The 143,889-nt window shown below is 47.2% G+C and overlaps 3 protein-coding genes across 14 annotated transcripts; 1 reads left to right on the top strand and 2 right to left on the bottom strand.

Annotated features, from left to right (window-relative positions):
- The first annotated feature begins 22,079 nt into the window (after window positions 1-22,079).
- On the top strand, window positions 22,080-42,841 carry SUN5 (Sad1 and UNC84 domain containing 5). The gene is made up of 13 exons (XM_059038261.2): window positions 22,080-22,165; window positions 24,203-24,261; window positions 24,457-24,525; window positions 25,523-25,589; window positions 26,478-26,539; window positions 30,431-30,480; window positions 31,757-31,791; window positions 32,382-32,490; window positions 39,221-39,299; window positions 40,236-40,351; window positions 40,857-41,024; window positions 41,565-41,651; window positions 42,710-42,841. The coding sequence occupies exons 1-13, from the start codon at window positions 22,080-22,082 to the stop codon at window positions 42,839-42,841; spliced, it is 1,119 nt and encodes a 372-aa protein (XP_058894244.1).
- A 19,419-nt stretch (window positions 42,842-62,260) lies between these two features.
- MAPRE1 (microtubule associated protein RP/EB family member 1) lies at window positions 62,261-99,836 on the bottom strand. Of its 4 annotated transcripts, none has more exons than XM_067013258.1 (8): window positions 99,700-99,802; window positions 94,862-94,985; window positions 83,268-83,413; window positions 81,346-81,553; window positions 77,438-77,559; window positions 72,683-72,835; window positions 70,928-71,031; window positions 62,261-64,635 (listed from the first exon to the last, which is right to left on the bottom strand). In XM_067013258.1, exons 2-7 carry the CDS (start codon window positions 94,980-94,982, stop codon window positions 70,975-70,977), a joined length of 807 nt encoding a protein of 268 aa, XP_066869359.1. In that variant the 5' UTR covers window positions 94,983-94,985; window positions 99,700-99,802; the 3' UTR covers window positions 62,261-64,635; window positions 70,928-70,974. The 4 variants fall into 4 exon arrangements, with proteins under 4 accessions (XP_066869359.1, XP_066869360.1, XP_058894248.1 ...); XM_067013259.1 differs by having other exon boundaries at window positions 64,007-64,635; window positions 99,734-99,816; XM_059038265.2 differs by lacking the exon at window positions 62,261-64,635 and having other exon boundaries at window positions 69,287-71,031; window positions 99,734-99,836.
- Window positions 99,837-104,874: 5,038 nt separating this feature from the next.
- Window positions 104,875-141,595, bottom strand: DNMT3B (DNA methyltransferase 3 beta). 9 transcript variants are annotated; one of them, XM_067013843.1, is made up of 21 exons: window positions 128,686-128,860; window positions 127,711-127,772; window positions 126,128-126,235; window positions 125,087-125,212; window positions 124,229-124,438; window positions 122,713-122,871; window positions 120,502-120,609; window positions 119,453-119,594; window positions 117,464-117,589; window positions 117,280-117,324; window positions 116,007-116,086; window positions 115,592-115,704; window positions 114,753-114,936; window positions 114,128-114,212; window positions 113,063-113,208; window positions 112,643-112,733; window positions 112,174-112,322; window positions 111,270-111,355; window positions 108,651-108,720; window positions 107,785-107,903; window positions 106,288-106,429 (listed from the first exon to the last, which is right to left on the bottom strand). In XM_067013843.1, the coding sequence occupies exons 1-21, from the start codon at window positions 128,858-128,860 to the stop codon at window positions 106,288-106,290; spliced, it is 2,526 nt and encodes an 841-aa protein (XP_066869944.1). The 9 variants fall into 9 exon arrangements, with proteins under 9 accessions (XP_066869943.1, XP_066869944.1, XP_066869945.1 ...); XM_067013844.1 differs by having other exon boundaries at window positions 128,704-128,860; XM_067013840.1 differs by lacking the exon at window positions 125,087-125,212 and having other exon boundaries at window positions 128,704-128,860.
- Window positions 141,596-143,889: the final 2,294 nt, after the last annotated feature.

Below are 143,889 nucleotides of genomic sequence, written 5' to 3'. Positions count from 1 at the left end.
ACTGCAGGTCCACTTTCACCATTGGTGCCCACGACAACCCCATGAGGAGGTTTGGAAAGCGCCATTTTCCAGTTGAGGAAACAGGTTCAGGGAAGGGATGTGGCTCGCCCAGGACTCACAAGGACAGGAATTTGGGTCCCCAGGGAAGGACCTTTCTACCATGTCACTTGAGGCCAGCTGGTGAAGCAGGAGAGTCCTGGGGCTAGAATATCCTGTTTATTCCTCAGCCTCTACTGTTTGAGTTGGTTGTAACGCCTGGTGCACTGGGCCCGTGTCAACCTGGAATGTGGTCCAGGAAGCACAGATGGGTGCCCACTTGGCATCAGGCTGCGAGCACCAGCAGAGAGCTCCAGGTCACCAGTGTCCATCTCCTCCGGTCGCCCACCTGCAGCTCAGTAGGGACCTGTAAGCCTGTCCTCCACATGAATGCATCCAGAGAAAAGTAGGGGTAGGGCTGGAGGCTTCGGGAGCTAGTTTTCCTCATGCTGACTCTGGTCCCACCATCAGAGCACAGAGCAGGGAGAAGGTGGCAGCCCAGGTGGCCAAGCCTGGGCCTGGGATGTGGAAGATGCCGTCCAGCAGAGCCTTGGGCCGGTCAGCAGACGTCCCTCCCTGGCTGTCTGTGCCCAGTTCTGCAAACACATGAGGTCCCTCTTGCCCTGGTTGTGGGCACAGAGCTGAGGGCTGTGCTGAAATCTTGTGAAGAGAGTTTTTCCCACCTCAGGAACGCAACCCAGGGGGCCAACTGTGATGTAGTGACCTCAGACCCGGTGTTCACCCCAGGCTTTAGCTGTCTCATCGTAAAATGGGTAAACACCCCCGTGCCTGGATCCAGGTTGCAAAATGGAAATTAAAAGGGTACCGAGGGGGCGGTAGTCAGACCCCGGCTCTGGAGTTGGGTGGGCTGGGATGGAATCCTCTCTTGTTGCCTGTTGCTGGCTGTGCTTCCTGGACAAGGGGCTTCATCACCCTGAGCCTCAGGTTCCCCTACCTGTGAAATGGGACTAATGATGGGACTTTCCTCCCAGGCATATTGTGAGGATACGGTGGGATAATGTGTGGTAGGTCCCTGATACATGGTAACAACAGTGATGATGATGATTATAATTATTGCTGGTTTCTGGTCACTTCACTGCCCTCCAACTCAGGTCTCCCATCTGTATGTGGCCCCGCCCCACAGGGTTATGGAGAAGATTAAGCATCCAGTATGCTTAATGCTTAATCAATGGCAACAGCATTTCTTATTTTTGTGTGCAGTAAAGACCAGATGAGCTAAAATCGTCTCAGGCCTCCAGTACACCAGTGTCTGGAAATTCTGACTCCCTTAGGTGCTGGTGTATATAGCCCTTGGCAGGTGTGATTCCTCACTGAGCCTCAGTTTCCCTTCCGGAGGCAAGTAACGGAACTCTAAGAACCATGTTCTCAATTACAAGTCTGATTGATTGTAGGGACTGGATGGAGCGTTCTGCTGAGAAGCCCTCCCAGGCAGCCCCTGGGCTTAGAGGGCATCATTGATTAGTAATGTCTGCCACAAGCTCAGGAGGGGAGAGTGGAGCAACCGCACATTTGGCGGTGCGGGACCAGGTCATCTCTAAAGGTCCCTCCAGCTGGTGATGGGCATATTGACACCACATGTTCATGGAAGGTGGGATTCTGGGACCTGCCTGGTGCTGGGGTATGGAGGAGGAGACCCCGATCTGGGTTCCAGTCTTGGCTCTGTTAATAACCTGCTTTGTGACCTGGAGCAAGACACTCATTTTCTCCTAGGGTCTCTGTTTCCTCTAACTACAAAATGAGCAGAGGTTCCCTGCTAGACAGCTGAGCTCTCAGGACTCTGAGAGGTGGTCAGGACCATCTGGGGGCTACTTGCTACATTCCTACCAGTTGGAGCACCCCACACTCTTGCTCTGAGCAGGAATCCCACCAGCTCCTAGGGCACAGTGATAATCGTCCCTGCTCTGAGGCCATGAGGCCCAGGACCACAGGGCATCATCCCCAGGGCCTGACACACAGTAGATGCTCAATAAATATTTATTACAGTCTGCAGAAGCATTTTTCTTTATTGCTGATTACTTAAAGTATACACATTTAAAAATTCATGCAGGGCTTCCCTGGTGGCACAGTGGTTGAGAGTCCGCCTGCTGATGCAGGGGATACGGGTTCGTGCCCCAGTCCGGGAAGATCCCACATGCCGTGGAGTGGCTGGGCCCGTGAGCCACGGCCGCTGAGCCTGCGCGTCCGGAGCCTGTGCTCCACAACAGGAGGGGCCACAATAGTGAGAGACCCATGTACCGCAAAAAAAAAAAAAAAAAAAAATTCATGCATTTTATTTATAACAGCACAATAAGCTTGCTCTTAGTGTCAGCCTTGGCTGTGCAACCCAGACTTTTCCCTTGTTGGCTGTGTGACAGCAGGCAAGTACCCTAACCTCTCTGAGGTCTGGGGTTTTTAACCATAAAATGAGAACTAGAAAACTAGAATGTCCTCTACCTTAGAAGAGCTGCTGGGGGAACTAAATGAGGAAATGTCAGTAGAGAGCCCAGCCCAGCCCTGGCTGCAGAAGGTCCTCCATGAATAATTGCGATCATCATCATAACTATTACTACAATAAATGGTAGTGAGTGGTGACCTATCATAGCATTTAGGAGCCCAGGAAAATAGGAGGGTGACAAGGGGCAGTGTGTGCAGTTCTCAAAAGCATGCTAGGCCTGGGTTCAAATCCTGATTCTGCCACTTACCAGCTTTGTGACCTTTCCCTCTCAGAGACTCAGCTTACTCACCTGTAAAGTGGGCACAGTGGGTCTACCTACCTCACTGAACCAGTCTGAAGGGTACATAAGTTAACATGTATAAACCTGGACACAATCTCTAAAGATGTGCTCCTCTTGCTCTTCCACTGGAATGGGGGCCCCATGAGGCAGGGGTTTTGTCTGTTTTGTTCCCTGATGTGTCCCCAGTGCCATAACAATGTCCTGTAATAGTAGCTGTTGAATACATGTTCCCTGACTTGTCATTGGTGTTGTTGTTATAATACACAGATCAGGGACCTTGCCCACGGGGGACTTCTTGAGGGAGAGCCATGTTGCTCTGTTTTCAAGCACTTTGCTTGCATATCTGCCTCTCCCCAGACACTTGGAGCATTTGCTGCATTACGACCCATTGCTCCTTTCTCTCAGGCCCCTCCATGTTATGGTGACCCCAGGTCTGTGTAGTGGCTGAGAGCGTGGGCTTGGTTGGCCGGGGGCTTCTCCCCTCAGCTGTGGGCCCCTCTGAGCCTGTTGTTTCTCTGCTCTGGGTGCTAATGCCAGACTGAGTGCTTCTCTAGGCATCTGTGACGTGCAACAAGAGGATGACAGTCGGGTGGGCACAACTCGGGGTGCATCAGTGCTCCTTTCCGCCCAAACACTCTCCAAACCATGCAGGGCCTGGGTATGGGGGGGTCACGCAAAGGGCACTGGCGGTGGGTAGGGAGGTTGGTACCCTCTGAGGACATCTGAGGTCCAGACAGGCTGGTCCAGGTCATTCCGGAAAGAGAAGTGATGACAGCTCCTTGCACCAAAGGTATTTGTCTTTCAGGGACAAAAGTCACAGCCACGAGGGTTGTGAGATGAATTTCTTATTGTAAATCTTCAGCGAGGCATTAAGGGTTAGCCGTCCCAGGACTAGGACATCCTACTCACCGCATGACTGCTAATCCTCAGCCATGGCAGCTTCCTGGTCCCACTGACTCAGCCCTTAAGCTCCGAGCTGGTATCTCTTTCCAAACACGGCTCAGCCCCGAGTCGAGAAAGGTCCTAGGAGGTCATCCAGGCGACTGAGATCAGAGAGGACGTGGATGTGGCTGAGGTTGCACAGAGGCAGGGGCAGGGCTGGCTGCGTCTCCGCCCTCCCACTCAGCTCCCAGGTTCCGCCCACCGGCTCCCCTCCCCCACCACTTCCCTCACAATGGCAGACATATCGAAGGGCAACCACGCCCCATCCACCAAATGTAATTTCTTCATGTTGCTATAAGAAAAGCTGAAAGAATTGTCATTTTGCTTTAGAAATCAGTCAGGCAGGAATAATTCATCCAACTTACAATAGGCTCGCATTTCTCAGACTTGAATTGCTTCCTCGGGAATTCTTGCCAAATAGGAAAGATCAAAGCAACAACTGTTTTCAAACATATTGTCACTTTCATGACTGCTAAATATAACAATTAACAAAGTTGTTATAATGTGACAGTCTGAAGACCTTTAATTTAAACTTCAAGATTTTTCTGATTTTGAAGGTGACACATTTTGTTTTTTTCAGCTTGCAAACATTTTCCCAAGCGCTGGGCTCTGTGTCTGGAACACCTATTGGGTTAAACAACTCCCCCAGGTGCCGGCCCCTAGAAAATGAAGAACTACTTCTTATGGACTGACCGATGGACAGGCGGGCTCGTCCCACACCCCTCCCAGGTTCAGGGCTTCTTCCTCCTGCCCCATGAAATGTCCCCTGAACACTTTGCCCAAATCTCCCAGAGAAGATTCAGCACACAGTTGAAAGGAATGTTCAGCGGGTCTGGCTCCTTCCCCGAGTCCCTTGAAGTCCGGACACCTTATCTTTTTTCACCTTGGGTCCCTCAGAGCAAGATCTGATTAGAGTAGGAATCAAATGATGTTTGTGGGAGGGAAGAAGGGAGAGAGGATGGAAAGAGAGGGGAAGGGAGGAAAGGAAGGAGGAAAGAAGGAAGAGAGGGGTTGGGAAAGGGAGGTCAGCTATGTCCTATCAGATCAGATCTCTGAGGTGAGGGATCACATCATCTCTGAGGTGCCAGCGACCAGCACAGGACCTGGCTTGGCTAACTGGCATTGGCTGACTGTCTGAATGAATGAATGGGCAAAAGAGTGAGGTCAGCAGCCTATTGACATGAGTGAGTTCTGAATCCCTCCCTGGTCTTAGCTGACCTCCCAGAATTTGACCTCTTGTCTGTCTTCACCCTGTGTCATCTTCCAGATCCTTCCTGCTAAAGTGAACTGGGCCCCTCACCCATCTATCTATCTATCCCTTCATTCATTCATTCATTTAACAAATGTTAATAGTTTTGTGCTGGGACCACTCATTCATTTCATAACTGTTTATTGGGCACCTCCTGAGAGCCAAGTCCTATGTCAAAGATGAATGAATCTTGGTCCTTGTCCCAGAGATGGGCCACCTTCCGGGGCAGTAGATGAGCCACTGAGATCAGCTCATGACTACTGTAGGAAAATGTAATCTCATTGTTTACTCCTCCAAACAACCAGAGGCAGGTAATATATTATCCCCATTTTATAGACAAGGAAACTGAGGCACAGAGAGGGAAAGTGAACTGTTCAGGGTCACTCACCTAGTAAGTGGCTGAGCTGGGATTAAAACCTAGGTAACCTGATCCCAGAACCCATGCTCTGAGCCACTTACATCACACTGTCATTTACATCTTAATAACTGACATCGCTCTTGGACTGTCTGAGCCCTTCAAGGGTAGGAAGCACTCTGATTCATCTCTGTTTCCCTAGCATCACTCTGTGTCAGAGGGGGCACTCCATAAAAGTTTGTTGGTTGAAGGCATGTGTGTTAGCCCTTTCCCCTCTGCTAGACTGGGGCTCCTTCAGGTCAGGGACCACGGTTCTGCCATCTTTGTGTCCCCAGGAGCCAGCTAGGGCCTGGCTTGTGGTAGGTCCCAATAAGCACTACATTGAATTAAAGTGAAAAGAGCAACTTAATCAAGTTTGACTGAACAGATGAATGTAGGGGATGAGACCCAGAATCTAGCAGGAAGAATCCAGAATTCCATCCATCCATCCATCCGTCCTCCCATCCTTCCATCCATTCATTCATCACATTTTTTTTTGGAACTTCTATTCTGGCCCTGCCCCATGCCAGGCTCTGGGGTCCCAAAGAGGACTCGTGTGTGCCCACCTTCAACGCCCACCAGCAGTGGGTGGAGGTAAACATACAAACTGACAACTATTTTCCCCAAAGCAGGTAGTGTTCTTGAAAATGTTCTGTACATTGAAAACTTCATGCAAATGGTCAGAAATTTCCCTCTTCCTGACTTGGCTTCTGTCCCTGGCACAGAGCCTGGTCCTGAGGAAGGCCTTTCATAAACACTGAATTGGGTTGAATTGAGCACTTCGGGACATGAAAGAAGAAACAACATGACATTATGGTGTAGCTGGAGATAATGCAGATAATACAAAAGACCGATGTTGGCAGAATCCCCAAACTTGGGGTAGCTTTGAGTGTGTTTGTCTCACAGGGCTTTCAATAATTAGCCAGACTTCCACTGGAACCCTAACCCTGCTGCTGACCAGCTGTGTGACCTTGGGCAAGTTACATAGACTCTCTGAGCCTCCATTCCTCATTTGCAAAGTAGAGCTCACGATAGTGCATTTGATAAAGTTGGTGTGAGGATTAGGTGAGATTTAAGCCTGAAAGCAGTTAGCCTGGTGTCTGGCACATGGTGAGTACTCAGAAAAGCTAACTCTGCCCAGGGGAAGGATTAAGGGTGAGAAAAAGGACAGAGTCTCTTTCCTGATCCTACTTCTTACAGGTGGTGATTTTAGGCAAAGTCAGCTCTCTGAACCTCCTCTCTAAAATCAGATGCTGATCCTGGGTGGGAGGCACTGGGGATGCACTGAATTAAAAGGAGAAGAAAACGTCCTGGAGCCTTACGTGGCAGCCACTGAATTAAAGGGGAGGAAATGCAGAGAAAATAGCAGAACTCTTTGCCTTTCCTCATGGGACACATGTTTTGTGGGGTCTCTCTCACTATCATTCTCAGGCTTCTTGTCTCTCTGGACCATCCCCAGGACCTCCTCTCTGGCTTCCTGGACCTGCTTTGCACCAACTCCTCCCAGTGCCCAGAGCCAGGTCTAACGATGTCACACCCTGCAAATCTCTTCCATCTGGCAGAACAGGAATAAAGGCGCAGACGTAGAGAATGGACTTGAGGACATGGGGACGGGGAAGGGTATGCTGGGATGAAGTGAGAGAGCGGCATGGACATATATATACTACCAAATGTAAAACAGATAGCTAGTGGGAAGCAGCCGCATAGCACAGGGAGATCAGCTCCGTGCTTTGTGACCACCTAGAGGGGTGGGATAGGGAGGGTGGGAGGGAGAAGCGAAAAGGAGGGGATATGGGGATATATGTATACATATAGCTGATTCACTTTGTTATACAGCAGAAACTAACAAAACATTGTAAAGCAATTATACTCCAATAAAGATGTTAAAAAAAAAATCTCCCCCACCCTTCAGGGAACATCCCCTATGAGACCCTCAGTGATCCACACCTTTGGCCCTTCTTACTTTTCTGCCTTGTGGTTTTTGAATAGGTCTCTTCCTTTTCCACACACACACACACACACACACACACATATGATTGTCAACTCTGAGAGGCCAAGGTCTGTCTGAGATTCATCTCTTGTTTCCCAGGATGGCTTACACAGAATGAGCTGAAATGTGTTTGTCAATTGCATCTGTCAGGATTATTTGTGTTATTTGTAATGGAAAACATTACCCAAACTGACTTAAGTGTAAAAGGGAGTCATTGGCTCCCGTTAACTCAAAGGTCAATGGATTTCAGGCATGGCTGAATCCAAGTGCTCAAAGGAAAGTTTCAGGACAGTTTCTGTCTGTGACTTGGCTCTGCCTTCTTCTTCATTGGCTTCATTCTCAAATCGACTCTCCCCAAGGGGTAGCCGAGACGACATCAGGCTCACATTCTCTCTTAACAACCGTAGCAGAAAGAGCATTATGTCTATCCTAATACTTCTTCCAAAGTCTAGAGCTGATCTGCATTGGTCCGGCTGGGGTGACATGCCGAGCTCTGAGCCAATCACAGTGTCTGGGGTGAAGGAATACACTGATTGGCCAATATGAAAACCTTATGCCTGGAAAGGCGGCAGAGATGGAATGGTGGGCAGGGCAGGAGGACAGGCAGGGGAGGATGGCCAAGGAAGAACTGGTTTCAAGGAGGAGGAAGTGATGTCTGTGCTGCCATCAAGTAAGATGAGGCTGAAAAGGGCCCGCTGGTTTCTTCCACATGGAGATTGTAGACGTCCTGGTGAGCACTGAGCTGGTAGGGTGACCAGTGAAACTGGGTGGGCAGAGGGGTAAACGTGTCCCAAGCAAGTGTACTGCTCAGGGGGTGACCTGTGGATCGGTAGTACCAGCGTCTCCAGGGAGCTTTGAGGAAATACAGAATCTCAGGCCTTGGCCCAGACCAACCTACCAGAACCTGCATTTTAACAAGAGCCCCAGGCGTTTTGCACCTGTTCCAGGCTGAGAAGCCCAGCTCTGGGGAAACCTGGCTGTGAAGGGGGAGAGGGAGGGGAGGAGGAAGCTGGAGGGAATGTGGCATTAAGAGAGGAACCTTGATTCTTCCTTTGGAGGGAGAGCTTGAGACATGTTCAGCTGTGCATTCTTAACAATGAGAAAAATTAACTTTCTGTTCCCAATATGAAACTTCATTTGTATTTTGCAAGACCCCGTTTCAGATTTGCATAAATCAGATTCACATAGATGTGACCTGAAAGTATTTGCTGCCTGAAGGAAGGAACGTCGTGGTGGTGGTGGTCCTGAGAGTCTCCCACGGCAGGTCCTTTGGTGCCTGGAGGCCTCCCCGGGATCATTGATTCTGGACCAGGGACACCTGGCCCCGCCAAGCCTTGGGGAAGAACCAAAGGCCACTCCAATTCCCTCTTCTCTCCCTTCTTTGTCCCCCCCCCCACCGTCTGGTTCCACGTGACTCTGCTCCAGGCCCATGGCGACCCTCGGGGTGTTCACAGAGATGGTGCTGGCAAAAGGAGGTTGACAAAACAAATGCTGTCACGTGTGTCAGTGGGCTAGAAGGGCACATGAGCCACCACAGTCAGGGTGTCTTCAGGCCGGGGCCCGAGGGGCACAAGGGAGACCGCTTTGTGTGGGGTGTGGGGAGAGCCCTGGGGGTTTGGGACCCTCCCGTCACTGCGGGTCCCCAATGGCCCGACCTGGCACCTCCAGGATGTGGTCTCTTGGCTGCCACCTCATAAGTCTCCCCACCCCCACGATAGAGTCGTAGAACCAGGCAGTGGTGAAGAGACCCAGCTTCATGAATCCCAATTGCCTGTGTTACCAGTGGGGAAACTGAGGCCAGAGCAACACGGGGGACTCAGCAAGGATGTGGCAGGGTAGTTCTGGGCCAGAATGAGAACCTAGGGCATCGCTCCTCCCTGAGGCCCTGGACACCCTCCCTCTTCCAGCCCCTCCTGCTCTCTGCCCGAAGACCTGGGTTCTGATTCACTCTACCTCCTTCCAGCTGTGTGGGAGTCGGCTAGGCAGCGAACCTCTCTGAGCCTCAATGTCCTCATCTGCAAAACAGGGTTAGGGTTACTTCCTGGGAGGGTTGTGAGGACCACATGGAAAGACCCATGTAAGGAGCACCGTACAGGGCTGGGCAGAGACTAAGAATAAACAAACAGCTAAGGTCTATTACCTATCGTAATGGTATTGCTATTATTATCCCTATTTTTCAGATGGGGAGACTGAGGTTAAGCGTCTCAGTAGACTGAAGAATTGGGATCTGAGCCCAGGAGTTCTGACTCCCAACCTACACGTTTAGTAGCCTCACTTCTCTGAGCCTCAGTTTCCCATCTTTAAGATGAAGCTAATTACACTGACCTTGAGAGATGGCTTTGAAAATTAAACGAGATCATGAAAGCCAAGTGCTTAGCACAGTACCCGGCATTAAAAAAAAAAAAAAAATGCTGCTTTATACAAATTATCTTCACAGTGTAAGAAACATGAATTTGCAGGGTCATGGCGCCACCTTGTGGTATAATATAGGAACTGCATATCTATCACCCAACCTGGGCCAACCCCATGGATTCTTACTCCTTCCTCATGGGGCCAGGAGGGTAGCGGGGTAAGGGGGGAGTGGAGAGGAGGGCGACTGAAGCTCATGGAGTCTCCAGCCCCTGTGATTGTGGGCGCTCATCTATGGAGAGCAGGAGTGAAGCCGGGAGGGGGGTTGACAGCGTGTTCTCACAGCCCTTTGCATTTTCCCTCCACATCTTTGCACCAGTTCTTCCCTCTGCCTCGCAGTTTTTGGACCACCCACCGGTGGAGGCAGTTTGTGACACTGTCCCAGGCTCTGCATCTAGGCTTTCCTCATGCATTGTCTCAGGATTATCCTATAAAATAGCCACTATTCTCACTCCCATTTTGCAGAAGAAGAAACTGAGGTTCAGAGTCAGTGGGAAGGGAAGCATTTGAATGTAGGTCTACCTGACTCCAAAGCTGTGCCCTTCACTGCACACCAAAGTGCCACAACAGGGGTCACCCACTCGCTGAAACACACAACTGCACCATGAAAGTCTCATGCGAAGAAAGGGTTCAGGGCTTCAATTGTGTGGGACCAGCAGGCCCGACATTCCCACCCACTGGGAAAGCCCTGGGATTCCCAGGGCCTTTGAGGCCAGGATTCTGACCTTCTGGAATTCTAAATGTGTATTATCTTACACTTCAATTTTATCCTTTCTAGGCAGATGCTGAAGTGTACCTTATACACTGAAAAGGCAGCTTTGGAGCAATTTTCTTATACAGGGAAGGAAGGCAGAGTACAGAGGAGCAGGATTGGGGAATACAGGATTAGAGGGTTACAGGCAGCTTTGCTAGTAGCACCTATTGATTCCGAGTCCTAAACAGCTTGGAGCCAGTCCTTCAGCCTGGCGTATGCATCTTACTGGAATGCCGTTGCCGTACTGGGTGGAACGTCTCCTCGGCCTCAGTGGTCCTCAGAAATACGGAGACCCTAGGCTGCAAATCAGACCAACTGCCTGAAGGGGCAAGATGTTCACTCCTGTCCTTCCCCCATTGGAGCATCACTCTTTTGGTTGGGTTCTTAGAGGCTTTTCTGCCTCAATCAGTACCCACCCTGGAGAGGTGTTTCATCTGATCAGTTTTGAGCAAATCCAAACCCAAGCTCTAACGAAGGGACTATTTGCAGTTTGCCTGTGAGAGATCAATGGTGGGTAAACCAAGATGGCATTTTCTCGAGATGGGGTCAGAGAGCTCCACAGTGACTCTCCTGGGCTTAACATCCTTGCCGTGGTCCTGGCAGGGTTCCCATGCTGATCCTAGTGATAAGAGGACTGCTGGGTGTCTGCAACTGACCGCAAAGAGAGACATTAGAAGATGCCACCAGGAGAAAGACCTGTAGCGGCCACAGTTTTGTCAAGGGCCTCTCCGGCCTCTGGTCTTGTCCCGCTCCTGTTTCCCCAGCACTCATCATTGACGGAAAGATCTTTAGAGACTGTGCATGTCTTACAGATGGGAGAAGAGAGGTCCAGAGAGAGGATGGGACTGGTATAGGATCACCAGAGAGCTGGTAGCTGAACTGGGATTTGAACCCAGATTTCCAGATGCCCAGGCCAGGGCATCTTTCTGGTCATCTTCTCTGGCTTTCGCAATAATCATGGAGAATTCCAGGGAAGCAGCAAGAGGGCTCACGAATAAGTCAGGCCCTCCCTGGCTCCACTGGGAGACTATAGGCTACCCCTCCTGCTTGGCAGGGATGCCATCTCCTTCCTGCCTCCTGCCTGGGATCCAGTCTTGGTGAGAAGCCCAGAGGAGGTAGAGGCAGCTTAAAAGAGGCTATTGATGACAATCTAGAAGCTTGGCCAGGACAGCTCTCCTTCTTTGTCCAGCCCAGGCCCCCACAGAGGGCATAGGGGGCTTGGGGATGGAATGGAAGCACAATGATTAAACAAATTCCTTTAAGACTAAGAAATCAGTTGGCTCTACTGGAAAGCTCCTCACAACAGATGAGTGGAATATCTCAAGAATCTCACCACAACGCTCTTTACCATAAAGTGGGATAGGCTGGAAACTTAACCATAATATGAAGAACAGCCTCACCCAGGAAAGGGACTGGCCTAGAAACCTAATGGAATGAGATATTCCAATTAATTGACCACCAGAGTGAAATATTTTAGGAATCCGTCATGTAGCCTTTCCCTCCAGGGTGAGATAGCCCAGGAAACCCATAACACAGATCATTATGGAGTAAAAAATTTCAGCAATTTCACTAAAAGGTTAATCATTATAGAGTAGGTGATTCCAGGAATGTCATGACAGAACTCTTCACCATGGAGTAGGTTAGTTCAGGAGCTCCACCTTGACCCAGCTGACCCTGGAGTGGGCTGTCCCGGGAACCCACTCTAACACTCATCACTATGGAATGGGCTGCTCCAGACATCTCTCTCTAGCAAGAGTCACTGTGGAATAAGACAGCCTGGACTCCCACCGTCACGGTGATCACTATGGAATGGGCCATCTCAGGAAGCCCTACTGAGACACTGGTCCCTGGGGCGCCGGTGTCCACGAAGCCAGCTGCAGTGCTTGATATTGATCAAAGCATGGAATCTGTGTCCGGTGGGCTCTCTGTGGTCCCAAGATTTTACACCTGCTTTCAGGACTCTTGAGGAAGAACAGTTCAACATGAAGATGGAGTGGGGACTGGGAGACAGTGGGGGTAGGTATGAGAAGAAAAAACTTACGTTCAGTCAGCCAGTTAATGAAAGAGGCCGGGAAGTGTTTGTCCTGGGAAAAACCAGAAAGCCCACGTTAACTGAGCACCTACTACACCGAGTTCTGCGCCTCTTTTAATCCTCACAACAACCTCGCAATATAGGGACCATACACAAGGAAGAGAAGACTCCGAGATGTGAATGGCTTTGCCCAGGTCATACAGGATGCTGGTGGCGGAGCTGTTCCTAAAATCTGGACTTTTGATTTTTATCCTGAACAGCTGATTTCTGGGAGCACAGGGGCTGTTAGTCCCAAGGTCCCTGAAGTTCTTACTTTGTGGAGCAAAGCACATTCCCCATAAATCAGGACTTCCCATTAGTTAGAGGGGGCTGGCAGTATCATGTTAATGCTTAAAAGAAGCTCAGAGGGGAAGGATGCATTTAAGACCACCATGAACCAGTCCTCCATTCTGGGGTTCCCATGTACTGTGATGCCAAGTAACTAGCTTGATTGTTTGTTTTAAATATTTAAATCAAGGGCAAAGGGGAATAAACCACTCATTTTTTCTTTCCTCCTCTGCGTTGGACAAATAATCAGACATCTTCTCAACTAGTCATTGTACTATATTACATGCATGCCAAGATATCATTTATGAAAGGTACACATTATTTAATATGTCAGTAAGAAAAAATTTTAATTCCCAATTGCACTGTGGCATACCACTGAATATAGGATGCAAGACAATTTTAGAAATGTTATAATGTGGGGAAAATGTTTGTCTTGGAAGTGATGCTCTATGATAACTTTATATGGGTATAATAATCATCCTCATCTGATAGATGAGAAAACTGAGATGTGTAGAGGTAACGGGACTTGCCCAAGGTTGCACAGTCAAAGCAGCAGCTAAGCCTGCCTGCCTCCAAAACCATGGCGCATACACCTCTCTTGATGGGACAGCAGGGGACACATTTGCTTGGCCAAGGAGACTCCAGTGAGTGATGGGGCGGGGCCACCATTAGCTGCTCATACCTGAAAATCCAGGCAGTAATATGGCTCAGATGATGGGGGCACTCTGGAGAGAGCAGAGTGGAGGTTCCTAAATAACTCAAGTGAGTGGACATCTGATGACGAGAGAGGGAGAGAGGTGGCAATGAGAAGGGAGGACAAGAGATTAAGTTGACTGAAACACAGACTCAAAACTCATTCATTTGTCGCTGTCATACACAGACTTATCCAGAAGAGGGAGATTATTCCCAAACTGTTGGAAAATATACTGTAGCCCCAATGCCCTATCATCTTCTAGCACAAGAGAGTGGAGCATTCTCACCTTGGCAGGTGGTAACCCATCCATCCATCCATCCATTCGTATGTCCTACTTGCCTCCCTTACCTCATCTTTCTCCTCATCTTCCCATTCACCCACCTATCCATCCACCTAATATTCCCTCCCTGCCTTCCTTTTATCCATCCACCCTCCATCCATCTCTATAATTTCCTTTTTTCTTCCTTCACCCATTCAATTAATACATATATTGTCTATATACAGCTCTCCACCATCCATCTTCCCACACAACAGTAATAGACCCTTCTTTCCTTCCATTCATCCACTCACCCACCTGTCTATATATGTACCCTTTCACCCATTCCTCCTTTTATCCAACCTTCCTCTCTTCCTTCTTTCATTATTTTATCCATTCTTCTTTCCATCCATTCATCCATCTATCCCTCCATCATCTTTCATCTTTCCAGTTTCCCTTATATCCATCAATCATTTTATCTCTTTCCTTTGTCTTTCTATCCATAAATCCACTTATATTCTTTTTCTTCCATTTTTCCCTCCTTCCATCATATTCTGTTCACACTTCCTTGTATTTATGCATCCACACATCCATCCATCTATCCACCTACTCTTCCATACATATTTCCACTTATTTATATTTATACTTTTGTCCTTTGTTCTGTTCATCAATGTTCTTCTCGTTCATCTCCAGTTCATATTCCAACAAAGTATATTTGGAGCGCCTCCTCTGTGCCTAACTAGGAACTATGAGGCAAACACAAGAAAGAATATAGTACAGAGTCCCTGCTCTCAAGGAGCTTCTGTTCCAGTGGAAGAGACAGCCAAGAAGCAGACAAGTACTACACAGTCTGGTACAAGTGATGGATAGGTGTGCGTGGGAGTCCTGAGGAGGGAGTCATTCTACCTGGAGAGGTCTGCAAAGGCTTTGGGGGGGAACTAACCATTGGAGTCACACCTTGAAGGGGTGCAGGAATTTTCCAGGTGCAGAAGGAGGGTGTGGGAAGTCATTTGGAGCAAAGCTATAATGTCTCAAAAGGGCCTGGAGTATATGGGATGATTGAGATCAGCTGGCTGAAGCAGCATGAGGGGGACAGAGCAGAATAAGGCTGGGGCAGTTGCAGGAAAGACCTTGACTGCCAACCTTGGGGGTTTGAACTTGATCCTCCTACAGAAGATGCTGAGCGGAGGTGTGATTCAGAAATACCTCTCTGGAAGCCATGAAAGGGAGAAAACAGGAGCGGGTGTGTGGCTACTGCAATAGTCTAAGCCAGAGAGCAAGTCTCAGGTCCATAACACAACTTGCTTTTCAGGATGCTCAACTGTTGATTGATGATGTAGAACCAGAATCAGACCACTGAGCACAGCTGAAATACAGATGAGCAGAGGCCTCCCACCTTCCAGCCCAGCCCAACCTCTGACTGGTTGTATAAAACTGAGTGGTTCTATCAGAGGCTTTTATAAACACAATATAAGTCATCCTCTCCCACAGGTGTAAACTGCTTAGCACACATTAGTCCCTCAGTAAATGTCCCTTCCCCAGGAGCAGGGACCTGGACAAAGGACAGGACAGCAAAGCTCTGGGAGGCTGGAGAGTCCAAAGACAAAATCGCCTGCCCTGGCTGCCTCTCTCTACCTTGGTTGCTTCTCTGTTCCTCCAGCTGTAAAGCCTTTCCAGCTAATCTCCAGGGTCTGCCTGGGGCCCACTTTGTCAAACTCACCATGTTGGGTAGAGAGCTCTGCAGGATCAGTTTCAGCATGGCTTCTATCACTGCAGAGAGCAGGCTGGGGAAGGGAACAGGGACATTTGAAATAATGACAATTATGGCTAATGGTTACAAAATGTTTCCTCCACTCCAGGGACTAGCCTAAGTACTTGGCATATACTGACTCAAATTACTATAATATTAAAAACACAGATTGCTTGAATCCCAGCACCACTACTTCCTGGCTGTGTGACCTTGCCCAATTTACATAACGTCTCTGTGCCTCTCATGTGTGATATGTAAAATAGAGTTGCTGTGAGGATGCAGTGAGTGAAAGAAAGAGATGGGTTAGAGGACATTCAACCCCCTCACCAGCAGGGCTTCTGCCACCTCACAAACAGGTGGTGTTTTTCACATTCTTTGTGACTTGATTTAAGGCACATAGAGGACATTTCCTCTTAGAAATCAGCTTCCAAGATAGAGGTTGTAGAATAGTGGGTTGCAGCCCAAATGAGGTCCATAGGTGTGTTTTCTTTTTCAAGGACAGTCTTTTAAAACTTTACAGTTTTAAAAATTCAAATTTCCATTTTCTCTTTAAAATACAGAAAATTGACAAGACTGGGCCCACCTTCCCACATGGCCACAGTCAACTGGAGCTGAAGAGGAGCTGCCCTCTTCAGATGAGGCATATGCTGTCTAGTTTGCCACAGACCCCACCACTCTCTATTGCCTCCCTAAAAATGAAATTGAACTTGTATGCTGTACTTCTCTTAAACGGAGTTCCCTTACTAATTTATGCTAAATTCTTACCGCAATAGGCATTTAAGTTTGTGATCTCTGTGCTAAGTTGTTGAATTCAGAATCTGAGAACTACAAAGGATCTCAGATACCAGGCAGTTGGGTTCTCAGGCTAGCCTGCCTATCTTTTAAAACTCATAATGAAATTTAACTGTAGCACTCCTGAGTTATAGCACCTATCTGTGACTTACAGCATCCTTCTCAACGATGAAATAATGACATTAGAGATCATCTTTAAGGTGGTGATTGCGCACAGCCCAGGCTCTGGACATCTTTTTAGAGAATGGCCTGTTTGAAATATAGTGCTACGGAAGCTGATATGGCTAGCACTTCTACAGTGCTCTTCTGTGCCAGTCACTGTTCTGCGGGCTTTAGTTTTCCTCAAAATTCTATGACGTCAGTACAACATCAGGCCCAGTTTTCTGAGCGCTGAGCATCCTGGCCAGGAGAAGTCAGATCTGGGCCAAGGCACCCGGCCCTCAAGGCCCTGGACTTCCTCCCATACCTGGGCTGCTGGGCTGACAGAGGCGCTAACTAAACAATTAAACATGAGCAGCATTAAAATGAGAGGTTGAGGTGCAGGAAGGGAGCATCAAAGGAAGAACCCAGAGGCCCGAACTTCCCTCAGACTCGCTGTGGGACCTGGGGAATCCCAGGTACCCCTCTGGGCCTCAGTTTCCGCAGACCCTAGAGCATAAAAGTGGCGGTCTCTACGCTCCAGAGGCCCCTCTCCTGCCCGACCGTCTTCAGCTAGCTGAGATTCACACCCAGACCTCTGGACTCCATCCACAGTGCTCCCCTGACACGGGCTTGAACCCTGGGGCTTGCGGGATGGGACAGGAGTAAAAAGCCACCAGCCCGGCCATGGAAGAGGTGTGTGCAGTGTGTTCTCGGCAGTTTGTTTCCGCTGAGAACAAACAGGCAGCTGCACCCGGGAGGGCTGTCTGGGGACAAAGGACGCTCACACAGCACAGCAGAGGGAGGCAGCCAGGGGAGGGCAGCAGGCCTCCTGTCCCTGCATGCAGTCATCCATGCGCCACTCTAACACGGATCACTGACCCCTTTCACTGTCTGCCCGTCTGCCCGGATGCAACGTTCCGGAAGGCCGTGTGTGCCCCACGGGGACCCTGCAGCTTCCTTGAGCCACTGCCTCGCTGCTTCATGGCCTGGGACCCCTGAAAGTCCCCTCCACTGTCTGACCTGAGTCTCTCACGTTGTTATCTGAGTTTGGTCTGGCCTTGGGGAAAAGAGCTTCTGATCTCTCACTGCTGACCCAGCCTTGGTGGGATCCCAGAAACCTCCCCGGGGACAGCTGGTGGACAGCTTTTGCCCTTTCCTGGGCCTAGATGTCCTCATTTTGCCCTCTGCCCTAGGACTGGACAGGACTTGGAAGGAGGGAACAGAGACATGGGACACAGGCCTCACCCAAAAAGGGCCCAGAGAGGGGCTGGTTCTCACTGTGAGCCCAGCAGCGCTAGATGTACCTCTCACCAGCACGCGTGCACATGCAGGCCCCCAGGCATACGTACACCCAGGGTGCATAGCCACAGCGGTGCACACGTTCAGGCCTGCACCGTGGCCCTCGCACACAGGCCAGTGGTTAGGCACCCTCCCCAACACACGTGGGCACAACGCCATGGATTTTCAAACTCATACCAGATGCACACGAGCCAAAGGAGCCCCTCAAACCTACCCATCCTCACATCACTTGGGCAAGGGAGCACATGTGCACACCGGGCACGGCATGTAACTCCCACTCACGCATTCATTTATTTATTCATTAATAAATACTTGTTGAGCAGCACTGTCTGGGGGCCAGGGACACAGCGGCAGAAGAGAGAAAATCCAGGTCCCTGTGGGGCTTTGAGTTCATCGATGCACGCATACACTTAGGATCATACACACACGTACAGACATGGATTCACAAGCACATGCTCATGCAGAGACACACACAGGACAGCCTGGCGGCACGTCTCTTACCGTAGCTCAGCACTTCCTTGTTGAGTCTGACCACGGTGTCCAGCCTGGAGGCACCGACCATGGGCAACAGCAATGCCAACAGCAGGCCCAGCCCGCATGCCAGAGCCATGGCGGCGCTGGCCCCTGCCCCACAGGATCTGTGCGCTGGGGTGGGGACAAGCATCAGGGAACTTGTCCAGAGCGGTCCCACCCTGGGCGGCTTAAACCTACCCCAGCCAGGACGTCACGAGCCGTGAGTGGCGATCTCAGCCCTGCTCACGACCTGCCACACGTCAGTGTTTGCATCTCTGCACGGGGAAGAATCCCCTTCCCAGCCTGCTTCATCAGGAACCACGGGGGCGTCTGGTCTGGAAACAGTCCCCATGGCCCAGAGAAGACGTGGCCTTGCCTAGGGCCACACAGCAAACTAGGACCCGGTGCAGGACCCAAGTTGTGCCAAAGGAGGATGGAGAGACTCCCAGATGTGGAGACTGAGGGCGAGGGAGCCCAGGCCCAGCACCCCAAGGCCCAGGGCTGTGTCATCTGATGCCAAGAATACAGCCCAGCCTGGTGCCCATTTGTCCGAACCCAGTCAGAGGAGGACCCAGGGTGGTTCCCATCCTCATCTCATCCTGTACCAGGTGAGGAATGTCCTAAGTGTAGGCCTCTCCCATGGCCCCCGGCCCCTCCCGACCCAGCCCAGCTGGGTGGACTTGAGGAGAGGGAGTCAGACGGGACCCGGGGGCCACTGCTCAGATGGGTAACTAAGGCCCAGTGAGGCGGCACTTGCCCAGTGTCCCACGGCAAGACCAGGGATGGACCCTTCTGCAGGAGGCTTTTGGAAGTAGCATCCCCACTAAACAGATGGAAAAGTCAAGGCTCCTCCCTGGAGGAGTGCCAGCCCCATCTCCATTCCTACCTCAGGCAGTTCCCGGGGTACGTGGATACACAGGGCCCGCTGTGGGGGATCCAGGGAGGGGCAGGTTTGCTTGTGGTTGCAAGTGTTTTCCCTGCAAACATGGCCTTTGCCAAAGCGTGTGATCCCACGTGTGCAGGGGGGCTGCCACGTCCACGTAGCAAGCCCGCTGCCAACCATTGCAAGACCCTGGGGCCGGGCAGCTTTGGGGCCTCAAAGATCAGCAGATCTCTAGACGGAGGGCTGCCCCCGGGAGGTCCCCTCATCGCCCCTGGGCCAGGCCCAGGAGGAAAGGGATGCCCAAAGCCAGGGGGATGACTGACCTCTCCAACTGTGCCTCCACGCGGAAACCCAGCTCTTCGAGGAGGCGCAGGAGGCTACCTGAGCCCCAACCAACTAAGCCCCGTTCCTGGTCACGTACTTTGCCCTCATCAGACATGGAACCCGAATTCAAAGGGCGGCAGACGAGAGGGTGTGGAGGACCCAGTGCTGCTACTTAACACTCAGCCTCTCTCCAAACGCACATCCCACTCACAGAGGACTGAGCCCATCTGCTCTTTCCGCGTTACACACTCCAGCCTCCGCCTTGGCTATACGGGGCCCAAGGATCTGTGTGTGCCCCTGAATGGGTTTGTTTGTACATGCGCGTCTGAGGGGTATATGCGTCCTTATATTTGTGTGTGGTTGTGTGTGCGTAGTCATTCATACACACGTGTACTAGGTCATAATTACTGGCATCAGAGGAAAGTGTGTGTTTGTGTGTGGGTGTGCACATGAAATGGACGTTTTGCATCTTAATTTACGGCGTCACGTGCCTGTTTCCATGAGTGCAGGTGTGGGGAGTTTTGTGTACAATATGTTTAAGTGGGCTTAGTATACTGAGTGTGTCTGTGGGTCTGTACGTGTATGTATATGTGTGCATAGTGGACTGGTTCCTGACATTCGGGGTATGCATATGTGTTTGTGTGTGTACATACACGTGTGCACAGTAGGTGATGGTAGAACTGCAGGGAAGGCCCCTCCATTCCTCTGCATGGTTCACCTGGGGTACAGACACAAGGGGGCCCAGGGCCTTCCCCCCCTCCAGAGCCCTCCATGGCTCCCACTGATTCCACACCAGCCCATATACGAGGCCCAGAGTCCAGGTCCAGCCGTGCTGGGTCCCCACTAGTGCCCACAGAGCTGACAGGAAGTGCAGAAACCATCTGGCCCTCCCCTTAGAGACCAGAGTTCCCAAGGACCAGCCCTGCCTCCTAGCCCATGCTCCCCTGCCCCATTCTTTAGGCAAAAAGGAATGAGCAGAGCCAGCTGCATGCTCCCTAATATCCTTCTTCTGGCCTCAGTTTATCCACTGATGCATAAGACCAGCCCTCCTGGTCTTCGCTGTAGCCGAGGCAAACAGCAGACTCAGCGGGAAGCAGCACAAATATTGACCAAAGCCACTCTCAGTGTTTGCTCTCGGCATGAACACTTCCTCTTCCTCCACATTGCAAGCACCAGGGGACATTGGGTGAGAACCAGTAGAAACAAAGGAAGGAGATTCTCACCAGTCCCACCTCCCAACCAGCAATGACAAACACTGTTCCATGAGCACCCGCTATGTGCAGGCTATTCTGCAGCCACTTTACCCTCCACCCTGAGAATAGGAGCTGCTTCTGCTCACCCCTGTGCTTAACAAATAGCAGGTGCCTAATAAATACTTGTTCGATGAATAAATGAATGCACCAATGAAAGGCCCTTGTAACAATGACAGTGGCAGCATTTCAGGGCTTCCCCTTCACCAAATATTCTTCAGGGCAATGTCTTAGTTTCCTATTGCTCTTGTAACAAATTACCACAAACTTAGTGACTTAAAACACAAATTTATTACCTTAACAGTTTTGGATGTCAGAAGTCCAAAATGGGTCTCCCTGGGCTAAAATCAAGGTATTGGCAGGGCTTTGTTCCTTTCTAGAAACTCTAGAAGAGACTCCACTTCCTGGCCTTCATTCCTTGGCTCATGGTTCCTTCCTCCATCTTCAGAACCAGCAAGTTAGGCTCCTTATGCTGTCATCTCTCTCCTCTTCCGCCTCCCTCTTACACTTATAAGGACGGACCCCTATCATTACCCTGGGCCCACCTGGATAATCTAGGATATTCTCCCATGTCAAGGTTAGCTGATTAGCAACCTTAATCTCATCAGGTTTTAGTATGTGAGCCTCTTTGGAGGACAGTTACTCTATTTACCACAGGTACTTAGCCTGCAATTTGAGCAACTGCCACCAGGGGAAGAAGTGAATTCATTTTTAGCTCCACAATCCAAATAGACTCTTCACAGGCAGGACTGACCGAAAAACCACATCCAGACATTCCCCTTCTGTATGCTTTTCTTTTTCACCAGTTAAAAGTAGAACTTTATTAAGACAACAACACATAAACATCGTTTTGTATTATGTAAAATACAAAACACCAGGGAGAAGCTCGGCATTACAGAATAAATTCATGTACAGCCTAAGAATGTGGGAAGTCTGGGGCAAAGAGGGGCCTGGGAGTAAGAAAAAGCAAGGCCTGGATATTGGCATGCCAGGTGTCTCCCCTGTCCAGCCCCTGAGTCCCTGGCATGGCCCTTCCTTTCCTGAGACCTCAATTTCTCCATCTTTAAAGTGGAAATTTGGTCAGAATGGGTTCCTTCAAGGGGAAGTTCCAGGGCCAAGCTAGAGACTGGGCTGACCATCCCCACCTGCTCTGTGAGGTCACAATGCCAACAGCTCCTCTTGACCCAGGGAAGAATCCACATGGCACCTTCCAGGGAACGCTAGGAGGTGGCAGCAGAAGTATCCACTTCCTCCTCACCGACTCCCAGAGAGCCCTGCCTCCAATTCCCCATCCTAGAGAAGGACATCGATGCCCCGGTCCTCGAGGAGCCCTGGCTACTCGTGTGACCCACGCGAAAATGGGGCCCACGTCCCCAGGGAAGTCAGACCCAGGAGGTGAGGACAGCATCCCCTCCCTCTGCCCAGCCCTTGACAGTTTACAAAATGCTGCCCCCTCAGCCTTTTCTTGGAAACCAGCGGGCATTACCAGCTGCGCCTACAGATGCAGCACCTGAGGTCAGAGAGATTGGACAGTGGCTTTCCTAAAGTCTCCCGACCAGGAAGTGGTGGGGCGGTTATCTTTTCAGCACGTGTTTACTGAGCGCCTGCTGCGTGCCAGGCACTGGGCAGAGTGCTGGGAGCACGGCGTTGCACCAGATGGGTGTGGTTCCTGCCCCTGTGGAGCTCACGTGAGGGAGACAGATAGTACATGAGAAAACACGCATCTCTGCCATCTTTATCTGTAGGAGAACTCTGGCTTCAGGTGATGGAAATTCCAGCTCAAAATGATGCCTACCTCTGGGCCCCCAGAACAGGTGTATATCCCAAGAGGTATACAAAACAGTTCACTGGGGTAAGGGGAAAAATTACTAGAACTTCAGTATGTATTTTCCTTTAGTTCATCCTCTTTTAATTTATATTCCTCAGGAAGGTAAAAATAAAGCTTGTACATTTGAAAGGGCAAATAATATATCAGCACACTTGTAGGCATATATATATATATATATATATATATATATATATATATATGTATGTATAGCTATACATATATATATATAAATAACATTGAGAGTATAATAAAAAATGATGTTTGGAGACCATTACCTTAAGAAATAAAGAAAATATGTATACTTATAGCTGATTCACTTTGCTGTACAGTAGAAACTAACACAAGATTGTAAAGCAACTACACTCCAATAAAAATTTTAAAAAAAGAAAAGAAAGAAAAACATACAACACGGAATATAGCTAATATTTTATAATAACTATAAATGGACTATAACCTTTAAAAATTGTGAATCACTGTATTGTACACCTGTAACGTATAAAATATTGTACAACTATATTTCAATTTAAAAAATTATTAAAGGAATAAAGAAAGTTTATCTCACATATTCAAAGGTCCCAAGATATGGGTAGCTCCTGAGAACATTAATGCTGAGGTTCTGCAGTGCCAGCCAAGACGCAGGTTCCTGCCATCTTTTTTTTTTTAAGTTTATTTATTTATTTATGGCTGTGTTGGCTCTTCGTTGCTTCGCGCGGGCTTTCTCTAGTTGCAGCGAGTGGGAGCTACTCTTCGTTGCGGTGCGCGGGCTTTTCTCTAGTTGTGGCGAGCGGGGGCTACTCTTCGTTGCGGTGCGCGGGCTTCTCATTGCGGTGGCTTCTCTTGTTGCGGAGCCCAGGCTCTAGGAGCGCAGGCTTCAGTAGTTGCGGCCCGTGGGCTCAGTAGTTGTGGCTCGTGGGCTCTAGAGTGCAGGCTCAGTAGTTGTGGCACACAGGCTTACCTGCTCCGTGGCATGTGGGATCTTCCTGGACCAGGGCTCGAATCTGTGTCCCCTGTGTTAGCAGACGGATTCTTAACCACTATGCCACCAGGGAAGTCTCTCCTGCCATCTTTTTGCTCTCCCTTTTGGCCTCCTCTCGTGGTCACAAGATGGCTACCACTGTCCCAGGGGTCACACAGAAGCATGGACATATAGGGTGGAAGGAGAGTGGGTATTGCATCCTGTAGGTCTCAGCTTAGCAATGAGAAAACCTTTCCCCCAAGTCCCAGACCCCTGTATCCACCCCCACACCTCACCCCTGCAGACTTCCGCATCCTTGTGCCAACAGCAAGGGGACTGAGAATACAAGAGGCTGTACAAGACCAATCAAGACCATCTAAATCATTTGGGGGAGAAGGGGACAAGGGACCAGAATCAGCCTTCTGCCAGTAAGAGGAGGGAGTGGCTTTTGGAAGACTGCCACAGCAAACTGAGTCCTTTCCTCTAAAGAGACCTGCATCGGGGGCCAGCCAGACCTGGGTCTCTCCCTGATTCGCAGTCCTGTGGTCTTGAGCAAACTTTCCTGCAATTCAGTTTCTCCATGTGGAAAATGGGGACACCACATTCCTTGTAAGTTGTAAAATGCAATTGTGAATCTTGTTGTTGCCAGGATCATCCAACGAGGCCGGAACATCTGCAGGCCGACAGAGGAGCCTTTGCCAAACACAAGTGAGAAGGGTGGGGAGAGGGGATCCCAGGGTCATTGTGGGCGGTGAGGGGCTGAGGCTAAAAGATGTCAAATGGACAACCCAGGGTCACCCAGCGAGGGGAGGGGCAGGGCAGGGGGCAGGGATGCTCCCCCAGTGTCTGCAGGCACCATGTCCCAGAGGCTGGCATGACATGACAGCCCTGTGCTCTCTGCAGGTGGCGCCTCCCTGTTGCCTCTCCGCATCAATGCCTCAGGTCTGACTCAGCGCATGCTGGGATGTATGTGTACGTATACACAGAAGAGCTGCCTTGGCCATCAACATGGGCCTGGGAAGAGGGCCCAGCCCCAAGTCGGGCTGCAGGTTGAGCTCTGGAGGTCTTCCCTTCAGAGGTGTCAGGGGTGTCATTCTAGCGAGGATCTCTTTGGCGGTTGGAGAGAGGGACTAGGAGAGAGACTTGCTGTTTGGAGGAGAAGCTAACTGCCAGCCCTTTTCTACTCTGCCATCAGGCTGGTCCCTGAAGTCATGGGAATGGTTCGATGCAACTCACCTTCACTTCAAGGACATTGTTCTGACCACACCCTAAAGATCAGTCTTCTGTGTTCATCCAGCCACACTTCCACTATTCATCCCCTCAGTCATGTATCCAACCATCTGTTCACATATCCACCTTTTGGAATATCCATGAATCCCATTAGTTCATCCATCCCTCCAATCCATTCACTGAGTCATCCATCAATTCACCCATACCTTTATTTGTTAATATTCACATCCACCCAGTCATCAACCCATCCATCCTTCTAACCCCCCTCTCATTCTCCCATCCTCTTATTCATCTTCCTATACATCTATCTTCCAAGCCATTCTCTTACCCCATCTTCCATTTATCCACGCATCCTTCCACCTATTCAGCCATCCTGAACCCCTACTTTTTGCCTAGCTCCCCAATGCGGGGCAATGCTAGGCACCCGGGGATGAACCAGCAAGGACTCTTCTACTGAGAAGCTCTCAGTGTCTGGGAATGGACATTAGCAAGGACATCTCAGACTTTTCATGTGCCTGAGTCACTTTTAAGTGTTTATTAACCGCCGGTTGCTAGCGGGTTTACTATAGTTCCAGTACTCACTCCAAGCTGATGCTTACCCATAAGTAGAGCAAAGGACTGTCCTGGGCTCGAATAGCAAATTGAGAGGGTCTCCCAACAACAAGGTCTCACCCCTGTGAGTTGTGGCAGGATAGGAATGAGGGTGCAGCTACTCACTGCTTTCCTGTCTTCTCCACAGCCTGGATCACCTGCCTGGCTTGCTTCCTGAGGACTCAGGCCCACCAGGCTCTGTTCAACACCTGCAGGTGAGCAGGGGCAGGTGAGCGGAGGGTTATGGGGACTGGAACCGTACACTGGTGACCATGGCAGCCCCATCACTGGTTTGGACCTCCCCTCAGATAAGCTATCTCAAACCTGGTTTTTATCGGATCGCCTCACCCCAGACCCCAGTGTGGCTCCCCATCGCTCCAGCACCTCAGCCTGTAGCCCTCTGAAATCTTGTCCCACCCTTTCTTTCCAAGCTCCTCTTATTCTGCTTTCTGCTGTGGATCCATTGGGCCAGCAAGGCTAGGATTCTCACTCCCTGGACCCACTATTCCTCTTCCCACCTCCATACCTTTGTACAGGCTGTTCTTCCTGCCTGCAATGCCTGTCCCATTCTTTCCCTTTCTGTTCCCTGCCCATGCAAATGCCTCTAAATTCCTGCAAGAGTTTTCTACCTCATTCATTCATTTACAGTTCATATTCTAAACGCTTCCTTAATGCCTACTCTGGGCCCAACCTGGCCTCCATCACTCATGAGCTCCCAGTTGGGTGGGGCAGGCAGACACCAAAAACAGTGCCAAGCTGGGAGTGTTGACTCTGGAGGGGACATTTGAATGAAACCCTGAAGGGTGCATTTCCCGGGAGAGAAGAAGGGAGGGGACAAACAGTATATAGATGGAGAGAGGGAGTGAAAAGGACATGGGTGACCACTGTGAGTTGATCTCTGATGGCTCCAGATACTGAGGTAAGAGCTTTCTTTCCTCTGAGATGCTGTGGAGCCACAGAATATGGCCAGCATTAGGGAGAGAGTGTCATTGCTCAGAAACGAACCTGTCTCTTGGGGTGGGAACAGGGAAAGGGCCAGGTTAAGACTTACTAGACTGTGCAAAGCCCTACGTCGCCTTGACCACTGCTTCTCTGTCTTCCAGATGCAAGCTGTTCCTCCACAAGCTCATGGAAAAGACAGGTGTTCTGATCCTCTGTGCTTTGGGTGCGTGTCCAGAGCCCTGCCCCATCCCAGGTGGAGGTATCCCTGGGCTCTTGCCCATCCTGGGAAGGGAAAGAGTGAGGGCTCTGGCACTGACTATGTGACACTGGGTCAGACACTGCCCCCCCTCTAGGAGCCTCAGTTTCCTCATCTGTCTAATCAGTGTTGCTCAGAAGATTAAATGAAACAGTGACCAAGAAAAATTTTTGAAAGCTAAGAAAAACTTTGAAAACTGTAAAGCTCTCCCCAGACCATGTTATGATAATCATTTCTCTCTCTCTATCTCTCTCTCTCTTTGGGTCTCTATGGCTTCCTACAAGACACCACCACCACCTCCGCATCACAGCTTTGCGTTTTTAAGCAAAGGAATCTCCTCCTTCCACTTAAGGGCATCACGGGGTTTGGAGCTGGGGGAGAAGTTCCTAGGAAATTAGAAAGTCCTAGGCAACATAACCCAACAGATAAGATTCTTTTAAATAGCTTTATTAAGGCGTACTTGACATACCATAAATCACCCCATTTTAAAGTGTATAATACAGCAGTTTTCAGTATATTCACAAAGTAGTGCACCCATCACTACTAACAAATTCCAGTATTTTCACTGCCCCCGAAAGAAACTTCCCAGTCCCTGGCAGTCAATCCCCATGTCCCCTCTGCTTCGATCTAGGCAACCACTAATTTATTTTCTGACTCTATGGATTTGCCTATTCTGGACATTTCATATAAATAGAATCATACAATATGTTGTTGTCTTTTGGTTCCTTTCACTTACAGTGTTTTCAAAGTTCATCCATTTGGTAGCATACGTAAGCATTTCATTCCTTTTTGTGGCTGAAAATCCATTGTATGGGTAAGCCACATTTTGTTTATCCATCCATCAACTGATATTAGGGTTGTTTCTACTTTTTGGCTGTTATTAATAAAGTTGCTATGAACATTCCTTTAATATTTTTGCATGGACACATGTTTTCAATTTTATTGGGTATATACCTACGTGTAGAATTGCTGGATTACTCTAACTATCTGAGGAATTGCCAAACTTCTCTTCCAAATGGCTGCACCATTTACATTCCCACCAGCAATGTGTGAGGGTTCCAATCATTTTTTTTTTTAACATCTTTATTGGAGTATAATTGCTTTACAATGGTGTGTTAGTTTCCGCTTTACAACAAGGTGAATCAGTTATACATATACATTATGTTCCCATATCTCTTTCCTCTTGCATCTCCCTCCCTCCCACCCTTCCTATCCCACCCCTCCAAGTGGTCACAAAGCACCTAGCTGATCCATTTTTTTAAACATCTTTATTGGAGTATAATTGCTTTACAATGGTGTGTTAGTTTCTGCTGTATAACAAAGTGAATCAGCAATACATATACATACATCCCCATATCTCCTCCCTCTTGTGTCTCCCTCTCACCCTCCCTATCCCACTCCTCTAAGTGGACACAAAGCACTGAGCCAATCTCCCTTCCAATCATTATTGTCTGTCTTTTATCAGCCATCCTAGGTCATGTGAAGTGATATCTCATTATGGTTCTTATTTCATGTCCCTAATGACTAATGATGTTAAGCATCTTTCCTTGTGCTTATTGGCCATTTGTATATCATCTTTGGAGAAAGGTCTATTCAGATCTTTGCCTATTTTTAAATTGGATTGTTTGACTTTTTATTATTGAGTTCTAAAAATTCCTTGTATAGTCAGGATACAAGTCCCTTATCAGATATATGATTTACAAATATTTTCTCTTATTCTGTGGGTTGTCTTTCTTGATAAAGTCCTTTGATTAAGGCCAATTGTAAATTTTGATTAAGTCAAATTTATCTGTGTTTTCTTTTGTGATATGTGCTTTTGGTGTCATATCTAAGAAACCATTGTCTAGCCCAAAGTGATGAGGATTTACTCCCATATTTTCTTCTAAAATTTTTATAGTTTTAGCCCTTACATTTAGGTCCATGGTTCATTTTTTAGTTAATTTTTGTATATGGTGTGAGGTAAGGGTCCAACCTTATTCTTTTGAATGTAGATATACAATTGTTCCAGTACCATTTATTGAAAAGACCATTCTTTTCCCCATTAAATTGTCTGGTACCCTTACTGAAAATCAACTGACCATAAATATGAGGGTTTATTTCTGTACTCTCAAGTCTATGCTATTGACCTATATGTCTATCTGTTTGCTAGTACTACCCTGGATTGGTTGCTTTACAGTAAGTTTTGAAATCTAGAAGGGCAAGTCCTCCAACTTTGTTCTTTTTAAGATTGCTTTGTCTATTATGGGTCCCTTACATTACAATATGAATTTTAGGATCAACTTTTCCATTTCTACAAAAGAGGCCATTGGGATTGCATTGATCCACACATGAATCTGAGGAGTGTTGTCACCTGAACAATGTTAAGTCTTCCAATCCATGAACATTGGGCTGTCTTTCCATTATTGATGAATAACTCTATGCCGCCTTTAATTCTTTCAGTGATGTTTTGTAGTTTTCAGAGTGCAAATTTTGTACTTTTGTTGAATTTATTCCTAAGTATTTTATTCTTTGACATTCTGTTATAAATGGAATTGTTTTCTTAATGTCATTTTCAGATTGTTCATTGCTAGTGTTTAGAAATACAGTATCCTCAGGGGGACTGGTTCCAGGAACCCCTGTATATACCGAAGTCTGCAGATGCTCAAATCTCTTATATAAAATCATGTGGCACAGTGAATACAGTCAGCCCTCCTTACTTGCAGGTTTTACATCCCCAGATTTGACCAACTGCAGATGGAAATTTAGATCAGCAGTTGGTTGAATCTGCAGATGTAAAACCCCCAACATGGAGAGCCGACGGTATATTTATTGAAAAAAATCTGTGTGTAAGTGAACTCCACAGTTCAACCCCTTGTTGTCAAGGATCAACTGTACAATTGATTTTTGTGTACTGATCTTGTATCCTGCAACCTTGCCAAATTCATGTGTTACTGCTGACACTGGGCAAGACACCCGGTCTTGTATACTTTAGGATCTCTATATGCAACATCATGTCATCTGCCTTTTATTTCTTTTTCTTGACTAATTGACCTGGCTGTAAGCTCCAGGATAATGTTAAATAGAAATGGCAAGAGCAGGGAATTCCCTGGTGGTCCAGTGGTTAGGACTCATTGGTTTCACTGCCAGGACCCGGGTTCAATCCCTGGTCTGGGAACTAAGATCCCACAAGTTGCATGGTGCTGTCAAAAGAAAGGGAGGGAAGAAGGAAGGAAGGAAGGAAGGAAGGGAGGGAGGGAGGTAGAGAGGGAGGGAGGGAGGGAGGGAGGAAGAAAGAGAGAGAAGGGAGGAAGAAAGAGACAGAAGGAAGGAAAGAAAGAAAGAAAGAAGAAAGAAAGGGAAAGAAAGAAAAATGGCAAGAGCAGACCTCCAATCTTTCACCATTAAGTATGATGTTAACTGTGGGTTTTCATAAATGGCCTTTTTCAAACTGAGGAAGTTCCATTCTATTCCTGGTTTGTTGAGTGTTTTATCATGAACAACCAATGGGTTTTACAAGCTTTTAATAATGGTTTGCATAATGAGATTTCAGGCAGCACAGATATCATAAAATGCAGGGGAGACCACACCCCCTTTTCTTCTCCTTGCCAATTATCCCCAGTAAGATTGAGACAGGAGAGGGAGAGGAGACAGATTATTTGGTTTATGTGAGACACTTTGCATATATGACATCATTCAATCATGAAGTGGATATTACTGCTATTCCCATTTTACAGAGGAGGAAACTGAAGTGTAGAGAGATTAGTAACTTCTCCCAAATGCTAGTAAGTGGTAAGGCTGGGATTTGAATCCAGATGGCTTCACTCCAGAGCTCTTAACCTTTCATCTTAAATGGCTCGTTCTCATTCCCCATCCCCACAGGATTCTGGGTGCTTTCTATGCACTTGCCGTCCAAAATGGAAGTCTGGCAGGTAAGTGTGTGCTCTCTTCAGGCCCCACCACTGACTGGCCTCACCCCAGCCAGTCAATGTCACCTTCATAAGCTCCTTTCACTCTTACCACATCTGGACGCTACTCAGTTCCTGACTCATTCCAGCTCCAAATCTCTGCCTTTGCCATGCCACCCATCTGGAACCCATTTCTCCTGCCAAAATGTGACTTTTGAGGACCAGATGCATAGTTCCTCCTCCGGGATGCCTCTCCTTTCACTCATTCCCAGAAGTGACCCATCTCTTCTTTATCAAGGCCCCCACCTAGAGTGGGATGGTGAGGCCAAGGAACACATTTCTCTCTCTAGTCAAGGCAGTTTGTTCTTCTGCTTAATTGAGATGAGACCATTTGCTTTGTGGTTCCTGGAGAAGAAGGAGGAGGTAATCAACGGTCAGAGTTCCCTGTCTAAGGACAGCAAAGAGCCCTAGAGAGAAAGGGGATCTGATGGGCTTGTCCTTCCCTCTCCTCTTCTCCCCTCATGAACTTCATCATATATATGCTTCAAGATCCAGCTAAAATGTCACCTCCTCCAGGAACACCTAAGCAGAGGTAGTCACATTCCCCTCTCCCACAATTTTCTGTAAACATAAATGCAATTTTTTTATAATCATAACTATTTCCCCAACTGTATTGGGAGTCCTTGAAGGCAGAGCCAGGTCTGATTCATTCCAGCAATGTCCACCTCAATGCCAGGCACAGGGTGGACACGATCAATGCTGGATGTCTAGATGGCCTGATGGGAATGTGAATGGTTAGGGGATGGAAGTAATGGATGTAGGAATGGAGGAAAAATGGATGGATGAATGGAAGAGTGTACAGATGACAGAGTGGATGGATGGGAGGGCAGATGGGATAGGGTGGGTAAATGGATGGATGGATGGATGGATAGTTGAGTGGGATGGAAGGTAGATGGGAGGGTAGAGAGAAGCATGCATGCATGGATTGATGAGAGGGTCAATGGATAAGGTAAGGAAGATGGAAAGGAGGGTAGATGGATAAGGAAGATTGGATAAATGGAGGAGCAGACAGATGGGAAAGGGTAGATGGAAGTGTATGTGGATGGATGAATAAAAAGAAAGGTAAATTGGATTTTGAATGGATGGCAGGTGGATGGGTGGGTCGGAGGGTGGAAGAATAAATAGGAAAGTGGATGAGTGGATGGATTTATGGTTGCGGGAGGATGGATGGATGAAACTCTATTGGGCCCAGATTACGCCATCTGAAGAAGATCCCTTGCTTTCCTCAACACCTCACCAGGATGAAAGCATAAATAGTCCACTGAAGAGCTTGAGGTAAGAAGAATCTGCTAAATAGTCCTATTGTCACCTAAAAAGAAGAGCTATAGCCAGGACCTGATATGTATTGGCTAAGAATGTGGGCTCTGCCAGAAAACCTGGGTTTAAATCCCAGTTTCCATACTTCCTACTGGCTAAACTTATGCAAGTCTCTTCACATCTCTGGGCCTTTGATTCTCCATTTATGAGTAACGTATAACATCCACCTTGTTCTAGGTAATTATGGGTATTAAAGAAGATGTAAACTCTCTTGAATAGTTCCTGGTCCATAGTTAGTGCTCAGCAAAGAAGAAATTTTAACCAACAAGATACCACCTGGTGGCAGCATCCTTAAATGCAGACAAAATATTCAAATATTTAGAAGGAATGAGCTGGGTTTAAGGATAGTTGGATAGTCCAAGCAGAAGGAAGAGCATGAGTAATATTTTAGAGTTAAGAACTTTCTGGGTAGGTTCAGGGATGGGCCCATGAGAGTGGAAAAATATGAAGCTAGTTCTTTGTGGGCTGACTGGCAAAGGTAGAAGCTGAGGGTAATAGCAGCAGCATCACAAATTGGTCAGTCCATATTCTCACTCCTTCCTCATAAGGATGTACCAAGAAAAGGTGCGACATCATGCTGGGGAAATCCAGGACCTACGAGGTAACTTGAATCAGCTCATTGCCAAGCTCCAGAAGATGGAAGCCATGTCAGATGAGGTGAGATGCTGGCCATTCTGCCCCCAAACACCTGACCTCTCTTTGTTTGATGCCCCTCTCCTCATATCCCAAGGTTTGGTGGAGCATATCCCACAATAATTTCCTGGGAAAGAGCAAAGTAAGAGGTATATTAATTTTTTAAGAACTTGCATGTTTGAAAACATCTTTACTCTACTCTTGCACTTGATTGATAGTTTGGCTGGGAATAGAATCCTAGATAGGAAATTTTTCCCTGAGGATTTTGAAAGACGTCCACTATTGTGTTCTATTTTATACTGTTGCTTTAGAGAAATTTAATGTCACTCTTATTATTTGTCCTTTGAGTGTGATCTGTTTTCATTCCTGCTAGTTTGTAGGATATTCTTTCTACCTCCAGTGTTCTATATTTAATCTGCTTGGGGGATTTCTGAAATTATTGACTCTCTGGGTTGATTTTGTTTCAATAGTTTAGGAAAATTCTTCGCTATTATTTCTTAAAATATTGTTTCTACCCCATTATCTATCTCCTCTCCTGGGACTCCAATTACATCTATGCTAAACTTTAAAATGCCTTCCACATAATTCCTATATTATTACCTGGTTTGCTTGTTTTTTCATTCTTTTTCTCTATGTGCTTAAGTTTTGATACTTCCTCTTCATCTTTCTTCAGGTTAACTAATAATCCTGTAGTCTGTTCTGTCCAATCTACTCTTAAACCTTTCCATTAAGTTCTTAATTTCATATATTGCATTGTTTAGTTCTAGAATATATATTTGATTCTTTTTCATAGATTTTAATTCTATGGTGAAATTCTCCATCATTTTTCATCTATGCTGTCGATCTTTTCCTTTATTTTATTTAACATACTGTTCACAATTAATTTAAAATCCTTGTCTGCTAAATCTAATATCTGGATCATCTATGGTCTCCTCCTATTTTCCATTTTTTCTTTGGAGTATCAATCTTATGGTTTTGGTTTTTCATGTCTGGTAATTTTTTAGCGTTTTCTGGACATTGTTTACAAAAGAACTAGATGCTCCAGATAATTATAATTTCAAACAGGGAGAGTTCCCCCTTTTCTTTGTAAGGAAGATGAAGTATACTGATCACTTCTATGTAAACGTGCATTGAACTGGTTCAGACCTGGATTGCAATTTTTATAGGATTTAGTCAGAGGTTTTCAGTTTAACCCTCTAGCCTCCTGCCCGTGCAGTTTCAAAAATTGGTAAATGTCTTTTTTTTTTTTGGCTGTGTTGGGTCTTCGTTGCTGTGTGTGGGCTTCTCATTGTGATGACTTCTCTTGTTGCGAAGCTCAGGCTCTAGGTTTGTGGGCTTCAGTAGTTGTGACGGCAGGCTCAGTAGTTGTGACTCGTGGGCTCTAGAGTGCAGGCCCAGTAGTTGTGGTGCACGGGCTTAGTTGCTCCATGGCACATGGGATCTTCTGGACCAGGGATCGAACCCATGTCCCCTGCATTGGCAAACAGATTCTTAACCACTGCACCACCAGGGAAGTCGTGGTAAATGTCTTCATGGGAAAGACTTCCATGTGTTTGAGGCCTCTTGAGTTTCCAATTTTTTAAAATTTATTTTATTGAAATATAGTTGATTTGCAATGTTGTGTTAATTTCTGCTATACAGCAAAGTGATTTAGTTATACATATATATACATTCTTTTTCATACTTTTCCATTATGGTTTATCTCAGGATATCGACTGTAGTTCCCTGTGCTATACAGTAGGACCTTTATCCATTCTATATATAATAGTTTGCATCTGCTAGTCCCAAACTCCCAGTCCATCCCTCCCCCACTTCCCCTCCCCCATGGCAACCACAAGTCTGTTCTCTATGTCTGTGAGTCTGTTTCTGTTTTGTAAATAAGTTCATTCGTGTCATATTTTAGATTACACATATAAATGATATCATATAGTATTTGTCCTTCTCTTTCTGACATACTTCACTTAGTGTGATCATCTCTAGGTCCATCCATGTTGCCACAAATGGCATTATTTCATTCTTTTTTATGGCTGAGTAGTATTCCATTTTATATATGTATATATACCACATCTTCTTTATCTATTCATCTGTTGATGGCCATTTAGGTTGTTTCCATGTCTTGGCTATTGTAAATAGTGCTTAAATGAACATTGGGTGCATGTATCTTTTCGAATTATAGTTTTGTTTGGATATATGTCCAGGATTGGGATTGTAGGATCACATGGCAACTCTATTTTTAGCTTTTTGAGGAACCTCCATACTGTTTTCCATAGTGGCTGCACCAATTTACATTCCCACCAACAGTGTAAGAGGGTTCCCTTTTCTCTACACCCTCTCCAGCATTTGTTATTTGTAGAATTTTTAATGATGGTCATTCTGACTGGTGTGAGGTAGTCCCTCATTATTTTGATTTGCATTTCTCTAATAATTAGCAATGTTGAGTATCTTTTCATGTGCCTGTTGGCCATCTGTATGTCTTCTTTGGAGAAATGTCTATTTAGGTCTTCTGCCCTTTTTTTTTTTTTCTTGGTACGCAGGCCTCTCACTGTTGTGACCTCTCCCGTTGCGGAGCACAGGCTCCGGACGCGCAGGCTCAGCGGCCGTGGCTCACGGGCCCAGCCGCTCCGCAGCATGTGAGATCCTCCCAGACCGGGGCACGAACCCGTGTCCCCTGCATCGGCAGGCGGACTCTCAACCTCTGCGCCACCAGGGAAGCCCTGCCCATTTTTGATTGGGCTGTTTGGTTTTTTATTATTGAGTTGTATGAGCTGTTTGTACATTTTAGAAATTGAGTCCCTGTTGGTCGCATCATTTGCAGATATTTTCTCCCAGTCTGTAGGTTGTCTTTTCATTTTGTGTATGGTTTCCTTTGCTATACAGAAGCTCATATGTTTGATTAGATTCCATTTGTTTATTTTTGCTTTTATTTTTATTGCCTTGGGAGACTGATCTAAGAAAAACGATTGGTACAATTTATGTCAGAGAATGTTTTGCCTATGTTCCCTTCTAAGAGTTTTATGGTGTCATATCTTATATTTAAGTCTTTTAGCCATTTTGAGTTTATTTTTGTGTATGGTGAGAGGGTGTGTTCTGACTTCATTGATTTCATGTCGCTATCCAGCTTTCCCAACACCACTTGCTGAAGAGACTGTCTTTTCTCCATTGTATCAATATATTCTCACCTTCTTTGTCAAAGATTAATTGACCATAGGTGTGTGGATTTATTTCTGGGCTTTGAGTTTCCAATATTGTATACAAAATCTCTGACCCCACTGGAAGCCTTCTCTGCCAGGGTCAAGCTTGGATTCTCAGCCTCTAATTGTACCCATATTGGTTTAGGGCCCTCAGGTAAGCACAGCTGTAGCTACTCAGTATTGTTTTAGCATTTCTTCTAGGGCAGGAGTTCTTACAGTGAGGTCCCTATTCCAGCAGCATCTGCATTAACTGGAAAAATGTTAGAAATTTCAAATTAATGGGCCCCACCCAGACCTACCAAATCATATACTCTGATGATGGGAACCAACTATCTATGTTTCAATAAGTCTTTCAGTGATTCTAGCACACAATAAGGAGAATCACTGTTCTAAGGCTTTAACCTCTTGCTTGTTTTGTTTTGGGGTGCCCTTCCTCAGAGGCACTTGGTTTACTAAGGCTTGTGAGACCAGGAAGTTTTATTCTGCCTTTCAGAAGCTTGCAAAGTAGCCCTTTAGCTTCTTACATAGTCTTGGGGTTCAGTTAGCATCTAATGGAGGAAACTGGTCATGGTCAAGGCTCCTCAAATCTCCAATTTTGTCTCACCCACTCTATGTAACTGTTACAAACTTTGCTACTTTCTCTTTTACCAGTAGCAGCCCCTTGTCTGACCTAAACTCAGATCCTCAACCCATGCCCAGAATCATCAAATGCCCCAGGGATGCTTTTAAGAATGTCAGCACATTTTAGAGTGATTGTTCCCTCTCTAGAATTTTAGTCCCTCTGTTCCTGTTTCTTTCATAGCTCAGTGATGGTTTTAAAATATGATTTAGTAAACTATCTGGCTTTTTCTAGTTGTTGTTGTTTTGTTTTGTTTTGCAGTATGCGGGCCTCTCACTGTTATGGCCTCTCCCGCTGCGGAGCACAGGCTCCGGACGCACAGGCCCAGCGGCCACGGCTCACGGGCCCAGCCGCTCCGCGGCACGTGGGATCTTCCCGGACCAGGGCACGAACCCGTATCCCCTGCATCGGCAGGCAGACTCTCAACCACTGCGCCACCAGGGAAGCCCTCTAGTTGTTTTTAGTGGGACCATTGGTTCTCTGTAACTTACTACATCTTACCTAGAAGCCCTACATCTTACCTTATATCTGAAATGTCATAATAATGTGCCTATGGGCTGGCCACACTTGGAACCCTTTTAATTTGGAAACGTGTTCTTTAGTCCTAAGAAATGTTCTTTAAGAAAGACAAATATAATATGATATCACTTATATGTGGAATTTAAAATATGATAAAAATGGACTTATTTGCAAAACAGAAACAGACTCACAGACATAGAAAACAAACTTATGGTTTCCAAAGGGGAAAGGAGGGAGAGATAAATTAGAGGTGGAGTTTGGGATTAACATATACACACTACTATATATGAAATAGATAAACAACAAGATCCTACTGTATAGCACAGGGAACTATATTCAACATCTTTTCCTATAATAGAAAAGAATTTGAAAAATATATAGATGTGTATACCTGAATCATTTTGCTGTACACCAGAATCTAACATAACAATGTAAATCAACTATACTTCAATTTAAAAAAAAGAAATGTTCTTTAATCATGTGATTAAATTAATGATTTCCCCCTGGCCCTGGTTGCTCTATTCTCATTTTTGAAACTCCTTATTATGTGGATGTCAAACTCCTAAACTAATCCTCTGGGAATTTTTTCCTTTCACCCCATTTTCCTCTCTTTATCTTTTTGCTCTAGAGTTGAGAAAACATTGTCAGCTTTATCTATGAAAACTTCTACTGAGTTTTTCATTTCTGCTAATGTATTCTGAATGTGTAATGATTTTCTCTTTGTTCTCTCGGTGCTCCTTTTCCTATTTTTATTTTCCTATTCTTATTTTCCTATTCTTATTTTATAGATGCAATATCTTTTCTTTTTTTATCTTTTTATGAGCAATATCTTTTCTTACCTTTTGGAGCTCAGCTCTTACCTCTCCGTGCCTCAGTTTCCACATCAACGAAATAGAGTAATAATCACTGCCCTATAACACTCTGGTTATTATCCTAGTTATCACTGCTGCATGACAAACCATCTTAAAACGTAGTGGTGCAAAACTACCATTTTATTATGTTCAGAGATTCTGTGGGTCAGGAATTCAGAGAGGACACAGCGGGGATGGTTTGTCACTGCTTCACGATGTCTGGGGCCTCAGCTGGGAAGACTTGAAGGCTAGGGGTGACTCAATAGCTGGGTCTGGAATCATCTGGAGGAATCTTTATTCACTTGTCTGGAGGTTGATGCTGGCTGTCGGCTGGGAACTCAGGGCTGTTGACTAAAGCACCCATAGGTGGTCCCTTCGTATGGCACGGGCTTCCTCACAACTCAGCAACTGGCTTTCAAGAGTGAGCGTCCCCAAAGAAGCAGGCGGTTCACCTTTTAGGACTGAGCCCACAAGTCATACAGCATCACTCCTGCCATAGTCACAGGTTCATCCAGACCGATGGGGAGGGAACTGAAGTCCCGCGTCTCCATGAGAAGGGTGTCAAAGCCACACTGAAGGAAGAGCGGGCAACGGGAGACATTTTTGCAGCCATTTTTAGAAAATACAATCTGCCACAGCTGTGAAGCGTCTAACAAAATAATAGCCAGTGATTATTGAGCACCAACTGTGCTAAATGCTTTGCAGTCTTTCTCTGGCAACAGTGCATAGTGGTTAAGAGCCTGAACTCTGGAACTAAAGTTTCCAGGTCTGCCTCTTAACAGCTGTGTGACCCTGGACAAGTTACCCTTTTGTGCCTCAGCGTTCTCCTCCTTAAAATGGGGATGATAGGGCTTCCCTGGTGGCGCAGTGGTTGAGAGTCTGCCTGCCGATGCAGGGGACACGGGTTCGTGCCCTGGTCCGGGAAGATCCCACATGCCACTGAGCGGCTGGGCCCGTGAGCCATGGCCGCTGAGCCTGCGCGTCCGGAGCCTGTGCTCCGCAACGGGAGAGGCCACAACAGCGAGGCCCACGTACCAAAAAAAAAAAAAAAAAAAAAATGGGGATGATAATAGTACATACCTCCTAGGGTTGCTGTGAAGGCATAAGAGTGACCATATGTGAAGCCAAAGACAGTCCTGGCATATAGTAGAGGCTTTATGAGTCTCAGCTCTAATCCTTGCAAAAATAGGAGGAGGAAGCGATTATCAGCCCATCTTACAGACAAGAAAATCGAGGCTCAGGGGGCGGTAAATAGCCCAAGGGCCCTTAGCAGGAAAGGTCTGTCTGATTCCAGGTCCCCTGCCCTTAACTTCACTGAGACTCCTGGTCCTGCATGTGTGACATCCCATCACAGTGGGTATGAAAATACTAAGTAACTCCATGGGTGGGATAGGGCTGGTCCTGCGCTTCCTCACAGCATAGCACCAGGAAGCCCTGTGTGTGGACCACACAGGGGCAAGCAGGTAGGGACAAGAGGGAGTCCTGAAGGCACACATCACCTGGTGTGAACACGCCTGTGGACCATGATCCGTAAGAATGCACCAGTGCACAGCTTGGGTTTTCTGCCTTCTCAGCAAAAAATGGCCCAGAAAATAATGAAGATGATCCAAGGAGATTACATTGAAAAGCCGGACTTTGCCCTGAAGTCGATAGGTGAGTACCTCCCCCCGCCCCCACCCCCACCTTGCCCCACCAATCGGCCCACCTCCAGTTTCCTCAGAAACCCTTCAGAGGGTAGATTTCAGTTCTGGTCTGGGGCACACTCTGCTGCTGGGAAGTTTGTCCTCAGAGCTAACCTCTGCCTCCCAGTGGTCTCCTTGCTACAGTTTTCCGTTTTCTCCCACGGCAGCTGAGGTGGGGAGGGAGGGCCCTTCCCCACCTCTCCCCCACCCATCATCCTCCCAACCCAGGGGTCAGCAGAGCTGTCCCTGCCCGGCTGGGGAGACTGACCACGGGCCCAATTACAGTTGGGAATCGTGCCTTGGAAAAATAAAGCCAGTGGCTGCGGTAGAGGGGTGGGAAGGAGGGCGCTGGGTTGAGACCTGGTGAGGAGGGAAAAGTGTTCCAGACTGAGGGAACCGACGTGAAAGGTGCCCCAGTGAGGGGCTGCGTGGAAGGCGGGGAGGTGGGCCGGCAGGGCGGGCTGCCCTGTGCTGACAGTACCAGCTCACACAGGCACCCCCAGGCCCAAGGAGATGTAGGGTCAGAAGGCATCAGTCTAACTTCTCAGGCCCGGAGTTTCCTCCTCTGTGAAATGGGTATAATCATGGCCATAGTAATAATAACTAGGCTGACGTAAGTGAGCAAGCACCTTACTTCACACCAGGCGCTGATGGGAAAACAGTTTGGTGTATTAACTCCTTGTAACCTCACAACAACCCTATGTAATGGATGCCATCATTACTACTATTATTGTTACTATTATTACTCCCATTTCCCAGAGGAGAACACTAAAGTCCAGAGAGCACCAGCGACCCTTCCAAAGTGCTCCCCCGGCCTATAGTGAGTCTCCCCTCCACCAGGCAGAAGCCAGGGCTGCTCAGCTGAGACACCCCTCCCCCCCACCCTGCACCATCACCTCCCATACAGGGGCCTCCATCGACTATGAGCAAACGTCAGCCACATACAACCACGACAAGGCTCGCTCTTACTGGAACTGGATCCGGCTGTGGAACTATGCACAGCCCCCGGACGTGATCCTTGAGGCAGGAGGAATGGCCGACTTGGGGAGAGTGGCAGGGGTGTGGTCAGGGGCCTGGGGGCAGGAACTGAAGGCAGAGGTTGCAGTGAGAGTGCAGGGGGTGGGGGCCTGGGGCAGGGGTAGGGGTAGGAACAAGAGAGCGGGGTGCAGAGGCAGAGAAAGGGGGCAACTGATGGGGCGAGGGGGTGCTCTAGGGAGAAGTCAGCAAGCAAGGGCAAGAGGCGAGTGCAGACAGCAGGAACCCCCGGGGGGCTAGTGGGGGGGCAGGCACAGGGGCAAGGACAGCCTGCTTTGGCACAGGAAAGGGCTCCTCCCCCAGCTCATCTTTGCTATCTACAGTCAGGGCAACTTCCTGCTGTTGGTGGTACTCGAGCCAAGCTTTGTAGGCAGGAAGGATCTGGCTCATCCAGGAGGGCCGAGGAGGTGTAGGCGAGCCAGGGTGGGATGAGGAATCTGCTCTCACCCACCCACCCACCCAGCAAAGCCCTCATTGCATCTGCCACTTCTAGCCCAACGTGACACCTGGCAACTGCTGGGCCTTCTCGGGTCACAGAGGCCAGGTGACCATCCAACTGGCCCAGAAGGTCTACCTGTCCAATCTGACACTGCAGCACATCCCCAAGACCATCTCACTGTCAGGCAGCCTGGACACTGCCCCCAAGGACTTCGTCATCTACGTGAGCAAGCCCTGGCCGGGAGCGATGCTTAACTGAGGGAAGGGACAGCTCATAATGGCAGTATTCCAGGCACTGTGATAAACTGTCTGCACAATTCCTGAAGCCTGCAGGGCCTAAGGAAGCCTGGCTTCCTTAAGCCAGCCTTAAGGCTGGGAATGGCCAGGGTCGGGGTCGGATCACAGCCTTCAAGGAAAGGGGGTAAACAGTACTTTATTTCAACCCAAGCTTCTCAGAACCAATTTAGTCTTCAGAGACCATTAAGCCCCCATTTTACAGATAAGAAAACTGGAGATTCAGAGAAAGGGCAGGGAAACATCAAACCCTACAAGTCAATGGCAGAGTTAGAAGTGGACCCCTAACCTTCTGACTCCCAGTCCAATGCTCTTTCCTATTCATTACTCTGTGCTACAGTGGAACAGTGCCCAAAGAGGTAGGGAGCTCCCCATCCTGGGAGGTGTGCAAGTCTCGGCTGGGAGAAGGCAGCCCCCTCTAGAGGTCCTACCTGTGCCTGACACTTTCTTCTTGGTTCTGATTCTCCAGGGCATGGAAGTTTCCCCAAAGGAGGAGGTGTTCCTGGGGGCGTTCCAGTTTCAGCCAGAAAACATCATTCAGATGTTCCAGCTCCAGGTACCTGAGAAAAGCCGCCCCTGTTGAGCATCTAATGAACACACAGCCCTGTGCAGGGCTTTACCCAGTGGACCCCACTTCATCTCCCAGCAGCCCGAGGACGTGCACAGTTGTCACTAACCCATTGACAGATGAGGAAACTGAGGCCCAGAGTGATAGAGCTACTGCCCAGGGCCTAGAGTAGGACCCTGAGGCGACCTATTTGCTTCTATTTCCTGGACCTGCCCAGGATCCCTCCCAGGGACAGCAGGTGTTGAGCAGGTGGGGCCCGTCAGGCCAGGGTTGCTGGCCTCAAACTTAGTGTCTCCATACTGGGGGGCCACATGATCAGCACCTGGTCCAACCAGAGGTGGGGAAGCTGAGGCCTGGAGGGGAGGGAGTTGGAGACAGAAGCAGGACCAGAGGGTGGCTGCTGGAATGGCCCTGAGACTCAGTGGAATGTCTAGGCTTGGGAATCAGGCTGACCCTGACCCAAATCCTGACCCAACCAAAAGTTCTGTGTGATCTCAGGCCATTCCCTTTCTCTCTGGGCCTCAGTTTCCCCTGGTGTAATTCCCTGGGAGGTGGAGACCATCCTGTGAGATCTCACAGGCCAAGGCCCCCTTTTGCACTGGGCTCCATCCCCTCTGGGGAGGGTGCAAAAAGGGGAGGGGGAAGCACTTACAGAGCACCTACTGTGTGCCAGGTGCCAGTAAGCCATCTGGTCCCAAGATCTCATTTCATGCTTATGGCAACCCTGAGAAGCAGATATTACCCCTCCCTCTTACAGACGGGGAACTGAAGCCCAGAGAGGGCGTGGTTTGCCCAGGGTCCCGGAGCACGTATGTGCTGTGCTGGGATGCATTCCTCATCACAGTCTATCTGTCCTCTGGCCTCATCCCCTTCCATCCCAGCCCCTGAGTAGCAACTTACTGTGTGGCTTTGGGACATTCTGCTCTCTGAGCTTCAGTTTCCCCACCTGAGGAAATGGAGGGTTCCCTTCCTCTCCCAAACACTCCTCTGGACAGGCCGGGTGGCGGTCTATGGTGAGCTGCTCCCTGTCTGTGACTCTTTTCTAGAACCACCCTCCCAGGACTTTTGGAGCAGTCAAGGTGAAGATATCGAGCAACTGGGGGAACCCACGCTTCACCTGCCTATACCGAGTGCGTGTGCACGGCTCTGTGACTCCACCCAGAGAACAGCCTAACTAGAGGCCCCACCCTGAGAGAGATTAAAGTTTATTCTTCATGCCCCTGCCCAAGTCTGAGTGTCCTTTGGCCCTGAAAAGTGAGGGTGGGCTAGGGTTTGATGTCTGAAGCTCAGTTAGCAATTATCAATCACGTGCTGGGTACCCAGGAACCCTCATAGCAGCCCCATGAGGCCCCATTTCACAGATGGGGACAATGAAGTCCCCAAGCAAAAAAAAAAAAAATGACTTGCCAGAAGTCACAGCCAGCAAATGGCAGCACTAGGATTCACGGCCAGGCAGGCTGATGCCCGTACATGACTCAGCCTCCTGGCTTCAAGTCAAGCTCTGCCCCTGACCCGAGTGTGATCTTGGGCAAGACCCAGCCCTCTCAGTCTCTCCATCTGTACAATGGGGACAGAACTATGGCTGTTGTATCAGATGATGTGGGAGATGAGAAATCCCACCATTGACCATCACAAGAGTGTTTCAGCATCACTGATCATTACGGAAATGCAAATCAAAACTACAATGAGATACCACTTCACACCCATTAGGATGGCTATCATCAAAAAAACCACCAAAAAACCAGAAACAGTAAGTGTGGATGAGGATGTAGAGAAACTGGAACCCTTGTGCACTATTGGTGGGAAGGTAGGTACAGCCACTGTGGAAAACAGTAAGGCAGTTCACAAAAAAATTAAAAATAGAAATACCATATGACCCAGCAATCCTGCTTCTGGATATTTACCTGAAAGAACCGAAAGCAGGGTCTCAAAGAGATACTTGTACACCCATGTTCATAGTAGCGTTATTCACAACAGTTGGAAGCAACCCAAGTGTTCATCAAGAGATGAACGGATAAACAAAATGTGGCCTATACATATAATGGAATATTATTCAGTCTTAAAAAGGAAGGAAATTCCACAATATGCCATGACTTGGATGAACCTTGAGGACATTATGCTAAATAAAATAAGCCAGTCACAAAAAGACAAATACAGTATGATTCCACTTATCTAAGATACTTAGAGTAGTCAGATTTATAGAGACAGAAAGTAGACAGGTTGCCAGTGGCTGGGGGAGGGGAGAATGGGGAGTTAGTGTTTAATGGGTACAGAATTTCAGTTTTACAAAATGGAAAGAACTATGAAGATGGATGGTGGTGATGGTTGCACAATACTATGAATGTATTTAATACCATTGAACTGTACACTTTAAAAAGGTTAAGATGATAAGCTTTATGTTACATGTATTTTACCACAATTTTAAAACTTGAAAAAAAATTATAAAATATCTGAAATCCTGTAAAGGAGAAACTCTGGGAAACTTTAGAAACATTGTAAGAAAATTCTATAAATTCTGATAGCGTGTTCCATGTCATCACTGTATACGATTAGAAATGCAGATGTAAATATTTTTTTGTTCCTGTTCCATCAATCAGTCACTCATTCTTTATGTGAGTAATCTTTGTCACAGCTGAGTCTCACCCGTTCTAGTATTTACTTAAGAGCTTACGGAAGCGCTAAAGCCAGTATCTACTGTGAGTATCTACCATGGTTCCACCCATGGATCTCTCAGCACAGAGCAAGCATGCCACACAGTAGGTGCTGTGTAAGTGACGGGTAAATGATCACCAAGGTAAATGATCACTGTCAACCTCTGGCCCCAGGCGGGTGATAGGAGGTCCAGTACTCAAGGACGGGGTGACGCTGTGTTAGAAGGGGGCAGGCTGCTCAAGCTGCAAAGGGCACAGGGATGGAACCTGCAAGGGAGGGACTCCATACAGGCGGGGGGAGGCAGGTGGAGAGGCTGGCAAGGGTAGCTGGACATTAGAAGGGCGGATAAATCAGAAATACACTATCTCCTGGGAGAGCACCCCGGACAGGCCCTTGTTCTGCTGCAGAACCCACCCCTCTGGCCATCAGGCAGCCTCCTCACCAGCCCCTGGGAACCCTCCAGCACCCGGCTCCAGGGCCTGCCTCTAATGGTCTCCATGGTCAGGGTGGCTTCGAGGGGTCACCTCATCCTCCTACCACTCCCTGCCCCCTCCCAGCAACCAGTGGACCTGGGAGCCATGCATATCCAACTTGGCATTATTTCCATAGCTTTTATGAGAACCGTCCTTGTTATTAACAAGAATGTTATTAACAAACACACCATACTGAAGTTTGGTGAAAAGTGAACCCAGATATACCCTACTTCCTCCCCCAAATGCCTCTCCCAATCTCACTCCTCCAGCTGTCCTACATGTTTCCTTCTAGTCATTTGTCTTTTAACTTTGTTTAAAGTGGTTTTTGTTAATTTTTGGGGAAAATTTTATGTCCAAAGTTAAATCAGTCTTTTCTTTTATAGCTTCTAAGTTGTATGTATTGTCAGGAAGGTCCTGCCCAGTTCCAAGATTACAAAAATATATTAATATATTTTCTTCTACTAATTTTATAATTTACATATAATGTATGTACATACCTATGCACTATAGATATATAGATATATGCTCTTTAGTGCACACACACAAGATTTATATGTGTGAAAGCTCTTTAATACATCTGGAATTTATTTTTGTGCTTGGTGTGAGGTAGGGATCTAGTTTAATTTTAGCTAAATTGTTACCAGAGGCCACAATATAGTACCTTTATTAAATAGTCCATCTTTCATCTGTAGCTTGGAAACAGTGCACAGATATGTGGCTGGGGCACAGAGAGGTGGAGTGACTTCTTAAGTCACATAATGCGTCATGGTGGGGCTATGACCTCAACCCAGACCCTTCCAGGCCCAAAATGCTTGCTCGCCCATCCAACCCTCTCACCGTCATTTCAGATTCCAGTCAGTTCAGGTGGACCAACTGTGGAAGTGTGAGGGACAGCAGGATTGCTGGGTCTGTCCCTGCTGCGCCCTGGGGAGCAGCCTGACCGCCCCGCCCACCCCAGGACACCGAGCCGTCACACAGACTGCAAGGAAGGGCGCAGCGGGGGTGCTCCATCCACAGGGGGGTCCTGTTCTTCACCAGGAGCCCCCACTGCATGCGGCTCAGCCCTCTGCCTTATTCACCACGGGTTCCCCCCTCACCTGCCCCAGACGCATCCCCTACATGCCTCACAGCCCCTGCCCTTGAAGGTCAATAGGCCCTGGGCTGGGCATTGCAGTCCACAGTGTCCCTGAACAGCCCTGCTGTACAGACAAGGAGACAGGCCCCCAGAGGGACCCAGTGTCACCCAAGGCCCACAGCAGGGGCCTGCTGCAGCCAGAAGGGGCTCATCTCTGAGGCAGCATCCTGCAGGAGAACAAAGTTTGCCCCTGGGCCTCTCTCCCCGCTACCCCATGCCAGTCCCAAAACACACAAGGCTGGCTGCCCGCCCGCCACCCGGCCCACCCACTGGACCGGAGCAGAGGAGTGGGCAGCCGGCCAGGGTGGGAGTTGGCTCTGCAGTGACAGAACCGGAGGTACAGAGCACCAACCTCCCTGCCACCCCGTGGTACCCGGAGTGTCACCTCCTGTAAGCCTAGCTCAAGCCCCAGGATTTTCACTAATCCCGCTAATCCCTGGATGCCAGGCCAGGTAGGGCTGGGGCCCACGGGCAGGGCCTGGCTTCTCCGTGACTCAGAGCCCCCTGGACCAGTGATGAGACAAAGCCCTGGGCTCCACCCCTACCCTGTGCTCCCTCACCATGTGACCTGGAGGGAGTCACCTTCCTAGCCTCAATTTGCCCACGTGAGCCCAAGAGACACTAGTCCTCACCTCATCTCAGAGGCCAGAGGCAAACTGAGGCCCCTAAGATCCTGGTGTGGAAGGCCCTTGTCAACTGTGATGATGGGTATGAAGCCCTCACACACAAAGTGAGGGAAGTATCACAGTCTTTATTTCTCCAAACCAGATCCAGCTCTGAGGCCTCATGCATCTAGGCCAGTGGGAAGACTGACAGTGGTCACAGTGGTTTTTTAGGCCACTTTCACCCTCCCAGGGCTCTTGGGGATGACTCAGCCCTGGAGAGGAGGGGTCGAGGCTGCTGGTCACCACGTGTAATGGTCAAGGTCAGGGAGCCTGGGCTTAAGCACCCCATCTACGCTTCTTCTCCACTATGGGGCCCAAGGGCTTATGGGAATCTCTAGGTGGCCTGGAAGGCTGGCCCAGACTCTGGGGCCCCTAGAACACCCTCTACCCTGGGTGTGTGGACACCACCTGCTCCTGCCCCTTGCACTGGCAGAGAGCCTCCTGCTCTGTTCGGTTCTCAGACACTGGTCCCGGGCATTTCCCTGGGGCTGGGCTCTAGGAGGATTCTGTCCCCAGCACTCAGCCCTGAGTCCTTTGAGCCCCTCAGCTTTGGCAGTGGGTCTGGAGTAGGAAAGAGGAGGAAGGGGAGGCCTTGTTCACCCCCTCCAGAGCTCAGAATAGCAGAGCTCCCAGCGACCCCTCCGTTCTTAACCTGCCAGCTTGTCTGCTATCAATGCCACCAACCAGCCGTGTGGCCAAGTGAGGGCATCTCCTCCAGAAGGTCCCCCTGCAACAGGAGGGAAGTTCCCGGATGGCCCTTCCAAGTAGCACAGATATGTCAGGCATCATCCTAGGACGCTTGAGATCCTGGGCTTTGCAAGGGGGCTGAGAGATAAAAATGACAATAATAAGCACCCTTCATGGAGGGCTCATGGAGACGGGAACTTGCTGTACCTCTCCATGTCCTCTTCTCCCGGCAGCCCCGTGAGGGAGGTGCAATTAGAGGAAACGAGCAGGACGAGGCCTCGTGTGGTCATGCAGCTCGAGAGCCGCAGAGCGGGAATTTGAGCCTGGCTGTCTAGCTCTGGAGTTGCTGCTGGTGTGGCGTACGGGAAGGGAAGGGCTGGTCATGACGGGGCCTGTGGCTGTGCGCTAGGTCCCTCCTGTGGCCCCTGTGAGAAGCTGGGGGAACACAGTCTGACACCCCTACTGCTTCCCCTCATCACCCTCTTGGACAGAGCTGGGCCGGAGCAGGAGGTAAACATGGATGCCACCCAAGGAAGGATGTTCTACCAGTCCAACGCTACAGGGACTGAGCCCCCTGTCCCAGGAGGTACGCAAGCCGGGGCAGGGGGTGGAGTTACACGAGAGCCCAGGATTCTTTGGATTCCCTAACCTGGTTTTAGAGGTGGCCCCTTCCTCCTCCTCCCTGAGGGGTCCTCAGCCCTAGACTGTCTATTGAGTGCCACCCATGGGGAACGTTGTCTCTTATTTGAATCTTTTGAATCACCAGGAGGAGCTGCCTAGCTTTCCAGACGCGGCTGGAAGAGATTTAGTCACTGGCACATGGTCACCCTGCCAGCGCGGGGCAGGACCAGGGAGGCACCCAAGAGAGGGGAGTGGATGCAAGGGTCAACCTGGCCTGGGTGCAAATCCCCCCCTGGCTTCCGTGCTGGATGACCTTGGGCGAGTTACTTCCCCTACTTGAGAGCCTCTACTCTCTTCCGTAAAATGGGGGGAAGACAGCCACCTCCCTGGAAATTCAGTGGGATGTGCAGTACACAGGGCCTCAGGACAAAAACCAGAGAGCTGAGCACCTCCCTCCCCAGCACATCTACTCCTGCACATCGGCACCTGTACCACCTTCACCTCCTGAACATCCCCCTCACCCTCTGCACACGGCTCCACCATCGTTGCTCAGAGCAGCCTCCTCCCCAGCCCTGGTCCCGCTCCAACCTTGCAATGCCTCCCGTCTCACTCAGAGTAACTCCAGACTCCTTTTCATGACCTGCAAGGCCCCGTCTGCCTGGCGGACCTCCTCTCCTCCGCTGCTCCCTCAGCTCCCTTGCACCAGCCACCTTACTGCTCCCTAAATGCTGGCCTCACCCCGCCCCCCACAAGGCCATTGTCTCAGCTGTGCTCCTGCCTGGAACCCTCTTTCCCAAATGGCCACCCAGCTGGCTCCTCGGTCCTGCAGGTCTCTGCTCAGACGTCACCTTCTCTGAGAGTCCTTCCCTGATCATGTGTCCTAATTAACTCCCCATCACCTCCCACCCAACGTTGTCTTTCCCACCCCCTGCTTTTAGCACTTAGTGCTCTATCGATGTGATTTGATTATTTTTATTATTCTGCCTCATTTGCTGCATGTGAGGTCCCTGACGGCAGGCACCATGGCGGTCTTATCCCCGCTGTGTCCCCAGCACCCAGCACAGCACCTGTCACACGGTAGGTGCTCCGTAAACACAAGCTGATGAGTGAAAGCACACGGGAGGAGTGCTGACGCCCTGAACGACCCGGCGGCAGGGACAGCACAGGCTCAGACTCTGGGAACAAACAAGGGTGCTTATCTGCAATGGGGTGCTGATGCTGTGTGAGGTCCATTAAAGATGAGCAGGGGCTGGTGCTGCCTGGCCTCCCCCAAGTCACCGAATCTGGGGTCAGGGTTGCACCAGCAGCATTCTGGAGAGCAGGGTGGCTCACCCACCAATAGGCAGGACAGAGACAAGTGTTGGAAAGTGGGAAGCATGGGGTCCAGCCAAGTCCCTCTCTGGGCCTCAGTTTTCACATCTGCACAATAGGCACACTGCCTCCTGCCCTTCGGCCTCATCTGATTGATCAAAAGTAGGAAAGGCCTTTGGAGAAACAGAATGCTGCCGTTTCAAACCCAGGAGAACTGAGGCACCACAGGCCGTGTCTCTGAGAGAGAGGGCCCTGAGCTCCTGCATGCAGGGAGCGCCCAGGCCCTGGGGGCTTGCTTGGACAATCTTTGTGGTGACATCACCAGCTTGATACCCAGGACTTTGGGGCTGGCGGGGGCCAGCTGCCCTGCCCAGCTCCTGACAGCCTGGAACCTGCCAAGTCACCTGCTGATTTAACGACCATCTCCACTGCTCCATCAACCTCTTGGAACCACCATCACCCCGTGTCTGAACCAACACCTGCAGTTTGGACGTCACCGACCTTGTCAACATTTCCTGTCCCTGAACCTGTCGAGAAAGACTGTATTACCCAAGTCTGTGCCTTCTCTAGCTGCGAGGTGGGGAGCAGAACAGGGGGAGGGGCCATGAGGACCCCCAGGCTCCAGAGTGAAACCAGCTCTGCCTGTTGAGAAAGAAGCATAAGCCCTGTTAGTGGTGGAGCATCCCGCCATTAGTACCATGTCCCTTTGGCCTAAAACTCCGTGCCTGGTCTGTGCCGCTCTCCGTCGCTCACACCTCAGAGGGGAAGAGTTCCGCAGAGTCCTTCCTAAGAGTCACTGAGACAGGGACGGTGCGAGAAGGAACAGGAGGGCGGGGGGGGGGGCAGGATGCCCCCCACAGGCCTCACCACCTTGAGAATGAACAGCGCGAACCACCAGCCATCGGACCAACTCAGCAGCAGCTCCACAAGGGCACACGTCTTCCTGAAAGAGCAGCCCTCCTCCGGCAGCTCCTCCTCCGGCAGCCCAACACCATCGCCTTTAGCACCAGGGGCACTGAGCAGGCTCGGAGTGCACAGCGGCGCATCACCTGCCATCCTCAGCCTCTGTGAGAACCCAGAGTCTCTGTTGCCAGGCCATGCCCCCTCCTGTCAGGGAATTCAAGCACCCACCACTCATCTCCATTTTATAAATGTGGAAAGTGAGGCTCCGAGAGAGTCAGACACTTGCCCGGGGTCACACTAGCAGTGTGTAGAGAAGTTGGGATTTGAACCCAAGTTGGTGCAGCTCTGGAGTCCATATTCCGCCGAGCACCAGCTCAACCCTGAGACACTACTGATTCCAGGGTCCTTACGGGGCCCCCTAGTCCCTCACCCCCAGCAAGTCTAATACCTTAGAGAGCCCGACAAGACCTACAGAATTCCTCTGAGCCTCAGTTTCCTCATCTGAAAAATAAGGAGCTAAAAATACCTACAGAGGGAATTCCTTGGCGGGAATTCCTTCACTGATTAAGACTTGGCTCTTTCACTTCCATGAGCTCGGGTTCCATCCCTGGTCAGGGAATTAAGATCTCACAAGCCACATGGCACAACCAAAAAAAAAAAACAAACCTGAGAGGCAGAGTCCATGTAATGTGTTCAGTCGGGTATAACAGATGGGTTTTCCTCCTTAGTGATGTTTCTTCCTGCCCCCCTCCCTCCTTGGGACTACCTTTCCCACTCACCCTCTAGACACCTGGAAACCTTTCACCCCCTCCCAACCCCCAGGCAGAGCCCAAGGGCCCACTTACCAAGGCAGTGAACATCCTGAAGATGACTTTCTTGACTGAGCCACAGTCAGGGTACTTTGAGGAGAAGCCAAGCCAGTGTCATTGTCTGCAGGGTCCAGGCCCACCTGGCTCAAATCCCTGCCTTTTCCAGGCCAAGAAGACAGGGCACTTGGCTGCAGTGACCCCCTGGCCCTGGCTAAGAAGGTTATTGACTTCGTGGGCTCCAGCACAGTCATTCCTTTGGGCAAGTCTATGAACTACCTCTCCTCTTAGTAACTTAATCGTTTTCTTTAAATTGACTAGTTTTCTTTTTACTTAAATAAATTTGTTTTTAAAGGAAACTGTATCTGCCTAGTGTAAATGAAAATCGGGGCATCATCGGGGCATCCTGCAGCTTTTTCCAAACACTCAGGCCAAATGTCCCTGTGATTTAACCAGAACCAGTTCGGTAACAAGGACTGGCCTACCCCTGCCTCCTCTGAACACTGCTCCTCACCATCCACCCTCAAGTCAGCCAGCAATCCCTTACCCCTGGCCTACACCTTATGCCCACAGTATGCCAGGCATTATGCTAGCTACTTGGCAAACATGTGGAGGAATCAGACACTAACCCTAGGATATACTTGGAGCTCAGGCCTAAAGTATCCTGCCCCACACGTAGGCTAGATGGAGAGAGTGCTATGGCAATGACTGAATGGTCCTCAGTCGGGCTTTACATGGCTTACGTGTAAAATGGCAATAGCACAAGATTATCGGGCATCTAATGGGAAAAAATGTTTGCAAACGAATCAACGGACAAAGGATTAATCTCCAAAATATATAAACAGCTCATGCAGCTCAATATTAAAAAAAACAACCCAATCAAAAATGGGCAGAAGACCTAAATAGACATTTCTCCAAAGAAGACATACAGATGGCCAAAAAGCACATGAAAAGCTGCTCAACATCGCTAATTATTAGAGAAATGCAAATCAAAACTACAATGAGGTATCACCTCACACCAGTTAGAATGGGCATCATCAGAAAATCTACAAACAACAAATGCTGGAGAGAGTGTGGAGAAAAGGGAACCCTCTTGCACTGTTGGTGGGAATGTAAATTGATACAGCCACTATGGAGAACAGTATGGAGGTTCCTTAAAAAACTAAAAATAGAACTACCATACGACCCAGCAATCCCACTACTGGGCATATACCCTGAGAAAACCATAATTCAAAAAGACACACGCACCCCAATGTTCATTGCAGCTCTATTTACAATAGCCAGGTCATGGAAGCAACCTAAATGTCCATCAACAGATGAATGGATAAAGAAGATGTTGTACATATATACAATGGAATACTACTCAGCCATAAAAAGGAACGAAATTGGGTCATTTGTAGAGATGTGGACAGATCTAGTGACTGTCATACAGAGTGAAGTAAGTCAGAAAGAGAAAAATATATATTAACGCATATATGTGGAACCTAGAAAAATGGTACAGATGAACTGGTTTGCAGGGCAGAAATAGAGACACAGATGTAGAGAACAAACGTATGGACACCAAGGGGGGAAAGCAGCAGGGGTGTGGGGGGGCGGTGTGATGAATTGGGAGATTGAGATTGACATGTATACACTAATATGTATAAAATGGATAACTAATAAGAATCTGCTGTATAAAAGAACAAATAAAATAAAATTCAAAAATTCAAAAAAAAATTATTGGGCATCTATCAGATGTGAGATTAGAAGTGGGTCTGGGGAGGAAAAGGGCTGGAGTAGAAAGTAGGTAATGAGAATAGAGAAACATGAGTCCTGTTTCTGGGCAGGGTATAGTGAGTTGTAGGCCATTCTCCTGATGCAGAATTCTTTTTAATTAAGAAAAACAAAACAGATGTGCTACAAAGTCATACAGTAAGTCCCCTACACACGTACCTTCAAGTTGCGAACTTTCAAAGATGCAAATGTGCGTTCACACGTCCATTCACATAAGTTAGTTCACGTGTCTGGTGTACATTGTCACGTGCATGCATCCTCTACAAGTGGTTGTGCTTTTGTGTACTTTACTGTACAGTACTGTGTAGAGTACAGTAGTACAATATCTTTATTTCAAGCCCAGGATGTCTGGAAGCAAGCATAAAAGCAGCAGTGATGTAGCTGGTACAGAACTACCCAGATATCACTGAATCGTTTTTTCAGGAGGGTAGATAGAACTGAATCCAGCTAGGAAACAGAACCTGTGCCATCAACGTCAGCAGTGAGTGAAACTGCAGCTTGCCCTCCATCTCCTATTGCTGACGATCCTTCAGCTCTACCATCTCCCCCCTCCTCTCCCTCCTGCAGTCAGTAACTCTTCTTGCCTGTTCACTCGGTGCCAGTCCTTGCATGCCAGCTGTTGTACTGTACTACTGTACTTTTCTGTGTACCATACTGTAAGATTAAAAATGCTTTCTTTATTTTGTGTGTTTGTTTCTTATTATCTGTGTGAAAAGTATTATACACCTATTACAGTACAGTACTATATAGCCGATTGTGTTAGTTCGGTACCTAGGCTAACTTTGTTGAACTTAACAAACGCGCTCTCTGAACAGAACTCATTCACATGCAGGGGTCTTACTGTATTTTTAAAAATCACTGGAGAACAGATATCACCTCACACCAGTCAGAATGGCCATCATCAAAAAGAACACAAATAATAAATGCTAGCGAGTATGTGGAAAAAACGGAACACTTGTACACTGTTTGTGGGAATGTAAATGGGTACAGCCACTGTGGAAAACAGCATGGAGGTTTCTCAAAAAACTAAAAATACTACTACATACAATCCAGCAACTCCACTCCTGGGTATATAGCCAAAAAACCCAAAAATACTAATACAAAAAGATACATGCACCCCAATGCTCATAGCAGCATTATTTGCAACTGTCAAGATACAGAAGCAACCTAAGTGTCCATCAACAGATGAATGGATAAAGAAGATGTGGTATATATATACAGTGGAATGCTACTCAGCCATAAAAAAAAAAAGAGCAGGGCTTCCCTGGTGGCACAGTGGTTGAGAGTCTGCCTGCCATTGCAGGGGATACAGGTTCGTGCCCCGGTCTGGGAAGATCCCACATGCCGCAGAGCGGCTGGGCCCGTGAGCCATGGCCACTGAGCCTGCGCGTCCGGAGCCTCTGCTCCTCTGCTCCGCAACGGGAGAGGCCACAACAGAGAGAGGCCCGCGTACCACAAAAAAAAAAAAAAAAAAGCAAGGAGTAGACAATTATGCAGATCCTTCACAATGTATACGGATATCAAATCATCACTTTGCACACTTTAAATACATTATAATTTTATTTGTCAATTATACCTCAATAAAGCTGGAGGAAAAAAAAGCAAGGAGTAGAGCAGTGTAGACAGTAGTGCATATGAAAAGAGGGGGAAGCAACTACAGGCACTCTGTGCTTCTGAAGGTCACAGGAAACAGAAAGCAGTAACGCCTGCAGGGACTGCATGCTGGACAGAACAGCACAGTCTGGCCCAGGGAGACATTTTCTCTGTATACCAAGAAAAGGTATCATGAGAAAAGTGCCTTTTGAATTTTTTTTTTTTTGAAAATGTTTGTAATGCAGCATTGTAAAAATACTGCATGGTGGTCTGCTTCAAAAAGAGGGAGAGATAATGGCACCTTTTGAATTTTGAACTGTGTGTCTGTATTACCTGTTCAAAACAAAAGACAAACAGAATAAAAACTGTGGCTAAAGCTGGGGCTGTCGGGTCCTCTAAGACACAGTGGTGGCACCACCTGGCCGCCAAATACTGCCACCCGAAGAACTCTGACTAGGGACAATTTCAGCTTCAGGTCAGACACAAATTGTCCATCCCCCACCTCACTTCGCTCTTTGTAAACTGACCATTTGTTATCCTTTCCTGCCAAAACATGGTGTGGATGTAAAACTCAAATTGATGGGGAAAGTAGCCATGGCCCCAGCACTGGCACTCAGAGTCTAGTGGATAGAAATAAAGATGACTTTAAGTATTCCAATAGGAATAATAATTTAACTTTATGTGTATCTTCCCAAGGGGATAAATCAAGCTCTAAAGAGAAAAAAGTATGATGCACAAAGGATGTTCTTCACAATGTTATTTAAACTCAATAAAACCTAAATGTTTCATTTAGAGAAATGGCTTAGTCAACCAGTAGAGCCCTTGCATTCACTGCTAATGATGATTCAGAAGACCACATAAAGTATGGAAAAACCCTTAAGGAATTAACATTAAGAGAAAAAGAAGGGTCTGAAATTACATAAAGTACAATTACAGACATGTGAAAACACACATAGCCATCTGGGACAGAGAGGCTGAAAGTGGCCCCATGATGGCCACCTCCTGGTGTTCATGCCCTCCTGTGATCCCTTCTCTTTGAGTGTGGCAGACCTCTGACTTGCTCCTGACCAACAGAATATGGCAAAGGTGACAGGATATACAGGACTGTGTGTGCATGATTATGAGATTGTAGTACACATCGTGCTGGGGTTGTTATCTTCCTGCCTGACTTGAGTCTTGAAATCAGCCATGTTGGTGAGTCCCACAGGGCCAGGAACTGGGCAGCTCTAGGAGCTGAAAACAGTGGCCCTTCAATAGCCAGGAAGAAACAAGAGCCCTCAGTCCTGCAGCTTCAAGGAGATGAATTCTGCCAACAACGTGGTGAACTTAGAAGTGGATCCTTCCAGGACTTCCCTGGTGGTCCAGTGGTTAAGAATCCACCTTCCAATGCAGGGGACGCGGGTTCAATCCCTGGTCGGGGAACTAAGATCCCACATGCCGAGGGGCAACTAAGCCCACTCACTGCAACTACTGAGCCCTTGTGCCTCAGCTAGAGAGCCCACATGCTGCAAACTACAGAGCCCATGTGCTCTGGAGCCTGTGCGCCACAACAAAGGGCCTGCCTGCTGCAACTAAGACCCAACGCAGCAAAAAAAAAAAAAAAAAAGTGGATCCTTCCCAGTCAAGCCCCAGATGATACTGCAACCCCAGCTGACACCTTGGCTGCAGCCTAGTGAGACCCTGAGCAGGGAAGCCAGCTAAGCTGTGCCCAGACTCCTGACCCACTGAAATGGTGAGATAATAAACATGTGTTGGTTTAAGCCACTAATTTTGTGGGAATATTGCTACACAGCAATAGATAATGAACCATACATATGAAACTGTTTGGAAGAAAACATACTGAAATGCTGATAGAGGTTACCCAAGTGTTTGGATTAGGGGTATTTTTTTCCTCAGTCCCAAACAGCCTCTAGTAGACTTACAATACCCACACAGTATAACGATGAAAAGTTTTAAAGGAGATACTGGATATAAAAACGCTTGTCAAGTCTGCACCCTTTACCCACGCCAGGTCCTGGGTCCCTCCCTGTGCAGAAGCCAGAGGCTGAGCCCATGACGTAGCCTCACCTCCAGTCGAGTCAACCTCATCTTGAAACGTTTTCTCCATCTGGGCCAGGTGTGGCTCAGTGAACAGCTAAGACTTGTGTTGGAAGTCGGATGTCTGGCTAAGGGAGACGGATGGTGTCGGGGAGCTGAGAAACTCCTTGCTCTTCTGGGACCCACCTGCAGAGGACACCTGGAACACAGATGACTACAAGAACCAGGCACTGAGAGGGGTGATTTCCTGAGCTGAACAGTTTAAGCACATCTTATTGAAAGAGCACACCTTTGGGGTAGGTAGTGTTATGGTGTATTACTTACTCATGCAAACAAGTAAGTCTTTAACCACTTTTAGGCCTAGGAAGCCCAAGGAAGATCTAGACCGCTTCTCCTGACTCTGGGGAGTTAACTACTGTTCCCCTTTTACAGATGCCATGACTGAGGCTCAGTGAGGTTAGCAGACACAGCCAAGGTCCCACATCACACGTCACAGGACTCTACCAGGTGCTTCAGTTGAGTAACTATATAGTTTCAAATCTTCAGTGGTCAGAACCTAAGACCCCAAGGAATCCAGCTCCACCTTCTCCAGCCAATGTGATTTTGTGCTGACCAGCCCAGACACCCCGGATCAGGTCAGATCACCTGTGCACAACAGCCAAGCTTATGCAGTCCCCTCCATCGGGGCCTCTCGGCTTCTGCCTCCTCCTGCTCACCTTCCCGCATTCTCCACCTAGCCTTCCCCATCCCTCCAGCCCTCAACCAAGCTTCGCCTCTGCCACCCCTACACGTGACTCATTTTGACACTTAGCACAGTGTTGCAGGTTCCTGAAGACTCAGGTAATCAAAGGCCACCTCCCCCAAAAGACTCCAGGTGTGGACTATGTGATAACCATTGGGTGCTGCCCACTGAAATGCATTGCTTTGGGCCTTGGGCAGTCAAGAAGACTTCAGTTCAGAAAGTCAAAAGACAAGGTGGAGTTTGGACTACTCACTCTCCCCACCCCAGCCGCACCAAACGCAGTGGGGTCCTCCAACTGTGAACTTTCCCTCATTCCCTCAGGGTCTAGGCACATTCGTTGAGTGCCAGGCACTGTGGACACACCATCGAACAGAGTGGAGACCTGCCTTCATGGAGCCCAACAGATGAGCTAGTTAATGCTCTCACCAGCCACGCAGGCCCCGAGGTTAGAAATCCCACCACCATCTTTGGTTCTTCCCTCTGCCTCCCTTGCATTCTTACTGTCCTTCCTATTGATTCTTACTACGATCCATCTCCTATATCTAAACCCTCCTCTCCCACATCCCTGCCCCACCCTAAACCCTAGCCTTTTGCTGGGACAAGTACAATGACCTTCCCCAACTGGGACCAGAGTTTGGTCTTCCCTTCAAATCCACCTCCCAAAACACTCGCACCAATTATATTTCCGGAAGGCAAATCTGATCATGACTTGACCCCAGCTGACACTTTCCAGGCTACTCCCATCATCCCCAACTCCTGAGTGTGGCACTCAAAGCCCTTTGCAATGTAGCCCTGACCCGTCTTTCTAGTTGTAACGCACACGCCATGGTCCAGGCACGCCAACTGCTCTCCACCACTCCACACACACAGACAGCATTCCACTTCTCCTCACGTCTTTCCCTCTATGCAACACAGACCATCATCCCCAGAGATGAACTCCTACCCATGCTTCAAACTCTGGCTCAAATGATTCCTCCTCCCAGGAGCTTTTCACTAACTTTCAGGTGAGAGTCATCATTGCCACCTCTGTGCTTCCAAACTCTTTGCTCCTATCTGCCATGCATGCTTGACACCTGTGCATGTCTGTCCATATGTGCGACAGCAAGTTGTGATGGGAAACACATGGCTGTAGAGTCCCAGAGCTCTCTGGGCTAGAATTCTGCCTGGCTCCCTGCTCCCAAGCTAATTTATCGTGGGCATATCACATCACTTCTCTGAGCCACGAGTTTCTTTATCTGCAAAATCTCTCCCCAGTATCCACCTTGAAGGGTTGTGGTGAGATAAAATGACACCTGAACACATGTGAAGCTCCAACAAATTGTATTACACTATCAATGAGAACTCCTGTTATTACTCCCCATCTCATAGTAAGCTCTTTGAAGGCCAGGGCATTTTAAAATTATCTTGGTTTAATCTATACTAATTCTATTTTCCCCAGCCCCAAGCACATAATGGACACTAAATACTCATCTGGCTTCATAATACGTTGTACAGCCCACCCCACCATTATCACAACGTAGCTGGACAAAATTAAGTACAGTTCATGTAGAGACTGCAAATTGGTGGCCTCAGTTTTATTGCGTTTGGCCCACACAATGCTTTAAAAGGGAAAACCAGCCTACTGCAGTAGACTTGTTACTTTGTAAATATCTAAGCTTGCAACTCCCCATGCAGAGGCTGATAACCTGATAACCGACAGACTTGGATGCCCATGAGTGATGTCTGGTGGCTCTGGAACACCCCCTCCCGTTATCAATTCTGATGGCTTTCTTACCTTTTGAGATAGAGAGCTCTCTCTGAAGTCCTCAGAAGACATTGGTCTTGACCTAGAATAGGGAATCATAGTTGCTTTAACTCCAGTCTTTGTAAGGACCATGTGGGAGGCTGACCTAGCTGAGTCACAGGAGGGTGGAAAAAAAGTCAAGGTCAAGGGAGAGGATGGCTGCCCCGTGCCCATGGACCCCCAGCCCGTATTTGATGAGCACCCCTCTTCTCATAGGGGATCCTCCAACAGGGAGTTTTTCTAGAGCTTATACCTGTGAGCCTTCTTTCCTCTGATGGAAAGAGTTGTCCTAGTGAGGCCCTGAGGCTTCTCAAGTTACTATACTCCTGGCTTAATGCCAGAGGCTTCCTAAAGAGAGTCACCCTTCCTTCAGAATTAGAAAAGGCTTAGGAGGCCATGTGGGGGTCCAACTATAATTCACAGATAGGGAAATAAGGTCCGGGGCAAGCACATTTCCAAAGGGTCAAACACATGCACCAAAGGTGGGGCAAGATGGGCCCCTGACTCTCCACTGTGTGCACCCACCCACCCTCAGTGCCCCTGGAGGCAGGACTTCTCCTCACGCAGCATGGGGTCAGGTGTGAGTGTGGAGGAGGGGGTCCATTCCGTGGAGCTCTGCTCTGAGAATACAAAGGGCACATTTCCACTGGGTCAATGGCACCTCCACAGAGGATGGAAGACAGCATTGTGTTAGGATTACTGGAGCGTCAATCCACCTCATCAGCAAGTGTCACCAGCAGGAATCAAGAGGGCGCTCTAGGATGGCATGAAAACTTTCATTAAGGCAACTATGAAAACTCATAAGCATAAGGTGGAGGGAAAGAGGAGGAGGAAGACTGGCCCATGGTGTCCTAACCTAACCGTGTCTTGGCGACAGCTCAGCTATAAGGACCAAAGGAAAGAGAAGAGCTGAAGGAAAGGAGACTTGGAAGCCAGGAACCAGGATAACTGAGGGAAATGCCAGAAACATTTCCAGAAAAAGGAGCAATGAGGGAAAGTGGCTTAATGTATGTGATGCTGGGCTGTCCAATTAGAAATAAAAAACAAATACCTAGAAATATGGGGACTGAAACTTGAGTGGCTACATTTAGGGGACAGAGAGAGGAGGAGAAACACACAAAAGACAGGATGAGTCAACAAGGAAGATTGGGTTGCTCCAGAGTGAGCCAAGATGATAAGAAATGAAGGCCACTGAATACGGCGATGAAAGGTCACCAGTGAGAAAGCTGCAGAAGTGTATTCTTAAGTCCATTTCTGTTCAGAATATATACCTGTATATGTTGCCACCTGCATGGAAAGAGAGCCTGGAAAAATAAACTCCAAATGTTATGTCAGTTATTTCTGGCAGGTGAGATTACAGAGAATTTCTATAGTCTAAAATCATGCATTTCTCTATTTTCTTTTAATTCAAAAAAGGTTCATACCAATCTTTAAGATTTATTTCAAGGGAGTGAATGGTGGGTAGCAATTTACTCATCTGTGAAAGACCGTTGTACAAGAGTGGTTGCTGGGAATTCCCTGGCGGTCCAGTGGTTAGGACTTGGCACTTTTACTGCTAGGGCCCGGGCTTGATCCCTGGTTGGAGAACTAAGATCCTGCAAGCCATGCAGTGCAGCCAAAAAAAAAAGTGGTTGCTGCAACATCGTTCAGAGCAGCAAAAAATAAAGTGAATGACTATCAGTAGAGGAATGGCTGAATAAATCAGTACATGTGCACTCAGGACGTTACCCAAGGAATCAAAAGGATGAATCTGACCTTCGGCAGACGACTAGGAGGGATTTCCATGAGATACAAAAAGAGTGCACAGAATGATACCAATATTTATTAAAAAATGACAAACAGGTACGTGCTTATACATGTAAGTATGTGTGTACACATACACACATCTGTAAATGGGACTACCCTTAATAATTATGGGGCCAAGAGCAAAAGAACAAATACTGGTCCACACAGCAAATCTAGTTATTTAAAATGTTTATAAATTATTACACTAAATAAAATACATTCTATTCTCCTACCTTCACAAATACACTTTCATAACAAGCTGGAAGGCCAGGTTCAAATTTAGAACTCTTGAATTCCTCAGCTCACTGACAGAATTTGGCAGTGTGGCCTCCAAGCCCTCTGCCCAACCCCATGTCCTCTCTATCCTGCTGAGGGGGCTTGTGGATGGTGGGATGTGGACGGACACCCCAGCTCATACACCCAGGCTGCATCTCCCCCATGCCTCCACTGCTTCATGGTCACTGCAAGCCTTGGCAAGGCTGCCCTCAGAAATGACACTCTGAGGAATAGGCCTACAAAGACTCTGGAATCAGCTTCAAAGTAATTTGGGTGGGGAATTCCAGTACTTAGAGCAGGGGATGGCGGGGCGGGAGGGGGGGTGAGGGGGAGCGGGCAGCACACCGGTGGGGCCTGAGTGGCCATACACTTAGCCCCTTGACCCTACCTCATCTGGTGGAGAGGGACATGGCCAGAGGAGGGACAGAGCGGGATGCCCTAAAGCTCAGCCCGCGGCAGGGGCCCTTCTTGCCTGGGTCTAAGTGGGTACTGTACTGTCAGTACATACAAAATTATGAGTACATATGGATTATGGGGAGTTGGGGGCCAATGTGGCACAAAAGGTAGGCCAAGAATAAAGGAATACAAAAAAGTCTACACTAACACAAAGCATGTATATCACCACATTTATATTAAGCAGCAAAGCACTGGTATGTATACAGAAATGAAGTATACTTTGTTTTGCTTTAAAGTCCTGGTTAACATGTGATTAAAGGTAACATCACTGGGCTTCCCTGGTGGCGCAGTGGTTGACAGTCTGCCTGCCGATGAAGGGGACGCGGGTTCGTGCCCTGGTCCGGGAAGATCCCACATGCCGCGGAGTGGCTGGGCCCGTGAGCCATGGCCACTGAGCCTGCGCATCTGGAGCCTGTGCTCCGCAACGGGAGAGGCCACAACAGTGAGAGGCCCGTGTACCACAAAAAAAAAAAAAAAAAAAAAAAAGTTAACATCACTGATGAGGGAGCCAAAGGCCCTGCCTCCTGCCGCGCTGGCCTCAAGATCACCACTTGCGCAGTACCCTCCACAAACATACGTAACCTGACAACCCCAAACTGCAGGATATTCTACAAAGTAACGGGGTTTTACTCTTAAAATCTGTGTCATGAAGAACAAAGACTAAGGAACTGTTCCAGATTAAAGGTGACACCTAAAGGCAATGCGTGATTCTGAACTGGATCCTAGACTGGGTGGGGAAAAGGTCTAAGGGCCTTTATTAGGACCATCGGCAACGTTTAAACATGACTACGTTCTTAGATAATATTGAATTAATGTTGTTTCCTGCTTTTGACAACTGTTGTGGTTATACAAGAGAACATCCTTGATCTTAGGAAATACACACTTGGGTATTTAAAGGTAAAGGGACACAACGTCTGTAATTTATTCCCAGATAGTTCAATAAAGGCATACAATGATAAAGCAAATGCGGCAAAATGTTCACCATATTAGTCAGTCTGGGCAAAGGGGAGTTCTTTATACCATTCTCACAACTATTTAAATCTTCTTATTATTTTATAAATAATTATTTTAAAACTACAATAATTAATTTATTTAAAACTACGATAACTATTTAAAACTACAATAATTATTTTAAAACTACAAGTTTTATGAGAAAGGGAGGAGCTCCGTATGTTCGTGGATTGAGGCCACAAAGGGGAAAAAATATTGGTTGAGGGCAACAGAGACACCCAAGAGCAAAGCACAAGAGTAAGAAGCAAAGAGAAGTATTAGTCCTCTGATACTGGAAGGAAGAGAAGATTCAGCTGTAGAGTTAAATATCTATCTGGAATGAGAGCAGGTAAGAACAGAGGAAGCCTCCTCTGAGGGGAAGGGGGCCAGGGTGTGGGGGTCGGTACAAACCTGGAAACAGGGGTGAGAGCTTAGAACTGCCACTAGGGAAGTAGGCAGAGGACGGGAGAATAACTGGTTTGCTGAGTAATTCGTTTGTAAGAATTTACAGGGGCAGATGACTTAAGGCCAAATGCAGTTAAAGCTGTCCTGGAAATCTAGCTCAGACAGGCTCAGCTCTCCTCTTCAGCCTTTAATCTCAGGCAAATGGATTTTAGGGCCCAGGTGTCCAATCTTTTGGAGATGACTTTAACCCCAAACTCTCACTCACCCTGACCCAATTTGCTCTCCCCAGTTAACACTGCTGGCTATATTTGACAGAGGCTTATTGGTTTTCAACTTCCTTCTCGACAGAGACATCTTGACAGCTGTCCCCAAGTCCAAAGTAGCTCCTCTATGAAGTCGCTGTGGAACTCCGAGGGCCTCAACCTGATTGAAGGGTCAGCTGGCCACACTTAGAACCAGGAAAATGAGATCGAATTCCATACGCAGAACACAAAACGGAACAGCAGAAGCCATCCCACAAACCATAACCACACAGCCATGTTTCATCTAATCTGAGACATTCTTTTAATGGATGAAGTTGAACTTACAGCAGACAGTGACAGGAGGAGCTACAGCACACAAAGCCAGGACAAGTATGAGTGGAGAACGACCCATAAGACAAATACAGCACAGAGCGCCCACAACTCATGGAAACCATGGAAAATGCCCGGGAGCTTAATGATAAAGCAGCGTTCACCAAAACCAAAAGGCCGACTAGCCCCCACGGTTGGAGGACAGTGGAAAGCAGAGCAGCTCTCTCAACATAAGATGTGTAAACTCCAACTCTTTGCAAAGAGGAAGACTACAAGAGCACTGTGTGTAAGATGGGAGTCCTCAGAGCCCAGACTTCATGGCAAGCCTGGACTTGATACAGCACTGTTCAATCTTGCCCCTGGCGTAACTCAGCAGCATGAGCTGGCCAAAGGCAAATCTCTTGGGCAGAATTCAACCAGGGACATGGATTCCAGACTTAAAGATACCCAGTTGAATCACATTTCATGATGACCTAGGTGTTACCAAAATGTTAACTGATCACGAAGCCAAGACCCCTCCTCATATCTTCACCACAAAGAGAACACCCACATAGAAAAAAAATTTCTGCTCCCATTTCATCAACAGTGGAGACAAAAGACTTTGTCACATTGTAAAACATGAAAAGTAGAGTGGTTCAATGAAATGTCATAAAAGATGCAGAAGGTCTTTTAAATCAGAGTTTTATTAAACTAGGTATTAATAAACTAGAAGGGTTTATTAAAAAACAACAACAACAACAAAAAAAACAGAGACAAGGCCGACTTGACTATTCCCCACTGTCTTTTGGTTTAGGGCTTTCATTTTCCAATCCAATGTTATCATTTCTACTTACAGCAGCCCCTGCGTTTATCAACATTTTTACATGGGCCAAAATATGCTAAATTCTATCACAATAAATGTAACTTTCCTTCCCAAAGAAGAAACATGAGAACAAAGGGGAAATATAGTAAGATGCATTCATTCCACTTCTTAGGTAAGGAAAAGTTCAGAAAACCCACATCTAAAACGAATAAAATCGTGATCATCAATAATTCAATATTAACTCAAGAAGTAGGAGGGAAGGTGTTTAAGAAGAAAAAAATCTCGTAGATAAACCTCTGCACAAAATAATTCTGGAAAAAAGTTCAAAGTCCTACTTGAGACTAGTTCAGGTATCGCTTGCCAGTCCTAAGGAGATTCTACTCTGCTCCCTAAAAGCGGAGATGGAATGCTGCTGGAAGGCTTCAAGGACACAGTCAATGCTCCAGGGAAGGCAGCTCCACTCCACTCAGCAGCAGCGCCAACTCTGTCCTCGCCAGCTTTACCACTGCGGGATTTAAAACGTCAAAAATTGTAACCTAACATACAATTTATATGTGTGAATTACTCTTCAGTAAAGCTGCAATTATTCTTCTCAGCTTTATAAAATTTATTGAAAATTTTAAGGTGCAACTTGATAGCTAAGGAGACAGGCTATTTCCTTTTCAAAATCGAATAAACAAGACAGAAGCCAATGACCATTGGAACTGGAGGGGGGACCCTGAGGATTAATGTCAAGATCACACCTTTAGTTGAGACTAACAACTCAACTCACGTGACATTTAGAACAATGCCCTTCCTACCACACTGCCAAAGAGAACTCCGGACTCACATACCAAAGATTTCAAAATACCATGATTCAAGAAAAACAGCAGATTCTTGGGGTGGTTCAGTACCTAGTTACCTATCTCCTCCCCAAAAAAGAATGAAAAAAAATTAAGTCAGAGAGTTACAAATTCTTAGGAAATTTTTAAAAATAATTTTTATTTCATTCAACGTTGAATTATTGTTTCTTCTCTCAGTCTTTAAAATTACTAGGGAGGGAGGTGCACACACAGGGGCAAGCTGCGATTAGCCTACAGCTACCTGTAAAAAACAGGTTATTCCATTCTTCCTAGTAGGGTTTAAAATTTCAAAGTAAAAACAGCAGTCATATATAATTACACGTTTAACTCACATTATTTTGTAGAAAAACATATAAAATACAAAAAAAAAAAGCAATATCAGGTTAGAAACCTTTAGAATGCTAAAATCCAGATGACCCTGAGGTATGCTGGATCTTAAAATCACTAGCACTACTCCAAAATATATAAATGGGCCCAATCGGAGAAATATAAATATGAACGTGATGAAACAACTGTGAAGCAAGCAAGACAGGAAAGAAATCTGAAGGTCACTCAAGCTTAGACTAGGATAAACGGTGACAGATCCTGGGTGCAATATGTTTAGATTCTTGCACTAAATGGTGGTTCAGGAATGGATGTATTAGCAAAGCTCTCCCTGCAGCTTGCAGCCTGTGGGGAAAAAAGCCAAACACATGTGTTGAGCCACTTTTTACTTCATCTGTCAAAAATCTCTTCTTTTAGAGTCAAAACTTTTATTAAAATACAAAAGGATGTACATTTACAAACCATTTCATTGTCAGCGCAAATTCTTTCAAAATTTCACATGCAAAATGTATGTAGTTGATGCTGAGAAACAACTGTGCTCTTCTCTGAACCAAAACTTCCTCAACTGTTGAAAACTGGCCTCCAGAGGCAACACTAGCTGGAACTGGGCCCTCTCCCACTCTTTCTGGCTCTGGTATCCTACTGGCTTTTACAGACCTAAGTAACTTTTCCTGGCTCAGAAAGGTTCCTGTGGAAACCATCCTCGCTCATCTCTTCACTGAGCCAATGAAAAGCCATGCTCTGCAGACCAAGGATGCAGGGCCCGGGGAAGGATCCTGGTCCTGATCCTTGGCCTCCTGATCACAGCACTTCTCCCTTGTTCATTTTGGAGAAGGGCTCCAGCCACACACTCCCTTTATATATTCAGTCTACCCACTTGCATGCTTGACCTTGGCTTAACTCTAATAGTCTAAACTGCAATTTGTGAATCATCCATGAAAGCTGAATCTTAGAAACTCATCTTTGTCCCCACTGGCAACTAGTAAGAGCCACAAAGCCAGCTTTGTTAAGACCTACCTCGATGCACTGAATCTCACTACAGCTTCCCAAATCTCATTCTCCCACCAAAATTGAAAATTAAAGATATCAGCAAATGGAAGAAACTGATCGTCCTCCTTTTCCTCATACCTACATCAAGCCTATCCTCACCAATTCCTGCAGACTGCGAAAAATATTCAAAGTAAACCAGGAAAAAGTTAAGGAAAAAAATTTTTAACTTTTAAGGTAAGACATCTTACAGAATTCCAAACTGCTAACAGATCACTTTGTAATTCTAAATCTATCTCTTGATACCATTCACAAAGTTCTAGGCTTTGACGGCTAACTTGCTTTGCTTTTCAAATGATCACAAGACAAAGATTTGCCTCTCCCTACCTGCAGAAACATGTCTGTGAAGGCTACTTTCATTTTACAATTCAGAACATCAGAGCATCCAATACAAAAGAAATATAGGTTACTTTAATTTTTAAAATGTGTGTGTGTGTATATATATATATATATATATATATATATATATAGTCCTGGAATAAGGAGCCTAGAACTCTGACTCTAGGGCTGGACCTGCTTACCTAGATAAGGAAATTAATGAGGCAACCTGACCACAACCTCAACAAAAAGCTCTGTGCTCCAGGCTAAGGTAACACTGCTTTCCAACTCAGATTAAGCCAAAAGGGAAACAGACCTTCACAAATTATACCTGCATAACTATCTGGCTGAAGGCATCTGGGATAATGGTTCTAAGCACAGTCAATCAAGTTCAATGTAAAAGCACAGAATTCCTCTGTGGGCTTTCTTTCGGACAAGGACTCTGCATATTCAGTTATACTGTCACATGTGAAAACTGAGAAAAAAGCTGCAAGTGTTAAGAAATAAATATGAAGTCATCGGGTTTTAAAATTTTATAACTGGAATGTATGAATTCAAAAGTACGACACACTCCTAATTTTAAAACAACAGCAACAGTGCCAGACCAGCAAAATGACTGGTGATTCATGAACACTAACCGAAGGCTCAGGTTCAGCTTGGTTCAAAGCAATTACTTCCACTCTGTTGACAGCAGTCAGATTTGGGTCACCCACATACTAGCAAATTAATCTGATTAGGCTGATCAGGCTTAAAGCCTAGGTTTTGTTTGTAGACTATGGTGAACTATGGTAAACATCACAAAAGGAGTTCCTCATACCAAATCTCATAAAATAATCATTAAAGAAAAACTTCCCTAGACTCATTTTGGTTATAGCAAAAGAAAACTGCTTCCTTTCCAACACCATATTATATTCTAGAGAGTAAATCCTGAAGAAATACCTATCTTTAAATCAATGAATCAATTACTGAATCACTGAATCTTCATTTAAAAGAAAAAGGGGAAAGGTGTGTTTGGAACACGATTTCACCTGGGAGAAAAACAGGATAAAAATCATAGTGTGAAAACTAAAAGGAGCTGGACTCATCAATCCCAAAAGGAGCTGGACTCATCAATCCCTGCAAGCTGAAAAAGAAACAATCGAAGAACTTGTTATTTACTTTACAAAATACTCAGTCTATCTTAAGGATCACCCTCCTGAAGTGTGCCCTAAGCTTTTCTGATCTATAAACAATTTCAGACTGGATCAAGAACCCATGCAGGGCTTCCTAACGCTGTGGCCACCTTTTGTTTCTCAGCTCATTCTGATCTCAACAAGCACCCAGAGAGGGAGGCAGGCACTGCAGCCAACATCATCATCCCTGTTTAGCAGGTCAAAACAAGAAAAGGGATCAATTAGCTCAAAAGTCACAAAGCTAGGAGGGACCTACAAGGACTCCAATCTGATATCCCCGCTGTCAGAATTAGACTTGAACTTGCAGGCATAAATGTTAGGCCAAAAAGTACAGGTCTGAGGACTACATTAAGCCCAGGTCACCTGAGGTATACAGTAAAATGCAGATTTCTAATCTCCTGACTCAGAATTTCTGGGATTGGACTTTAGAAATGTACGTCAATCAAGTTCTACAGGTGATTCTGAAGCCCATCAGTTTGAGGACCACCGGCATGAGTGAATCCTAAATCTAAATCCAGCCATCTGTTTACCTATACTGCATGCAACACAGAACTTGCCAAGCAAATCAAGCAGCTTATTCAAGTTCACCACACCAGTGACCTAACCTGAATTAGTCACATTAGAAGACTGTGCCTCAGCCTAAAGAGTCAGGCCAATAGACTTACTAGGTCAGAGATACACACAGTTATCAGCTTCACTCTTCCCAAGGTAACGTCTCAGCTGACATTACCCAAAATTATCTTCGCAAACTCCATACACTCCTGGAGGTATCCTCTTGTAAATTACAAACACATGTGGTATCCAATTCCTTCTTGAAGGTGCGTAACATTTTAAGGAAGGCTTCATACCGTTAACTTCTACAGGAAGTAACATGGGTGTAACCCTAGTCAAAATCATCAAGTTGGGTTTACAGAGAATCCATAATTGTGGCAGGTATTCTAAAGATCATACAGAAAACTACCTTCTGACCATTTAACTTTCTTTTATACTGAAAATGGCAGCACGTCATCTTTTGAACTCATTTCTTACAGCACAGAATTTTAAAAGGGAAGAAAAATGGTGATGATTTCAGGTTATAGATTGACCGTGTTCACTGCCTTTGAAACATACTTTCAGGAAAAAAAAGTACTGCCCCATGGTATCCACCAAGCTCTGTCCTGTATACCTCTGGAGGAAACAGCCTGAAAAGGTTTCACCGTAGCTAGGTCAAGCCCTGGACTTCTGAAAGACCTCTCACAGTAACATGAGAGTGTGAAACAGCAGGAGGCTGAGAAATGTACTGTGAAGAATGGAGAAAAAAGAAACAGCCTTACAAATAAGCACATTTGAAAAAAAAAAAAAAACAGTGAAGGATTTCAAAAGGTCAGTCCTAATTTAAGAAAGAAGCATGGGTACCTTATCATTTGAACCTAAAATAATATACCCAGGGCAAGACAAATTTCAGAAGACATGACACTCTTGAAATACAGAATTTTATTTAGAAACTGTTCAAAGTAGCAAAAAACCCTGTCAAGACAGACCAGGTGGAAAATGGGTTCCCAATAAAATGGAATTTTAGGGCAACAAAAGTCTAAAAGGCCACAAAAGAGAAATAGCACCACTGTTATTTGAACAATGGCTAGTTACTTGCATTTTTTGGCATTGTTAATCACTGAATCTGGGTTTTCCTCTGAATTCCACACAGAGCATGCACTACACAACAATTTTATCATAAAATACCTGTTTGCTACACACATTTTAGGACAAGCTACCACCAGAAACAAATCAATACAAATACATCAGGGGCAGAACAATCTCAGTAGTGGGTAACACACATTTTGCAGAATTCTGCCGAACAAAGGAACTGAATAGGCTGTGGGCAAAGCAAATGAGGGAGTTAAGGAATGAAATATTTTAAATATTAATAATTAATTCAGACATGATACTGTATTTTCTGCAAAAGAAAATTAACATTTAGTAACACGCTAACATTTTTATCTCCGAAGAGATTAGTGCACTGGCAAAGTATTCCGATAACAGTGGAGGGCTGTGGACAGCAGGTACCGAAAACACCCAGCCTTGCAGATTCCAAGGTAGCAGTGGCCTTCCTTCACTGATCACTCCCTTTGCCAGAGGTCCAGAAAGAACTTGCAGCATGATCACCTGCCTGCTAAACTTCCACTCTAAGCAGCAAACTTTAAGGAGCCAAAGAGGAGTCCCCAGTGGGCAAGGGGAGCAGAGAAGAGAAACATGTTAAATGTAAACTTAAAAGACAGTAAAATGGGACATAACCCCCATTCAAATCCCAGAGATGCGGGCAAGTCCCCAAAAGTAGTTGTTAGATTTAAAAACTGGACACACCTCATTTCAAAAAAAAAAACAACAACAACAAAACACAGTACACAGAAATATCAGGGATAACTGGAAAAACCACCAGAGAAATGTTCTATGAAAATCAAGCTCTTCGACTCAACACACGTCTCAGGGCTGAAACACACCCTCTATTCATCCAGGCAACAATGCCTCTTGCTTCTTATCAGGGATGCAACTGGTCAAGGACACTAAATGGCTTTGCAAAGCAACTTTTCAAACTTTCCTTTTGGGCCAAGGTCTGGGCCTATGAGGATCAGGCAGCCCCGTGAGGGCTGGGAACAGCAGGTCCCAAAGGTACCAGGTTCTGGCCCTTCCTTCCCAGACACAATGTCAAACACACAGAAGCTCCTGTCAGGTTAACATTTTACATTTTGAAATATGGAAGCATCTTTTAAATACTCTTAAGGCATTTATTTATTAAAATGTTCTCTGTCAAGATTTCACATTAGCTTAAAATTCAAACCAGTCTTTACACTTCTCTACTGAGATCTCCCCCTTCTCCAGCCATCAGTGCTACCAACATCCACACAGTGAGCCCCATGGTCAGCCTCTTTGTTCCCTGGGTGAACCAACTAGATGTTAATACTGCTCTGCTACAAGGTAAAAGCTCCTAACTCAAACTTATTGGAAAAGGAGTGAAACTTCTGCAAAGTGCACTTTAAGAAGAGGTACTTTTTGCTTATGAAAAGAAACCAGTGAGTCCTCTAAGAATAATAAAAGGGAATATTTTACAGTTAAGCACATGATTTGGAGTGAAGAATTCAGATGATGCTCAGCTGGTCCAGGCTGTTAATACTCTTCTTGTTCCTCCTGCGGGCCCCCTTCATCAGGTATCACGAAGCCTTCCTGAAATGGGAAAATGAGAGGGGAAAGTTATTACTCAACACTGAATGAAAGATCAGTTTCTACTGTGGGTTCACTTTCCTCATATTTAAAGCCTCTCAAAGTCAACGGTTCTTCCTGTCTTTACCACACACTTGGCATTTAATGGCACAAGGCCAAGTGACCACTATTTTATTAGTTAGGCAGTGGAATCACATCCCACAAAGGGCAAAAACTGAGCACAAATTTACTCTCAATCTTTCAGGGTTGATGGATGTGTACACTGTCTTGATTATGGTGATGATCTCACACATCAAGTTGTACTTAAATATGTGCAGTTCATTATGTCAATAAAGTTGTTTAAGAAAATTTACCCTCAAAAATCGCTGAAGTCACCATAATGGTGCCATACCATCTACTCTCAATAAACTGTCCATACAGCCAGCTTTTCCTTCATTCATTCTTTTGCCTGCACTTAGGAACCATGCACACATGCTACTGCAGGTGTTGCAGGTGTTCTGTTTACCCAAAACACCCACAATACACATAATAGCTGCAAGGCTGAGCCAACATCGGAAGCATGGGAAAACATCACACCCACGGCTCCCACCTCACACTCACTCCAGGGCATCTGGCATGTGCTAATGGCCACACTACCATAAGAATTTAGACTTCCCCTTCAACCCCCATCTTTTTTTTAACTAAATATCTATGGCTAAATTTACTTAAGCTATGACTCCACTAAAATAATACTCAGACTAAATCAAGGACACCTATATCTTCAACCCCTTTGTTTGTATTATCTGGCACAGAGCAAGCCCGAAATAAGGATTTATTGAACAAATTATCAACTTTTCAGTCATCTGTCTTAATCCCCCCAAATTCACTTGATATGTTTAGAGCACACTGTTAGTAACAGCATTAATGCTGCCTTATATTTGTATACTGCCACATACTACAAAACACGTAGACATACACTGTAGTTTGATCCTAAAGACCTTACCAGGCATGCAGAAGAATTATAAATAATTGCAGCCATTGAACAGTGGACACAGCAAGATGTCAAATCCTAAATCTAGGGAAAATCAGTTTTCCTTGTTCAGCTAACACAGCATGATTAATATCAGCAGATTCGGCTGTGTAATACACATGGATCCGAAGAAACTTGACCACAAGGCACTCTGGGGAAATAGGAACCAGATACACTCCAGGTTGGGAGGAAAAAGGTACACTCTGACAGCTGTGGGCAGCAGACATCAAATAGGGGCCATGTGCCTGGTTCTCCAGGGCACGCCTAGGGCCCTATTAAAAAGAAGGCAGCACCTCAGGCTGAGGGGTCCAAGCTGAAAGGGGTGGAGTGGGGATAGCGGGGTTAAGAGCACCTTGTGGCACTCACGACCTATCAGTGGTCACAAACTACAGAAGCAGGGCAGCCAGCCACCCGAGTGTCCTATGCCTGCCTCAAAGGCGCACAGACCTCAAGGCAGAGGCTGAAGCTGGGCAGAGGTGCCCTCTCTGGCTGACTTTAAGGGTCAAAGATGAAGTCTTTTGATGAATGTTATTCTGAAACACAACAAGCATCAGTACTGAGTGTGCCGAAACCAACCAGATAAAATTTTTCTATTTTCTCTTAGGTGGCCAAATGGCAAGAATATATCCTCATGTCAACACGTACATCTGTGGCATAGAGAATGTCCACAATCCTCTGCAATACAGGGTTGTTTTCCCCCTCGTTCTCCTGGCAAATCAGTTCAATGTTCCTTAGCTTTCCAAAGTAGAAATCTCTCTCTTTCTCCAAGTCTTCGACAGTAAGTTTCAATACGTTGACCTGCACAAAACATTAGAAAGGGTTAGACACCTGGCATTCATGCACAAAGAGTACATCAGATAAGCTTCTAATCCAAAAGGAGATGTGGGCTTTCAGCAAACTCTCTAACATGGTCAAAACCCTACTTTAGTTTAATGTCAATTTTCTTCAGCCCCAGATAAATAACATGGGCTTGTTCATGGCACCCTGACTATAACAATTCCCAGGAAAGGATAGGCTATATCATGGGACATGCACGAACTTCTCAGGGACTAAGACAAGATCAAAGAGAAAAACCCATGGGAGCCTGAGACAAATACAGAAGCAGAATCCACAACCTGGCCCAGCAGAGTAGCTGCCCATCATATACTGAGTCCTTACCAGGGCACTTGGTCAATCAAGTTCAAGTCTTTCTGCAAGTTGAAGTCAATGGTAAGAGAGGGTCTGGTCCAAGGGAGCAGGGTAGAAATGATGAGCCAGGAGGGGAAAACTATCTAAAGATGACTAATACTAGCCAAAGACAGCTAGCACTGAGGCAGGCCCGGGCATGGAAACTCAATGGTTCTTTCTCCCCGCAATATGTTGGGGCTACGGGGTGATCCATGACTCAGAAGAAAAGCATCCTCTGATGAGAGGGTCCCTGCATCACTCTCTCTCCCAAGACAGTTTCAAAAGGGAGAGAAGACAGCAGAGGCAGGGAGCAGACCCCACCACACTCCACCGCTAGCTCCCCTGAGCATCCTGTCAGCTCACACCACCTGTGCTGCAGGATCCTCCAGGAGCCCCACTGAGGGACTCTAATTTCCACAAAGGGGCAATGAAGAAATAAATCTCAGTGCTTCCGCCAGGACTCTATCCAGCCACAAGTAACAAAAGTCGTAACAACTCTCACAGCCCTTTGTGTATTTTAAGCACAGTATGTCTTCGTTCCAGTATACTCAATCTATGACGTGAATTCAATTTAACTCTCACTGAATGCAAATTACATGGCATAGGGTGCAGCATAAAATCCTCACAGGCCTTACAGGCTAGGGCCCCATGGAAGGCCGAGCCAGGGAATCAAAGGTGCAGCTGCTGAGAACAATTTGGGTAGCAGGGAATTCTGAGAGCCAGAAGCACCAGAGAAATCTAGTCTACCTTCTGAACTTCTAGCTGCAAAAACAAGCAAACAGCTTATTCAGCTTCTCTGACGAAGAAGCCAGACCCAATCGAAGAGATCAAATCCTGTCCCTTTGTAACCTGCAGTTGAGAAGCATCCAGAGATGATCCAGGAGCAGGTGACTGGAACCACCAGGACCATTCTGTCAAAGACTTAATTTCAGTGTTCAACATCAAAGGCCTGAAAAGACCAAACTAGAATCAAGGTTCTAGACACCCTCTCACTATTCCTTTAGCAACCACAGGAATCACTTTTAAAAATAACTGAAAGGATTTCCCTGGCGGTCCAGTGGTTAAGACTCTGCACTTCCAATGCAGGGGGCACAGGTTCGATCCCTGGTGGGGGAACTAAGATCCCACATTCCACACGGTCAAAAAATAAACAAAAAAAATTTTTTTTAATAAGTAAAAATAAAAATAATTGAAAGTTTCAATAAAGTACTAACACCACCTAGTCACCAGCAAAACGAAATCATCCATCTGCCCCCACCCTCCCCACCCCTGCTTTAACTGCTATTTGTTGCCCTTCCTTAAACTATCAGTCACTCCCAAAGTGTAGTGAGTACAAGAAGGGGACAAAAGGGCAAGAGTAGACTATCCCCAGTAGTGGAAGCTGCCTTGGATCTTCAGCCCAAGGTCCATGAGCCAGGGAAGAGGCCTTCTAGTCACATGAGAAGGAAAGGGAAGTCAAAACAGCTTCACGAGGCACGGTGACTTGGAGTCCATCTGTACACACACGTTACACTAGTGCCTCCCTCACAAACCCACTGAATCCTTCTCTGGCCTACAAATCAACAAGGTCACCAGAACCCAGCTGGATAGGTCCCACTGGCTGCCAAAGCAGCAGCCCTCCTTGACATCACTCAATAACTATGAATCCACAAGAAACAACACGCATACACTGAGTCATCAGCTTTCATTTGACACTCCTCTAACTGCTTATTTATAAGGTTATTAAAAATCTGTGGCTAAAAAAAAAAAAAAATCTGTGGCTAGTAATCAGCATCACTCTTAGAACACTCTCTTATAGTGAAGTAAAAGCTGTAACCTAAGAAGCCCAAGGAGAACACTTTGGGCCTGCACTGGCCAATACGGTAGCTATGAGCCACATGTGGTGTTTTGAGCCCTTGAAACGTGGCCAGCGCAATTGAGACCAGGCTGTAAAGATGAAACACACACTGGATTACAAAGACCTAGTACAATGTTCAAATGTAAAACATCTCACTGATAATTATTTGTAATGATCACATGTCAGAATGCTAATATTTTAGATATATTGGGTAATGTGTTATTTGAATTAATCTAACCTGTTTCTTGTTACTCTTTTCAATGTGGCTACCAGAAAACTTTAAGTTCCATATGTGCCTCACATTTCTGGTTTACATCCTATTTCTACTGAACAGCACTGCTTTGGACTAAAATCAACTAAAAAAACATTTCTCCAGGATGACTTAACAATGTAGAATCACTGCAGATCTCCCAAAGGCTATGAACACCACAAGGTACTTTATGTAGAATACACTGTTCTCCTCTTAGCCCACCAAGCCCATGTGGCTCTACTTTTCCCACATCAGTTGTGTCCCACAACTGACCTACACACCTTTATCAAGGGTCACCACTTCAAATACTTTCAGGGGTAGAGACATCATGTAAATGAGCCATGGGAGTCAGTAACAGGGTGTGCTCAGGACTTTGGAAACCTGGAAAGAACCTAAAATCCTTCATATTAAAAAAATTAATAATAAAAATCAAAACCCTGTTCAGACCGAACAAAGCAGTTCTGAGGCAGGGCTGGACCAGCTGGCTGTGAGCTGCATCCAAACCCCAACTCAGGCTATTTAACCTCTCCGAGCCGCACTGTCCTCTGTAACACTTCTCACAGCTGCTGCAAAAATGAAAGAAAATGCTTAGTAGAGCATTGGCACTCACAATCTAAAAACGGTAGTTTTGTTTTTGCTATTAACAGTTGTATATTTCACCAAAAAAAATCTAACTCCTATGAACTTTTAAAACATACTTCAGAACCTATTTCACTCTATCAAGCCCACAGACAAGAACCATAACAATCACAACTGTCTTTCATCCACTGTCATTTACCCCATTTATCCCAAACACCCTTCCAGGTACTTGGCAAAACATCAGCTCATGAAATCCGCTCAACTACCGTGACCAAAGTATTAGCCCCACTGCATACAAGGCAGTGAATTTGGAGAGGTTAACTGACATGCCCCAAGTTGAAGTTAAGTGGCAGAGCCAGCAGAGCCAGGATGCACCCCAAATCTATGCAACCCAAAGCCAGTGCTCCCTCACACCGGACACCAGCTGAACAGCAGTCCCATGGAACCCACTGCATCTTCTCCTGGAAAGCACAAGGCCAACCGAGTGCTGGCTGCCGGGCCTCGGCAATGACACCTCTTTACCCTATTTCTCACTGAGACTGCTTCCTGTGTACACCTGTGCCTGGACACCAACAGTTACAGGGAAGGCTCCTTACTCTCCAGGACTTATGCACTCACAGTGACAGTGTCCACAGGGTGCTTGAGGCTGCCACAACAATGGGGATGGTGACCCAGTCACTTCCATGCTCCCAAGACACCTATGACCATGGGGCACACACAAATCAAAGAACGAAAAAAACCAAATGTGATCTTTGAGCAGGCTTTTGTGTCCTGATTTCCTAGAAGTATGATCTGGGTCACAAGAGGTTCTGGATTAAAGTGAGGCCATTTCCTCCAGGCTTTAGGACTTGGCTTTTAAAAGGAAAGTAAAAGGGTTCAATCCCAAAGTCACAGGAATCACAGAGCATCCTTGATTTTAAATCTGGAATTAATCAAGAGAATCATCCAAAAGCAAACAAACAAATAAAACAACTATAAGAATTAGTGAGAAAATGTCTAAAAGTCTAAAATTTGTTCTGATCTACAGAGACCTCTCCCAAGTACCTTCAGGATATTTAATCCTGAAGACGTTTCAAATCACCGACCTTTTAAGAACAGAAAAGCAATAGGCTTCGCATACCAGTTCCACTCTCAACTTGATACTCTAGTGGCCCAGGATTTCAGCAGAGAGACTGCAGAATCTTTTTTTAAATTATAATTTAGAAGGGAAATCTATCTTTTGTCAGAGCCAAAATTCAGGAGACATTCTCCGAATCCCACAGAACCCTGACAGCGTTCCGAAGACTTTCAACAGGGTTCCATCGTATGGGCAGGTTTCCAAACAGACATAGGTTTCTAATAGAAATAGATCTAACAGCGCTCAAAAATGCCTGGCCCCTCTCTTCCATCGTCACCTCCAGGCTCACAGTGCCCACCAGCTCCAAAGTGCTCACACGTGTCACGAGGACTGCTTTGGTATGCAGACAAGGCAGGTTTTCCCACAAGAACACGGACAAGCCTCCTTGGTCAGGGCAGCAAGCACCTTTCCCCCAAGGCGGCTCCTGTCTTGGACACATGAGGTGCCTACCTGCTGCATCAGTTCGGCTGCTTCGTCATCCCCGTTCCCCACACCAGGATTCTTCCGCACCACACCCGGGCCAGCCTTAGGGGTTGCAGTAGTTCTGTGTGTTGCAATGGGCCTCTGTGGAGCTGAGAGGAGCAGAGTTGTTGTTTTTTTTTTTTAAGAGGAGAAATTTCAAGACAAAAAAGAACCCACCAGACAACAAGAGGAAGCTGTGACCAACTGCCCTCCACAGCTATGCAGTGAGGAGACCCAACAGAGACAGCCCAGCATGCAAGACTGCACCCCATGTTTGCCCAAAGTGGTTTTTCATCCTGGCAGCACATTTAAGTACCAATTTTAGCCACGATCTTTCGTGCTGGGAATAAGTCCTTTGGCGTGGCCTTTTTTCCGCTGGGGTGGACAGGACTATCATCTGAAAGAGGCAAAGTCATCCTGGTACATACAGATGATCTACCTTAACCCAGCTCCAATCACATCCACAGACAGGGCAGCTTTATGGAGCAAAGGAAAACTTCAGGCCAGGAGCTCACATTCTCAGCTGTTGTGGGGTGCCCACAATTCCCCATGTGGAAAATTAGGTGCCTCCTAACCCAGAACCTCAGGCTCCTTGGATTGGGAAGCTGAGGGGGTAGAGCCTGCTTTGACCACGAATGACTTCAAAACCCCATCCTGCTTCCCTTTTAAAAGGTGTTTAAAAGGGTTAGGAGGGAAAAGCAGCACACTGACCAGTACTTAAAGATATCTCTCAGTATGAATGGCCAAAGCAGACAAAGATGAGGAAAAAGCTACAAGGGGCCAATCTATCTACAAGTTAAAATAATTAAGAATAATCAAGAATGGGCTACCTCAAGGTAAATTTATCATTCATGATTTTATTCATTCAGCAAGTATTTTGTAAACCTTGTACATTATGCCAGGCTTAGAAATATCTCATTTTCCTGACATCCCAAACTGTTCAATAACCATCAGGCCTTTCACCCACAGTAACAGGCATTTCCGCTGGAGGATCTCTAGCATATGTTTAACCTGAAGACTAAATACTTAATGCAAGTCTCCACATGCCTGTTAGCAGCATCTGAAACATGAAATGCACAGGGCTATCTATGCAGTTCCCCATTCTAAGAAGCTAAAGAATAAAAGTACTCAATATTTGGAGAAATCTGAACCCTCATATACCCTGCTGATGGGAAAATAAAATGATTCAGTCACTTTGGAAAACCATCAGGTAGTTCTGTCAAAGGTTAAACACAGAGTTACCATATGACCCAAGAATTCTGCTCCAAGAGTATATACTCTTGGAGACAACCCTCAGAATGGGAGAAAATATTTGCAAATGAAGCAACTGACAAAGGATTAATCTCCAAAATTTACAAGCAGCTCATGTAGCTCAGTATCAAAAAACCAAACAACCCAATCCAAAAATGGGCAGAAGACCTAAATACACATTTCTCCAAAGAAGATATACAGATTGCCAACAAACATATCTCACACCAGTCAGAATGGCCACCATCAGCATATCTACAAACAATAAATGCTGGAGAGGGTGTGGAGAAAAGGGAATCTTGCACTGTTGGTGGGAATGTAAACTGATACAGCCACTATAGAGAACAGTATGGAGGTTCCTTAAAAAACTAAAAACAGAACTACCATATGACCCAGCAATCCCACTACTGGGCATATACGCTGAGAAAACCATAATTTAAAAAGAGTCATGTACCACAGTGTTCATTGCAGCTCTATTTACAATAGCCAGGACATGGAAGCAACCTAAGTGTCCATTGACAGATGAATGGATAAAGAAGATGTGGCACATATATACAATGGAATATTACTCATCCATAAAAAGAAACGATATTGAGTTATTTGTAGTGAGGTGGATGGACCTAGAGTCTGTCCTACAGAGCGAAGTAAGTCAGAAAGAGAAAAACAAATACTGTATGCTAACATATATATATGGAATCTAAAGAAAACAAATGGTTCTGAAGAACCTAGGGGCAGGACAGGAAAAAACACACAGATGTAGAGAATGGACCTGAGGACACAGGGAAGGGGAAGGATAAGCTGGGACGAAGTGGGAGAGTGGCATGGACTTACATATACTACCAAATGTGAAATAGATAGCTAGTGGGATACAACCGCATAGCACAGGGAGATCAGCTCAGTGCTTTGTGACCACCTAGAGGAGTGGGATAGGAGACACAAGAGGGAGGAGATATGGGGATACATCTATATTTATAGCTGATTCACTTTGTTATAAAGCAGAAACACACCATTGTAAAGCAATTATACTCCAATAAATATGTTTAAAAAAAATTTTTTTTAAAGATATATACCCCAAGAGAAAACATATGCCCACACAGAAACCTGTATATGAATGGTCATAGCAGCATTGCTCATAAAAGCTAAAAAATGAAAAGAACTCAAATCACCATCAACTGATGAATAAATAAAATGTGCTACAACCATACAATAGAATGTTATTTAGCCATAAAAAGGAATGGAGTACTGATATGATACAATATGGATGAACCCTGAAAACATTATGCTAAATGAAAGAAGCCAGACACAAAAGACTATGTATTCTATAATCCCATTCAGAAATGTTCAGAATAAGTAAATCCATAGAGAGTGGATTAGTAGTTCCCTAGGATTGGCAGGGAGGGAGGAGAGTTGGGGGAAAATGGGAAGTGACTGATATTAAGCACACATGAGGTTTCTTCTGGGGGGTAATGAAAATATTCTAAAACTGATTATGGCAAGAGTAGAACACACCTATGAATGTACTAAAAACCATTCAATTGTATGCTTTAAATGGGTGAATTGTATGGTAAGGGAATCAGAGCTCAATAAAGCTATCAAAATTACAAAGTACTCAATGTCCCTCTCTACCTACCAGATGGATCAGCCTCTCTCTCAAGGTACTAAGCGACTTTAACTAACGTTCTTGCCACCTTCTGAGGAGGAATTAGCATGTGCAGAACATCCACCCTACCCCAAAGTATATGTTCTGTGAGTGTACTACTGCAATTTGGGGAAACCTACCAGGACAAGACTTTTAAAGAAAGTCTCTAAAAACAGCCTCCCCATGACTCCTAGATTCTGCTGGCATCACAGAACTTAGCACTCTAGGGAGGGCAGGGAAGCCATGAGTAAGAGCAGGAAGCTGGTTTGCAGACAGAAAAATGACGCAGAGCCAAGAGCAGTCCCCAAGAGACCTAGAAAGCTCCTTCAGTTCCTGGCAGTTCAGGTATGGTTGCAACTTCCCATCCGAGGGCTCTAAGATGAAATGCCCTTGTATTCAAACTCTCTTTTATGTGAGCTAACCTGAGGGACTTCTATTCCAACTAAAGTGTTTTGGCCATATCAATACAGTAACTCAGGCCTCAAGAACAGCCCTCTAGGGGCAAGTACTGAAATTCCCCTTTTACAGAGGAGGAAACAGCAGGGTAGAGGTGAAGTGATTACACAGGGCTCCAGAGATCTAAGAACAAACACAGGGCCCTGAGGCCACAATCTATCCCTCAGCCATGTGGCTGGGCTTATGCTCTTTAAGCTCCCTAAGCCTATGGCTACCCAAACCCTTCTGACTGAATACTATAAGAATGAATGTATTTGGAAATGGTATTTTTTTTGTTGCTTTTTTGTTTTGTTTGTTTGTTTTTTTGTGGTACACAGGCCTCTCACTGTCGGTTGCGGAGAACAGGCTCCGGACACGCAGGCTCAGCGGCCATGGCTCACGGGCCCAGCCACTCTGCGGCATGTGGGATCTTCCCGGACCAGGGCACAAACCCGTGTCCCCTGCATTAGCAGGCGGACTCTCAACCACTGTGCCACCAGGGAAGCCCTGGAAATGGTATTTTTTGTGTGTGGGTTTTTGGGGTTTTTTTGATTTATTTGTTTGTTTGTTTTACCTGCACTGCTAGAGCTGAGAGGTTTCTTCGGTTTGTTCAGAGCTGGAGCAACAAGGGAGGGGGCCACCGCAGTTTCTTGACCTTGTCTGGCAGCTACAGGGTCATAGTCTTTCCCATCATAGTTTGCATCAAAAAACTTCTTGAACCACTGAACGAATTCAAAATTGTCCTGAAACTTTCCTTTTACTAATTTGTCCACAGGAATTATCTGCAGAGAAACAGAAGACTATTTAGCCCAAAGCAAGAAGAAGCTTCTGGCAAGCATCAAACATCTCCATCAAATCAGTATAAAGCTCTGCCAAAGGAGAAAAAAATATTTTAGAGGCAAGAACTAAGTGCTAAATAAGCCCCTGGAAGTTTGTAGAGCAAGTTTCATTCAATTTGCCTTCCACAGAGAACTTAACAACAGGCAGTCCCCCTCCAAGTCCATCAAAAGAAATCAGAAATGCAAAAGAAACAAGTATCATACATAAGTCACATATACACATCCAAACACATCCTAAGATATGTCATTCCACTGTAAAGAGTAAAGCTGCCATGGAACTTGCACGGCCACGGTGCCTGTCACAAGGTATGAAATCCAGAGCACAAACTAACCACAGGCATCTACGATGAACTGTGCTAAAAAAAATTCTGTCTTAAAAATAGGTCAACATATGGAATCAGTCCTGGGATAGACTTCTACAAAATGGTATGTTTTTCAAGTAATTCCAGTCCTATTAAAACATACTTTAAAGGACCTGTAAGTTTTTTATTGTACAAGAATACTGTGTTATCAGGTATTACTTCAAATGGTGGGACTGCTGGCCAGAGCTTAACTATCTTTTAATGCTTCAAGGATTCCAGTTACAATCTGAACTATAACCACCCATCTGAGCAAATAATTTTTAAAAACTTTCTCTGTGTGATACTGAAACATTTACAAATAAAATGTTATATCTGTAACTCACTTCAAAATAATCCACGAGTACAGGGGGTGGGATAGAGGTATACATGAAACAAAATTGGCCCTGAGTTGATAATCACTGAGGTACATGGGAGATCACTGCACTATTCTAACTTATATACTTCAAAAATTTTCCTTATTCAAAAAAATAAATTCCATAAAAAGAACAAGAAAAATTATTGCATATAATAAGCTACACCTAGTTTAAACTATGCCTGATAACTAAATGATATTCTTCCAACACAAATGTGTATTTTATATATTGTACAGACACAGAACTAAAATAAAAATAAGACTGATTTCAAAGTAAATAAAAACCAGATACAGCAGCAAGATAATCAGAGGACGATTACAAGCTTTACTAAAAAAAAAAGTCCCCCCCCAAAATGGCTTAAAGGATAAGCCCTTCTAATGGGGGGGAACTACTTAATTTTGCAATAATCTGTTATCTACTAAAACAAAGCTATTTACCCTAGTGAAGCCTGGTGGTCTGTGTTTCTGGTAGCTTCAAATAACCTTGGGGGCAAAAGGGAACATTCCAGCACCTGCCAGCCATCTTCTTTGTACTTTGCTATAAAAATCAAGTAGTTCTAGAATCTTCTCTATTAGAGCTACTTATTCTACCATATGGTATGCTTTACAGAAGTAAATTCAGAGAGTAAATGAGTCAGACCTCAGACTAATAGAGATTAAACAGTAATAAAATTTTTAAAAAAAATCATGGGTACAGATTTACAGATTGATCTTTCAGACAGTTACCAACTTCATGATGAAGAAAGAAGACCGTAAGGGAACCAGGGGTAGGAGAGCAGAGGGAAACTTTGCTCCCAGTAAATTCTGTTAACTGGAGAAAAGATAACCATATAAATTGGGAAAAGAAAAACAAAAATGTCCAAAGTCATAGCCCAGAATCTGTATCCTTAGTAATTACCACTAGTTAAGAAACACCCTAAATGAAAGAATAAAGTTTACTTACTTTGTCAACACCCATCCTCTTAAAACCTGCTTGTAGTATTTTGAAGTTCTGGATGTATTCGTGTTCTAGCTTAGCTTGGAATTTCACTTTCTTCAAGGCAATGGAGCCAGGGAACAGCATGTCCATAAACTGACAATAGGCAGCCCCTGAATGAGTAACAGAAGAAAATACACACCAGGTCATTAAATGCAGTAGCTATTAAAGCAGCAGGGTGAAAATTTACCCAAACCTGCTTAACCCACTGAATTTTAAAAGTTGTGAAGTGGACCTACAAAACCCCAGAGCTTCATTACCACTTCGAAATTGATAATAGGACTGTGGTTTTAGCTGGTAAGTTCTACAACACACTTGCAACCTGGAACCCCATGACAAGAAGAGGAATGTTCCCATGAAATTTTAAAACTTTACAAGAAAACCAGCATGACAATAAAATGACAACTACAAAGAAAAATGACTGTCAGCGGGAGGAGGGATTTCCCCTGTATTTCAAAGATCCATCCTCTGACACAGGTTTAAAAAAAAAAGTTTTTTCTAAGATGTTTGCCTCCCTGAGCTTTTTACATCTCTAAATAAACTTACCTATCATTTTATAAACAAAGTTGAACAGAAGACATTTTTGTGTTCCTCCATTTCAATTTTAAAGGCCACTATAAGAAATCATTGCATATATTTCATCCCATTTGCTCCCAATTTCACTCCTTCCTCCACTTGCCCATTTTTACCCATCACCACCCCCAAAAGTGTTTTCTTGGCACTTAATACTTCCAGGAATGTTACTTCTCTAATGCCTGTATTAGGAGAGTACACTCTCCTAATACAGGGCAGGCTTCATGTGCACTTACTGCCCTTTCAGGAAAGGAGGCAAGAAATCCAGCGACTAAGCAATAGGTGTTCTGCAAAACGAGGCCGCCTTAATACGCATATTCAACATATTTTACATCAGGCCAAATTGGCTCCCTGCCAGATCTGGCATAAACAGTGCCATTATCATTATTTTTGGAAAGATACAAAGAAAGCAGAAGCACTTCAATGACCAGAGTGACATGCTTAGTAGAAAGGAGCACCAGAAAGTGAAAGCCTGATTCTTGAGGTGGCAGATTTATTTACTCATCCAACAGAAATATACTGTGGGAATTATGTACCAGGCAATGAATTAGCAATATTTATGCTTCTTAAAATGGAAGCACTGGGCTTCCCTGGTGGTGCAGTAGTTGGGAGTCCACCTGCCAATGCAGGGGACACAGGTTCGATCCCTGGTCCGGAAAGATCCCACATGCCCCATGCGCCACAACTATTGAGCCTGTACTCTAGAGCCCACGAGCCACAATTACTGAAGCCCAGGCACCACAACTACTGAAGCCTGTGCACCTAGAGCCCACGCTCTGCAACAAGAGAAGCCACCACAATGAGAAGCCCATGCACCACAACGAAGAGTAGCCCCCGCTCGCCGCAACTAGCGAAAGCCTGCTTGGAGCAACGAAGACTCTACGCAGCCAAATATGAATAAGTAAAATAAATAAATTTATTTATTTATTTTTAATTTTATTTGTTTATTTATTTATGGCTGTGTTGGGTCTTCGTTTCTGTGCAAGGGCTTTCTCTAGTCGTGGCAAGCGGGGGCCACTCTTCATTGCGGTGCGCGGGCCTCTCACTATCACGGCCTCTCTTGTTGCGGAGCATAGGCTCCAGACGCGCAGGCTCAGTAGTTGTGGCTCACGGGCCCAGTTGCCTCATGGCATGTGGGATCTTCCCAGACCAGGGCTCGAACCCGTGTCCCCTGCATTGGCAGGCAGCTTCTCAACCACTGCACCACCAGGGAAGCCCCAATAAACTTATTTTAAAAAAATAAATAAATAAAATAAAGGAGATTTAAAAGTCATAATTTACTAATTGAAATGTACAGATCTTGTTTGGATCCTGATGCATACAAATCAACTTAAAACACACACACAGAGAAGATAATCTATTAAGCATCTATACCCACAGCACTGCTTTACACATGAAAGATATTCTTTCTGAACCAGCAAAATAATGTGCATTTACTAAATTCTCAGGCCATTCGTGCGACTTTCCATTCAAAACAGCAGTCATCTGCTTCTCAGAAAAAACCTGCTTGAAAAATGTTGTTTTTATTTTACTGAGAGAAGAATCCTTACAGCCATTATAAATGTAAAAACTGAGAACCAAAAACTGTGGCCAAAGACTAAAGAGGCAAGAGACCAAGCTTAGAACCAGAACCCAGGTATCCTGACTCCCTGTCCATTGCTCTCTTCCATGTCATTATACACCATATTAGAACACCCTACCCTGGAATAAAGAAGCATTTCCTGAATCAGGGAAGAAAGAGGTATACCATGCTGTTACACTCTGACTGAAACAGAATTAACAAAGAAAAATACTAAGACCCCACTAAAAATAGACAAATCAACTGGAAAATTCATACAAAAAAATGTAAACAGCTGATAAACACATGGGAAGCCAACCTAAGGAAATGATTATTTTAAAAAAACATAGCCTGGCAGTCCAGTGGTTAGGACTCTGCACTTTCACTGCCGAGGGCCTGGGTTCAACTGGTTAGGGAACTTAGATCCCACAAGCCACCAGTGCAGAAAAAAAAAAAAAAAAAGTAAATTTAATAAAGTAATACCAATTTTTAAAAAATACAGTAAAGATTTACACATGAAACTTGTATAACTTTATTTACAAGAGTAAAAAATGGAAGCAACTGGGCTTTCCTGGTGGTGCAGTGGTTGAGTCTGCCTGCCGATGCAGGGGACACGGGTTTGTGCCCCGGTCCGGGAAGATCCCACATGCTGCGGAGCGGCTGGGCCCGTGAGCCATGGCCGCTGAGCCTGCGCATCCGGAGCCTGTGCTCCACAACGGGAGAGGGTACAACAGTGAGAGGCCCATGTACCACAAAAAAAAAAAAAAAAAAAAAGGAAGCAACCTGTATGTCCAAAAGTAGAAGCAATCAATTACATAATTTGCACACCATCACCTAAGAGAATATTATGCAAGCATTCAAAGCACATTTTTTTAAAATTGTGGGGGGAAAAGCTCAAGATTTAATATTACAAGAAAAAGCAAGATACAAAAACATATCTATAAAATGTCCTCATGTATGTAAAAATATCCATCTTAATATATATGCAGAGAAAAGAAAAAGAAGAAAACACAATGTGGAGACTTCCCTGGTGGTCCAGTGGTAAAGAATCCACCTTCCAACGCAGGGGACGTGGGTTCAATCCCTGCTCAAGGAACTAAGATCCCACATGCCACGGGGCAACCAAGCCCATTAGCCACAACTACTAAGCTTGCGTGCCTCAACAAGAGAGCCCGTGTGCCACAACTAGAGAGAGAAAACCCACATGCCACAACTAGAGAGACGTCCGCGAAATGCAAGGAAAGATGCCGTGTGTCTCAACGAAGATCCCGCGTGCCACAACTAAGACCTGACGCAGCCAAAAATAAATAAATTAAATAAATAAATATTAAAAAACAGAAAGAAAACACAATGTATTAGATTAAACCATACAAAGTTATTGTTTTGTAGATCAAAAATGATTGAACAGTGGCCATCTCTGGGGACTGGTACTGAATACATTCTATTTTTAAAATATTAATTATGTACTACAATGAATATTACTTTTATAATCAGAACACAAAAAAAAGAAGGTAAATGTTTTTTACAAAGAAGTCTGTCAGCTGCTTTTTTACAAAAGGGCTCAAAACTCCTGGCCTGTAGATGTCTCAGCTTGTTTCAGAAGAGGTTAAAAGAGGGCTTTCCTTCCAGTCTCTGCCTTAATAACAAAGGCTGGCAACATAAGCAGAGTAAGAAGAGGACCCCTCAGGTCTTCCTTGGTGGTGCAGTGCTTGGGAATCCACCTGCCAATGCAGGGGACATGGGTTCAATCCCTGGTCCGGGAAGATCCCACAGGCCTCGGAGCAACTAAGCCTGTGTACCACAATTACTGAGCCTATGCTCTAGAGCCCGCGAGCCACAACTACTGAAGCCTGAGAGCCACAACTACTGAAACTTACATGCCACAACTACTGAAGCCCGCATGCCTAGAGCCTGTGTTCCGCAATAAGAGAAGCCAGCGCAATGAGAAGCTCATCCACCTCAACGAAAAGTAGCCCCTGCTTGCCACAACTAGAGAAAGCCCACGTACAGCAACAACGACCCAATGCAGCCAAAAATAAATAAATTTTTAAAAATAAAATAGGGCTTCCCTGGTGGCGCAGTGGTTGAGAATCCGCCTGCCGATGCAGGAGACACGGGTTCGTGCCCTGGTCCGGGAAGATCCCACATGCCGCGGAGCAACTAAGCCCGTGAGCCATGGCCGCTAGGCCTGCGCATCCGGAGCCTGTGCTCCGCAACGGGAGAAGCCACAACAGTGAGAGGCCCGCATACCACAAAAAAAATAAAAATAAAAATAAAATAAAATAAAATAAAAACGGAGAGGACCCCTCTTACATAGCTGCTGTCCCAATGATGTGGGGCAGGAGAACAGGTCCATGTAAAATCTGTGGCTGGAAAATGCAAACAGACATAGGGTTGTAGGGTTGGACCAGCTGTATCAGGGCACCAACCACCAAGTCTCCGCTGACTGCCACAGCCCCATTCTGCCAGGATCTGTGCTACAAGCAAAGAACACACAAGGGCACAATGCAGTCCCTTCTCCAAAAGCTTGCAACATCTCAAGTGCACTGGCTCTCAACCCTTTTGGGTCAAGGGTCCCTTGGAGAATTAGATGAAAGCTGAAGTCAATATTCTACACAGGATAGATGAGTTTCAGGACTTCCCTGGCGGTCCAGAGGTTAGGACTCTGCACTTCCAATACAGGGGGCATGGGTTCGATTCCTGGTCAGGGAATTAAGATCCCACATACTCTGTCATGGCCAAAAAAAAAAAAAAAAAAAAAAAAGGATAGATGCCTTCCTATCAGAAAACTATAGATTAAGAGACCTCAAAGTTTTACACAAAGGAAACACTCTATTAAATGTAAAAGTGTTCAAGCTTTTGGAAGTAGGTGAGGCTTTTTCATCTTAAAGGATGAAAAAATTTGGAAATAGAAGGCTGTGAGGAGTCATTAATGCAGACGTTAAAAGTCGGCCTCGAAGGCTTCCCTGGTGGTGCAGTGGTTGAGAATCTGCTTGCTAATGCAGGGGACATGGGTTCAAGTCCTGGTCTGGGAAGATCCCACATGCCGCGGAACAACTAGGCCCGTGAGCCACAACTACTGAGCCTGCGCGTCTGGAGCCTGTGCTCCGCAACAAGAGAGGCCACGATAGTGAGAGGCCCGCGCACTGCAATGAAGAGTGGCCCCTGCTTGCCACAACTAGAGAAAGCCCTCGCACAGAAATGAAGACCCAACACAGCCAAAAATTAAAAAAATAAAAAATAAAGAAGTTAAATTTGTGATATCACACTAATTACACATTATTATTAAAAAAAAAAATTTACATCATATGTAAAGCATTCTTTAAAAAGTCGGCCTCGATACATTTTAACAAGTGAAACGTAATCCAATTTTAAAAGCAAGAAACAAAACCTTACAACATTGTGTGCTTGTATTTGTTACTTACTGCAACAGTCTGTAATAGCAATAGACTGGAAACAAACTAAATGTCCATTAATAGGGGAAATCCAAGGAAATTATGGTACTACACAGCCATAAAAGAAAACAAAGTGGCACCGGCTACATGGATATGGAACACTCTCCAGAGTGTCCAGTGCAATTAAACACTACCACTTGTGTAAAAGGGGGGAAAGAGAACACACACACAAAATACAGACAGATGGATGTTTCTGCTTGTATACACGCTCTCTGGAGGCCACCCAGCTGATAACACTGGTTACTTCTGGGTTGGGGAACTGGGTGGCTAGTAGATGGGCTTACTTTTCACAGGGAGAATTTTTGCTGTTTATCTTTTTGTTCCTTTTGAATTTTAAACCATTTGAGACTTTCAGTTATTCAAAAAGTATGTCAATTATGTTCTAAAATTATAGAAAACACTGAACGTACAGCTAAAATGAGTAACCTTGGGCAAGCTGTTTAACTTCTCTGTCTCAGTTTCTCTATCTATAAAATGGGGATGACAGTCCTTACCGCCCCCCACCCCACCCCCACGCCGAGGTTATATAGGTAAAGCACTTTAGAAAGTGCCTGGCCTATAGTAAGAGTTCAATAAATAAAACCATAATTAGGGGGGAAAAAATACAGCTAAAAGATAACAATGACTATCACTTGTGACAATACAGCAGATTATGGTTTTCTTCTTAATGTTTCTATGAAGAAGACCTAATTACTTATAATCAGAAGAAAATAAGTTTCTTGTCTCTTGCTTTAATTAACACCAAGAGGTACTTAAAGAATTAGGCAGGGCTTCCCTGGTGGCGCAGTGGTTGAGAATCCGCCTGCCGATGCAGGAGACACGGGTTCGTGCCCTGGTCCGGGAAGATCCCACATGCCGCGGAGCAACTAAGCCCGTGAGCCATGGCCGCTAGGCCTGCGTGTCCGGACCCTGTGCTCCGCAACGGGAGAGGCCACGACAGTGAGAGGCCCGCATACCGCAAAAAAAAAAAAAAAAAAAAAAAAGAATTAGGCAAAATAATTTAAAGAGATACTTCCTTGAGCAGAGAAGTGACAATAAAAAATGGTCTCTTTGAAAGGTTGCAGACTGATACAATAAAAGAAGAGTGGGGGAGGGGAGCCTGCAGGGAAGTAGGGCCCTGTTAGGAGGTCACTATGGCAGCAGCCTGCAAACTGAGAAGGGGTTACAGCAAAAGACCCTGCAGAAGACTCAGAGAACTTTGTGAGTTAGCCTAAAAAGATGATTCTCAGGCCTGCGACACTAGACGAATGGTGGAATTATGGCCCAAAATGGAGTGTCTGGAAAAGGGAGCCAACTTGAGGAGAAAACAAAGTGGGTGAGGCCTGGTCAGGCTCCTGGTCTCACTCTCAGAGCAGCTCTGGGAGCAAGACTGACAAGCTATTTTATATCAACTCAAGGGCTGGCAGGGCCCCACAATGAGCTAAGAAAAATGGAGACCTAGCTTTTGCCTGGGAGCATCCAAACACCTCTCCTACTCTGTACAGCACAGACTGTAAAGGAGGCCAGGATGGAGGGGGAGAAGGCAAGGAAGGGGAATCCGGGAACATTCAGTGAGGGCCATCTGACATGTTCAGAGCACCATGCTGGGCCCTTGGAAAAGCGCAGAGGGGCCTGATCGTGGACTGGAATCTAAGGAAGAGAGGAATGGAAAGCAAATGGCACCCCCACCCCCACCCCTTCTTTTGGGCCACACCTCCTGGCTTGCAGGATCTCAGCTCCCCAACCAGGGACTGAACCCAGGCCATGGCAGTGAAAGCCTAGAATCCTAACCACTAGGCCACCAGCGAACTCCCTTTTTTTTTTTTCAGCATCCCCCTTCTGACACAAGCGATCCCATCAGAATCTTTCTCTGTGATCAGGGTTTTTTCCTTGATGACTATCTTTTCAAACTACTTGACTAACTCTCCAAAACAGAGAGACTACGGAATGTAATGAATCTTGAAACAAGCGGCCACTCTATCACTGAAAGTCATCCTCACCTTATCTCATTACAAGAGCCAAGCAATGGCTCACTTTACTGTTGGAGGCAGGGAGCCCACAATGCTGATAAAACTCAGCCATTTCACAGGCAGCCAGCACATGAATAGTGTACAACCTCAGAGCTTTGCCCTCTCAAGGGAAAAACCTATTCCTACCTTTCAAAGCTTGGGCTTGGTAGAGAATTCTGATCTGCATGACCCCCTGCTCATCAGAGGTAAGATCAGGAGATGGATCCAGTGTTAAACGTCACTCGGATTCTCCTCGGGCCTTAGTAAACACGAGAATCTGAGGAGCCTCACTTTCTCTCCGACTCCAATCCCCAGGCAGCAGACCTTTTTCAGGGACACGGTGTCTGTGGCTCATCCTGTTTGGTCTCATACTGGAAACTGAGACCCCATTTCCTAAACGTCAATGTGAAACACAACACAACCTTCTACATACTCTGAGAAAAGTCCCACATGGCTCTCAAGAGGTGAACTACTTGTGAACAGAAGTTTGTTTATAAATCACGTGCCTAAGTATTCTGCACTGGGACTTCCCTGGTGGTTAAGAATCCACCTGCCAATGCAGGGGACACGGGTTTGAGCCCTGGTCTGGGAAGAACCCACATGCCACAGAGCAACTAAGCCTGTGCACCACAACTACTGAGCCTGTGCTCTAGAGCCCATGAGCCACAACTGAGCCCACGTGCCGCAACTACTGAAGCCCGCACGCCTAGAGCCCGTGCTCCACAACAAGAGAAGCCACCACAATGAGAAGCCCACTCACTGCAATGAAGAGTAGCTCCCGCTCGCTGCAACTAGAGAAAGCCCGCACGCAGCAACGAAGACCCAACGCAGCCAAAATTAAATAAATAAATAATTTTTTTTTTTTAAAAAAAGAAGTATTCTGCACGTTCTACTGGGGAAAAGCCCTTAATCTAGGATAAGAAAAATGGCAGGCAGCAGGCAAAGTTGAAACTCTTCACAGATTTTTAATGAGACAATATCACTATAATTGATAATATGTAATTTACATTTGTTCAACTCTCCTCCAAATGCTTCTTTTAAAAAGACAGAGCTTGTATACAGGAGAAGGAGTACAGGCTGGTGTCAGAAAGATCCTGGGCTCAAAATCAGGCTCTATAATGTCTAAGCTGTGCCCCATGCAGTCTCCTCCTGTGTAAAATGAGAATGTGTCCTGCCCCTTGAGAGATCTAGGTTCACCTCAAGGGTCTGGTGCAGAATCAGTAACTGAGAGCTATTTTTACAGGTGAGCCTCACAACAGCACAAAAGGTGAACCAGATCCTACTACCCCAGTTTATAGATGACGAACCAGAACATTATGGAACTCGGGACTTCCCTGGTGGTCCAGTGGTTAAGACTCTGTGCTTCCAATGCAGGGGGTGTGGGTTCAATCCCTGGTTGGGGAACTAAGATCCCACATGCTGCACGGAGCAGCCAAGAAATAAAAATAAATAAATAAGAATAAAATATTTTTTTAAAAAAAGTTATGGGGCTCATCCAAAGTCACATGGCTCAGTGCAGACTGAAATCTCTTCATGCCCAGTCCTGACTACTCGTGACGGCTCGCTGTCTGAATGAGACAAATCTGGAGCCAGATCAGCACATATACAACTTATCTACATGTGAAAAGAGATCTCATTTTTGAATTAACTAAGTGAAATACATCTTGGAGTATATTTATAATAGAAAGAGGTAATTTTTAGGGAGAAACTGCTGGTGAAAAAGCTGGCTCCAATGAAAACTAAGATGACCTCATCCCCCCCATTAATCACGAGGCAAACAAGTGCTTTAAAAGCCTCCAACAAATGGGGATGTGGCAGTGAAACTGAGGAAATTAACAGAAAGTAGGGGGAAAGCAGCATGGATCTAAGACTAACAGCCAGTGCCTACGACTAACAAAGCAACTGATGTTTAATAAGCATGTCTCCTGGGCAACCCTGTCTCACTGCACAACTTCACATTGAGCCTCTCTTACTATCTATAAAACTGAGATTAAATCTCACAGGGGAGGGATTTCCCTGGTGGTCCAGTGGCTAAGACTCCATGCTCCCAATGCAGGGGGCCCAGGTCCAAGCCCTGGTCAGGGAACGAAATCCCACATGCCACAACTAAGAGTTCGCATGCCACAACTAAAGATCCCTGGGCACTTCGCTGGTGGTCCAATGGTTAAGAATCCACCTTCCAGAGACTTCTCTGGTGGCATAGTGGTTAAGAATCCACCTGCCAATGACACAGGTTCGACCCCTGGTCTGGGAAGATCTCACATGCCGCAGAGCAAGTAAGCCCGTGTGCCACAACTACTGAGACCGCATGCCACAACTACTGAAGCCTGTGCGCCTAAAGCCTGTGCTCCGCAACGAGAAGCCACCACAATGAGAAGCCCGTGCACCGCGACAAAGAGTAGCACCAGCTTGACACAACTAGTGAAAGCCCACGTGCAGCAATGAAGACCCAATGCAACCAAAAAAAACAAAAAGAATCAACCTTCCAATGCAGGGGACACGGGTTCAATCCCTGGTCAGGGAACTAAGATCCCACATGCTGCAGGGCAACTAAGCCCACACGCCACAACTACTGATCCCGCACTGCAACTAGAGAAGCTTGTGTGCCGCAAAGAGCCCACGTGCTGCAACTAAGAACCGACGCAGCTAAATAAATAAATAAATGTAAATAAATTTAAGAAAAAACCAAAACAACAAAAAAACAGGTATGCCTGTACACTTCTACAATCATCTGAAAGTTTACAAAACTTAATTTTAAAAAAAGCCGTGTGCCGCAACTAAGACCCAACTCAGCCAAAACTAACTAACTAAATAAATAGATTTTTAAAAAAAGAAAAAAGAAAAGTTGGAAATAATCTAAATGTCCAAAAGTTGGGAAGATATTAAACAACTCCACCATATCTACAGAAATAAACAGTATACAGCCATTAAACGTAATTATTTCCAAGACAGTGAAAGACACTAGAGAATACCCAAAATTTAATGTTAAGTGAAAAAAAGCTGGAATATGTACAAATATATATGTGCACAGAAAACGCCCAAACAGTGGCTTTCTCAAAATGAAACGACCGGCATTTTTAATTTTCTTCTCTCTAGTTTTCTAAAGGTTATACAATTAGTATAGACAGAAACAGAACATGTTTTTGTTCTTGTTTTAAATCATTACCTCTCTGCCAGAGTCTTAGTAAACAGTAGGTCAATAAAGTTGTGGCTGAAATGGCAAACTTGCCTGAGTTTGGGCTTGTGCTACCTGGGAGTAAGAAATGCCACTGAGGGCTTCCCTGGTGGCACAGTGGTTAAGAACCTGCCTGCCAATGCAGGGGACATGGGTTCGAGCCCTGGTCCGGGAAGATACCACATGCGGTGAAGCAACTAAGCCCATACACCACAACTACTAAGCCTATGCTCTAGAGCCCGTGAGCCACAACTACTGAGCCCACATGCCACAATTACTGAAGCCTGCGCGCCTAGAGCCCGTATTCCGCAACAAGAGAAGCCACTGCAATGATAAGCCCGTGCACCACAACGAAGAGTAGCCCCCACTCGCCACAACTAGAGAAAAGCCCACACGCAGCAACAAAGACCCAATGCTACCAAAAATAAATAATAAATAAATAAATAATTTAAAAATAAAAGAGAAACACCACTGATAAACTAATATAGAACTAGAACAATTACAATTATTGTCCTTAAATAAGTCACTTCAAATTTGGATGCACAACAGTGCAGATGGAGAAGCTGGGACTAAACTGCAGGCCTCAGAATGTAGCCTCTACAGCGGGAGACGGTGGACACACAGGCCAGAACAGAGCACACTCTTTTTAAGCCCAGTTCCTCTCAGAAGTGGAACCAGGGCAGAGCTGAAAGAAACCGGGCAGCCCCAACACAGAACCTGAACCTGCACCTTTTTTCAATCAGATACGGGCCTGTGCATCCCTGAAGGACCTGCAGACTTTCCTGGAAAAGGGGCCTACTGATTTCTCTTACCTGAGCACAACTGTTCAATCTTTGTCAGATTCAACTGCAGAGACTCATTGATCCAGGCCAGCATGTCATGTCGACTGAGGTTATCACTGGTCACCGACGTTGAGTACACATTCACTGCCATCTTCTACAACATGTGAGGGAAAGAGAAGGACTCGTGTTATTGGGCAGCAAGAAGGAGCAAGCATTTCCTGGAGTCACCAGAGCAGACCTGTGGGGACACTCAATTTATAAGCCTCATCTTCTTCCCCAACAGGCCAAACCAGAGACACTAGGATTCCAGCCACGAGCCTGGATTTCCATGAATAAACATGACCTGAAATGAACTGCCCAACATCAGCCAGCCTAAAATTCAGGCCCCATTTTAATGTCATTGCTATAAAATTTTAAGCTACAAAGACACTAAGTAAAGGAATGACTGTTTTATGAAGGGAGGCTGATGCACAAGCAAAAATGTTCTCTGCTTAGAAAACGTCAATCCAAGTTTATCCACTAACATATCAAAATGTTTACACTAGTTTTCTTCAGATGGTGGGCTTTTGTATTAATTTCTCTTTACAGTTTCCACTATAAAGTTTTCCAAATTTTCTTTAAAGACTATGTCCACTTTTATAATCAAAAAAGTGAATAACCTAAGCACTACAAGGTGTTGGCAAATGACCTCACAGTGAAAAGACCTTAGTACCAATTCTCTGCTGAGCCTCCTGAAGACAGGGCATCTGAGGGCCTACTAAGCACCAGGAGCTTAGCAGACACTTGTCACTTAACCCAACAACTCACTGCAAGGCTCACTTTATTCTCCTCATTTTACAGATAAGGAAAAAGGTGCAGCACAGAAGCCCTAGGAACTGGCAGCCAAGTCTGCCCGGCCCCATCATCCACTTTCATTCCCCTTCCCTAGAAAATCTGCCCCTCACCTTTCTGCCAGGCTTTCCAATTCAAAACAACAAGCACAGAGAAACACATTAACTGAAAATGTTTACCAAGCACTGTTCTAGGGACAGGGAAACAGATGTGCAGGAAAGACAAGTTGCCTGTCCATAGGAAGCTCACTTTCTAGTAGAAGTCTGACACTGACCACATACACAAACAAATGTCATTTCACGCGACCATCTACGTAATGAGGGTGGAGGGGAATGTGGTCAGGGAAAGCCTCTCAGAGTTGACGTTTGAGCTTAAGAATCAGAAGGAGACAGCCCGCGAAGATGTGGAAGAAGGGTGCCTACAGCCCAGTGAGCAGAAGGGATAGCAGGAACAGAAGTGGGAAAAGAAGTGAAGAAGCCAGATCCTGTTAGGACTCTGCAGGCCGTGGTGAGGAGTTTAGATTTTATTCTTTAACTGTTAAGGAATCCATTGTGAGGATTTACATGGGGTAGAATCACACTCTCGTTTAAGTTTGAAAAAAATCACCCTGGGACTTCCCCGGCAGGCCAGTGGTTACGATGCCATGCTTCCACTGCCAGGGGCACGGGTTCGATCCCTGGTTGGGGAACTAAGATCCCGCTGGCACGCTGTGGCTTAAAAAAAAAAAAAAAAAAGAAAAAGAAAAAGATCACCCTAACAGCTGGTGGAGAACAGACAGTAGGAAGGGAAGACTCAAGCAATATGAGATAAGGGGAGGTGTATCCAGATCTAAATGAAATCCCTGGGCAATTACCATGAGGACACATGACTACAAAATATTAAATTTCAAGATGACCTTGACACTTTTAATTTTCCTCGTTTCATGTGACATCAATATGACTAACAGGAGGAAAAAAACTCAGAGCAAATTTGGAACCACCATGGGTCGCCATGCTCTCTTGTGGCACTTCATTCCTTCACCTAGCGACTAGCTAGACTTCCCACGTGTCTCCTGCACACCTCACGAGTCACACAGCTACAGACTGTGAGAGCCGGAAGATGAAGATCTCCCATCCAATCCCCTTTTTATGAACAGAGGTGACTGTGGTCTAGAGAGATAAATGACTTGGCAAGTCTGTGCGCTCACATCCCACATTCCCCCATCCCCTGCAGCACTCGGCACACTGCTTTGCACAAGACGGGCTCAGTAAATGCTACCTGTTTTCAGGCTGGCAGGAGAGAGAAAAATGTGTCTGTGTAAACTCTTTTCAGAAAACAAACTATCAACACTATTACTTAAACTCAAATGAGAAAACCATGTTATACAAGGCACCAATACAATTTAGTTCCTGGGAAATTAATCCCACGGCACTTCATTCAAACCTCTGCAACTGTCATTACCTTTTCATTTCTGAATCATTTCCGGATGAGATCTGGACCAGTAGGCAATTTGCTCCATACCAAGAGCTGAGTATTTGAAGCCTGGGTTTGAATGTGAGGCTGTCACTCGTTAGTTGTATAACCTTGGGCAAGTTACTTAACTGCAATACACCTCAGTTATCTTGTGAGTTAATGCTACCTATCTGAAAAGGGTGAGGTGAGGTTTAAATGAGATAATGCACAAAAAATGATTTGGTATTAAACAAACAAGCGCCAGGGCAGGGAGGGACCTTTTCTCACTCATCCTTCTATCTCCAGAGCCAAAAACAGTGCCTGAGACTTGCCACCACCATCTCTCATCTCCATCCACCACAACAGCCATCAAATTAGTTTCTAACTCAAACTGTTTTTACACAGGAGCCAGGGAGAATCTTCAATATCAAAAATCAGACCAAGTGTCTCCTCTGTTTAAAATCCCCAAATGAATGAATACATGAAATGCATACTGTGCACAAAATGCTATTATCAGGTACCAAGGCGAGACACATCCAAACAAAAACCACCACGGTCCCAGGCTGAGCACTTGTAATCTATTTTGGTGACACTCATACATACATACATCGGGTAATGTGTGTGTCATGCTGCCATAAAGTGTAAGCAGCTGGTTAAGCCACGTGTGTCTCCTGACCACACCCCAGCTCAGAAAACATTAATGGCCTTTCATCATCATATAATTCAAAACTCTTTTATTAGCAGTACATTAATACCTGGCCCCATGTGCTCTGCAAACTCTGCAGCCACTAAAAACATGGGGTTAGGCACCCTATAGATGTGCAGTAAACATCCACTAACTCAACTACTTAATTGGCTCTTCCAGGCAGTAGAAACAGAGCCCAATTCTCAGAGCCTCAGCTACAGCCAGTGACAGCTCACTCTTCCTCTACAAGGATCCCACTGCTTGGCTTCCATGGAAGACCCCATGACCACCACACAAACCTCACCCCCTTAAAAGGTTCCTTGATCCAGGTTTCAAGTGCCTTGAAAAAAGCTCCCCCTTGCCTCTCCAGGTATCTCTTCTCCTTCGGCAGGTCTCCTAGCAGGCCCCCAAACCCACTTTGATTCACTGATGGCTGATGAGCACCTATTACTTTCAAGGCACCATACTGAGCCCTATGGAAAGAGGGGGAGGAAGGTGCCACCAGAAAAAAAGCAATGTGACCCTAAGTAAATACTTCACCTTTCCGGATCACAAAGAGCTCACCTGTAAAAGATGAACAATATCTTCAACACAAGGTGGTGGTGAAGATTAAATGAGAATCTGAGTGAAAGCACAGCATGTCCTAAGCTTCCCTATGTGCCAGAAACCACTACACACTTTGACACACCACCGCAAAGGGCACATTGGATGAAACATGCCCTCTAGATCTGGTCCTCAGGGAGGCAGCATAATACAGAGATTAAGGGCCTGGACTCAAGAGTCACAGACGTGGATTCAGCCACTTGCTGCACACCATAAAGCAAATCATCTCTCAGAGCCTCAGTCTCCTAATTTGTAAACTGAAGATAATAACTCTTAGAGACAGTGTAATATTAAATGACATAATGCCACACAACACCTGGCACACAGCAAGTGCCCAATTAGCAAACAGCTATTATTACTACTCTTAGAGATACCCCATTACAGAAGTGGATGGCAGGCCCGGTGTACCTTCCTTCAATGGGCCTCAGGAGTCTCATTCCCAAAATGGAGGAGAGGCCAAGCTCTGCCCTGCAGCACCCCAGGTCTGCTGTGAAGCAGGGACTGAAAAAGCACTGTTCGTTCATGTCACCTTGTTATATTATCTTCCCAGTGAGCATATAAAATTATCTTTTCCAAGTATTAATTTTCTCACTTCCTGTCTTCCCACCATAATGTAGACTCTTAGAAAGCAGGTCTTTGTTGCCCTCCTGCTCCTGGGTGTACAGCCAGCGCTTAGCACAGTGCCTAGCACCTACTGGACGCTCAATAAATACCGATGAAGAAAGGAGGAAGTCCAGGAAGCTGGCCTGCTTTTTACTTTTTGCTATGTACCACGACAAGAGCTTTCTGCATGTAGTATCTTTGTCCCCTGTTTTACGGATGAGAAAACTGAGGCCCAGAGAGATTAAAGCACCTGCCCGAGATCGCACAGCAGGGAATTCAATACAGGTATGAATCCAAAACCCGAACTCTTAATCATCAGGCAGCACCGTTTCCTACAGTGGGGGTTCCTCAGAGCTCCCAGCGGGACCCACTTCAACCACACACACGCCCCCTACCCGGCCCAGCCATCCCGGAACCTCCTGCCTCCGCCGTCCAGGTTCCACGCCTCGGCCGCGGCCCATAAGCCCCCACGCCGCCGAGAAGCAGCCCCCACTTCCGGCCCAAGGCCCCGCCCCCCGGCAGAGCGGAGAGCGCGCGCCCCCCAGCCTGGCCCGCGCGCGCCGGGTCACGGCCCCGCCCTTCCCCCACCCGGCCCGAACCGCACCGCTGAGGGGAGCGGCCCGAGCACCAATCGCAGGACCCGCCGGCGCTCTACCCGCCCCGAGGCCCGCCCGCCCGCCCCCGGCCGCCGCCCCGTGCCCGCTAGCCGGCTCACCGGCTCTCGGCTGGACCGCGTCCGCTGCCCGTACCCGGCTCCGGTTCCGTCTTCGTCTCGTTCAAACCGCCTGACCCCGCCCGCTAGCCCGCGCGATGACCTCACACGCACCCCCCCTGTTACGCGCCGACGTAAAGGCTCGTCATCGCCCGCCGGCTCCTTTTATAGAGAGGGACTAAGCCGCGCACTGGGGGCGGAGCCCGACACTTGATCGACGGCTGGGGTGCCCAAGGGGCGGGGCGCCGGCTGCCGGGCACTGCAGCCGCGTGGTCTGCCACAACCAATGAGATCCCTCCTCGGGCCGGTGTAACTCCGCCTAGAAGGCGGGATCCAGTTACAAATTCTATACCCTAGTAGCCAAAAAAATTGGTTTTACAATGAATTTCTACAAAAATGAGTTATTGAATAAAAAATAAATCAATACGGACTTTGAGGATGGACTTAAAAGTCACCTCAGAGACACATTCTGTGACTATTCTATCTAGAATAACCCTACAATCTCATCATCCGTTTTTTCTTAGTATAGTCATCTTGTTTGTTTATGCCTTTATTGTCTGCCCTTCCATAAGTTCCACGGAAGCAAGGCTTTTCTCAGTCCTGTTCCCACCGTGTCCCAGAGCCTGATACATAGGTTCTTAGTAGAGACTTGCTCAAAGAATGAATTACACCCACTTTACAGAAGAGGAAACTGAGGGTCAGAGGCCAACTGCCCAGCATCACAAAGACTGATCCAGGTTTCTAGCTGGTTTCCTTGTCCAAATATCATTTATTCTTGTGTTCAACAAATATTTATTTTCCCTGATCAATCAGGCCCTAGGATTTTGGTGATGACCAAGAACCAGACATAGCCTCTGAGCCCTTAAAGTTTCCAATCCAGCAGGGAAGGCAAAGCACATAACTAACTACACATCACTATTTAATTACAAACCAGACTTAGTGTTAGGAAGGAGGAGGCTGTGGCAGGAGTGATGGCACCTGCATTGCAAGAGGTAGGGTCCTGGAGGCCTCTTCTGGGCTGGGTCTCACCCTCCCCTGAGGCCTGGAGAGATGTTCAGGGAAGAATGGGTTGGGGAGCTGGGGCAGGAGCTATTTATCAACTGGCCTGGAGGCACTTCAATATTTTAACCACCAGTATACTGCTGGGTAGTCTCTCTGGTATGCAGCACTCCAAGAGTGCAGCATGAGACCTGACCTCACCTGAGCAGTATGGGAAGGCTTCCCAGAGTTGATAGTTGCCCTAAAATATGAGACGTTAACCCAGCACAAGAGTAAGGGTAGGAATAGACAAACAAGAGGATGCAGCAAAGAGCCCTGTAACCACATGATTACAGCAGTAGTAGTAATATTAGCACTATAGTGAATTGATATGAAGTCTGGATAATTGAGTAAAGATATTCATAAGTGATTTGGGCAATATAATGTGTTATCATCTTATACACAAGGACATTAAGTTCCCAACAGTTTCAGTGAATTTCATAAGTAGCAAAGCCAGCAGGCCTGGGTTCAAATCCTGACTCTGCTAGGAGTTAGAATCAAATGATGTGTGTAATGTTCTTAGACCACTCCTAGCACATAGTATGTGTTCAATAAATGTTAGTGATTTCGAAGTCCCTTTCAATTAATGTCAACGTTCAATTACTGTCAACTGATTGTTGTCAGCAGTACCTAAAAGCCATTTTGGGTGGGAGAGGAATGGGTGTGGGGAATGAAAGCCAAGTCAAGAAGAGCCTCGAGTGCCAGTCTAGAGTTTGAACCTGGTTCTGCAGACACAGGACATCACAGGTTTCTGAGCAAGGGCCTCTGAAATAAAACTCATCTACCCTTCCCAGGAGACAGCTCCCCAAAGAGCGAGGGCCATGTGATCTCCTCAGGCTCCACCCTCCTCCCTGAGGAGGTTAGCCAAGGTTGTCTGGGTCAGTTTAAGCCTTGACTGAGAAGGGCCAGAGAGTAAACAGAATAAAGAACTTGCATCCAGCAGGTGAAAGTTGGGAGACTTTACTATGCGTCTTTAAGCTACCATTTTAAAGTATGAGGCAATCTCATTTTCCCAGATAGAAATTGTGAGTCTCCTCTCCGAAAACAAAACAACCAAAAAACTATGACTTTAAGACCCCAGTTTTCCAAATGTATGACAAGATTATTGAACTAAAAAATGGTGTCACGTCTCATTTGCCTTGAGGACCTCACAAGCTCATGGAGGAGAGGACTGCAAAAGTAAGAAATGATAATACAGAGTGCTTTGTGCTGAGATGGATTCTTCTATCTGTCCACAGGGAAGGAGGGCTCAGATTAGGGGATGTCTCTTAATGCTGCCTAGAATGGAGGCAAAGGAGGCTTCCTGGAAGAGGTGAGAACTGGAGGACAAGTCTGGCAAAGCGGAGAAGGCTGTTCCAGGCAGAGAACAGTGCATGCAAAGACTCAGAGTAAGCAGTCCCAACTCCAGTAATAAAGTTAAACAGAAAGAAGGAAGGAAAGAAGGCAGAAAGGAGGGAGGGAAGGTAAGCTGGAAAAAAGAAGGGAAGGAAGCAAGAAAGGTAAATTGTACCACAGGCTGCAAAGGGCAGCAGGTAATTTCAGGATCCAAACACATGCACACGCACACGCACACGCACACTCACACAGATGCAGGTGAGACCAATGGATTCACAGAACAGATTCTAACTTACACCTCCTTTGCCACTGGCTGTGTGGCCTTGGGTATGATAGACTTCTGAGCCTCAGTTCTCTTACCTATGATCACAGTAATCACTGCCTCACTTCAGGGTTGCTGGGAGGATTCTCAAACAGTAAACAATAAAGCAGCTGCCATTTACTCAGCACTCACTACCCGCAAGCACTCTGCGTGTGCTTCACATACACTGAATCATTTGATCCACACGTCCACCTTATGAGGTTATTATCTCCATTTTACACTGGATAAACTGAGGCACAGAGTGGCTATGGAGCACATCCAAGATCACAAATAAGGAGGGGGTGAAGCCAGGAGAGGCATCCAGTCTGGCTGCAGAGAGGAAGCAAGGATGAAACACAGGCCTGGAACAGAGAATCACTCAAGAAGCAGCTGGCTGGAAAACCAGAGGGACTGAGGTAGAGTGGGGCACCCTCTGTCTAGTGCTGACCCCCCACCAAACAGCCATGGAACTGTCCAGAGGTCAGTCCCTGCACCCCCAGGAAAGATCCCTTCCACAGGTCTCTGGGATGCCGGATGCCAAAGCCACCCCCATCAACTCTCCCTAACAAGGAGATGCCAAAGCCACCCCCATCAACTCTCCCTAACAAGGAGCACGGGGACCCCAACATGATGGAGGGGAGGGGGGTGATGGACAGTTTCAACGCCAGATGCTGCTGTTGCTATAGTTAGCATCTGAGCCCAGCTCCTTTGAAACACCTAGGTGAATATTACCTGTCCTTCCTTTTTAAGACTAATACATTAATATTGGATGTTACCATCATTACCAGCACCGTCATTAACACTGCATTGATTAATGGGTTTCGTTATCACAATGCCATTCAATACATGTGAGGGCTTACTACATGCCAGGCACCAGGCAAAGCAATTTACCCAGATCACAGCCTTGAACATTCACAGCAGCCCTAGGAAATAGGTAGGATTTATTATCCCCCCTTTTATAGAGATGAAAAATTCCAAGGGTCACCTGCCCGAGTGACACAACATGCCAGACCCCAGATACAGCCCCAGGTAACTGGAAGACTTTTGCAGAAAAGGCCTACTTGTGGTGCAAACCAACTACTTCCCCAAGATCAGAATTTTCATTACATTCTCCATTTGGCCCCAGACCTGGGATCACTGATATCCAAACCTGGCCCCCATCTTGAGAAAACACAGAGAACTGCCCCGGCAGCCCCAACAAGGTCTCCCGCTAGCCTGCCCACAGGTAGGCCAGGACACCCAAGGGCCCCTCACCTGGAGAGCTAGTTCATCTCCTCTCTTGGGATTTTGAGGCCGAGGCTGTTTATTTTGCTTCATCCTGTCCTGGCATTTGATGCAGCACTGCATACAAGAGGGCTTAATAGGGCAGCCAAGGGCCCTGGGGCCTGAACACCTGAGCAGAGCGCCAGCCTGGCTTGGCTTGCTAATAATTGACAATCGTCTCATCATGGCAACTTGCACCTGGGCTGTCCTAGCCCAGCAGTGCCTAAAAAAAATAGCTGGTTTCTCATTCTCTGACTCTGGACCAGACCCTTTCTGAACTTGGCCTTATTAAGGCCCACAACTCTAATCATGGAGATGGCCATGATTATAACCTATCTTATGTGAAGAAACTGAGGTTCAGAGGTGCCAAGTCCAACTGAGGCTCAATTGATACACTATGTGCATCCCATTTACACACCATTCTCCCTCTGCACGCACCAGCTGACCGATATTAACCTCTGGAGAGCTATTGACATCAGCTCCTTTGCCCTGACCCGTGGATAGAGATAGTGAAACATGAGGATTATGGCATGATGGGTTCTGGACTTGGGACACCTGGCTGAGTGGCCCCAGGTAAACTTTAAGATGGAACTACTGAAGGGAGTTGCAATGTTAAACTTAAGCAAGATACACATTCCACCCAAAGAACTGGGGCCACCGGCAGCTATGTTAAAATCTCGGACCATGGGCCACTCCCAACAAGTCCCCTCACTGACTGTGGCTGAACTGTGATATGACAAATTGGGAGCAGTGGAACAGGGTGCAGGGAAAGCCTACAGAGGGACAAGGAACTGGAGGATCAGCCCTGGGATTCTTGAGTCATCTGGACCAGCTACCCAAGAGCTGTAATAATCTGGAGATGGCTGTTCCAGACATCAAGGCTTTAAATGAACTCAAGCACTCCAGTTATTTGTTTGGGGAACCAAGGTTTAGAAACCCATTCACTAGCCGAGATTGGTTCTTGGACCAGAAGCATGGAATTCTCAGGCTCCACTGCAGACTTAATGAATCAGACTCTGGGGATGGGGCCCAGAAATCTCCACTGAACAAGCCTTCCAGGGGACGCTGATACATTGGAGTTTGGGGACCATTGCACTAGATTTGGGGGTCACCGTGGTACTTATGTACTGGGCTTGTTGAATGAATGACCTACTGCGACCACCCACCTTTCCACTTTAACCAGGCCCTCACATACCCCACCCATCTGACCTGCAAAAGAACAAAAGGGACACCAGACTGTTAGAGAAATACTGATTTTAATTCAACATAAGGTAAACTCTAGGCATCTGTCATCTTTCAGCCTAAAAATTAGCAAAACTGTTGAAACAAGGCACATTTTTTCCCCATACTTTGTTACATGGCTCCAGTTACAAAAAAAAAATTATGAAAATGTTAAAACAAAAATAGATGTCTGAGATTTTTTTTTTTAAAGTGTATAAAAAACCTCCCACAAAACCTGTCAACATTGTTCCTTAGTCTACAAAATAGCACCAGTAAGAAGAGTAAAAGGTGTTAAAAACCATTACGACAGCATTTCTGAAATGCAGCTTGTCCGACCTCCCATTCCCTCTAAAAACGATTTATCGATTTATCATGGAATAAAAAAGGACTTTAAAATCTCTGGAGGGAGGGTCGAGCTTTTATTGCAGTTTTCCCCCTGCAGTCTCTTAGATGAGGGGAAAGTGCGAGGAATGTGCTTCTGCCCCTGGCTGTCCCTGCTGAGTTTAGAGAAGCCTAAGGAATTGGGGTGTCATACTTCTAATCTGGGGACCTGTGCCTGCGGAGTAGTCTGGAGGGTGGGGGGATGGGTGGGGGGCGTCTTACCTAAGCCTCCTCCTTCTCCCCCTCACATGGGGAAGGGGGGAGACAGTGAGAAGCCATACCTGTCTACACAATACATGGCAGCTTATAACCCAGCCCACCCCTTCCTGAGCTTCCAGAGGGTCCTATTGCAGTCACTGGGAGGGATTTAGCTAAGAGTAGCCCTGCCCTTGGGTTTATGGGGAAAAAAAATAGCCCTGAAAGTGATGATGATGTCATCCCGGCTGAAATCACCATCCTTGTGGAAAATACTCTAAATGGGCCCCGGATCCCAGCCCTTTATACTGAGGCCAGGGGAACGTGCCGGGGAAAATTCAAGACAGACATGGACATCATGTCCTCTTCTGCTAGCCCTAGAAGAAACCATCCTAGGCCCTTAAAAGGTCCCTTAGCTACATGTCTACTGCCACACACTTCTGGAAACAAGGAGCTGCAGACATTTAAAAAATTAAAGTTTTGCAGTAACTGTCTTGGGTGATATTTCAGCATTAACCTGAGTATCGGAGAGCTGTCGGCACTGTGGTTTTGGTATCTTAGCCATCGTTTCTCTGAGCGGTAAACCCAGGAGGGAAAAAAAAGCCATCTTACTACCTATTTCAAGTTTTAAAATTTTAGAAGACAAAATGAGCACCGTGTTTGGCCACTCCGAGCGGCCAGGTCTGAATTGTGCACTAGGAGATGGCACCTCGGGGTCCCCCTGCCAGGAGGGGACAAGGCAGCTCTGCTCCCGACGAGGTACTCGGCCCGACCCCACACAGCTGAGCTGGGAAGGGCAGAGCCAGGGTGCACCTCCTGGGTCGTGGCTCTGCCCACACGCCCTGGTGCCTGGGGTACTATTCACAGGCAAAGTAGTCTTTCAAGGGGGCGAAGAGGTGTCGGATGACAGGTACACTCCAGGACCTCCCGAGCAGCTTCTGGCGGGCAACACGGCCCATGTTGGACACATCTGTGTAGTGTACAGGAAAGCCGAAGATCCTGGGGGTGGGGAGGGGGGCACCAGAGTGAAAACACAGGGAGTCAGATGTGCCCCCTGCAGCGTGCTTAACGCCTCTGGGCGATCCTCACCTCCGCAGCCAACCTGGTGCTGCTCTTCCTGCCCTTTGACCCGTCCCTTCCACCAGGCCCACTAGGCCTCCACATGAGCCCTCTCTTGACCCCCAGAGGTCAGGCCCACCAGTTCTTCAGCACAAATGACTGTCAGGAGGGCATGGTCCCTCTGAGGGCACCTGTCTTGTGCACGCCCCTACACTGGCACAATGCTCCTGGCACATAGATGGTGCTCAGTGGACCTTTCTCAAATGAATGAACGCCAAGATGGCCGGCCAGCCAGCAGACAGGAACGTACCTCTCTTCAAACCACACAAGGACAGAAGTTAGGCAATTGCCTTAATAAGGAATAAGGACACTCACAAAATGGACCTTATTTCCAATCATCAGGTGCTCAGATAATTTACCGTGAGTAAACTGAAGCATCCTGCATTTTCTTTCCTTCTTCAAAGCAAACTGCTGGATCAAGGGCCAAGCTGGACTTAATGGTAGAAGATGGCAACCAAATATACCAACAGCCTCCTGAAAGGAATTCTACCACAGGTCTGGGAAGAGGCTACAGATACACTGGACCTCATTCTTTCCCAGGTTTACAATCTAATACCACAAATTAAACCAAGAAATAAATCCAGTTGTAGAACTAAAATATCTAGAATGTAAATACTCTACCAAATAACCACAAAACACAGCCAAAAATGTAAAGAGGAATAGTCATAGCCCTTACTACGTTCTAATCACAATAACAAAATAAAACAAAAGGAGGGAGAGAAAAAAATTAAATACAGAACAGGAGAAATGAAATCTAAGAGCTGGTTCTCTGAATCAAAATAGACACACTACCAATTTAGTCAAATAAATGGATAAGGGAGAAGACAGACTGTGGCTAAGGAGGAATCAGCTTCAGAACAAGCAACTTGGCAGGAGGAATCCTGGGAAAGCAATGGCTTGTCGGCGGGGTTTCCTTTAGCTGGATCCTCATACATCCTAGTGTCCCAGCATGGTGGGGCAGGCAAATGCCAGGGCAACACAGCCAACATAGACAGATGTGCCATCTCATGACCTCATGTTTTGGATTCCTCACCACCACAACCCTTTTGCCATTTCTGCTAGGAAATAAGCACTAACTGAAAAGGTTACTCCCAGCCCTGCTAACATAGAAGGTCAGTGAGACCATGTGGAATTAAGGCAAGCACTTGCCCATTCACACTGCTGGCCTTAACCATGTTTTCTTCCCCTTTCTCTCTATCTGCTCGATTCCCCTTTCCACATACAGCCTTGCTCACCTTTCTAGCTCAGTGCACCACAAAACATCTTCTTTGCCATTCATGACAACAGGGAAAAGTTGGTTTTTCCCCTGTCTGATCGAGTTCGACTTGGTGGTTATTGTCTGTACTTTCTTTAACTGGAGAACAAAATGACATCATGGAGTGAGCACAGAATGAAGGGTTCTGGGTCAAGGCTCAGAAACAGGTAAGGGAAGGAGGAGGGAGGGTGGGTGGGAGAGAGAGAGTGGTAGGGCCGGGCTCCAAGAGGGAATGAGAAAAGAGTTGGAGGGACAAGAACACTCTGTGCTTCCCACAAACGCCAAGAAGTTAATGAACAGGAAGGACCAGCCTCAGAGAGAACAAGAGATAAACAACAAATGACCACAAATGAGATCACATGGGAGCCAAGAAAACAGAGTTATTGATCAAGCAAGATTAAGCAAAATTAAAAGTCCACCCAGATTGTAGAGGATGGTCAACCAGGGTTTGAATGAATGGAGCTTAGCTTAATGGAAACATTGAAAAGTTTATGGAGATTTTAATAGAATTATCCATGACTTGACCATAGATTTTTATTTTATTATTATTATTTTTTTTTTTGCAAAAGTATACTCATTTCTCACTGGGAGGATGAGCTGAGTCTACGTGGAGTGTGCCTTCACAATCGGAAACTCTACTTGCCTTTTCTCAGTGACTTTTGTTTATCAAGAACCTCTCCTACACTGTACTTGAAGACAGGATAGAACAATTATGTGGGGAAAGAAGCCCAGCACCAGGGAGTCATGTGGGGGGAGGGGCTGGAACAAATTGGACACCAAGGTCAAGTCCCGATTAGAGATCACCAAGTGCATTTCCCAGTGGGCCAGGCACAGAGCACATCTTACCTTTGCTGTCCTATTGAACTCCAGGCAGTCCTGCAGCTCGAGTTTATCATTCTTTGATGCTATCACAGGCCTGAGAACATCCAAAACCCATTACTTTCTACCACCTGGAAAGGGGCCTTGGCTAGGTGCCTCCCAAGGTGGGAGTGAGAGCCCAAGCTGCAAAATGTGCTCTGGCAGTGCACTTTGCTCCAAATACATGATAAAAATGGCCCTGGCATGAGCACAAGCCTGTGTGCTGAGCCAGGGACAGACTAGCCCCTTGATGGGGACCAGGGGTCGGGGAGCCCAATGTCCAGGAGTGAATGCTCCTCCTTCCCAAATGTTAACAGTAGTCAAAGCTCCTTCACTGAGGGGAGCAGGATGGGGAAGCACATTGTTGGAGGAGTCGGGAGATGCCTCAGTCTCAGCCCCACTGCTCACTGGCTGAGTGAATGACCTTGAGCAAATTCTGCCACCTCTCTGAGCCTCAGGAGCTTGGATTAGGTCTTTGTGGGTCTACTCACTACAACTAGCACATCAAACCCATGATTTGGTGGCTTATTGCTGGAATGCAGCCTCAGGAGGCTTTAATAGAGGGTCCAAGTAAAGACAAAAGGTGGTTCACAAAAGGACTAAAATTAATCCCCCCTTGTAACTTTCACCACTGAAACCTGCAAAAGCAGAGAGAGGAAAACAGATGCTTGAGAAGGAGAATGGATAGAACTTTAGAAAATGAAGTGGTTAAGCAGGTCCAGACCAGAAAGCCAGGAAGAGGTCTGAATACACAGAGTTGATGAATGCCACAGCATCCCTGTGTAAGGAACACCAAGGCCAAAAAGAAATCAGACTTAAGATTGGATATGGTGCCCACAAGAGGGGCCATCGAACACAGAATAATACCTCACTGACCTCACTCTCTCTCCATTCCCAACTCTTCCATGGACCCAGGGGAGCTAAGGGCTCACAGCCTTGCTCTACCTTCTGTTGATTCTAGGACTGAAATCTTAACAACCAAGACGTTTGGTCTAAAGGCTGGATTTGGGTCTGTGACCCGTGGTTGACGCTGGCTGAGTCATGGATCCTGCAGAGCCCACCTGTAGCAGTTCACTTCTCATCCCTACTCAGATAATGCTCAACAAATCCCATTATCTAGAATCTGATCCCTCCCTGTAATTCCACAGGACACCCTCCTGGAGCCACTGCTCTCATTGTGTTCAGTGCATGTGGATGGTACCTCTTGGGCACAACACAATAATCAAAGTCAGAGCCCTCCTCCTCTGAACAACACCTCAGGTGCCTCCCCACTTACGCATTCATCACGTGATAGTCTATTCTTCCACCAGAAACCCTGAGAACCAGAGACACAACTCATCTCATCCGCTTAAAATCTCACGTGAACTCCTGGGTCAAAGTAAATATGTGTTGCCATGACTACAAGCCTCACATAATTTGGCCCATACTTCGGAGTTCTCAGCCCTCCTCTCACACCCACTCCGCACCCACTCCCCACCCCTGGAACACTGTTCTCCGAGCTGCTCTGCGAATGCCCATCACTGGCCTCCCTGACCCTCTCCCTTCTGCTCTCAACTACATGCCTCCACTCCATCACTTTGGGTCCTGCTGGGATGAGAAGCCTCCCCATCAGCTCTTCCAGTGCCCCCTCCAACCCTGACCCTGAAATCATTTGTCTTCTCTACGCCTCCCCCACTGGCTCTAGATGTCAGCCAAGACTGACATCTAGTCACCACGGAACTGGCAGCAGGGACAGAAGTGCCTGGCAGGGTGAGAGCTCAGGAATGGAGTGAATAAGCCGAGTTCATTCCAGACATGGACATTGCACCATCTGATGGGCTGATAATGAAAATGTAAGACACCCAACAGAAATCCCAAGCTATTCTAGTACCTTCTCACCTCTGTCCACACTTTGCTAAATGTCTGAATGTTATGCTTCCAATACGTCCTTTTAAAGAAGAATTTTTTTTGAAGCCAACTCATTTGCAAGTTATATTACCATCACATTTGGTATCTTAATTAGCAGGTTGGTCTCCGTGAAGCCACATAAAGGAGATAATTAATCCTCAGCAAAGCCACTTGCCTTGTGGCTTTCAACGTGAAAGGACTAATGAAAAGTTGGGGAAAGATCTCAGTCAAGAAAATCCAAGGGAGACAGGCTTTGGGCTACCAATTGTTATCTCAGCTCTGCCACCTGATTGGTCACCACAGGCCTGGTCCAGGGATCACTTCATCTCAGGGGCAGGGAGATTAAGTTCATTTCCCAATGGACCATAACTGGGAGGAGAGGTGAGGTGTAGAAACATCAGCATCCCTCGCTGGGAAGAAGCCTGCTCCAACACATGGCACTTTTAAGCACCAGGTCCCTAGGCAGAGCAGAAATCAATGTACTGAGGAATCCTGGCCTGAGATTCTCAGGTACTTGGTGTACAGCCTAACAGGCTTCAACCATAACCCTATGGTTGAAGGGGTTGGTCTGAAGCAGAGGGTGAGGACTTTTCTCATCAGAGCCAGCTCTTTCTACAAGGTTCCAATGTGTCTCTCTCATAAGAGTCCATGGTTAATGGCTCATACCATTAGTTATATTTAACTTGGCTGTTACCTGCCCCACTCGGAGCCCCTTGTTACCTGTTCATCCCAGGCAGGTTGCCCCAGAAGTATCGGGCTCTGTGAGCAGCAGACACTTTGATGGCATCAATCATCACTGGATTACACTGCAGGGAGAGAGAAGGGCAGCTGCTGGGAGCCCATGGCAGAATTCAGGCGCCAGACAGGTGACATGGCAGTCCCCTGGCTGTGGAGGAGGCATGGTTCCTGCCAGGCAAGGGACAGACTAATTCCCCTCAAGAATCTGACTGAAGGACATAGCTAGTGCCCCCATATTAATGGTGGGGAAAGAGACCAGATCAGACCGGCAGGTTGTAAGAGAAGGTATCCCCTGGGGCACGCCATGTTATTGCAGAATGTACTGTGTACAGTGGTAAAAGCAGCTCAAAATTGAAATCCAGCAGGTTGAGCTCCTGGTTATGGAAATGCAGTGTTGGCAAAATCTGACTTCTGCCACTGATTGGTCAGGTTCACACGGCATGAGGGAACTGACCAGCCAGTTCTAACCTCACTAGCAGAACTAAAGTTCGGGGGAAATAAGTATGTACATAAAGTATTCACTACAATGCTTGATGCATATTAAACAGTAATTAATTAACTTGCCTGTGTTCCCTAACGCAGAGTTTCTGGGAACAAGGGTGAGAAAAAAACTCTAGAGTAAAAAGTCTCTTTCATGATGCCTCCAAAAGTAGGTGATGGTTTCATCATCTGACTTCAGTGGGTTTGGGGTGAGGTGAGAGATCAAATGTTTTCCAAGTACTAAAGGAGAACCAACCCACTCGATTCCATTACTCTCAGACCTAGCCATGCCCTCCATGGGGAACCCGGAAATCATTCCCAACACTGGAAATACCCTACACCCCCATTGCCAGCAGGGCCTTCATGCTCATGTTATCTTGACAATCAAGACCCCGGGTCCCCTCACCTCCAGGAACCGAGAGATGTCCCGCTTGTCGCCAACCTTCATGGCGACCACATTCTCAAACATCCAGAAGAAAGGCCGATCTTCACCCTCCTTGGGGCGTGTGTAATTCAGCAGGTGGTAGAACTCAAAGAAGAGCCGGCCTGTGCCCTCTGAACACACAAAAGAAAACGGCAGAGCCAGGTTCAAACCGTCCAGCTCACCCCTCCATACTGAGACCAATGGGTTCCCAATGACCAGCTAAGGCTGATGCCTTACTGTCCCTTCTCCCTGCCACCCTCTGCAATGACAGGCATCAGCACTGCAGTACTCATTTGTACCTCTGGGGACTGGGGAGTCACAATGAGGCATGAACAGAGATAACAGGTAAGTTTGGCCAGAAGCTAACAGCTCTTTCTCAGGCCACTTCTCCTGGACCAGCACTCAGGGGACATAGGGTCTCTTGGGGCCACGGGAAAGAAGGGATGCTCACCATACAGGCCTTTCCTGGCAGGGTTCACATTTGAGAGGTCATTGCATGGGCTTCCACCAATCACCAAGTCAAAGGGGCCCCATTCTTCAATCTGCAACAGAAAAACAGTCCGGGATAGGGGTGAGGATAGAGAGATGAACAGCCTGGGTTCCAGGTAACCAGCTAGAAGAAAACCCACTTCTAGGTCTTGCTTGGTCATTTCAGTCTCCCAACTCCACTTTTGACCCAAGAAAACCAAATGCTTAGGATACGCTAAGATCTAAATAATTCTGAATGATTTCCAAGTTGTGGGTTTAACACTACAGCTTGATGGAACCAAACCTTCTCTTCTGCCACAACCCCGGGCATGGAGAAGGTGGCAACGTGGCTGTGGGACGTGGGGGGGCTCAGGGAGTGCAGGAAGAGGGGGGCTGCCCTCACGTTTTTCTTTGTGATATTCCTGACGTCGTTCACATATTTGATATTGCCCTCATGCTTAACAGTTCCAACGGCGATGGACTCCTCACACACTTCGGAGGCGACATATTTCTCCACTTTGATGCCCAATTCTTTGAGGACCAAGTACCCTGTTTGGGGGGTGGGGGGGAGTCAAGGGGGAGAGAAAAGACATCAGGGTTGTCCTGCCGAGGGCCCCTCCTTTCAGTGACTCTAAGCCATCTCCAGAACTCAGACCAGACACAGCAAGGCCATGGCAGTCTTCAAGTGGACACCTGCAGATGGCAGGGTCTAACCCTAACAACACACTGGGCCCCCCAGGCTCTCTGCGGAGTTTCATGAAGAAAATATGTACGTATAACTGGTATAGCCCACTGGCAGCATTTATTAAAACTGACAGGCACATAGCCAAGGCCCCCCATCTACCGCCCCAGCAGAGTCAGATACATGATTGGGTATCTTCTCCAAAACCATGCTGAGAAAAAAAGCTTTAAAAGCTGTCAGTGTTTTAGGCAGGTGGACACTGGTGAACAAAGAGAAGTACAAGTGATGCTAAGTGCACAGCAACTCATTCTCACTGCTTCCTGCTCTAGTAAAACGGAAATGTTCCTAACAATGCATCACAGGGAGTTCTGACAATTAAATGAGTTAAATCAGGTAAAGTGCCCAGGGGCAAACATGCATGTCGGCTATGCTTATTCTCATGGGAGACCTAGAGAAAATGGGAGGGAACCAAGATTTAGAGATGTTAGGAGGAGAGTTGCCCAGTTAATCATCTGCAATATATCTATGCTTATGGAATGGAAAATAATTTTCCAAAATTCCTGTACATAATAAAAAATAAAATGCAGAGGCTAAAATATCCATGCCTTTAAAAAGGACCAAGAGAGGACCAGGTGGGTGAAATGCTGGAGAGGTTTGAGGAGAGAAACAAGGAGCCAGTGGATTTCTCAGAACAGGTGACCAACAGGTACTTCCCAGGGGTCTTTCTTGACACTGACAACGGACACCTGGATCAGCTGAGCATCCCCAGGTGAACTCCTAACTCACCTGTCGCAATTCCGTCAAACAGGGACAAGACTCGAATGGGTCGCCTTCGGTTTGCGGGAATCGCAGGGTATAACTTGGGGGCTTCCTGCCAGGTTAAATAAAGAGGTCATGGAGGTCAAGGTGTGGGTATGGGGAGGGGGACTCAAGCTCTGGGAGGAGGAAGGGTTGGCCTTCCTCTGAGGGACACAAGCCCTGAGCTCTGCCCTTTCTTCGCTGGGATGCCCTGGGGAGCTTTGGCACAGATGGCCCTTCTACCCTTAGACACGGAACAGATGAGGCTCTGACACGGGTGCAAAGTCACCCACGAAAAGACACGTGCTCCTCCATGAACTTGCAGCCCAGGAAAAGCCATATATGCCCACTAAGACTTGGGAGTAGGTCACAGGCTTCCCTCCCCTCTGCAGTTCCACTAAGACTAAGGCTGGGTCAGTTCCATCCCTATTTCTTCAGCAGGCCCTTGAAAAAGCCGAGCCAAGAAGGAGGGGAGGGAAGAACACTGGAGCCGCCTGGGAAGTGCACACGGGACAATTAGCCGGGGCTCCAGTCTGAGGCTCTCAGAGCTCCTCCGTACAGCGGAAGCTTTGTTTCTGTGAACTCCACGGACTGGGGCGGGTGCCAGGCTTACGTAGTCGAGCCCCGGGTCGCTGGTGAAGAAGGCCTGCAGGCGCACGCTCCAGTCCTTGCGGCGCCGCAGGATGCCATGGCAGCGCTGGGGCAGGCACATGTAGCAGCTCCAGGGCTCCTGCAGCTTCGCATCCGCCGCCGTGCCCTGGCCCACCAGCACCTCCAGGCACTCCACGCAGAAGCACCTACGTCGGGTAGCGGGCAGGAGGGGTGCCCGTCATCAGGCGGCTCTCCTGCGAACCCCACCCGCCCCACGGAGCTGGCATGTGCTGGCTGAAACCCTCTCGGGCCCCCAGTTGGGGGCCCTTCCCCATGGGTGGGAAGGCCCTATGTGTGAGGAACAGCAACCTCTCCCTGGAAACCTGGGCACCCTCAGTCCACAGGCAGCTCTGGGGATCCTTCTCTAGCCTGCTCCCTGCCTTTCTTTCTTTTAATTAATTTATTTTTTGGCTGTATTGGGTTTCTGTGCAAGGGCTCTCTCTAGCCACGGCAAGCGGGGGCCACCCTCCATCGCGGTGCATGGGCCTCCCACATCACGGCCTCTCTCGTTGCGGAGCACAGGCTCCAGATGCACAGGCTCAGTAGTTGTGGCTCACGGGCCTAGTTGCTCCACGGCATGTGGGATCCTCCCAGACCAGGGCTCGAACCCGTGTCCCCTGCATTGGCAGGCAGACTCCCAACCACTGCGCCACCAGGGAAGCCCCCTGCCTTTCTTAAACCCATCCCTACATCCCAGTTCTACTTCAGGGACATAGAACCTTCAAGGACAGGCCCCCAGAGATATAATACTGACTCCGGGCCCCATGTCCAGGTCAGCGAGGCTCCAGTCCCTGTGCTCACCGGCAGCAGCTCGTGTTGCTGCAAAGGAGCAGCTCGCGGCCCTCGCAGCACACGGTGCAGTAGGACTGGTAGCCGTCGTCGTCATACATATAGAACAGCTCAAGGAACCGGTCCTGGCAGCCAGAGAGAAATGCCTGTGAAATCGGAGACCATGGACCTCCAGGCCCCACTCGCTTGCTCACTGGCGGAGGCCCTAGAACGCAGCCATAGAACAGGTCATGGGCGGCCTGGTGCTCTTTACAGGGACAACTGGCTGGGGTCTGCGGGGCACCGCCCCTTGGAGTGAAGGGTGGGGCGATCGGCCCCACCAGAGCCTTCCCTACCGCCTACACGCAGGTGCTCTATCCTAGGGAAGTGCAGGGAAGTTGAGAAGAAGGGAAGGGGCAGTGAAGTCCAGGGTGGGGATTGGTCTTACCCGGCATGTCTGGCAGAGTCCACCCTCAAAGAGAGGGTGGAAGGACACGGGGTTTTTCCTACCACAGGACAAACAGCTATCTGTAAGAAAGACAGGGATGCAGCTTGTGGCAATGACAGCCCCAAGATCAGCTGCTGAAGCCTCGTGTCTCGTTGTTCTTATTTACTCCACGTTAGGAATATGCCAAAGATTCTTCACAATTTGTTCCTTTGACTGTGCTTCAAGGTTGCCATCTCTGTTCCAGAGATGGAGAGGCTAAATCGACAGCTCCAAGCAGAAGGCCCCACAAGACAGGCAAAGGTCTGACCCAGAAATGGAGGGGCAGGGTGGTGCCCACAGAACAGAACAAGGAGCAGCTGTGCCAGCAGAGGAACCAAGCTTGGAGGGTCTGGGATGAAAAATCTTTAAAGACTCTTTAAAGACTGGGACTTTTAGAGAATTTGTGGTGATGCCAGTTTGTCTGTTGTCTCATCGTGATAGGACTTGCCTGTGACCAATCCTACACAGAGCCATGGCTGTCATTTCAGAGCCCGGGTCCTTTTACTATAGGCTATCCTGTCCCTTCACATCAGCAGGTCTTACTGATTTACATCACTGACCAGGTGGACCGGGCCTGCAAAATAAATACCAAGCACCCCCTGCCAGGAAGCAGACAGATGAAGGAGTCTTGGGGGATAGGAGGATCATGGGTCCAGGTTCCCAGAATCAAAAGGGCCTATTCCAATCGGGGCTCCCTGGGTCAACAGCTGTGTTGTTTTCCTACCCAGCACTGACTAACCACTTAATATTTGTTGACTAAAGGACATCGAGCTGAGGAAGCAATAGACAGCTGTCCTCACACATTCTGAGTTCCATTAGATGTGTACTGGGCAGTTTCAATTCCAGCGGAATTCCCAGCCAGGGCAAAGAACCAGAGTTGGCTTGAGAGTGACAGTGGTGAAGTGTCTGCCTTCCACCTCAAAGCCAGTTGCAGTGCTTGTTCAGGGGGCTCACGAGGCCACAGATCATGGTTTCAGGTTTTGGGCTCTCCCAGCTCAAGCATCTTCATTTCCATTCTGTCCCCAGGCACACTTCCTGCTCACTGATCTTAGGAATCAGCCTCAGTGAAAATCAGGCAACTCATTCTAAGTAGCACCTGAGTAAAGATGTCCACGCCTCGACCTGAGGTCAACGCAGAGTTGGGGGTGGACCTCCGCATGGCAGACCAGCAGGCCTGGAGCACAGGCTGGGAGCACGACCCAGGCAGGGAAGTCAACCAGGGATAGGGCCTTACCTTCGAGATTGCTCTTGTTGTTGGAAACATCCGAAGCCATTTGCTCTGTTGAGAAAAGAGAAGGTGTGAGATGAGGTCGGGGAGCTTCTTACTGATCATCTACGCCTTTGCTGAGTGGTCCTCACTACCTGCCCACTTCCACCTGAGGATGCACCGTCCCCCAGCCTCCTCGCCCCACAATCACCTCGACTCTGGTCCTCCTCTCCTCGGTCTTTGCCATTGTTATAACAATTTGTCTTGAGGCGCTTGGCTGGGGGGCAGTAGTCAGAAGTGGCGGAGTCGTCAGCTGTGCGTCTTCGCGTCTTGTTCTCTGTGAAAGGTGAGAAGAAGGCAGCCATGGCTGGGTGGGAGGAGGGTACTGGGAGGACAGAACCCTACTTGCTATGCCTGGGTGCCAGCTGCATCTGGCCATGACATGAGTCTACCCTGGCTGTCTCAGGCCCTTCTATGGAAAATTTGCATGAGGACGTAATTTAAAACTCCTCACGTAGCTAACCCACGTACCGGGTCTTCAACAGCTGTAGTTGCAAAATACATGCTCTAGACCCAGCACAAAGAGAATTAGACACAGCTCAGTCTATAGATGAAACCCTGACACTGTCTATGATCCCCAATGAGCTGATAGCCACATGTAGTTACTGAAAACTGGCAATGTCACTTGTAAGACTGAGGAACTGCATTTTACATTTAACTTCTGTGTGAATTTAAAAACTGCAATTGATCCAATTAACTAGTTCATTTGGAACAAGTTGGACATTTGTGAAAATAGACATCAAGTATTTCTAATGAGAATTTAGCATCCAAATTGAGATGTTCTAAGACACATCAAAAATGAGATTGAAAATAGGACTAAAAGGTCATGTAAAATATCTTAATTTTTTTATACTGACTGTTGGAAATGCTAAAATGTTGGAAATAGATTAAGTGTATGATCAATATTAATTTTACTCTTTTTTAAAGCTTCTTAATGTGGCTACTAGAAAACATTTAACTATATTAGGTGGCTACTGTTTATATGTCTATAAATTCCATTGTATTTTTATTCAATCTATACAGTATAATCCATAAGGGACATGGTTAAGTTTGACTCTGACCCTAGGAGAGAAAATTACACAGCCGTTAAAAATCGTAAGGACACTTTAGTGAGAAAATGACATTTGACAGTTCTTATACGATAAATATTGAGAAATAAAGGGAAAGCAGGAATCCAACCAGTGTACAGAAAGAGCTGGAAGGACGTGCACACCCAAAAATATTGCCCTAAAGGGCAGCTGTGAAGGTTGGAGTGAAGGGGCAGGGGTAAGAGTTCAGGTTGACTTTTAACAGATTTGATTCTTTTCCAGTGACCACTGTGTATGCAAAGAAATTGAAAGAAAGTGCAGAGAAAAGAGTGCATAGTCAAAAGATGGGGACGGAATACCGTGTTTCCTTGCTTCTAAGTTCCTACTGCCTGCACGACGAACCTTCGACTTATTAACCACTTTTGGCGGGGAGGGACAAAACAAAACAGAAAACACTGCGTTAAATATAAGGATTATAAGACAAATCCTGGATTTCTGGAGAGTGACAAGAAACCACAGATCCCTAATAATGGGGGAAATGCAATATTGGTCAATGTGAGGATAGATGATGCCCCTTTCTGAATGGAGGTGACATAAATTTTGGGTGTTTGTGGGGTTTTTTTTAAAAACACATTCCAAGTTTTCTCCAATATGCAGAGCTTATTTTTTCCTTTTAACAAAAGGTGCTAGTGAAGATTCCATCTTGACTCTGTTTACTTAAGCTTTAAGAACAGATTCAGGGAGGCGCATGAGGGAAGGAATACGGGGATATATATATAGCTGATTCACTTTGTTATACAGCAGAAACTAACACAACATTGTAAAGCAATTATACTCCAATAAAGATGTAAAAAAATTTTAAAATAAATAAAAAACAAAGAACAGATTCAATCCGGGTTATATGTACTTGACCTTTTGGCGGGAAAGTGTCCAGTGAAACTAGAAAAGGCTAGGCTGTTGGAAAAAACTAACTAAACTAAGGAAGCAGCCAGGGCTGACTGGCTGCTGTAAAGCTGGGGTGGGATGAGAGGCAGCAGGGGGTGACTGCATCTCCCCAGGGTGCTCCCACCAGCAGCAGCGGCAGGGGTGCTGCCACAGGGAGCCATTCCCACCTGGTTGCCTGTTGGGTTTGAGGCCCTCGATCCCGGTGGGTTGAAAACCCCCATGGGCCCACTCCAACATGGGCTTCAGCTGATCCTCCAGCGAGTCTCCAGGGCTGCTGGGGAAGGTTTTGCCAGCCCGCATCCTGGCTTTCTGCCGAGATAGAGAGAGAATCTGTTGAATAGGAGGGGCGGGTGCTTGCCTGGCCCCACCCAGGGATGCCCCTTGCTGGGGCCTGCATTCCCCTTTACACTGGGCCCTTTCATAGCCAGACAGCTGTCCTGAGCTGTGGTATGTGACAGCGAAGGAACGGCCTGTGCAGGGACAGGCCATGGGGGGAGCGTTAAGTCTCCCCACATAAGCACCAAATATGATCTCTTCCCCGTAGGGAACTGGAGTGGTCAGCTCCCTCTCGAGGGCAGAGGATCAGAATTAGCTGTGTCACTTTTAGCTATAGGAGAAGCATCAGCCAGCACTGTCTCATGGCCTCTGAGAAAGCTCCAGGTTTCTTGTTTTATTTCCCTAAAGAAGGTGTGGAGGTGTTAAGTCCTATTTCAGAAGCACCAGGACTTACATGTCTAATTCAGCACAGAGCTTGTCTCATAAATGCTGGACAGAGGACACTGATCTTTTCAGTTGCAAGTCAAGGTAGAGGAACGACAGAGCCTGACAGACGCCACAGACAAGGGGAGGAAGCAGCTGACCCTCAGCAGCTGCCCAGTCTTGGCCTTGAACCACAAGCTCTGGAAAAGCTTGCTCACTGATTTGAATATCGCCTCCTACTTCCCAGGGCTCCTCCTTCCTCATTCAGTGGGCAATTCAGACGGAGACCAGTGGGGAGCTGGGGTAGCACTGGGAAATCATGGGCAGTCTCAAATCCCTTCCTTCCCTTCCCAGCACAGCCTGTCAGGCCACTGTCTTTTAACCTCCTTCCTCCCTGCTTGCCCCAGTCCCCTCCAACCCATCCTTGGCCACACTGAGGCCTGAGTTGGCTTTCTGTATGTTTCTTGCTTTAACCCCATTCTTGGGGCCAGGCCCTAGCCACCCACCACCATGTTACCTCCAGAGCGTGGTACATGGCCTTCCTGTAAGAGACCAGCTTATTGAAGGTCGCCAGGTTAAAGTGGTGGCTGAACAACCCCAAGGCCACCAACTTATCTGCTGGTATCTAGAAGAGAAAGCCATCATCAACATTCACCTACAGCCTGTGTCTTGGGTGCCCTGGGTTTCTCATGAGCTTATTCCTGGGGATCAGGTTCACAGATATTTTCAGAGCAAATGACTTTCATGATCCCTGGTGTGACCCCCTTGCAGCTCAGTCTTGAAATTCACCATGGATGCTCCAATTTTAGGGGTTTTGCACATGTTCTTTCCTCCTTCGTGAGCATGACAAATAGCTGTGATTACTATTTACTGTCTACTTATTTTAGCCTTTTATTAATTGAGCTAATGGATGTGCTTAGAGAACAGTGCCTGGCACAGAATAAGCTCTTTTTAGTAATCGTGAATTGTTAATACAAGAATTCCACTGGGGCTAAAGAACCATATTCTACAAGTCTCATCCCCAAGTCCCCAGGCCATGCATGAACCACTTGGGTTGCCAATTATGAGATGAAACTGGGCGTTCAGGTTTCAGAGCTGACAAGACATGTGATATTTCATTCTCCCCCGTGCTGGCATTCATGCTCCCCTCTCAGTCTCTAAGTCCAACCCCCCATAGGAGTGTTGCCACTACTGGTGAGAAGGAACTGGGATTCAACACAGCTGTGCATGGAAATGCAGGTGCCACCCCAATGCCAAACTGCTTCAATACAGCAAGCGGCCTAAGCACCAGGCTCCATATTGCAATCCCATCCCATAATGCTAACATAACAGCATCTTAAATACTAGCCTCAGACGCAGTCTTGCTAAGCACATTTTATGTCTCACTGGGTCAAAGCAATTACAAACACTCCATGTTTTTTTTTCATTGCATCGCACACAAGTCATCGCCCTGTAATTAGATGCTACAGGGAGAGCACAGGCCCAGGACATCTGTCCTCCAGCTCCCTCTTCTGGCCAAGGAGGACCTCTGTATGCAGACTCTCCCCATGAGGGATACTCCAGGTCATATCATTCTTGCCCTTTGAGAACTTCAATGTGTTAATGGCAAATGGCCCAATTTCTGGGAAAACTAGAATCTCAACTTGAGGCCAAGTCTCACAGATGTACTAGCTGGTCCTTCATTCCCACACCTGCCTCTACCCCAGTCCACTTGTTCCGCTGTTCCTCACCTAACCTCTGGGCACGTTGAGGGATGCGCTAAAGACAACATCACAGGAAAAGTATTGTTTGCTGCATTCTAATCAAAACCTGGAGGTCTACGAAGGTGTCTTCAAAAGGTGTAAGAATCAAAATAGCCTGATTCCTCCCCAACATAGACTCTCATCAAGAAAGATGAGTTTTACAACAGGACAACTTTCAAAAATATATGTACATGAAAAGAAGCCAGACACAGAACAGTATATATTATATTATCTACATAAGTTTGTGTATAATCCAAACTAGTCTATAGTGATAGAAATCAGAACAGCGGTCGCCTATGGGGGTGGTGTGTACAGGGAACGTACTGCAGAGGTCGAAATGTTCTATATTTCAGTTGAGATATTGTTTACATATATGTGCATACATTTTTGAACATTCATTGAATCATAGATCATTTAAGATCTATGCACTGCACTGTAAGCAAATTTTAATCTTAATAAAGTGTGTATATATATATATATATATATATATATATATACACACAAAAGGTGAGCTTTAAATGGCTAATATCAATAATCAAGAAACACTGAAATCATCACTCAAAGAACTTTTCCATAACTGTCACCTGGTAACCCTGGATCCATTTCTAAGCCCAGCCAGGGATATCTCTGCCCCTAGGACTAAATGACTGAGTCAGACACCCCTTCCTGTCTTTTCCAGGTTTCTCCACTGGAATACTTTGAGGGTATCTTCCCAGGTGGCCACTCCTGCCCCTCAGAATACATACTGGTGACTCTGCCACAGAGAAATAGACCAACAGAGCCCAGGTGGCCATGGATCCAGAGCTCTGGGCCTGTGTGAGCCAATGAGCAATGGAAGTTTTTGTCCTCCTTTTGGACACACAGAGTCACAGTCTTATCCATCTGCAGAAAGCAGGCCATTATCTTAAAAGGCAACTGCAAAAGGAAGGGAAGGAAAACACTGTGGGTCTGCAAGCCCATGAAAGCTCACCCTGCCCTGGACTCACCTCGGAGAACTTGCCATCGCCAAACCACTGAACCCACCGCATGCCAGACATTGCCTGACGCTTGGAGGTGGCCTTCCAGGACACCACCATGGCAGGCCACCAGGAGAAACCCTTGATCTTTCCCCACACGAGATCCCCTATTCCAAACTCTTTCCCGTCCTGCAAGAAAAACCACATGAAGGAATCGCATTAGACAGACCAGTTGGGCCAAGGAAAAACCCTGCCTGTCCCACTGACCCTGATGGCAACTACCTCGGAGTCCAACTCAGGGCTTCCTGCAAGTGCAGGCAGAGTTCCTCAGGAAATTCCCTACCTCCAACACTTCCTGGTTGAAAATTCAGTGAGAATGGCTTGAAAATAAGGGGCAGAGCATGGGCAGGCTTGGTTGTTTGACAGGAATGTGGGGTTTTTTATATTGGATCTATAATATGTAACCTGTAACATGTAACCTAGTATCTGGATATATATTAACTGAAAACTCACAGGAAGTAAGATCAGAGTAAAAAACCTGGATATTCCCACCACAGGCCATCAAATGGGATATTACAAAGCCGTTAAAATGCAAAAAAAAAAAAATTTGGCCACTTGCACATAAAAACTTGCCATAAAAGGTGAGATGCCCATGGAATCATGCAGGTTATTAAAATGTATCTATAAGATCTACTCTGGGACTTCCCTGGTGGCCCAGTGGTTGGGAGTCCGCCTGCCAATGCAGGGGACACGGGTTCGAGCCCTGGTCCAGGATGATCCCACATGCTGCGGAGCAACTGGGACCATACGCCACAGCTGCTGAGCCTGCACTCTAGAGCCTGCGAGCCACAACTACTGAGCCTGTATGTCACAACTACTGACGCCTGCGTGCCTTGAGCCCAAGCTCCACAACAGGAAGGGCCACAACAGTGAGAAGTCCATGCACCGCAGCAAAGCGTGGCCCCCGCTCGCTGCAACTAGAGAAAGCCCCCATGCATCAGTGAAGACTCAATGCAGCCAAAAATAAATTAATTAACTTTAAAAAAAAGATCTACTCTGAAGTCATGTACATGGAAAAAAGGATTTCTACATGATATGTGTACATATACATACACATGCATATGTAGCAAAGCCTGAGTGACACCAACAAGCTCAACTGGTTAATTATGAACAACCCTAGATGGATTACACAATACAATGGATTATAGACATGAAAGTGAGGCAACTCCAGTTCCTAATAAGGGAAAGAAGCAGATCAACAATTGTATATGTAAGCATGATGAACAGAATTATGAATTATGTATACAATGTATATATATCTAGGTACAAAGATGTCATGTTCAGAAAATCAGTAATCTGATGGTAAGCTAATCTGGTGCTTGAGTTATGTCTAAGAGATAAGGATATAGCAAGGACCATGTTGCATATGAAAAATGTACTTGGCGAATGAATTCAAATATTATGATAAAAGTGACAAAAAAACTTAGTAAGTCACCTCTGGGTAAGTGTTCCCTTTTCCCTATATTCAGCCCTTCCCCAGTGGTACCTGATACTCAGTGCTGTCTGCATCTCTGCCCTCTGCGTCCACCTGTGGGGACTCCACGCTCTCCTGCTGGCTGTCCTGGGCCAGGCGGGCATAGGGCGTACTGCTGCTCTGGGGCACCACATCATCCTCTGTGAGGTCAATAGTGAGGTAGGGGCTGGCAGGGGACAGCCATGGCGTGCCTGCAGATGACCCTGTCCGCCGCCTCAGGGACTGTGGACAAAAGGACACATAGCTTGGGCCACAGAAGACCAGGTGGGTGACCAGAGACCAGTGGTACCCTCAATGGCTTCCCAAGCAAGCAGAAGTAAAGCAGAGTGAAGACGTAAGTTAATGAAACAGAGACCACCAGGGATGGTTTTTTCCAGGTACAAGTAAGTGTCCCTTAAGTGGCAAGAGAAAGCAACTTCCTTAAGGACAAGGACAGAATCAAGGACTGAGTCAGGATAACGAGTGATGCTCAGAGAGGGCTCCCTGGTGCCCAGCCTTGCAACAGGAGTCGAGAGTTGCTGTAACCCGTGGGGTTGCCTCAAGAGAGTCACTGAAGATACTGAGGAGACAAGACAGTTCTGGAATCAGTGGTTTGAGCTTTTTCCGAGGAGGAGTAAGAACCCAGTCAACAGGGAATTCTTGCATTCCCACCACGGTTCCATCCAGGGATCAGGCCAGGAGAGAAGTCATCAGGCTTAGGAAGAGCTTACCCAGCACCCGGGAGAGAAAGGAAAGGTAAGACCCTGAAAAGGTGATAAGTGTGAAGAAAGGAAGTAGGTTATACAGCAGCCACTTTCCGTGGTGTGGTGAGAGGGGCAGATCTTCCAGTTAGAGACTGGGGGCAGGGGTCTGAGCATCCGGGGAACCAACCCTGGTAGTTGAGAATTCCATGGGGGACTCGTCCACGTGGTTGCGGCCCTGCCGGCCTCGGGTGGAACGTGGGGAGGGCCTGTGCCTCTCCCGGCTGGAGGTACTGTTGTTATTTCGGGTTCGGACCTGGAAGCAAGAGAGGATAAGCACGAGGTCTTTGGTGAATGGAGGCTGGGGTCTTAGACAAGGGGCCCAGAGGACTGGGCTTGAGAGGCAGCCTCAGGCCAACAGAAGTGAACAAGGTGGTCTAGCAGGAAGGGATTCTGGACTGGTCACTTCCCACCCAGAAACTCCCCAGTTTGTGGGATAAGGGATCAGGGTGGCCAGCAGGGCCACCTGACAATCTACAGCAGGTCCCACTCTGCCTGGCACAGCTGAAACTGGCACCTGCAAATTGAATTGAAAAATAAAATCCAAGTTTACTCTCAATCAAACACTTTTCTTTTCCAAAAGCATTATTATTACTATTGTTGCATTCCTCCCGAAGGTACTGGATCATCAAGACGGATGAGAAGCCCTTATGCTTCCTTCTCAAAAATGGCATGAACTTGGGTGTTGCAGACCTGTGTTCAAATCCTGCACACAAGAGTTAATGTTTAACCTTGAGTAAACTACCGGCGTCTTCTGTCATCTGTAAAAAAACGGGATGATACACATCACATGGGTGAGATTATCAACTGCACCTGCCATGGTCACCAAGTGTCAGCCTGCTTTCTAACAGGCTGGGTGACCATGAGCAGTAATTGCCTTCCCATTTCCAGACTTTAAGTCACAGAATCCACCTACAGAAGCGACTCCCAAGGGTAACTGGCAGTTGAATCATCCACCTGCAAATTATCACTCTTGGGCACTTCTTAGAGTGCTCCCCAAAAAAGTAGAGAACTGCCATGTGAAAACCTTCACAATGATAATTCATGAGCTTTGCTATCATTTTGCAATTTCAAAACATTTGTTCAAAGTTCCCCCAGGGAGATCCTGGACAAGGTTTTAAATGCAGGCTGATGTGTGGTTGAAGTGCCTTGGCTTAGGGCTGGCACTTACAGCTGGGCTTTCTGGCCGAGTCCTGGTTTCACGGAAGAGTTTTGGCATCACGGGAGTGTCGGAGCCATCTCCATCTTCCCCTTCGCCATCTCCATCACCCGTCAGATCCTTTACAAATGAAATATTATGAATTTTAGGATGTCATATAACCAAAATAGTTTCAAAATGAAGAGCCAATCATACAGAAAACAATCATAATATTGGTCTGAGTGACTTAAAAAGATTTTCAACCTCATTTTGTTCAAAAACTATTTTGCAATGGCTTACCACATGCTCATGAATTCAAGAGAAACCTTGGTGGAATTAGAAAACCAGAGAAATGGTGTCAATGCAAAGCGCATTGTGAAGCCTTCCGTGCCCACACCATGGTTAGACTAGCTCGCTGTGCAGAGCAGGGAGACCTAGGGAGACCTAATCTCCACAATTAACAAGTGTCTGGGAGAAATCACAGGCTCAAGGAAGATGCTTCTTGATACGGTGACCAGGAAGAAGTGGCGCCAGTCCTGTGTCAAGTGCATGTCCCGTGCTGCACACCAAACCCAACAAAAACTGATCATGAGAACCAGAGCAGTGGTGAGTGGCTCAAGGTCTGGCCGGAGTGCTGAGAACTTGACTTTCACTTGCCAACTAAGGCCTCGAGTGAGTCCGTTCCTCTCTTTAAAATTGGTACAATGGTTCTCCCCTTATAAGGGAAGAACAGGCTTATAGTGAGAACCAAATAATGCACGCTTGCCCAAGGCAGGGCATAGATGAAGTGCTCAGAGACTAAAACAGCTGTTCGGAGCCTCTGATCCAGCACTGTCCCTTCCCAATTCCCCACACAGCTCTCATTCCTCATCATATGGGTGCCCACTTGTTGTCCTCCATGAAGCTAACAGAGTAGGTTTTCATTGGTCCACAACCTTTGTCCATGACTTTGTACCAATCCCTGACACTGGTTCTTTGAAAAAGTAACTGAATTGACATAACTAATATGATTAATAGGAAAACAGAAGGTGTAAATAATGTCAGGAGTGAAAAAAACATGGAAAAAATATAACTTGGAAAAAACTAATCAAGCAGAAACACTGATACTGCAACAAGTGGTAAAAGATATTTCAGTGATTGTTGAAAATCCACTAAAACAATCCAGGCCAATTCTTTCCAATATGAAAAAAAAAAATCCTTGAGGCCACATGGCCACACAACCTTGCTATCAAACCAGTCACAGATATATTACAAGATATAAATCATACATTCATTTTACTCATGAATAGATGCTAAAGTACATCCAATTTAAAACATACCATGAGCAAGTTGGACTCATTCCAGGAATAAAAGGACAGCTTGCTGCAGTAGAAATTTATCAGTGTAATTGATCATCCAGATTGAGAAAAAAATAATTTCAAAAACTTGGCAAATAACAGCAGCAAACGGCATCCTAAGTGAGGTTGCTGGAAGTCTTCTGTGTGCCTAGCAATGTTCAAATTCCTCATTCAACAAGTATTTACTGGGTACCAATTTAAGTGGGCCTCAGGTTCCCTATTTGATGCAAACCAAAGAGAATTCCCCTGAATCCCAAAGAGTGAGAGTGGAGCAGGTACCTGAGTATAACTTAGCAGGCTGGAGACCTCCCTCTTAGACAGTCGTGAGCTTGATCTGCGGCCTGTGGAGGAAAGAACCAAAGCCTGTTGAGGAAGGGGCAGCCGCCAGGCTGTCCTGGTCTCTTCTCTGGGCTGTAGCCTGGGGTCTCCCTAAACCCACTGGCATCTTCAGGGGTTAACTCCTAACCCCTCGGGACCCATAGTCCCCTCAATGTATTAGTAAGGCAACAGGACCCAAGGCCTGCATGAAATATAGAACCCAAAACACTACTGAAGGTACTCCTGACACGTTCCTTCCAGAACTGTGCTGCCCCAGTCAGTGGTCACTAACTCCACTTAAATGAGCATTCCAGTGCCTGCCATCGCAGCCACATTAAGTGCTCACATGTGGCTCCTGGCTGTAGCAGTGAACAATGCAGAAATAGAACACTTTCACCCTCTGGAAAGTGCTATTGGACAGCACAATTTGAGGAGTTCTCAATGGCAGGATGGGACAATACAGGGGTTTCCAAACCAGCTGGGCCAGAAAATCTCAGTGGGGAGGATACCAAGGGATCTGATCTGGGAGCAGCAGAGGGGAAGGGAGGAGAAGGTGGGATGGGCAGCAAGCCTTAGACGCTCCCTGCCTGAGTGTATGTCTTCCCATAAAAATCACAGGCCCAGCTGCTAGGGGAGAGGGGTGCCCCTATAAAAAAGGGCGAAAGACCTCAGTCTATCCATGCCGCGACCACCCCCATGTCTGGAAAAGAACAAGGGTCATCGCCTTGGGGTCACCTGCTCAGAGTTCCAGCTCAGGTGACAGTTAAATAAGGAGGCCAGGGGCTCTGCCTCCATCCTCTTCCCTTCCCTGGAGCTTCCCCAGAGCCGTGGTATGAGGCTCTTGCCCCACATTCTGCCTTGAGCCTGCTTGGAGGCTCGTGTGCCAGCTGTGGTCCCCAGTGCCTGCCCACCCGTCCTCCCCACAGGCCAGGCCACCTCTTCCACCTCTGCCACCTCTGATCTCCGGGCTGCTGATAGCCTCCAGGACTGGGGGCGAGGGCGCGTCCTTGGAGTCGGAAGACTGGTCACTGCAGCCCCCGTTGGTGAGGATGGAGTCTTCCCTCCTGCTGGCGTCCTCCTCTCCGTTGAGTTGTCTGGTGTCTCCCTTCATTGTTTCCTGCAGGAGGGCCAGAATGAGGGTAGCAGGGAAGCAAGGGCACAAGGGGGCAGCATGCCCCCAATCCTCCCGCCAATGACTCCAGGTCCTCAGGCCAAGAGAGGCCCCATGACTTGTCCTCAGGGTGATACTCCCGCCCAAGGACCCCGCCCAAGCTGCCCCCCATAGCCTGCCCCCCTCACCAAACTCGGAGGATCAGGACTTGGTTCCATGTGGCCACTCGACCTGAAGGCTCAGAAGCCAGCACCCAGGACAGAGGAGGGGGCTGGGCCGTGGTATGAAGCTCAGGCTGCTCTGTGCAATTAGCCGGCCACTTCAAACAATGCCATCTAGGGCCCGCCTGCCCCGGCCTGCCTGCCGCCAGCCTTGGTCCCCTCTGCCCCTGGCCCTCTCTCCCTGCCCAGCCTCTGCGGGGCCTCAGGAAGCCAGTGCATTATTTTCCCTCCTGACCCCTTTGTTTGCTCTCTCCCTTCCCCTCAATCTCCAGGTCCTCTTCCCACCCGCCCCCTCCTCCCCCACAGAACAGCTTCTCTCCTCTCCATGGCAGCACAAGCCCCGCCCCACCCCAACCTCAGGGGCCCATTGGTCTGCTGGCCTGTCGCTCACTCTCCTCCTCCCTTACCAGCTGGGGCTCAGAGTCCCAAGTTCCCAAGAAGGGAAGGGATGGAGGAGACACAGCGGGAAGGACTGGGGCATTTAACAAGGGGCATGCTCCCCATCTGCTCTAGCCACACCCCACCTCTGGGCCTTTGCCTCCCCACTGCTGCCCACCCATCACTAGGCTATTCAGCTAAGACCAGCTCGCGCCAGGTCTTCAGGGATGGGCCAGGTCTTCAGTGATGCGTTGGAGGGCTGTGCAACCTTCGAACTGGCCCACTGCCTGCCGACATGTTGGCCTCAAGAACCTGCACCTTGCTCTCATTTATTCCTCCTAATGTGACTGTGGGCCCATTTTATAGAAAAGGAAAACTGACACACAGAACTGATTAGTCTCCGAAGTCAAAAAATCATATGTAATAGACCTGAAACATTGATAATCAACTATACTCCAATATAAAATAAAATTTTTTAAGAAAACCACATGTAATCGGAAGGGTGAGGCCCCCAGACTCCCATTCCTTTGTTTCTCCCAAACAGCTCCAGTATTTGGTGCCACACTGCCCTGTCCTGGAACCCTGCTTGGGAAAAAGTTCCCCAGCAAACGGCTGCCTATGGGGGCTGATCACTGCCAGCCCCTATTCCCCATCTTGGAGACTCACCACATGGTGCCTGATGACCAAGCTAGCCTCCAGGGTACCTTCCAGAAGTATCATCTAGGCTGCAAGCTGCAGTGGTGACGCTGGCACTATACCCACCAGGGGGCGCTGTGGGGCTCACTGATGAGGCCTGCAGTGCCCCACTGCGGATTTGCAATGTCACGTGGGTTCTCAATTCAGTCCTCTGCACTGGTCCATCCCCCAGGTGCGGGTGTGGGGCAAACTAGACCTCTGCTAGTCCCCATATGGCCCAGGGACCAGGGAATCACCCCGGAGCTGGTTAGAACTTCAGAATCTCACGCACCTACTAAATCATGATCAACATTTTCACGGGATCCCTGGGTGATCAATATGCACATTAAAGAAACACTGCCTTGGGAATTCCCTGGGAGTCCAGTGGTTAGGACTCGGCGCTTTCACTGTGGGACCCTGGGTTCGATCCCTGGTGGGGGAACTAAGATCCCGCAAGCCACTCGGAGCGGCCAACAAAAAAGAAACACTGCCTGGGTCACAAATGTATACACTGATATAGTTTAACCACCCCATGTGGTCCAGGGTATGTGTGCAGGTTCACAGTTCCTGGTGTTTTCTCTCAACACACATTAAGGACTCTCACCAGCCCCAGGGAAAAGGAGGAGCGCCTGACCCAGATACTTCTCGGCCCCTTTCACTCTCAAGCCCTGACCCGGAAGAACAGGTTGTCTGACCTATGGCCAGTTCCTGTGAGTCCAAGTGGCCAGTATCCCAGGAAAACTGCTGGAGTGTGGTTCAAAGTAATGATTAATTTCCAGCGTTTCGCCTCAGGCCAGACCAGTGAACTAAATAACTTGGGTGGCCTGGCAGGGGGTGGGAGGCTGGGCCATGGGGTACAAGATACCAGGAGGGTCCAAGGGGAGCTCTGTGGAGGGGGGAGGGGCAGACAGGGCTTCTAGTGAGGAGCTGGTATCAGGTCAGAGGCTGAAATCAAGGGACAAGACTTCCCTCTCATCTGGAACCCAGGATTCCCTCAGACAGCCCCCAACTGGATCAATGGGAGTCTCCCTCCTAGACAGACCCATTTGGGGCCTGCAGCCTGGAGCTGACAATGATTAACTATGACTAACCACTGTCAGGCTTCCCTAGGGCCTCAGCAGTGCTAACTTGTCCACCGGCCTGCCAAGAGGGATGGACAAGTGAGCAGAGCTCCTTCCCAAAGCCAGATCTCAACATTCAGGAAAAATCCTGCCCCTAGAACCAAACCCATGGGCACTGGAGGAAGACTCAGGAAAGGAAACCAACCAGAAGTAAAATAATTACTTCTAGTGGCATAATTCAATGTGATTTCATTAAAAATTCCTTCCCTGTAGTTTTCATTATCCTGGATTTGCAATGACATTAGCTACACCACACACACCAGCGTCCGGAACCGGCATGATTGAAAGATGCCTAGCTCGGTTTCTCTCCCGTCCAGGTTATACACAAGGCCAAAGAGATCCAGCACCAGGCGTGTGCTGCTGCTGGTCCTCAGCCTGGAAGCCCTCCCCATCTCCCTATCCCATACTCAGATTTCAAAAACCACAGTTCAAAAGCCAGGAAGGGTTCTCTCATAGGCCTCTGCTTCAAAAAGTGATAATCTGGCCCTCTCCATGTACATATACAAATCCTCTCACCTGATCATTTTTTTTCAGTGTTTACTACTATATGCCAGGCACCTTTTTGTGCTTTACCTGTATTAATTCTTGCAATCCTTACATGAGGTACATATTATTATCCCTGTATAACAGATGGGCAAACTGAGATTAGGCAACAATACACACTTGACCAGTGAGCCGGTGAGATTTGTTTAAAGGTGCTCGAGGAGTCCAGAGAAATTAAATAAGTTTAACTACATGCTCTTGGCAACAGGAAGAAATTAGCACCAGGCATTGGTTTGTAATGGTAGATACAGATCTCCCTCATGAAGCTGTTTGGCTTGTAATGAGTCAAAATTGGCATTTCCCGGATAACATGGCCAACACAAGTCAGCTGCTTCATCTAGACTGATGGTTCCAGCGCTGGAGAATAAACTGGCCGAATTACCTCCCTCACAGAGGTGGCGCCTTCCTAAGGGATTTTTCAGAGGGGCTCACATACCAGCTTCAGGACAGCCTTGCCACTTGGCTGTTCTAACGGTTCCCAGGCCCCTACTGTAAGCTAAAGGCAGTACACACCTCTAACCCCTACCCCATCCTGAGGCAAGTCCTCTCATCAACCTGCTGTCAACAGGCTCAGATGAATTAAGTCACCCAGCAAAGTGGCAGCACCAAACTCATGCCCAGGCAGTCCTGGGCACGTGCCTGTAACTGCTGTGCCCGAGACAAGTTATGAACAATGCACCACCTATCCCAGGGGCTACGGGAGCCCTATGGCTGAGGGACATGATACAGCAGCTGAACGTTCACCTTCACAGGAGGTAGTGGTCCGTCCTCGTGATGCAGGTGAACTCTGACCCTTTCCCAGAGGCTTGGGGTCCAGCACGTGACTTGGGGGTGGGCAGCAGTGCCGGGTGGGCTCACCAGCAAGGCTCCCCCTGCAAGGCCCTGCCTCATTAGTGCAGGGTGCTTGTGTCCCGACTGAACCAGGTCAGACGTGTCCAAATGCAATGTGGCAGACAGAAGGGTGGGTGGCACCCCTAATTAGACTCAGGGAGGAGGCCCAGGGACTCCCCCCGCCAACCCAGCTATAAAGCTGGGAAGTGATGTCACTCACTTCTTCCAGGCTGGCACCAGCAGCAGAACTCTTTCCCTGGCACCTTGTAAATGTTAACTGCATTAATGAAACTCACAGTGCAGGAAGGTGGGGGATGGTGGGCATGATGGCGAAGTGGTGGAAGAGGGGAGGCCACTTGGGCATCCCTGCCCATGGTTAGTCCACCCAGGGCTTAGAGATTTGGTGAAGTAAAAAGGGAGAGGTTAAAAGATAATCCCACCTCCCCTGTTTAAAAAATTCCTTCTCAGCCTGTGGGAGGGATATCTTGACTCCTGACTCCTGCCCTTGAACTACTCAAGTCTTTCTTAGCTGTTCCCCAAAAATAGCCGAGATGGAGCAATCAATATGTACCTCACAAAAAGAGCTACTCTTATGATCCCCATTTTGCAGATGAGTAAACAAGCTCAGAGGAAACAGATCAGCAGATTCCTTTCTGAGGCTTCCAGAGTAAGTGATGGAGATTGAGGCCTTAGTCCAGAAGTCAGATCTTAAAGACATTTTAAAATGATGCAGTAAGTATAGTTATAAAAGGTAAGCCCAGGAGGGACAGCTCACCCAGGTGAGTGGAGAGGGAGGCAGCCAGGCAGCAGGGACAGTACCAAGTCAAGGAGGCCAGAAATAGGCTGCTCACCTGGCTGCACACAGAGCACAGGGTCCCAGTTCAGTGCCTTTGCCTGATCAGGGATCTCCACTAAATTCCATAAGAGATCAGATTCACAGGAAAGCGGGAAGAAAACGTCCTCACTGTCTTCCTCAAGCCCCAGTTTTATAGTCTGTGAAATTAAGTGACCCCCACCTAATTCCTAGATGGTTGGTGCTACAGATCCCAAAGTAGATGACAAAACCTTAAAACCTGGAGATTATGCTTTCTCGTGTGCTATCTTGCCAGACTTCCCAGTTCTGCCTCACAAAGGGAAGCATCCCTTCATCCACGATGATTCTGAAGTCTGGAGAATTGCTCAGTGCCTCTGGGTCATGGCTACATGCACCACTGTCATTGTACAGTAATAGCTGCTCCTTGGCATATTTATCAGAATCATCATAAGAATTGACCCCAGCAGGGGTCAAATTGGACAAGTAAAAACGTTGACTATGAGGATGTTCCTTGCAGCATTGCTCATTAATAGCGAAATACTTACAAATACCTGGATGTTTGTCAATGGATTGTGGTAAAATCATGTATCATTACCTTTTAGATAATTCACAGGAAAACCTAGGAACGTACAAAAAGATCTGAAATGATATGGCAGCTTAAACTGGAGTTTGGAGTCAAACTTTTTACCCTATGTAAACAAAATGCAAGCAACCAGCCCCCTTCCCCTACAAGTTATTTGGGAAGCCCTAGGAAGGACGTGCAGATGTGGACAGGGAAGCCACAGGTCACCCAGAATGACAGGCGGGGCATGATGAGATGCAGAGGATTCTGGGTGCTGCCATGCCCACTCCTGTGGCCTTGTCCTCCTTGGCAAAACTAGAGCCAAAGCGCCCTCTGCCCTTTTCCCAGGAGGTAAGGGAAGAAAGGAGATCACTATTCTGAAAAGCTACCCCCCTCAGCTCTGCCCCTCACAGCAGGCTGCACCTATTGCTTCAGCCAATGTCTTAAATCTCAGCCCATCTACATACCAATGCCATGGGGATATTGATTCAGCCTTGAAAATGGCAATCTGACAGTATGATCTCACATGCCAAGTGTCTGCATCCTGTTACACAGGATTCTACTGTGAGGAATCGACTCAGCGCAAAGCTCTCACCAAAACCTGTGGGCAGGATCCGCACTGCCTTTCTTTGTTGTAGCAAAAGCTGCAAACAAATGATCAATAGGAGACTGACTAAATTATATGCAGCCACACCGGGGAGACCACTGAGAAGCAAAGAATGGGGCAACTGTTGCTAGATGAAGCCATGTAAAGTGAAAGTCTGCCCAACAATACAATCCCATTTGTTAATTCATTACCATGTGCATTAAGCAAAGTTCCTCCAGCATTTTTCCTCTAGCTGTAAAAAGTTAGGTATCTCAGGAAGGTAGCTTGTGGGGGAATGGACAACAATATCCCCATGATACTTTCACAATCAGAAAGTCAACTTTAAAATGTCACTGTCCAAGAAACTTTTCTTCCTTTGAAAATGTTCAAGTTTAGTTAACCTGAAGTTATTTGTATATGGTTTGAGGTAGGGATCTCAATTTTCCCTATAAGGAAAGCCAGACACATATAATAACTAGTATGTCCCAACTCCACCTCTTTTATAAAGTTCCTATATATAAATAAATGGGATGTCTCTGGGTTCACTTCTCTTTTTGGTATTTACCCCTTGCAACTTCTTTTAATTGTGGAAGCTTTATAATAAATGCTCATACCTGCTAGGACAAGCCTGCCAACCTTATTGAGAAGTTTCACTGATTTTCTCCTTAAAGAACATCTTGAACATCCCTTAGTTTGGGTTTTCTTGTTTCTAGTTCCCTCTTCTGGCCCTTAGATTTCTTTTCTAGGGAGCTTAGCACTGCACGTTAGACATCATTCCTAGTTGTTTCCATGAGAGGACTTACAGATTAATCAGAAAATTATTCCTTGAGCATTACTTATTTTTTAAAAAGACAAAAAAGAAAAACTAGGTACAATGTATGAGGGAAGTGGGGAAAGTGATGAAAAGGTATGAACTTCCAGTTATAACTAAGTCCCTATGTTATGTCCCTATGTATGTAACTAAGTCCCTATGTATGTTACTATGGGATATAACATACAGCACAGTGGCTGTAGTTAACAAAATTGTATTGTATCTTTGAAAGTTGTTGAGAGTAGATCTTAAAAGTTCCCATCACGGGAATTCCCTGGAGGTCTAGTGGTTAGGACTCTGGGCTTTCACTGTGGGGGCCCGGGTTCAATCCCTGATTGGGGAACTAAGATCCTGCAAGCCACACAGCAAGGCCGAAAACAAAGTTCTTTTTTCACAAAAAAAGTTGTAACTGTATGAGGTTAAAATGGAATTGCATACTAAATTGGCTTTTTTATAAAAGCCCATGATATCTCACATAAACGGCTTTTTGAAAAACTAGCCACAATTACCTGGTAGGGGTTTGGGCCAGCCCACCTCAACGCAGTGGTGAATCAGGCCTGCAGACAAAGCAGTCTGCAGACAGGTACTCCAGAGCATCTTAACCCAAATGCATCCTGCCAGTTCTGTGGGTCTAAGCCAGGTGGAGGAGGCAAAGGGCTCAGAAATTTCACAGCATTTCAATGCAGATTCCACTCCCTGCTAGCTGTGTGGCCTTAGGTAAGGGTGAAAATATTTAATACTGAGCAGTGACTCTGTACTGTGCTTTCAGCCCAACACACATAACATCCTAGGACAGATCAGGACCCTGGAAAAGGCCACTCTTATCCATTCAGATAGGAGTTCCTGCTATGCTTCAGGAACCATGTTCAGCAGGAGCATCAAAGGCAGGCAAGGGCCAGCCAGCCCCTGCCCTCATGGGGTTGAGGTTAGGAATTGGTGGGTAGGGAGGGCCAGGGGACAGCAGCGATAACAAGGTAGGCTCACCCCCAAAAACTGTTCTGCTCTTACACTACAGAGGACAAGATTTCACTCACACCTCTATGTACATTTGCTCAGAATTTTCCAAATCCTATCATCCTGCCTCCCATATAACCCAGAACAACCCAGAAAATCCCTGCGGACAGCACCTGCCTGTTCAGGCATCTCGCCTACCACTGTATTTCTCACCGTCTCCCAGGTGAGGTCTCCTGCTCACCTACAGTGTCCCCTCTGGGTTTCAGTGTCGCAGGAAACTCAGGCTTGACTGAGGCCTGTTTTTGGTGCTTTACTCAAGTTACACAGCACACATTCATGGAGCCAGGACATCAGGGGCTCCAGCACTGTGCTGAGGAATGGGAACACTGACCAAGAAGGTATCATCCCTTCTCCAGGAGCCGAAATGCAGTGGAAGGCCCTGCCTCTGGCCCCAGCATGCCACCATTTGCTACAGGAAGCAAACGCAACGGAAAATAAATACTGCTTAGGAAGCGCAGTTAACCTCAGAAGGTGGGGCTGCAGGGAGGGATGGAAAAGAAACAGGTAGGCAACCACTTCTCCAGCCAGGCTGCAACAACACGGGAGACCTGATCGGAGGGAGAGATTTAACACCAAACTGAGAACTCCCCGGTACCTTTTTCCCACATCCAGGCCTGTACATCTCTCTGGGCAGGGCACTAAAGATTCCTCTGCTCCGAGGAATAAGACAAACCAATATCAGAGAACTTCCTTCAGATTTTGGGAGACCCAAAGACAAGTTCAAGTCCCTATCTCACAAAGAAACCCTCCAGTTTAAGTCCCACAGATAATTTCAGTCTCTCTCAAATACGGAGATAAGTTTCAAAACTTAAATATCAGAAATGAAAACAGCAAAAACAAACAAACAAAAAGACATGCTCAGAAACATTGGAGGGAGCACTGAAAGCTTAATGAAAATTCTCAGGGAGATAAGGGATGTGTCCAAAAAACAAGATGAAGACATCATTACAAATGGAATTTGTAGGACAAGAACCCTTCAAAACATGAAAGCTGAGGACGCCAGAAAGCAGAACTTAAGGACAAATGGCCAAAATTCTACCAGGCCAGGAGGCACTACATCTGATAAATAAGAATTATAGAAAGAGTAGAAAACAACAAGGGATGTAATGGCTCAAGGAAATTTAGTCCCTCAACTTCAGGAGAGGAGTCCCCAGCGATGTTGGGCCCACTACTCCCGTTACCTCCTCCTCCCACACACCTGGTCAGCATCATCCTGTCCCCAAAAGGAAATTTGTTGGTCAAGAACATTTCCCCACGTATCCCTCACACCCATCAATTATCAGTCATTTCTGAAAATGCACTTCTAACTTCCTGCTCATCATCATAATCTTTCAATGGTTCATTCCATCTGCTTGGGAAGCCGGCCCCAAAGGTGACCACAGTGCCCTCGGGCACCTTCCCCAATTGAGCACCTTTCCTCACCACTCTGTACTTTCCTTGCAGTCTCATCCCTTCACTTAGGGAGGGCTGCTGGTCCTCTCTACGCTTTTCTCCACTTCTAGAAGAAATTGAGAGGACCCCCTCCCCCAGTGAAAGCAAAACATTCATTACGTTGGGACTGTGAGATTATACGCCATGACCCGTTTTTTTTCTTGGCATCTGAAGATGGTAAATTTGATTTTCATTTGTATCTAACACAATAAAAGTCATTTTTTGAAATATTCCAATTCCCTACACAAAACAGGTCCTCCTCACTTTTTGCTTATTCCCTGAGGAAAATCTCAGGAATGCTAACCAGGATTGTTTCTCTCAAGACGTAAATAATGACCACTTGCTAATATTTCAGTATTTACCACATAATGCAACATTTATTGAATCCTCAGTATGTGCACTTTTTAATCTATAGCGTCTCAACTGACTTCAACATCCCCTGGAATTGGCCAACAACGCATCCCTATTTTACAGATGGAGCAACTGAGGCTCACCACCAGCTTATAAACTGAGTTAACAGGATTACCAGTCCAGATTTGATTCCAGAGCCCAGGCCCCGTGAGTGTACTGACTCCAATGACTAACATGACCTGGAGCATAACAGGCTTTTTACAATACTTAGGGCCCCCACCTAACTCATTTTGTGAAAGAGCACCCTAAGGCTTGCCAAGCTAAAAGGCCCCTGGATTCCATTTCATCCTCCTACCAACTCTACTGGGTGTGTGTGTACTTGTACCCACTTCACAGAAAAGTAATCCAGCACAGCAGCCCCATGTGTGGGCTCCCTCTGCGTTTACCAGGCCACTTCCCTCCAGCCACAGCCAGACACATCTGAACACCTGGACTGGGCTTGTTCCCTTCTGGAAGGACAAACTCTTGTCCTGGGATACTGGCAGATATGAAAGTACTGAAAAGCACTAACCACCAAGCTGCCGAAGTACCTGGATATCCCCGAGTTCCATCAGCTGCAAATTTTCGGCCCAGTGAGAACATCAGCCCATCACTTTACAAAGAGGGTGCCGACAACACGAGGAATTCTGTAGTGCTCCAGCCCTGGTCCACCATGAAACTGAAAAATCACCCTAAATTCATGATTTTAAAACTCACTCAACACCAAGAGTGTGCCTAACCTGAGATCCTGTACCTCTCAAAGGCTGAGGTGGAGGCACCTGCCATGCTGTTGGACCAAGAGGAGTTTCAGATTTAGTGACGACCATCTCAGGTGAAATTGCAAAGTATCTGAGCCTGGAGGTGGGACAGCTGGCAGGAGCTGGTCTGAGACAAAGGAGCCAGTAAGTTTTCTGGGAAGGAGAACTTGCCCAAAACCGCCCCCCACCCCCCAACCCGGAAGCTTGGGGCTGCAGTAAGAAAGCCCCTGTGGGTTGCAGGCCCCACGTGGCTGGACGAAAGGAAGGAGGGGAAGCAGCTTCTCCCAGCCCCACCTCCCTTGCTCCTCCCCTTCGCCCCCTGCAGCTCCCAGATACCCTCCTCCCCTCCTAGCCAACATTGCAAGGGGTGGAGGTATTGCTTATGGCTCTAAGGAGCAGGATGCAACCAGCCACAGCCCTGGGCCCTTTGTCTCAGCCTTCTCCACCCCAATGGGGAAAGGGAAAGGATCTCACTTAGCTCTACGCCTTCAAGGTAGGCCCCAAACTTGGGTGGGGGTGTTAAAAATGGCCCCAACCCATAAAATAAAAACATGTTCCTTTCAAAAAAGAACAAAGGCACTCCTTCCTGCCAACTCCCAAATTGAGGACAATGATTTGGAAAAGCTTTCATAGCTCAGAGGAATACCTTGGTGGAGGAAGGCAAGAAAGGAGGGGCCAGCAGAGGTGCCTCCCTTCATCCCCAACTCTCATTAATGGCCACCCTAAAAAGAGGGGCTAGCGGTTAATTAGTACAATGTCAACATTCACCACCTGCTATGCCAAGCACTATCGCATTGAGTCCTAACCCAAGCCTAATGTGATAGGTACTATTACCTGTCAGACATCTGAGGAAACACTGAGGGTTAGAGGTTAAATCACGTAAAAACTAGTTTCGTTCTTACACAAATTGGGGTTATCAGTACGATTGTTCCTATTTCACAGATGTAATAACTAAGGAACAGAGGGCAACGGATTTACAGGGACAGATTTAAACACACGTCAAAGACCTATGCATTCCCCTAAAAGAGGGCAGCCTGCTTAGAGCACACACTAGATAATGATGCCAAGAGTGGCAAGCCTTTATTGAGGGATTACTGTATGCCAGCCCTATAAAATAGGTAGCATCATCTCAACTCTGGAAGAATTAAGTCTGCACCTGGGGATTCCAATGGCTGGGGTGCAAGAAGTCACAGCAGTCCTGGTGGCGGAGGGCAGAGGCAGGTCGGCGTCCTGGGCCCTGGAAGCAAGGGCCCCACCAGGGATCCCCAAAACAGTTACCACCAGTTCACCAAAACTCACAGCATCCAGAAATCAGGAGGCGGAAAGTCAGAAATCATAGTCTTGTCCTTAATTCTCTTTAATTCATACACATCTCAGCTTGAGGGGATGGTGAAGCACAACGGCCCAGCCAGCCTCTTTCAGTCCAGATAAGGGAAGGAGGCCAAGTGGAGGCCCAGGCCTGGGGCTGGGCCCAGAACTCCTGCAGCCCTTCCCTGCCACAGGTGAGTGACTCCAGCGGGGAAAACCCAGGCCCAAGAGCAATTCTCTGTTGCTAACTTGCTAAATCGGCCGGCTTTTTCCCAATTTCCACTTCCTCCCCTGTGAAGTGGGGCTCAACACCCACCCTCCCTCGCCGAACAATCACACGGGCACGGAGGTACTGCTGGAGGTTTTCGGGCCTCAGTTTGCAAGTTTGGGAAGTGGGACGAGCCTGACTCTGGAAGAGGGGAAAATGGAAAGTGAGCCCCCAGGGCAGGCAGCGTGGCCGGGGCAGGGAAGCGCCGCCCCGGACAGGCGCCTCCCGGGCCAGGTGTGCGCACAGGGAGAAGGCAGCCTCTCCCGAGGGCATACCGGCAGCCCCGCAGCGCCTCGCTCTCCGTAGCTCATCTAGTGAGGACCCCGCGAGCCCGCCCCTCTGGCACACGCCCCCGAGAAGCGCGCACACCCCGGCCCACCTGTTCGCCCGCACCCATCCACAAGCTCTCTCCTAGCCCTGGGACGGAAAAGAAAAAAAAAAAAAAAAAAAGGCCCTCGAATGAACGCCCAGGTACAAGTCATAAAGGACGGACGCTCACCTCCTTGGCCGAACTCTCTTCTATTCCGTCCCCCTCCCCAAGGAGGCTCCCTCTCAAGCCGAGGCCAGGTAAGAATACCCCTCCCCATTAACTCCACTTCTCTCCAGTGGGAGACCTCCTCCCCTCGGCTCTAGACCCCAGGAAGGCCACCCACCCATCGCCCTCCCTGGGGACGATCCTCTTTGGTCCTCTGAGTCTCGGGAAAACAGCAAGTATCCCTTCCACTCGTATCGCTGTGAGACACATGCTCCCCGCCCATTTTATCCTCCTTGCCCGTTTCCCCCAAGTAGGATCAGGGACTTCTCCCCAAGCATGCCTGGTCTCCAGCCGGATGGGAGCCGCCTCCTCAGGAGGTCCCGGAACGGGATTCCCTCCCTTCAGTCCCGGGACCCCGCCGCTATGCCCTCCCCCACCAGCCCACGGAATCCTCGGGCTGGCGAGCCTCCCCGGGGCCACGGGGCGCTCACCTGCCGAGAGCCTGGCTCGGGCGCGGCTCCGCGGTCGAGCCGCGGATCCGGACAGGCTGGCGGGAGGCCGGCGGGCGGCCGCGCAGGGCGCTCGGCTAGCGAATCTCCGGCGCCGATCGCCGAGCTACGTTTACTTGGCCACTTAACCCCCGCGCTGCCGGCCGGGCGCGGCGGCCGCCCGCTCGCCCGCCTGCCGGTGGGCCGGTTGCGTCCGTCGGGGGGCGCTCGGGGCGTCCACGCGGGCTGCGGCCGCCGGGCCGGGGGGGGGCGGCTGCTGCGAGGAAGCGGCGCGGGCAGGACCGGGCAGCTGGAGTGGGTGGGGAGGGGGCGGTGCCGAGTCCCCTTGTAACCCCGGCCCGACACTCGCCCCGCCCCCGCCCGGGGGCGCCCCCGCCGCAGCCACTCAGAGCCGGACCTCGGGCGCGGGGAGCTGGGGGCGGGGACGAGGGAAATTTGAAATCACTCCGGAGCCACCCCTCCGCTCCTCCTCCACAGGCGCTGCCTCCCTGCCCCCCGGCAGCTTAAATCACCACCCGGATAACAGGCCTTCAAGGGGACTCCGCAGACGTCCCCCAACCCTCGAGACTCCTCCCAGGGCCCGTCTTCCCCGCCCCCCACTCCGACCACGGACACAGACACTCAGTTCTGGATGCGGGGGCCCAGAGAAGGAAGAGCCCCCACCGGAGTCACACAGCAGTCGGGTCTCCCCTTTACCCCCACTCCAGCCGCAGTGCCACCTGGGCCCTGCGGTGTCCCCGCGGGTCAGTCACCCCGCTCTGGACCCTCGGACTAGTCCTTCCGCCCTCCCTCCTACCCCGCTGGCCCTTTGTCGGCCATCTTGAGGGGAGAAGAGGGAGAGCAGAGGAGCGAAGACAGTCAGGTCCCTGGCTGGGTTCGGGGGTACAGCTGGCATCACCCGAAGGAGAAGCCCCAGCCTGTTAGAGGTCTCGACGGCCTCTGCCCTTAAAGGGGCATTGAACTATTGGAAAACAGCACTTCCTGATATTTCTCATACCTGGTATTTACGCTGACAGTATTTATTTGTTTACCTGCTTATTGTGTTTCTCCAGGTATGAGACTGTGAGGGCAAGGTCTCAGTGTGTCTTAGCACACAGTTAGATGCTGAATAAATGTTGAATGAATGAAAAAACAAATGAATGATGACAAGATGGCCCACAAAAGCCCTAGGTGAGCAGGCTCCAGCCTGCCTTCCCAGGTGTCTCCTAGCCTCGCCCCTCCCTCACTTCATCTAATCTCACCTCCTTGCTCTTCCTCAAATACATCAAGCATGTTTCTGGATGTTCTTTGCCCAGATCTCTGCACCATTCAGTTTTCTCCCAAAATGTCACCTTCTGGAAAGATTTTTCTGACCACCCCGCCTGAACAGTCTCCCCTCCTTCACTCCTATTTCATTTGCTTTGTAGCACGTATAGCCATTTGAAATTGCTTTGCATATTTCCTTGTTTACATCTTTCTTATTCCTGTTTTACACACACACACACACACACACACACACACACACACACGCACTGTGAACTCTACTCCATGAGGGCAGAAACCGCATCTGTCTGTCCTGTTCCAAGCTCTGTTTCTAGTGCCTACAAAGAGGAGTTCAATACAAGTTTGTTGAATGAATGAACACGGGTTTCCTGACTCCTGGGCTCCGAAAACCACAGCTTTTTCCCTTCATCTCTTACCAGGTATTTGCAAATGAGTAAACGGTAAATTCTCTGGAAGCCGCAAACGTTTCTAAACTTACTGGATCTTGTTCTACCTAGGAACCCAGAGAGAGGCTAAGGAGATACGAAAGTGAAATGGGCTCAGCAACCAGGAAAGCCTCATGTGAATGAGTGGCAGGAACTCCTTGACCTTCTGGCACAAACATCAAAAATTGGGCTCCAGTCAGTTGGTGCAGGAAGAAGATCTCTCAAGAGGGCCTGTGGCTTGTGCCCACCAACTGTGGTAAGTCTTCAGAGGAAAGAAATTATATGAAGTTCGTGGGCCTGTGGAGAGGGCTGCTGGGTCTCTGTTTAATGATCCATAAGCTAAGACCTGCCACATGGCAAAGGATGTCTGTGAACCACCAGTAATGCCTGGGAGGTGTAGTTAAGATGCCAAAGAGTAGGGTTTGGGGGACATGGCAGGCATTTCTAGGGACAGCAGACCACCTAACTCCAGGAAGAAAAACATATAAGGTCTGAATAATGACAGAGACCATTTGGTCTCTGTCCTGTCATTTGGAAAGGAGGTGAAAGAAAAATAGCATGTTTCCTCATGGCACAGGACTTTATAGCTTGTAAAGTTCCTTGGTCATATTTACCACCTCGGAGCCTCTCCGCCACTCCACGAGGA

This window comes from Kogia breviceps, chromosome 14 (genome assembly GCF_026419965.1).
Source record: "Kogia breviceps isolate mKogBre1 chromosome 14, mKogBre1 haplotype 1, whole genome shotgun sequence".
NCBI classification, from domain to species: Eukaryota; Metazoa; Chordata; class Mammalia; order Artiodactyla; family Physeteridae; genus Kogia; species Kogia breviceps.
This window is presented reverse-complemented; position numbering and strand designations above follow the sequence as displayed.

Bases quoted from the DNA above. Each gene is read 5' to 3' on its own strand.
- SUN5 (XM_059038261.2), top strand. From the start codon at position 22,080: ATGCCCCGGTCCTCGAGGAGCCCTGGCTACTCGTGTGACCCACGCGAA. The intron at 31,792-32,381 runs GTAAGAAGAATC...CTTCCTCATAAG, and splicing joins AGTCCACTGAAGAGCTTGAG to GATGTACCAAGAAAAGGTGC. The intron at 40,352-40,856 runs GCAGGAGGAATG...TGCCACTTCTAG, and splicing joins CCCCGGACGTGATCCTTGAG to CCCAACGTGACACCTGGCAA.
- MAPRE1 (XM_059038265.2), bottom strand. From the start codon at position 94,982: ATGGCAGTGAATGTGTACTCAACGTCGGTGACCAGTGATAACCTCAGT. The intron at 72,836-77,437 runs GTAGGCACCTCA...TGTTTTGTGCAG, and splicing joins CAGCCGAACTGATGCAGCAG to GTCAACGTATTGAAACTTAC. The intron at 71,032-72,682 runs GTACGTGTTGAC...TTCCCATTTCAG, and splicing joins ACATTCTCTATGCCACAGAT to GAAGGCTTCGTGATACCTGA.
- DNMT3B (XM_067013843.1), bottom strand. From the start codon at position 128,860: ATGAAGGGAGACACCAGACAACTCAACGGAGAGGAGGACGCCAGCAGG. The intron at 127,773-128,685 runs GTGGCCTGGCCT...TTTCCTCCACAG, and splicing joins AGGTGGCAGAGGTGGAAGAG to GCCGCAGATCAAGCTCACGA. The intron at 113,209-114,127 runs GTGAGTTAGGAG...CCCCCCAAACAG, and splicing joins GTTTGACGGAATTGCGACAG to GGTACTTGGTCCTCAAAGAA.